Consider the following 144179-nt stretch of genomic DNA (forward strand, 5'->3'; position numbering starts at 1 on the left):
ACAAAGGTAGAAAAAAAAGCCAGAAGTAGACTTGCGATCATCAATATCACCAGCCCAATTTGAGTCTTTGTAACCAACAATATGAGGATCTCCTAATGTGTAGTGAATTCCATAACATGTAGTACCCCTAATGTACCTCGATATGTTTGGAATCTTTCCAATGACTCTTGTGTTGATCATGGGAGAATCAAGAGACAAGTCCAACTGAAAAGGAAATATCAGGATGTGTGTGTCAGCTACAACAAACTACCCACAAGTTGTATCTATAAAGCGGAATCCACTGTAGGAGTAGTGCAAGTGGTAGATAAAACAACATCCGATAGAAAAGGTGTGGGAGTAGGTTTGCAATTAAACATGTTGAATCTCTGAAGCATATCAAGAGCATACTTCTGTTAGAGTGTGGTTATCCCATCCGAAGACTGAACAACCTATAGGCCCAAAAAATAGTGCATAAGTCTAAGGTCTATCATCTCAAACTACTCTCTGAAGGCTTGTTGAACACTCTATATCATGGAGGATGAACTACCTATAATGATGAGATCATCTACATAAAGCACAAGTATCAATAAGTCATCCCAATGACATTGAATGCAAACTGTAGGATTAGAATGACACCAAGTGAACTATTAAAAAAGCAAAAAGGAATCCATCTTTTCATATCAAGCTCGAGGGGCTAGTTTAAAACTGTATAAGGACCTCTGAAGCCTACATACCAATGAAGAGTCCTACACAAAACCATGAGGTTGCTCCATATAAATCTTCTCATGAAGGTCTCCATGCAAAAAGGCACTCTTCACGTCCATCTGAAAATTTTTTCATCCCTGTGAAGCTACAAGAGAGAGTACAAGGTGAATAAAATTCATATTGGCAATAGGAGCAAAGGTCTTAGAGTAATCAATGCCATCAACCTGTGAAAAACCTTTGCAAAAAGGTGTGCATTGTACTTGTCAATATAACCATCTACAACATACTTGATATGGTACACCGACCGATATTGAACCAACTTTCTTCCTTTCAAAAGAGGACAAAGATCTTATTAGATTGTAAATATTGTTTGGGGCTATTTCATTAGCATTTTATGGCTGACATGTTGTAACTAATTTTAACCCTAAAGTGGCAAAAATACTTGTATAAAAGGGCTCAGGGTTAGGGATTGTTTCATAGTGGTGATGCAAAAATTGGTTCTTGCGACGGTATTGAGCTGTAAGGCATTACAAATTGTAATTAGGTTGTATTGGATCATAATAATATTGGACTTGCTAATTGGTAGACATAGCCTAGGGATTGGGTGAACCATGTTAAATTTTGGTGTCTTGTGTTCTCTTTTGTGTGATCTATTATTTTTCTATTATTGTTTATATTTGCATGTAATTATTATTTCTGTCTGTGGTTAAATCTTAACATATCCCATGTTTGGTTCTTCATCAAAGAAGAACACTCCTCATCTATAGCCCTATCCTACTTTAAGTGTCATGTTGCTTGTGAAAAAAATTTGTGGATCATTTGAAATGGCATGAATCAATAGTCTAGTACTAGAAGTCTGAGCATAAGCACAATGAGAATCTATAGGATCACTTGCGATGGGTCCTACTGCATCAACAATAGCACAAGCCCACTTGGGCACTCGTTGGACAACTGGTGCAGGCAGTGAAGGGGGATCAATATCAAGATCTTCCTAAGAGGATGCATAATCCCATGGAGGAGTAGAGGAAGTATTGGGTAGTGAGGGAGAAGTTGGTGATGGAGGCTCCATTGGAGGATAACACTCATCAAACTAAACTTCTCGCAAAAACAAGACATATTTGGAATAAGGATCAAACAACCTATATGCCTTCACATCCTAATAATAGCCAACAAAGATGAGTGGTCAAATCTTCCTCTCAGTGGCTTTCCGTTGACCATCTAGAATGGATGCCCAAGCCTCACTACCAAAAATGTGGAAAGTAGAAACATCAGGCTTGACATGAGTCCAAGCCTCCTCAGGAGTCAAGTGTCACAATTCCTTGTGGGGCATCCGATTCTAGATATATTTGGCATAATTGATAGCCTCAGCCCAAAATGAAGAACTCATAGCTAAAGACTAAAACATACAATTGGCCATCTCTTGCAATGTCCTGCTCTTTCTCTCTACAACCCCATTCAATTGAGGGGTATGAGGAATTGTGAACTGATGTTGTAAACCATGCTCAGTACAAATTTTTCTGAAAGACCAATTCACATATTCCCTCCACTGTTAGTGTATATACACTTAACAGAAAGACTAAACTGCTTCTCCACAAATGTCTTAAAGATTTGAAATGAATCAAAGATATTAGACTTGTACTTCAAAAAGTACACCCATGTGCATTTTAGAGAAGTCATCTATGATGGTAAGAACATATTGAGCACCTAAACAAGATGGAGTGGGAAATGACATATGGTCACTATGTATCAACTCCAATGGTGTCTTAACACGTGGAGCTACCTAACAAAAATGTATCTCTATGATGCTTGCCAAGTGCATAACCTTGACAAATACCGTCAATACAAGAGATATGAGGTAGCCCAATCATTAGCTCTTGTGTACTCATATGCTATAGATATATGTAGTTAACATGGCCAAAATGCTCATCCCAAAGCTTGCTTACTATGTCTACATGAGAAATAAGAGAAACATTTTTAGAATCAGAGCTCTCAAAGCCATCAAACTGATATAAGTGAGATTCAAGACCAACACTCCCAGTAGCAACAACTAAGTCAGGATAGTGGAGGTCTCAAATAACCACATCATGTGGTGAGAACTTAACTCTTAGAAAAGCCAGAATGATAAATCTAAAAGATGCACAAGAGGTTCATAGAAATGATTGAAACCAAGAGAACATCCTATAGTGAAACACCCTCCAAAGAGATAGTTCTTGAACTTGTGACTGAAAGCTGTGTAGAGTCACCAACTACAATCTATGTAGTAACACTCTGAGAACATGAGATAACCAAATCATGTGAGTGTGTCATATGGTGGGAAGCACTTGAATCAAGAATCTAAGTAGTTGTAGAAGACAATGCTTGTGCAGAAAGAGCATGTCCTTTCACTAAAGGAGTTAGAGAAGCAATACTAAGCTACTGCATGGCCTCCTCTAAAGCCTCAAGATGCTTCCAACACCTAGAAACTGGATGTCCTTCCTTGCCATAAAAACTACAAGGATTAGCTATCTACTTCTTAGTCTTGGAGGAAGAATCACTAGAATTAGAAGATCTACCCTTTAGAGTGGGTTTCTGAGCATTTGATTTAGGAGTAGGTTTGGAGGAACTCTCACTACATACTGAATCTATCTTAGGCTTCAGTTTCTATTTTGGCTTCCCTATAGAAGTCTGAGCAACCAATCCTGATGTCTTTGAACCTGTGGTAGTATCCAACTATGTAAGCTTGGATTGCTCTCTAGTCAATTGATCACAAAAAATCTCAAAGTGGGCATGGTAAATCTAGGACCCAAGGCATCCATAGTGGAATGGAAGGTAGAAGAGAAAATCTAAAAGTTTCCTTGAAGCTTTGGTAGAATCAGATAGATGCACTCCTTATCTATCTTCTCTTTCCCCCATCCCTATAAAAAAATTCTCTACTATCTGAACCTCATGAGAAAGTCCTTAATAAAGGGGTAAACATGTGGTACAAGAGAAGTAAGATTGGCCTCAATCTGAAGTGCTCTGAACTCATTAATGGTACCAAGCAAGTCGTTGAACTTGTCTCTCTAGAACACTCATCAAGGTGAAATTGTAAGCTATCTGAAACACTCAAAGAAATCAAACCCATGGCTTCATCCATCTTATTCCTATGTGGGAAAGTCTGATACTGACTCTGTGATATTGGTTGCACTATATCTAAACAAGACCACAAACCCTTTGAACATAGAAGTTATTGCATATGAGATTTCCATTTGTGATAGTTGTGTGGGTTTAGAAGCCATTTTTTTAAGAAATTGTTTTGAAGTTTTCTAATATGCTAATATTGTAATAGAAAATAATGTAAAAACGCCCCCCACAATGCAAAAAACAAACCCCAGCTTGTAGAAGGAATGTGTATACAAGAATAGAGAAAAAAAGAATTCAATTGAGTATCAAAAATAATTAGTATAAAATATTGGTGAAATGACATAGAATTTGGAAAGTTCTTGAGAAGAGCTTTTTGACAGTTCTTTTAGGTCGAAACACGAAGCTATAACGAGCAAGTTATGGCCCCCAGAAGATAAAAGACATCATTTGACTTTGAGCAAAAAAAGGTACTAAACTAGAAATAAATCCAAAAAATACCTTCATCATTGTCTCCATCTTTGAATCATTTTTATGGTACTTTTTTTGGATCAAAAAAACACTTCCGCATGCTCAAGTTAGAGCAAAAAAACTACCAGGACCTCCAGAAGGCTAGAAATTTTTTTATTTAAATTTTTTTAAAAAAAAAATGATTGGAGCTCGAGCAGCTCGACCAGTGGCAGTGGCTCGTGGGGAACACATGGGTTGAGTAGAGGCAAGGTGGTGGACTTTGACGATAGTGCAATGACGTGAAGTTGGTGGAGGGTGGGGCCATGATGGTGCGTTGAGTGGAGGCCGTTGTAGTGAGCAAACTGACTGCTAGTGGTGCCACTGCAGTTAGTGTAACGATAACAATGGTCGTTGTGGTGTTAAAACACCACTTTGAAAAAAAATTAAAAAATTGTACTTGCCTACATCGTTTTGCATATTAGAGGCCGTACGACCTTAGTATGCAATTTTTTTGCCCCCCAGTCAACGTTGTCCAAAATTGATTAATTTTATTGAAAATGGGGGTTTTGATGCCTTCTGAATCTAACCGCAAGGTTTGTTTGGCCCAAAGTGCTCTAAAAATTAGAGACACCCTTATTTTCATAGAAAATACCCATTAAAGCCAGATCTGTTCTGTTAAATCCTCGTTCTTCTTTTTCTCCAAATAAGAACAAGCTATAGTAGGTCATGCTCTAATATCATGAAGGATTTGAGCAATACAAATCCATAAAACCAAAAAAACACTTGCATGCGAGAATCTGTCATAGAGAAGAAAAGAAAAAGAAGAGGCAAGGGTTTTGCTTTGAGAATATGCAAAATATATTATTAGACTGAAAGAATGAGAGATATTTACAAAAAATCAATCCCTATAGAAGGAGATCGAAAGACCAAAGGAAAACCTAAGAGGTAAATGACATTTAATAATTACTAATTAATTATTAAATGAAAATAAAAAGTGCATAAATTGAAATCTTAAGAAGGAAGTAAATGTGATTTAATAAATTAAATTAAATTAACAGTTTACACTAACACATTGCAACAATTATAATTTGATCATTTCACTATTTTCTAATGTAATACAATAAGAACTACATACAATTACAAATATAGTAAATACACAACAACATGAATTACCTGATGAAGGTATGCCAATCATGTATTTTCAACCCTAGGTCAAATTCACTTTACTTTGATATGAGATTTCTTATGTTCACATCAAATCATATGGGAAATCACATTTTTCTATGACTTCTTGTATATTATTTCTTTTCTACTCCATTAATTTTACACCAGTGCTAGGGTTGGAAAATAGGTCAGCTAATTCTTTTTTGGTAATATTAAGGGCTGCAACCCCATCATAATCCAATCCATCATTAAATTGGGCATGCATCTGGTTTTTCCAATGAAGAGAAACATTATATTTCTCGATAAGGGTCTTGATATTACCCACAATGGTATTTAGGGTGGATAGCATGGGATACAATGCAATGATATTATTATAAGTCTATTGGACAACCCTTAATTGGTTTAGGTTGTCTTCAATCAAATCTTCAATGTGAGGAGTGTTTTGAGGGGGTAGCAATTCATTTAGAGGTGGTTATGGAATACTAATGGGATCATTATTTGACGAGGGAGTGTTCAAAGGTTGGTTGGTGTCAACCATGCTTGATTATATTGTATATAAATATATAATTTGAATTTGAATTAACATTTTATAAAATAAACTAAAAAAAATAGTTTTTCATTAAAAACCCTAAATTTTAATAGAAAATGAATGAAATCAAGTAAAAACCAAAAAAATCAACTTACTAGTGATAAGATGTTGCAAATCTAAATACTAATTCTTATACCTGATTGCATTTAGATATCCAATACTTTGCCCAAGAACGATGCACTAGAATGAAAAAATGAGGACTAAAACTACATTTTTAATTTCTTAAACCTATGTGTTTGTTTTCGGTATCTGATTTATATTGGGTGTTTGATATGTTGGGTACTCAATAAGGCTAGGTAATATATATATATATATATATATATATATATATATATATATATATATATATATATATATATATATATATATATATATATATATATATATATATATATATATATATATATATATATATATATATATATATATATATATATATATATATATATATATATATATATATATATATATATATTGCTTTGGTATTAGGATTAGGGGGGAAATACAACACAAATTCTAAAGCACTTTTGGACGTTTTCAAAATTGTTTTTTTCACATTGCTAGTTTTTGGCCCACCATGATCCTGCACATACCCGTTTGTGCGAGAACTTTTTTCTCAGAAATTGCAATTTTGATAGAAAAGTTGTCAGTCCTTTCCTATTTTTAATTTTTTGATAATAAATTTCAAACCCATTTTTTAGGGAATCCTATAATAAAACTTTACTCAATAATAATGAATCTTTCCTTTACTTGTAGGCAAAAGCCTACAACACAACGGTAAATTGTGAGCCTCTTATCCGAGAGGCCTTGGGTTCAACTCTACACAAGCTTAATAAATAATAATAATTAATCATATCACATAATAATAATGAATATTGGCTTCACCTCTTACCCATAAAAAAAAACCAAAAACTTTCCTTTACTTGTTTTATATTTTTAGCATTTCTAGTTTTGATTCTAGAGGCAAGTTTCTAATTTTTTTAGGGTTGTGACTTTTGAAATTTGCATGGTGAAATTGTCATATTATAAAATTTAATTATGTTGTCATAAGAAATCTTCTGATCAAAGTAACTTGCTAATACTTTCCTTTAGAAACGTTTGAATGTTGTCATATGAGATCTTGTGATTAAAGCAATTCCCACAACTTCCCTTAATAATGCCAACACCCATGATATTATTCCAATATTTACTTTGATGCGAAAAACAAATATGTTCTCATGAAAACTCTAAAGCCTAAGAAGTACAAAAAATAAATGCACATGCAATTAGATACCAACTGAAACAAATATATTTTCTGAACAAAAAGACTTGTCATGGTTTTAATACATGGTTGAGATAGATTTAGCATTATACAAATCTTTCTGTAAAAAAATACTCAAACTTGGGTCTTCATCAAATGCCCAGATTCTTAGCAGACATACGAGGTAGCTACAAAACTTTGTTTCAGGTGGAAAATCAATTAGTACTTTATTTTTGCTCAAAGAAACAATGGACTACATCATTTCTCTTACAAAATAGGTACACATCCTACAAGATTTAGTGAATTCTGTCATTAATAATCAATACCCATCATGAATCTATAATTAAGAGATCAAAAAATCAATGTAACTAAAGAGCAGAGGTCGTACAATTGGTATATTATTTTGTTCTCAATTGTTTTGAATTTCTCAATCTTATACTGCTATCGTTTATAGTTTTATCTTTGAAATGTTGTTATTTCTTTCGAAGAATGACATGGATATAATGATGGCCATAAAGTGTTTAACATTTCCTATGATTTTGTAGTATAGTCAAGTTGTACAACATTGCCATGCTTTTCAAGTCTTTCCCCCCCCTAAATTATGGGTTCTTCTTGTATATTCACCCACAGTTTATCTCTATTTCTATTTTACCTTTTTTTGATAGACTAAGCTCATTATGTTATGTGATAGAGAATTAAATATAGTTATTTGCATTATTTAACATTTTTATATGATTTGGTCTCCTCATTCTATGTATGTATTTTGTATGTGTGATAACATAATGACAAGCTAATCAAATCCATAAGAAAATATGCCTTGAAATATATTATTCATATAATTTTTTTGATTGGTAAGAGGCCGAAGCCATGATTAATTATTATGTGTTATGATTAAGTTATTATTATTTATTAAGCACTTGAGTATATTCGAACCCAAGACCTCCCAGATAAGAGGTTCACAATTTATCGCCGTGTTGTAGGTTCTTGCCCATATCATTCATATAATTATATAAAAATATTTTTATAAAATTTATGATTCTCAAAAGTTTTTGGTTTATTTGTATTTTCTTAATATTTTCAATTAAAATTTGAATTATCACATTTTATTTATTTTATTTTATACTTCTTGATAATAAATTATAGAACCTGATATAAATGATAGATAATTTTTTTTATATAATTAATTTTTATTCTTAAATATAATTAATATTAACTAAAATTTCTATTTTTCTCTAAACATCTACTTATTGTTTGAATTCAAAAACATTTTAAAATTATATTAAAATTCATGGTAGTTATTTTATATCATTACTTATTAGTTATTGTTTTATTTCATTATATCATTCAATTATTTGAACAATTTCTTTAGATTATGGTATCATATTGATAGATTTTTAGTAATTCTATATAAATATTTTAAAAAGAAATGTGATATTTTAAAATATTTCAAAGGAATTTTTTCTCTAACTTATGAGATTTGAACACTATTTACTTTATTTGAAAGCATGACAATATTTATAAGTTAATTTTAATTAAAATAATATTGATAGTAGCTACTTTATGTTAGTATAAGTGATGCAACGATGCTAAGTGATTGCATTAATGAAGATTAGTACATATTTGATGACAAATGAATCAATTATTAGATTGTTATTGATATTGTTTTTAGTACATTACCATATATTGTGTGAATAAAGTATGAGTTGTAGTATGCTTGTAAAGTTACTATTCTAAAGGAAGACTATTTTATGTGCCAAGATGTTGGATTTGTGCTCGCAACTTTTGATATGAAGAATTGAGTTAGTTATGTTTGATGAGATCATACTAGGGAGTTGTTAAAACAATCATAAGTGATTTAAATGTTATTTGAATAAAAAATCTTTGAAAGCAGAATTAAAAATAAAAATAAAAATAATAATTTGAACATTTACTCTTGCATCACTTGTGTCAATAGAATGCCCAAATTCAATTCAGATTGATATTAGATATTAATGTGTTATTTGGGATGATCTTTTAGACTACCTATAACAAATTTAATACTACATTTTTTTTGAATTATCTTCTTAATAGTACAAGACACATTATTCCTATTAATAAACCATTGCATAAATATAAACACACAACTACTAATCTATCTACTTTCACTTTTATAAACCCATAACATCAACCATTTATGCTAGTACCTTGTGTCTTTTCCAATTACTATAGCTCTAGGAGAGCTTTGTTCTTTAATATTAAGAGTAATACGTTTTCAACCTAACCTATGATACTATAGCTTAAACACTCTAAATTTATTGGAAAAATATATTTTAATTTAAAAATAGATTAGTCATGCTTTATATATATTCTACGTTCCTTAAAGAGGGAGGCGTGCATTGTAGCGAAAAAATAGATCGCGAAAGGGGTTTTGTTTACGCGTAAAACCCCATGATATGTTAAACCCAGCTCAATGCTTCAGCTGCCTCTCCGCTCTCTATGGCGCAGTTTAGTTATGGTGTTCGCGGTATTGCTAACATACTTAGAGCAGTCTACTCGAGTGGAATATTTGGAAGCACCAGTGGTAGAGCATTTTCTTCTTTAGCAGTAGAGGGAAAATCAGGTGTCCAAAATACTGATGATATTGTTGTTGAAGATGAAAATGCATCGCTGTATAAACGCATATCTCGTTTGGGCCGTCAGCGTATGAGTGTCACCCCAGTGTTGGACGAATGGCTGAAGAAGGGCCACATGCTTAAGAAATTAGAGCTTGAAGACATTGTTAAGGCGCTTCGCAAGTTCAAAAAGTACAAGCAGGCCCTTGAGGTGTGTTTTTATATATATTAGTAGAGTATAAAATCTTTTTCTTTTATTGTAAAGATTCACCCGCAAGAAAGAAATTGCAAATATGAGCAACTTGGTTTGATAGCCCTTGTTTGAAGTGAATGTTGGTTTAAATTACATTGATCTCGTAGACCTATTATAGTCTCTTGTTTTATTTTACATTGCTCATTAAAATCACTAATCAATTTTACCAATTCTCTCGTGGGCTTCTTCACATGTGAAATTGGTTGCTTGGCTGCAATATAAAGAAACAGATCATGGTCATATCCAGTTAGGTTAACACAATGTAGTCCCTGCAAGGTTAGACAGAATTTCCGAGGCTGCCCAAGTTGGGTTACACTCAAGTTAGACAACCTGAGTTAGCCTGATGGCGAAGCCATGAATACTCCATAATGGAGGTCACACGTATAAATTGAGGGATTTACGCTTGAAATAAAATCAAAGTGAAGTGAAAAGGTATCCCCTTCAAAATGATTACATAAGGTCGGTCTCATACATCAAAATAGTCTCTTGATGTGACTAAACATTACTTTTACCTTTTGTATAAAACTAAATATTGCTTTACATTACATTATTGTATTTCTGTCAAATTCACAATTTTTTTTGTGAACTTCATTCAGGTTTCCTATGTGAAATTAGCATCTAACTTGGTTATGGCATAGTAAAACCCGTATGTAACAGCTGGTTTAACTACTAACTAATTTCATCGTTAAACTATCTAAATTATAAATCATATTCACTCGACATAGAATTCAAAAATGGTTTAAAAACTGACAATAAGTCTACTTTGCTTTTCTAATGAAACAAGTTTATCATTAACTAATAACTAAACTAATTATAGATTAATGAAATGAAAAATGCAGTTTAATATGCTCTTGAACAACTAACTAAATTTTCAGATAATATCTAAACTTTCAGTAAAGAAACTTACAGGTTAAATAGAACATACTGTTTTGTAGTTGAGAGACTTTCTAATTGGTTGTCCAAGCTTTGACTTTGGTGAGAGGAGAAGCATTATCATAGGCTTAACTTCCCAACCGCGAACTTTTTTACTTATCCCCACAAGTTCTAAATTAATAGAACGGCCCTCCTTACCCCGAGGTTGGGCATGGGACGTTCATTGATACAACCATTAGAGTAATCAGGTGGGTTGAGGTCCCAACAACTATTTGGAAGAATAACTGAAGCATCAGGACAACAACACAATCAATTTGTTGTGACAAGTATGCCTTTTACCACCCTGGCCAAGGATTTCAAGATGTGGGTTTATAACTCGATCTACACCACTTAGCTCGACAACTAATTTCGAAAGTAGATTGTGCATAAGCTATTTCATTAGATTTTATTTATGCAATAATGGTTATTGATCTCGTACATGTATTTCTTTTTACAGGTTCATCTACACCTCATTGTTGTTAGGCCATTAGGCAGGTGACTCTTTGGTGTCTGAACATTTGTCTTTATTTGTATATCTTGCACTTTCATTACCTCATATTGGCATTAATCGGGTGATATCTTTGATGTTCTCATTACTGTTTATCAGTTATTATAACATGTTTTCATTGATAAAAGAAAAATAAATTTAAATGAAAATCTTTAGAGATCATTCATAAGATTGGCAGTCATGGGTGTATTCTGTCCTTTCAAAACATTAGACCAATTTGAAATATTGCCTGGATAACATTTATATCCAACTGAGGTTGTACTTTAAATGCAGTATTAAGTGAATGTAAACACAGACTTAAAGATGATATACGTATATATCAGAACATAAGGAAGAGGGCTTGTTTTATTACTGACTAGAAAAACATGGAACAATATTCAAAAGCCGACTCAGCCTAACTGGTTTTAAGAAAAAATAAGGAAAGAAAATACAGATGCATCCTTATGTGACTCACTGCTATGAAGTCGATTTGGTTATATCTTGGACTCAGAGGCCTTCTTTAGACTTCCGCAAAAAGCAGATGATTATAGCTTGCAAACACGTATGAATTCAGGTGCTAAGGACACCGTAACAGAGCAGGGAATAATCAAAAGAAATTGTAAATGAAGAAGAAGCCGGATATCTCTGTGTGTGTCTGAATACGACAAGGCAAACATATAAATAACTTTGGAAAAGACTTTACGGCTTCCTGCCATTACAAGATTCATAATCGATTCATATTCAATCGGTTTGAAAAAGAAGAATAGAGGGAAAAATTGAAAGGAAAAAGGAAAGATGAAAAGTTTATTTATTAATATTATTTAATATTATATTATCATCTTGGTTAAGTTTATAAATACGTAAATGCAAGGTGGCATTATTGGATTAATAATTCTAATGTAATGTTGCCACTTTGTATTTATTTATGATCTTAATTGAGAGAGTAAAATAATATTAAGTGATATTATTATTTAATAAAGATAAGAACTTTATTTATTTTTATAATTATATTGTTTTTAATTTTAAATTTTAGCTCATGCGATTTTCCACTAAGAAATTTATTATCAAGTCCTAATAACCTTGCCAAGGTGACTTTTAGGTTAAACCTGTCATTCCTGATGACTGAATCTTATGACCATCCCATTCCAATGACCTTGTTTCGTAATGCTTCCGCTCTCTCTCTGGTCTTCATTCTGTAAACATTTTTAAACAACATTCTCGCCAAAACATCAATTCGAGATTCATAATTTGTTAAACAAATTCATCAAGTGATCATTAGGAAATTTCATTGTACAATGGCTGAAATTAACCAATTCCATTTCACATGAACACAACGACTAGATTTAACTGACTAGTTTCATTTGATAATCAAATCGATGCAACAGCTATAATTAATTGATTCAATTTCACATTAACATGAAGAAATAAATAACGACTATAACTAACATGATATAACAACAGCTATAATGAACTAACTTGATTTCACATGAACATGAAAAATTAATTTGGTTCAACGGCTATAAACAACTTAAAAATTTTAGGACAAAAATTGGGATGTAACATACCCACCCCCTTAGGTTTTTCATCGTCCACGATGAAATAATATCAAATTGTATTTAACGATTAAAATAAAAAAAATAAAATATTCAGTTTTTAGTTTCTATAAATAGATAGGGGTATTTTTGAAAAATATCATGATAATCTTCCCATGTAGCAATATCTTTTGAATACTGGTCCCACTGGACCTTGCATTGAGTTACCTCTCAATTTTGTAAGCACAACTTATGTACCTCGAGTATTCTGAGCTGTTTTACCTCTACCACCCCTAGCTCTTGCACCTGCAACAATTTCCAATCAATCATGTGCTCATGATGACTAACAAACTTCTTAAGATAAGACGCATGGAAGACGTTATGCATCTTGGCAAGGGCTGGAGATAAAGCAATCCTGTAGGCCATATTACAATAATAGATAAGACATCTATTATTAGTTAATGGTTATCTTGTAAATATCTTAAGCTTTAGTTTGCTTTCGTTTTTTGCTTTTTCTGGAATAGAATGTTTTTATTCTTTACGATCGTTTCCTAAGGAAACATCGTCTCATTCTTTTGTATAAATTGAACTTTCGGTCTCTGTTATTAACAAGGAAGTATTTACCAATTACCTCATAATATGGTATCAGAGCCTAGTTCTTGAACTTTTTGAAAAATTTATAATTTCATTCGAAATTATTTGCTCAAATTTTTTGAAATCCAACTAGGTCTCTTTTTTGAAAATCGTGGGAAGATTTTTTTGTTTTTGCAAAATCTGCATATTGAGGGAAATCGTGGACGATTTCATCTGCAACTCGCAATTTTCTTTTTCCTACTCATGTTTTTTGAACTCGCGTTTGTGGTTGAGGAACTCACATTTTTTTTGTGCTAGAAAAAAAAATGACGGGTTTTCTGATTTCGGCTCAATGAGAGATGGCTTGCGTGTTCAAGTCCACGGTTTTTCAAGGGCAAAAGCAAAACCGAGACCCTCTGCCAGTGAAAGACGAGAGCAATAATTTAAAAAAAAAAAAAAAAAAAAACGTATTTTTTTTTGCAGACGGTTTTCTGCATTCGGCTCTGCAAACTCACGCCGTTTTTTGGTGTTTGTTCAGCACACTCTAGCCCCATTCGTCCATGCACATCGATTCTTGAAGAAAAATCTGCCATTTTTTATCAAGAAATCTGAAGTTTTTTCAAGCTTTTTTTAGCTAGGGCCGTTTTTTTTCGAAACCCTAATTTTTGGGGTCAAAAAAATATTTTGTTTGCAGATTCTTGGTTGGTTTTTCGAGAGCTCAACTGGGTTGTCGTCCATTTTTTCTAGGTGCCTCGATTTTCGAGCCAGCGGATCCAGAAAATGACAGTAGATTCCTTTTGGGTTTTTCGAGCTCTCTTCTGGGTCATTCTCTGATTCTTCTGGGTCTTTCGTATTTTTGCCTCAAAGAACGTGCCTTCACAGATTTTCACAGTTTTTCATTGAAAAACGTGCCATGGCATCTCTAACAAATATTCTGCTCGAGCATAATTCCAAATTCAATGGTCGCAATTATGGAACTTGGAAGTAGCGCATCATCGCAATCTTCGAATATTGAAACACCTATCAACTTGTTCTGGGTGTTACGCAGCGTCCGACTTCTCCGGGTCCTGATCAAGATACATGGGATCTGAACAATCGAGAGGCAGTAATGCTTCTCAAACTATCCGTAGCTGATGACCAGCTTTCTCAGATTCCATCTGGCAAGATAGCTGTCGAAATCTAGACACATCTCAAAGGTCTTCATGAGACTTCCGACAAGAGCCGAGCCTTCTTTTTGAAAAACACTCTGTTTTCTATTGTCATGGATGAGCGCACCTCGCTCCAGGCACACCTGAATCGGATTCAGGAAATTCGTGAGCAGTTACTTGCCATCGGTCGCAAGATGGAGGAAGAGGATATTGTGGTAATCACTCTTCGGAATTTACCAAAATCCTATGAGCATTTTATCGAGACTCTCAACATCACATCTACTGGTGTTGATCTAAAGTTCATTGATCTCTGCACCCTGCTGCTTCAGCAAGATCGGTGGAAACAACAGTTTGGTAGCAGCTCTAGTTCCACCTCCACTGAGCAAGCCTTTGCTGCGAAATCCTTTTAGAAGGATAAGGGCAAATTTCAGCAACCATCACAGCAGAAGTCTTCTGCTCTAGCATTCGATGGTACCAAAAAGAAGAACATTCAATGCAACTATTGTCACAAGTTTGGTTATATGAAGGTTGAATGTTGGAACGCTTAGCTGCCCAGTCTAAGCAATCAGGTTCGCAACCCAAAGCGAACAGTGCAGAGCACACTGAGCAGGTGGACTCTGCCTTTTACGCCTTCATGGCTAAAAGACCCGCAGATCATGTGAAGTCATCTGCCTGGTACATTGATTCAGGTGCCTCTCGACATTTCACTCACCGCAGAGACTGGTTTACTAACTACCAGCCTTATTCAGATTCTGTTATTTTTGGTGGTGGAGAAGAGTACACAGTTGTCGATAAAGGCAACATTCAGATTCAGTCTGTCGGGAGGAATCTCATATTCCTTGATGTGTACTACGTTCCAGGGATGGAACTAAATCTACTCTCAGTCAGTCAGTTGCTGCGACATTCTCCACACTTGGCAGTCACTTTCAGTTCACATCAGTGCACCATCATTGATCGGGCGACTAAGTCTACTATTGCAGTTGGTCTTGAGGATCATGGTCTTTTTAGACTTACTGATTCTGGTGATTCTCAGGACTTAGCTATGGCTGCTCGGCGATCTTCCATCAGTACACTTTGGCATCAGCGATATGGGCACTTAAATGTGCATTATCTCTCACAACTTGCTCGGGATGAGCTTGTTCTTGGTTTGCCAGAGATTCAAACTCAACACCTTGGAGTTTGTGACGCATGTCAGGCTAGGAAGCAACATCGCTCACCTTTCCCCAGTGGCGATTCCTGGCGAGCTTCTCAAGTCCTTCAGCTTGTTCATGCTGATATCTGCGGCCCTATGGCCACTCCTTCTGTTCTTGGGTACAGGTATTTTCTGTTGTTTGTAGATGATTTCAGTAGAAAAATGTGGGTGTATTTCCTTAAAAAGAAATCCGATGCATTTACTGTATTTGAGAAGTTTAAACCCTTAGTTGAAAAAGAGTTTGGAAAATCTATTATTGCTCTTAGATCAGACAATGGGGGGGAATTTTGTTCTAATGTTTTCTCCAGCTTCTTGGATACACATGGCATCCAACGCCGGTTCACCACACCCCACACGCCACAACAGAACAGTGTAGTTGAACGTCGGAACAGGACAATCACCGAGATGGCTCGTTCCATGCTCGAACACAGACATGTTCTGAAGCATTTTTGGGCAGAAGCAGTTAACACTGCAGTTTATCTGTTGAACCGGTCACCCACAGTGGCGGTCAAAGGTAAAACTCCGGAAGAGGCCTGGTCAGGTCGCAAGCCCAGAATCAGTCACCTGAAGGTTTTTGGCTCTCTTGCTTTTGTTTGGATCCCTGATGCTTCACGCACCAAGTTGGATGCCAAAAGTCAGAAACTGATGCTTGCTGGATATAGCAGTCTTCACAAAGCCTACCGCCTTATTGATGTTGAGACATCTCGTCTCATATACAGCCGCGATGTAGTCTTTGATGAGCAGCGAGGACCATTCATGCCTGTTTCTCCTGTTCCTGATTCAGCAGACCAACCTATGCAGGTTCATGATTTGGGAGTTCGGCTTCCATTAGGTCCACTTGATGGGAGGGCTCCAGTAGCTCCTCCAGCTCTAGTCTTGCCAGTGATACCTGTACAGACACCTCCGGCTTCTCCTGCAGGATCACCTCATTTTGAAGATGCTTCACCTAAGTTTGATCTAGATTCTTCTAATCAGGATCCTGTTGATCAAGCATCTCCTAGTACTACTATTGGTCATTCTCCTCTCCGGCCTAAGTGGTGGGCTAAGACACTTGATGATCTTCATGATGATGAGCTCATTGATGGGAGAACTGCTCGGAAAAAGAGCAAAACTACAGATTCTGTTAACTTTGCTCTTATGGCCAACATTCACAGTGTGTTTGAACCTCAAACATATTCCAAGGCTAAAGGAATTCCAGAGTGGGAACAGGCCATGCAATCTGAACACCAGAGCCCGCTGAAGAACAACACTTGGGTCCTTTCTGATCTTCCCCCAGGGAAGAAACCCATTAGCTGCAAATGTGTCTACAAAATCAAATACAAATCAGATGGTACTTTGGATAAGTACAAAGCTCGTTAAGTGGCAAAGGGCTTTTCTCAGCGTCAGGGCATTGATTCTGAGGAGACCTTTGCTCCTACTGCAAAGATGAGCACCATCAGATTAGTCCTAGCCATGGCAGCACAGTTTGGCTGGAAGGTCCATCAGATGGACGTAAAGAGTGCTTTCCTGAATGGTGCTCTCCACGAAGAGGTCTACATGACGCAGCCTCTTGGTTTCAAGGTTGCTGGTAAAGACCATCAGGTTCTCAGATTGGTAAAAGCTCTCTATGGTTTGAAGCAGGCCCCTCGGGCATGGTACATCAAGATTGATACGTACCTCAGTGATCAAGGCTTCAAGAGGAGTTCTTCAGACTCAAATCTGTACATCAAGACTACTGACAGTGACATCATCCTTTTGGTTATCTATGTGGATGATCTGATCATCACTGGTAGTTCGGCATCTTTGATTTAGGGAATCAAACAACACTTATGCCAGTCTTTTGATATGACTGACCTTGGGCTCATGCATTATTGCTTAGGTGTTGAAGTTTGGCAATAGTCTTCTGGTATATTCATCTCTCAGTCCAAATATGCCAGGGCCCTGTTAGACAAATTCCGAATGCAAGATTGCAAACCTGCATCTACACCTATGGAGAAAGGTCTCAAGTTATCAGCCAAGTCTGATTCTCCTTCCGTTGATGATACTACGTATAGGCAACTAGTAGGCAGCCTCATCTACCTATCTGCTACTAGGCCTGATATCAGCTTCGCAGTCAGCTATATTTCACGCTTTATGACAGCTCCTAAGGCTGATCATTGGATGGCAGCAAAGCGTGTGCTTCGTTATGTGAAGGGCACTTCCAATTATGGACTTCTATATTCTCGGAGTTCTAATCCTCAACTCAGTGGGTTCACAGATTTAGATTGGGCAGGCTCTGTTGATGATAAAAAGTCAACATCTGGATATGTGTTCAGTTTGGGATCCGGTGCAGTCACATGGACCAGCAAGAAGCAGCAGGCAGTTTCTCTCTCTTCTACAGAGGCCGAATACAGAGGGACTGTTAAGGTAGGATGTGAAGCTGTCTGGCTTCGTCGGATGCTTGGGGTAATGCAGATGTCACCAGCAGGACCAACTACTCTGTTTGTTGATAACGAAGGCGTTATCAAGTTAGCACGGAATCCAGTCTTCCATGAACGAACCAAGCATGTGGATGTTCATTGTCATTACATACGACAGCTGGTTGAAGACGGGACTATAGATCTGCAGTATGTTCCTACCACAGATCAGATTGCAGACATTCTCACCAAGCCTCTTGGTCCTGATAAGTTTGTCAAATTCAGAGGACATCCTGGTGTGTTAGATAGATTAACCATTAAGGGAGGGTATTACAATAATAGATAAGACGTCTATTATTAGTTAATGGTTATCTTGTAAATATCTTAAGCTTTAGTTTGCTTTCGTTTTTTGCTTTCTCTGGAATGGAATGTTTCTATTCTTTACGATTGTTTCCTAAGGAAACATCGTCTCATTCTTTTGTATAAATTGACCTTTCGGTCTCTGTTATTAACAAGCAAGTATTTACCAATTACCTCGTAATAGGCCACTGGGTTAACAACCTCCAAAACTTCAAAAGGTCCTACATATCTGGGGGCCAATTTAGCATTCTTGCCAAACTTAATAGTACTCTTCTGAGGCTTAACTCTCAATAACACCTTGTCCCTTACTGAGAACTCTCTGGGTGTTCTTTTTGCATCAACATAACTTTTTTGCCTGTCATTTGCTTCTTTCAATCTCTGGCGGATCTGAAGTACTTGTTCTTCCATCTCTTGTAGCATTTTTGGCCCAACAATGACCCTGGCCTCTAATCGATTCCAGCTTATTGGGGTTTTGCATTTACGGCCATACAAGGCTTCAAAGGGAGCCATTTTAATCGAAGACTGGTATGAGTTATTATATGCAAATTCAACCAAAGGTAAGTACGTTTCCCATTAATACTGTCGATCCATGCAATAAACCCTTAGAAGGTCCTCTAGTACCTGATTTACTCGCTCTGTCTGACCATCTGTCTCAGGATGATAAACTGAACTTATATTCAATTTAGTGCCCAAGGCTGAAAATAATGTCGGCCAAAATCTAGAAGTTATCCTTGTATCTCGATCTGAAATAATTTTCTCTGGAACCCCATGTAATCTGAATATTTCTTTTATGAATTTATGGGCTATCTCAGGTGCTCTGTCGGATAAATTCCCTAGAATAAAATGTGCAACCTTAGTCAATCTATCAACCACGACCAAAATAGTGTTATGTTGATTCTTGGTCATAGGCAACCCTTGTACAAAGTCCATGGATATTACTTGCCACTTCCATTTAGGTACCTCATTTGGGTGCAACAATCCTGCTGGGTATCTATGTTTCGCTTTCACTCTTTGACACTCTAAACAACTTGCTACAAATTCAATTATCTCTCTTTTCATTCCCTTCCAAAAGTATAAGGGTTTTATGTTAGATAACATTTTTGTTACCCCCAGATGTCTTGAATATGGGGCTGAATGATACTCTCCTAAAATTAATCTTCGCAGCTCAGGATGATTGGGTACATAAATTCTATGGTGATATCTCAACAATCCATCATTTTCTAAATTAAAATCTGAATATTTGGGGTCTTGTGGATCTCTAACAAGTGCCATGCTGATTTCTACATAAAATTCGTCATGCTCTAAATATTGTAAGATTTGATCCCTCAACTGAAATTTTACCTTAGTCATTGTTGAAATATGTTTTCTTCGACTTAAAGCATCAGCCACCTTATTCTCTTTCCCCTTAATCTAGCTTATGTCAAACTCATAATCTGCCAAAAACTCTAACCATCTCCTCTGTCTTGCATTCAAATTTTGTTGAGTGAAAATATATTTTAAGCTTTGATGATCGGATCGAAGCTCAAAAGGTTTTCCAATTCCATCATCCTTGTGAATGGCTGCCATAGAAATCTGATTTTTCAGCCTGGCATAATGACTATTGTGTCATAGTCAATTGTAGGCAAAGCTCATCTACCTCCTTTTTTCCTTCTGCATGTTTAATGGCTATATCTCTATCTTTGAGCAACTTCAAATAATCTGATTTCATCCTTTCCACTGCCTTTTTAAGAGTATGAAGGTATGTGCCATTGATTCCACTCAATATCGCTTTATTCTTTTCCTTAGTTTGAACTTCCCACAAGGTTTCACTAATGTTTTTAAGGGTATTTTCAAAATGTACCAAGGCTGCAATGACCATATCATTTGAGGTTTTCAGTTTATCTTCCAAAATGTATGCTCCAAGTTCCTCTGCCAAACAATTTTTTTCTAAGTGATCATTCATATCAGCTCCTATAGTGTTATCCTCATGGTCTAGCTCAGGTTGGAAGAGATTTTATCATCTAATGTACTATTTTTCAGGTTTTCTAGGATTATTTTCATCTTGTAAGTGTATGGCCTCGCATATTATTATGTCGCCATTTTCAAAAGGTTCATCCTCATGGAGAGATTCATTTCATCTTTGGAAATATTTTGTAGATAGATATAACCACTTCCAAGTCATCAAATAAGATGCTAGTATATTCCTTACTATCACCTATAGCTGGTTCCATCTCAGGGATTTCATTATGTCGAAGCTGAATTGCAGAGTTCTCAAAATGCTGATCTGCACTTCTTGAACTGGCTCCTCTTGTTCTTCTCACAAATGTGACCAAGCGATCAAGCACGTTTGCAAGTGAAGCAAAGCTGCTCTTTGCCATTTAGTTCTTGCTCAAATTCGAAGATCCTGCAACTTGTGTACCCATTGATATCAGCTTATTGTCCATCAAATTATCATGGAACCTTTCAATTTTATGCTCAATTAATTCCCATGTGAGCTAATAAGCCGTAAGTGATATTTATACTCTCCTCTCCAAAATGCCAACAAATCTGTTTGTGCTTGTTTACATGCCTCATACTTGTCATTTAGAATTAAAGACACAACTGTTTTTATGCAAGCTCTCACAGGGTATGGGTGATGCTTCCTAAATTCTCCCAAGAGACATTGAAACAATTGTAGAATCATTTTTTCACAACCAAGGCCCAAGATGAGGATAAGAAATCTTGTTTTTGACATAAGCTCTAAAATCTTCACCTTCTTACCAAAGGTAGGGTTTTCGTTATCCTGTAATCCACACAAGCTATCCACTATCAGTTGTAGAACCTGCCTCAAAATGTTATCAGCATAAGGTGTGACTGGGGCTGTTATTCGAATAACTTCATTAAGGCATGAAGCAACTACTAACCTCACATCCTCACATGAGTGCCCCATTAACTTGCGTTCAACTAAAGCAACCATTGAAGGCTGCAAAGACCAACTCAGCAACCTCCAATCGGAGTGGTCCCTTTTGGATTAACATGAATCCAATTCCTCCAAATTAGCAAGAAGTCCATCTAGAGATTTCACGGTCTTCAATTGCAAATCAATTATATAGAGCTCATTCCTGATTGTTTTCTTTTTCTGCAAGTCCCATATCTGTTCACCATTAAAGGTATGATCAAATTCCTTTGAGATTGCTGCTTTTCAGATTTTCCTTTGTTTAATTTCGTTTTGCTCCAACTAATCTGATGCACTGGAGTTTACGCCAGTTTCCACTGAAAATTTCTGTACTAACACTGCCTTTACTGTCCTATCATCTCAAATCACCAATGCACGGGGTTGGTATTTAGTCAAACAATTTGCACACAATGCTGAATGGGTTCATTTTGAACTAGTTTCAGAGCAACAGAGAATTTTTGACACATCAGTTTCAAGCAACAACAAACTAGAAACTCTTTGCCCAAACTTTGATTTGTTTTCGCAGCAGTATTCAGTAACAATAGCAATAGAAAGAATCCACAAGTATTTTATTGCAATATTGAGAGCAGATAATATTAATGTATTCCCAGGAAAGAGAATATTATGTGCACCTGCTATCATGGGATTGTATCCATTTACAGGCTATTGGTGGAATAAGCTACCACTGAAATAAGTTACCACTGGTTGAACCCAATTTTGCAACCATGACTGGGACATTTTGTCAGATAATTTATACTGGTAGGGCTTCTTAGTTGCAGAGTACTTTCAGAATTAATCATCAGACTTTATAGGTGTTTTTTATTGTTCTCCTGGGATCACTGCAGATGTAATGGCACTGCCCTTGTGGTATGTGTTTTTCAACTGCAGCAATCAATTATATTTATATTGAGAATGAGTTATGAATAGACATTGACTCTTCAAGGAAATGTCCATTCATAATAATAAATTATTATAATTATATATACACAAATTATATATATATATATATATATATATCTTCACTAGAATTTATCTGGTAGAAGCTACAAATCATCAACACTCCCTCTTAGTTAGGAAGGATAAATAAATGGTTAGGTATTACCTCAATGCACTATAAGAATATATGTGATAAGAAGATATTCAACATTTTGATATCATAAGTATTGGCCTCCAAAATATTAACATATGATATTCACCAAATACTTAAAATATTCATAAGGTATGTACACACATTCTTAATGATGCTTACCATATGAATAACCATGGTCTATTAAGGGAACCTAATCCACTATGCAAGTAATCTTCTTTTGCAATCTGCTTAGACATCATAAGATGTCCATCACAATAGTAGGCCATGGTTTGTTTAAGGAACTTAATTTGCCATGCAAAATATCATCTATCATGATCTGCTTAGACATCATAAGATGTCCATCATAATAGATGGCCATGGTCTGTTTAAGGAACTTAATCCACCATGCAAGATATCAGCTATCATGATCTGCTAGGACGTCATAAGATGTCCATCATAATAGATGACCATGGTCTGTTTATGGAAATTTAATCCACCATGCAAGTTTACAATCTATTATGATCGTATTCAGACATTATAAAATGTCTATCACAATAGAGGGTTAAGTTATTGAAAGATCGTCACCCTTCAATAACTTCTACGGATACAAGTGATAATCATTTGGAAGTGTTCACTTCCTCATGATGTACACAGGTAGGCCCATAAAATCAAGCAATTTGATGCAGAGGATCTCGTACTCTAGGTTCTCACTCAAAATGCTTCTTTCTCTACCCTAACCATCCAATTGTTAGCTCTTGTTGGACCTTCCCCCAATTAGGATCTCCAAGACCCTCACTATCAACTTCTCCTCCAAGGTATAGTTGATCTTTAGAGGATTCCAAAGTTTATAGGCTTAACTAGTCCAACTAGTTCCCAAGTGCCTAGGCTTCTTCACTAGCTTTCCTCCTAGAATTCCAAACCTCTGCTTAGGATCTTCCCATGCATTCACTTAGACTCTTATCAGTCTTCTTGGCCCGTCAAAGGTCATTTTGAATCCTTTCCCCCACTTCTTGACTCATTACCAATCCAATTGGTCTCAGTTTCACTAGGAGGCCTACTTGCCTAATTCCTAGTAGGTCTGATTTCACTATTTTGGTCTATTGCTCCCAAATTCCCCAAGGAACTCCACACAAGACCTTGAAAGTCTTCAGGGTATCTATGAGCACTATCACAATCCATAGTCCTGACTTCTGGATGCACCCTTAGCCCTAATTTCCATCAGGCTGTAGTTTTAAGCCTATTAATTAGACCTCTGGACCAGTCAGCATAAACAATTGAAAAACTGATCTCCAAACCTTGATTCAACTCCTTCCACCTCTGAATCCTTTTAGGAGACTATCTAGGACATCTGAAAATAGCGCCAAGTCCTTCACAAAGGGTCATGGGTGCTCGTGCCAAATCACTGTTATCCCTGTCCTGGCTCACCTGTGTTCAACAGTCAGCCATAGGGCTTCCCATTTGGTCTAGGAAATCCATTGCAACAACAAAAATGGAAGCTAAAATAATATTTACAAACTCTAACCCTACTTCCCCCATGGTTTCAGCCAAATCCACCAGTGGGTTCATAGGTTAGAGCCATTTCTAACTAATCAACACTGTAACTGTCACTTACAAACCAGTGACCTTCAAAACTCTCTAACTCTACACACCAAGCACTTGAAAGCAAACTATCTATTGCAAAAGAAAGCTACTTGAAATCACTACATCCCCATGGGGTCTGATCTCCTATGCCAATCCGTACAGAGCCATACAGTAGCAAGAAAACAATAGAGTTTACAAAAATGCTGTCACAGTCATCTATACAGAAGTGCCTTAAACAATTGTTGCAATCCAAAACTTCATTAACCACCTCAAATCATTGAATCCATGCTTATATCCCAAGCATGGGCAATTACAACTGGTCTACCTACATTTTGTCCATTTCTTGCAAAAGGTGCTAGCAACTTTTTGCATTATGAGCATTATGATTCATTTTGTCAACTCGATGGGTGAGTTTGACTTCCATGACCCTAGATAGGATATGTAGGGTCCTAAAACACCCCTCAACCCACATTACACCAAAATGGCAACTTTTCACTATTTAAAGTCAAAATGACCCTAAATCACCTAATGAGCACTATGAGCTCTTACAAACATGAAGTTGACTAACATTGCATCCAACCCATTGGATCTTATTCCAACACACACCCAAACACCTAATCCAACTCTAAAGCACACCAAAACATCAAATAGGGAGGTGCCCTGCACCACAATCACACACATGGATTTTCCGACTCCCTCTAAATACCAGTATTTGGAGCTCCTCATACAACATTGCCTTAAGTGTCAGACTCCCTCTGAATATGATATCAATCTCCCTCTTTTTGCAAGAACATTCTCAGAGGAAAAAACACGGATCAAGGCAAATTAGCTCTTATAGTACATAGTGAAATAAAAATAAGAGAGAGACTAGTACTCTAGAATAATAGATTTCTCATAATAAGATCATTCCAATATAATATAGATAAACATCTAATTTAAATATATGTTTTCAACTATAATATCCCATGTGAAATTAAATAAATGCCAAAACTTACCTATCAATATATCTATAAGGCATATTAAACAATATATATCATAAAATAATTATTAAAAAACTTAAATAATACACCATAAATACTTACCTTATTGTCACTCCAAATTCTTAATTCATTCCTTTTACTATGTCTTTAACAATTATAAGTTTCCTTAGCCACACTTAGTGGACGTTACTAAAAAAAATACACATAGTGTGCTTATTTGTGGTGGGCTGCTGATTTGTACAGACCCAATGTATAAGGTAATGCAGAGTGGTTTATAGGAAATTCTCACCACCTTATATGGCGATGCCCCTTTATGTTCAAACTGAATTTGTAGAATAGGTGTCAACTATATATGATGTTGTTTGCTTTCCAAGTCTTTGCCTGTCAATGGGTTTATATCATGAGGTTGTTGATTGGTCAAGGGCTCATTCCCTTATCTTGTCTGCAATGTCATAGATGGTCAGTATGGTATAGTTTATTTCCTGCTGCTATACTTTGTAAATATGACCTCCCCTGGTCTTCCTAGGTCTCCTGTTTTCTCAAACCACGTGGCAGTTAACTTGATTCCTTTATATAACTTACACGCTTCATTAATATTATTCATTCCTAGTCCCCATCAGATACAAATCATCATATATCTTTAATATGACTATTGGTTCGTTATTAAAATAAATTTTCTGTATACACCTTTTGCGTTCAATACTTGTATTCAAGACTTGATATAATTTTTCTGCATCTTCGGAGCTTTATCTGAGCATCATTTGTTCCTATGACATTTATCATATCTGAATATAAATATCGCTAGTTGGAAGTTGAATCATACATGGTTCCATGAGCACTCACAAACTCATCATTTGATTATGTTAATTACTTGTAACTTTGACAAGACAAGTGTTCTGATTTTCAGATCACTCTGATCTGGATGCATGAGTTCCCTTAAGTATTGGTCACTAGAACATATTGTCCCCTCTAGACAAATCGACATCTTCCTTGTGGCTTTTATAAGCCTTCTTATTTACTAGTGTGGTTAGTTAGTTACTAACCATTAGTAACTCTTGGAATGGGCACCAATCTTAAGGAAACAATCATGTTTTGAAGTAGGCCGACCTAGAGAGGGACATGTCCATTCAATGAACATGCCCCTTGAGTTAGGTATAAGGGAGGGCTAGATTGCAGATTAGAAGACACACCAAAATCCATAAGTCTGCTCTTCTAGCAATCTGTCCAAATAGGATCATCTATAGGAGTGTAAACATTTGCAGAAGATCTATGACCTTAACATGGTATCAGAGCCAACTGCAAATGTAAGAAATCCCTACCTAATATATGAGGATTTTATTAACTATCGAATGGAGTCAATGAACAGAAGATAGTAGGACCAGTGAGATCCAAAGGAATACAAGGTTATGAGCTTCTTGGCCACTAAGGAAATTTGCATATAATATGTTTTTGAAATCCTTCTGTGACTGCATTCACTGATGGTTTTTCCCCTGCTTCACCATCTCTGGTTGGCGTAATGGGAAATTTATATTGAAGTGATTGGAGCTAATCACTGGTCTAAACAATAAATACCATTTCTGACAACTACGCATTGCTTGATACATTCTGTTTGCTGAAAATGGGAAATGTACAGAGACAATCTAATATTTACTATTACTAAAGAATAGTCGCTATCCTTTGAAGAGTTTTTGGTACACTTTGGTCTATTTTGTGAAATCAAAGCAGGGAATATGAGCGGACAGTTATAGAAGATGACATAAACAAATAGAATCAATCCCTCCAACAAGTAGGACACAATCTAGTCAACAAAATCTTCAAGTCACGATGACTATCATGAAAAACAGTTATTAAATAAGAGACCATCGGAGATGGTTATGATCAGAAATGTTTATGTGCTTGCCAGTCTGGACAAATGATTCTTGAATTCACATCTGCATGCATGGAAGGCCACCGTCAGAGGATATGAATAGTCATGCCTTTCGCAAGGAAGGAGCGTTGGGATATGAAAATATGGAATATGCAGTGATTATATGCCAAATTCAATCAACACTTCTATACTCTTGCTGTAACACATCAAATGAAAACAGGGAATAGGAGATGACTCATATTAACTTGTCCTGCAACGATTTTATCAAGGGTGGCGATTATATTGAGGAAGAGCCAGTTCGTGATGTGGTTGAAGAATCAACTGCAACGTCGGACATTAGGCTAGAGCAATCCATAGACCCAAGTGATTATAAATCTCTCATTCAGGTGACAGTAGCACTTGCGATTGCGGGCACAAGCTTCCCTGTGAAAATTTGGTGTGGGTTGGGTAGGGCTTAATGCATCACAAGTCGAATATGACAGACAATGCACGGAAGGAAGAAATATGAACAAAGAATTAAATAATATTGGCAAAAACATAAGAAAATGATATCTTTTAATCTAAGGCAAATGCACAAGTCATCGTTTGGAGGCCCACGTGGATGGGACCCCACATAAGAGGCATGTATCACATCAACTATTAAATAATAAGGAGAAGAGTGCAAAGATTAAAAGGAAAGAATTTTGCCACGTAGGAAAGAGACAAGCCTATATTCATTCAAGTCATGTTGGAATGAACATGTGTTTGAATATTCTTTGCCATTAGAGGAATAAGGAAGCAATTGAAAATGGATTAAGTTACTGCCTAAACACAATTGGAAAATCTATACGTTGACATTGGTAGACATACCCTAGAAATAAGTTGGGTGCAGGAACATTATGAATGTCGGGTGACTTTCTCGAGCGCACACGATAGAAGGGATTAGAGTGGGATGTGACCAAGTCTTTGGATGCCTAAGTTATCACACTTACATCACAACCTCTGAATAATAAAAGGGTGGTAAGATAGGCAAGGAGTATCGAGCCTCTCAGCACGGCAACATTTTCTTCTTCAAGGACTATACGTGGGAGTTCTTCAAAGAAGCAAACCATTCAATAAACAAATGATATCATCATCATTGTCAGAGAGTTTTATGAGGTTTCATGTGAAACAATATGACCTAACAGGAATTTGAAGCAATCTCCAAGGATAGCTGCATGCAATCAAAATAGTTGGTCACTTATGGTGCTCATCAAATTAGATATATTTGCACAATCCTTTGCAGAACCAAATATTAGAACTACAGAGGAGAGAGTGCAAACTATTATTCAGGAGGCAGTTCTAAATGCACCAAGAAAATCACAGTGATAACACAAATTTGCAGGCATATCAAATGTTTAAATACTATGCTGTTATGATCAGAATTGTCTATACAAATTAGAATATTAGATACTATCGACAGTTGGCCTTCAAACAATAGGCATCAGTGTTATGAGTTGCAGGATGCTGCAATGGTGATCTGCGTATAGACTTATGACTGCACACTCACGTGCAAATTCTATGGTATTGGCCAGAAATGAAGGTTGTGACCTTTGGATGGGAGATACATTTGGGAAGGCTTTGTCAGGTCAGGAATATTAAAGGAGGATACATCAGGCTGCTGGAGACTATAGTCAAGCACAAAATTCATTGTAATATTTGGTGACTATCTACCATTTTGGAAGGCCATTACTGAGAGTATTTGGTGGATATCGTTGATATTCTAGGAGGCCAATACTCATGATATCATATGCGATATCAAAACATTTTACTCAAGGCATTTCTAATCTTCCCTCAAGTCCAAGAGGGAGTGTTAATGATTGTGGACTTAGAAAAGATGCATTCTATATAACCTTATGACTATTCAGATTATTAGTATTGGTTCTCTTAGAAAGGAGGGAATAAAGTGACATCCTGCTGTGACACTAAGATCATGGATATTAGCATGGTATGCCTTCCTGATAAAAGGAGAAGCTAAATGATCTGCAATGGTGAATCTTGACTCAGAGGGAGTAGACCATGCTTTATTGATTCCCGAGTAATAAAGAATTTGTAGCAGAGAATCATAAGTATCATCTTATAAGAAGGTTATATGTCAGAGAGAGTACCTAGAGGATCAAGTTGATTCCCCAGGATCTAGGTTATACAGACTCAGACTGAGTGTACCATGTCAAGATGGTGTACAAAAGCTTTCATCAAGGTTATGATGGAAAGATAAGTATCTATTGTACTTGAGCTCTTCTTTTACCTTATTTCTGTAATATCTTTCATTTATAAGAAGAGTATATGCCTTGATTTTGTTTTCTGAAGAATGTTCTTGTAGGAAAGAATTTTGGATTCAGAGGGAGTCTGACATCTCATCAAGACAACCTTGAATAAGGAGCTCGAAAGATTTGATATCCAGTAGGAGTTTGGAAAAACTAAAGTGAGCAACCATTTGATGGGCCTACCTTTATAAACATCATGGTGTGGAAGCATTTCTCAGCAAACAATCTTGCAACATCAGTTTGCAGTAATAGAAAACAATCTTCCAGCACGAATTTGCAGTGATAGCAAATGATCTTATGGTGTTTTAAATCAGTAGAGGACTACTGGCAAATCTTGAATAGTTTCAAGATTGTGTTGTGAAAGAGACATTTTGATGTCTATGAATCACAACTTGGATAAAGAGAGAATTTAATTATTCTCTAGACTTTATCCTTAAGTACTGGAAATTAGAAAGCAGGTATTCTTATCAAACCTCTTTGACAGTGATCATCTGGGGAAAGATCCAGGTATGATTGAATTGTTTTGTATTCTTATGATAATTTATATTATTATCAGGATATTGACTGTTTTGGGGCTTCACCATTTGTGTTTGTTATTTAAGAGGTGACGATCTCTGAAATAATGGTCACTTGTATAAAGACATTATAAGAGGTAACATGTTCTGACTAGTGGAGAATTACTGGCAGACTTGGATGAATTTAAGATCATGTTGTCATGGAGGCATTTCTATGTCTATGAATCACAACTTGGATAAAGGAAGAATTTAATTATTCTTTGGATTTTATCCAGTGTACTGGCAGATCTTAATTTAGGATCATGTTGTGTGCCTATGAGTCAAAACTTAGATAAAGGAAGAATTTAATTATTCTCTGGATTTTATCTTGTGTAAGGCATTCTAGTAATGGATTGCTGGTAAAATCTAGATCTTGGATGAAATCAAGAGCATGTTGTGACAGTGACATTTCTAAAACTCCAGACGTCACAACTTGGGTAAAGGGAGAATTTATTTACTCTCTAGTCTTTATCCTGAGTATTGCATTCTATGCAATACAGTTATCGCAAGCTCAGGTAATACTTCATATCACAAGCCTTGTCAAACACCCAGTGTTACAAGCCTAGGTGATTTGATAGTTTGTATTACGAACAATGCTTAGTGATTTGATCATAAGCTTTGGTGATAACTCATATTACAAGATTTGTAATATGATGTGTTTTCAGGTATCATTTGTATAATGATACATCATGCTTGAAATTCAGAAAGGTATAGAGTGTATATCTATGCTTAGTCATCTCTATTGATGTTGCTAGATATGTTTCTATCACTTATCTTATCAAGTTAAGAGAGAGTGTTAATTCCTTGTAACTTTGACAAGACAAGTGTTCTGATTTTTAGATAACTCTGATTTGGATGCATGAGTTTCCTTAAGTATTGGTCACTAGAACATATTGTCCCCTCTAGACAGATCAGCATATTCCTTGTGGCTTTTATAAGCCTTCTTATTTACTAGTGTGGTTAGTTAGTTAATAACCATTAGTAACTCTTGGAATGGGCACCAATCTTGAGGAAACAATCATGTTTTTAAGTAGGCCGACCTAGAGAGGGACATGTCCATTCAATGAACATGCCCCTTGAGTTAGGTATAAGGGAGGGCTAGATTGCAGATTAGAAGACACATTGAAATCCATAGGTCTGCTCTTCTAGCAATCTGCCCAAATAGGATCATCTATAGGAGTGTAAACATTTGCAGAAGATGCATGACCTTAATAGATTAGTATTATATTCCAATCAAAGAACCTTCTTGCAATCAGTTGCAGTCTCCGAGATGACTTCAAGTGTTCAATATAGATCAGAGATATCATGTCACTTGCGATATCAAATATTTGATAAGAGGACCATTGCTTTCAAAATCAGCATTATCGACATCCTTTTCCACTGCAATCTATATATAGTCCACAATTTGCTCCAGCATCAATCTATACAAATTCCGCTTAGCACCAAAAAGATCCCTTAGACTAACCTGCTCTAATACCATGTTGTTTTCCTAGGATTGCTGGGAATGTAATGGCACTGCCCTTGTGGAATGTGTTTTTCAATTGCAGCAATCAATTATATTTTTATGGAGAATGAGTTATGAATAGACATGTCTCTTGAGGGACATGTCCATTCATAATAATAATCGTTATATATATAATCTCTTTCTCTAATATATAAATAATAATGAAATATATGTATATGTGTGTGTGTGTGCATCTCAGATATATATATATATATATATATATCTTCACTAGAATTTATCCGACAAAAGCTAGAATTTATTATGACGAAAACTTGGCTTGCAATCTGAAACCTTGTTTTCTAGGGAAGAGTGCGTTTGTTAAGTGAACCGCAATGCTGCTTAAATAGGTGCACGTGATGGACAAAGTAATTAAATAGGTGTGAAATGGAATACTCAGAGCATTAAATTTTATCTTTTTATACTTTCCAATGGAAGTTGATACAATGAGAGAATACATGCTATACTGATATATAGTCAATGTGTATGTGAAAATCTTCGAAGTTTAAAATTCATTCACAGATATATCTTTGCAAGATTACAATACCTTATTCCTCCAATTCAGAGTCACACACATTGACTATCAGTGACTCCTATGAAGCACAATATACTTTTCAAAAAACTTTGAAAGTCTCCTTGACTCGCACAGTTTGATATTGATTTGAATTGAGGGGAAAAGAAAGGTTATGACTAGTTTGTTTGCATAAGTTACTAGTTGCTCCCCTATAATCCAAAACATAAATCCCATTGGTGCTGCTCTTAACTTCAATTATTAAATGCAAAAAATGGAAGTGATATTGCTAGCATAACCATTTTCTAATGTCATACAACATGATCTATTAATAACACGAAAATATGAAGATCAATACAGCAGTAAGAAAACAACACATTCGAATGACAAATATTATTTTCTTAGTTGTATTAAAGTCTTAGCATCAATACCAACATATCCTTCATTGTTTGGGACAACCCCTACATATAGTACTCTGGTTGGTTAAGGATACTAACCGTTGCAATCCTTTGTTACAACTAACTTCTTAACAAGTCTACTAATTACTTATTTCTTGCCTACATTATACCCCCCCAAAAAAGAAAAAAGTTGTCGTCTTCCAGACAACCCAAATCAAAATGAGCCAGTCTAGCAAAAAGTCTTCCTACTAGGACGAGTGAGAAGATATCCCTGGAGTAGTGGATATGGTGGCTCGCGCAATTCATTGTCGAAGTAGCTTCAAATCCCTCTCAACCGCTAACTGCTTTGCCCGTATTCCTTGCAAGAGCCTCAATGCATCCATCTTATTTTTTTGTCGTGGCTAGTTGCTCTTCCTTCTCTGTTCGTACACGATTCTCCTATTTCTATTCCCCCTCCAACTCATGCACCCCATCCTCTAAGAGAGCTTGTTCCCTTTTTGTTTTGGCACCCTGCGAAGTTGCTCTCTCGAGCTCCAAAAATGGAGCTCGAAATATCTCGTCCATGTGTGAGAGTACTAATCATCTCCGGATCTCTTGTGTGTGTTTGAAGGATGTGTGGGGCCTTCCATTCTTCTACCCTGCCTTCATTATGTAGTCATCCATGCCCTATTAGAAGCTCACGAAAGTCACTACGACATCCTTTCCTTATGAATCAGAGTAATGCCTTAGTCGCGACAATGATGGATCCTATATTTAACGCCTTGGCCTGATCAATCATTTCCTGAGTGGCACTCATCATGGCCTCCAATTCCGGTAGAAACATTTTACTGAATCTCCAAATTATGGAATTTGGCTATACTACCACCCTCCTGTTCTCGCACCTGCTACCTCCTAGCTCCATGTCCTCCACCTTGAGCTTGCGGGCCATCTCCTCAGGTTGCCCCATCATCAAGGCTGGTGAGGGTGGGGGTATGTCCTCTACCTCCATATGAAACTCTACTGACAAACTGTCATCTTTGGCATTTGTCCCAAGTGTCTCTTCCCCTTTGTTTTGGTGACTATCAGGGAGACTACGGTTGTAGTGGTAACTATGGTGTATGACGTGTTAAGGCAGGTTGGTGTTGCCGTTGTAGGCATCACGACAAGTACAATTCGCTGCATTGTCTCTACTCCTTGTGAAGTGGTGATCTTGATGGTATGGGTAAATTTCTTATGCATTCTTAGGTCCACTACTTTAGCTTGCAAATTATACTTTGCAGCAATTGATGTGCTATTGATGATAGCTGTGATGGGGTGAATAATATTCTTTTCGTTCCTTGATTTGGAAAGGATGACACCTTCCCTCTTTGTTACATCTCAAAATTTTGCCCTAATTGTTAATTTGATCATAACTGTTGGTTTAACGAATTATTTCTTTTTCCTGATCATGTGAAATGAGTTATTTATATATGTTGCATCAATTGTTAACGAATTATTTCTTTTTATAATCATGTGAACGAGTTAGTTATTTATATACATTGTACCAATTGATAACAAATTATTCCTTTTCATAATCATGTGAAATGAGTTAGTTATTATAGACGATGAAATGATCGATAACCTATAATCGATATTAGATGACTAGACGTTGTTTGATTGAATTAACGATCAATGTATTTTTGAATTAATGTTTTGGCAAGAATGTTTTGCTTGCGTGATTGCAGGAGAAGACTGAAGAGAGGGGAAGCATTGCTAAACGGTATCATCGGAATGGGATGGTCGTTTGGTTTAGTCATCAAGATCGACAAGTATGACCTAAGTCTTCCTTGGAAAGGATATGAAGACTTGTCCATAGGTTACACTATGGGACCACATGAGCTATTAGGGAAACAATATAATAAAAACATAAAATAATCTACATTAAAATACAATTCATACCTTTAGAGATTTATTATTAAATTTTCTTATTTTATCATTATAATAAACACTTAAATACGAACACATAAATATAAAAATGAAATGGCACCAATAAATTATAACAATATAATCTAATGATGTCACCTCATTAATATAATTATGTGAACATATATAAGAGCGTATTATAACAATAAAATAAGTTTAAAACTCTTCAATTCCTCCTTGTTCCTTCTCCCTCTTCATTTCTTTTCAAATCGAATTTATGCTGTAACTAATTAGTCATCTTTGAAATTGATAGAAGCCGAGGAGTCTTGGTAAATTTTTATAGCAAGCCGTGAATCAACCAAGGCAGTATCAACCTTTCCATGTTTGCTACGATTTCATTTTAAGCCGTGAGTCTCTTTCTTAGCCAAAGCTTCCATTTCATCTGCACCTGTATCATTTTGTTCTGTCCCTTGCTCCACCAACACCTTGCATACCAAGTCTCAGAGTTCGTGGGTAAAACAACTCGCCAGCAGGGGTTCCAGCCAAGGACAGGAGGAACCACGTACAGACCGACTACAATCTCAACTCAGGTCATGATAAAATGCCATAGTAATTCATAGGAAATTCCTTCTTTATTGTGCATATGCCCGACTATAATCGTCTATACGAAATATATCATATGCGTTTATGATTCATAGTTCTTCCTTCTTGATTGCTGTCAAATACTTATTGATAGAGCTGAGAATAATGCCAATACGTTTTTATATACATAACTTCTTTCTTTCCTGATTTGAATGTTCAACCATAGCCAGCTATACATTGTTAGGTTGAGATTAGTCTATAATACCTTGCTGTTGGTTCCCGGCTTTATATAGAGTTCATTGAAGATCTTCATCAAATCTCCTTGTGATTAAACATCAATTATGAAATTCAAATGGTAACTGTAAGAACTTGAATGTTTGAATGAACCAACATCAATGACCATGTTAATATAATCGGAATACTTATTGATTCTCTAACACCGAGGAACTCACTGGCAAGATGCCACAAAATGGTGAAGAGGTGTAAATAATATCAGAATGCTGATAATCTTACAACACCGAGGAATTCACCGGCAAAGAAGCCATGGAATGGTGAAGAGGTGTAAATGATAACAGAATAATCATAATCTTCAGGCACCTAGGATTCACCGGCAAAGAAGACATGAATGGTGAAGAGGTGGAGTTAACCTGGAAGAACCAAGGATAAAATCAAACATGAATAATAATGTAATGAAAAACACTTAATAGCTCATGCATTACCCGGATATGGAATCTGTTGTCAAGTCGAGTGGTGGTGATCGGGTTTACAAACCCAAGTTGAAATCTTTGGCCAAGGTAGTTATAGGCATATGTGCCAATTTTGAGATCATTTGTTTGTCCATAGAGGTCAGTTATATAGGTATAACTGATGGGGCACTCAAACCACCGGGTAGCTCGGATGGCTGGATTTAAGAACATCCCAAGCCTGATCCCGAGGTAGGGAGGGTTGTTCTACTAAGTTAGGATGTGTAGGAATAAGTATGGTCCGAGGTTGGGAGGTTAAGCCTATGTCAATGCTTCTCGTCTCACCAATGTCGAGGCTTGAACAACAAGATAAAGGGATTTCTTCGTTATTTTTGTATGTTTCTTTTGCACTTTTACCTTTAATCCTTAGAAATAATTAGATAGTTTAGTTTTCTAATAGCATAATTTAAATGAATATATTAGTTGATATAGAAGTTAGGTGTTACTTTATTTTCAGTTGAATATGTTATCAGTTAGAAATGGTTAAAATGTTAGCAATGCATTTATTTATTTAGCTTGTTATATCAGCTGAACATGGATTACAGTTAGAATAGAAAGCAATTACTTTATCATAGTTAATAGAAGTCATTGTCATGTGAAATGGAATTAGTTACTTATTAAATCAGATTATTAGGTGTTTTAAATTGGTTATGAAAATTCGTTTCACTCTTGTACTCTTAGATGTCAACCTCACCCCTATTGTGTCCACTGGAATATCTTATGTACTGCTCAGTGAAGTTGCGACAACTGCACTCCCATTGAGAGCTCTCATCCCTACTTAACTGTCTATGCCAAATCTAGTGCCAACTCCATTGCCATGTGCAAATCCACTGCCATGTGTTGTGCCCGATCCACTTTGTGCGACCTGCTCCTTCTGTACTGTCTTAGTCTCCTCCATGACATCACCTTCCGCAACCTCTAGTGTATTCTCAAGTATCGATCCGGGTAAAGGTCCCTCTTATACAAGAGAAACTCCATGTCCTCGGGTGTGTCCCTTCCTCTCTAGTACGAGAGGGTGCCTTTCTGAGTTCCTCTTCATCCCTAGACTTTGAAGAAGACATCTCCTATCCAACTCTTCCTCCAAACTCCCATCCTCTTCTTTCCCATCCTTTGTACCGGGTGCAGAGGTTTATTGTCTCTCCTTCTTCCTCGTCGGCTCAAGTGTGTCTGATGAAACTATGTCAAAGTGTAGCTAGTAGGACATAGCGGGTTTATATGGTTCCACCTGACCAGCTGGGATGAATGCACCCCAATACTGTTGTGCTACTTGTGTGTGAAGTGCATCCAAAAGAAAATCTATTACATGGCGAGACATGTAAAATGTCTTATGCTTAAGTTGTAGGAATTCTTTTATTCTTTCTGATAAGAGTTGTGCCCAATTGTATACCCTACCATAATTCAAACTATTTACCTGTGCTAGCATGGAGATTACAATGTCTTAAGTTAGGTTGCGCCACGTGAGCTTACCTTTTACCAGGTCTAGTAGACATCTCCATTCCGCATTGGCAATGAAAGTTTTCTTCACAACCCTGCTATTGTTCTTATTTTATATAATTTACCATTGTTTTTTGGTCAGGTCTTTTCTACAAATAAACTCCAACAACTGTTTCTTGTCCCCTGTGCTCATCTTGGAAGAAGATCTTGGGTTGTGAGTGATATATTGAGTTCGAATGGGGTTGTCACATCTTATTGGGGCCCAATAATGTTTGTGGTACTGCCCAAAATGTTGATGAACATTGCAAAAACAAAGAAGGTTTTGATCTTTTCATGTAATTATGGACAATTGTTATTTTGCAACTCAGAAAAGATTTTGCCTCTATTTAATCTCCTCTTGCTTATACCCACTTTGCTGAAGCAATTGTTAGTCTGTGTGGCAGCCTTTATGCATAAATGCTAACAACGATTCAGCTGCTCCAACTATAGCTCCCATATTCTGATGTTTAGTTTGCTTGATCACTTCCTTGGTGGAATGTTCCATAGCTTTTAACTCACTCAGAAATATTTCAGCTTGATCATTTTCACCAAGGTTTATAGTCTGGAGCTTGGCCTCCTTGTATTCTACTTTCTCCTCATATATATGTGCTGGTCTATTGTTGATAACAATCGCACCCTCCTTGTATTCCTTTTAGCCCTCCAAATATCCTTCCTTTGATTCGGCTTCTTGGATTTGCAACATATTACATTCTGGCTGAAATACTTCATAGTCTCCCATCTGCCAGTGAAGCATGCCGTTAAGAGAGCTCGTCTTGTCTTCCAAGCATTCCCTCAACCGGAGCACTCCTTCATCTAGGTCCACCCCTTTTCTATCTTCACCCTTTGACTCAGAATCCAATGCCAGGACTTGACCCACAGACTGGTTTCTGAGGTCTATTGTGTACTTTCTGCCATCTACCTCTACGGACAAGTTATTTCTCTTCCAATTATGGGTGGCCTTTGCTGTGACTGGCCATCGTTTTCCTAACAATGCATCATACCCTTTCTTTTCTAGGGTAATCACCACAAAATTCGGAAGGAACTGTTGTGTACCAATTACCACCTTTTGCTCCATCAGGTTTCCTATTGGCTTGATTCCATGCTTGTCTACGCACACCAGTTGGAATGTGGGTGGCCAAAGTGTGGGTTTCCCTATTGCCTATATTGTTTCCTCAGATAAGACATTCACGTCAGATCCTCCGTCGATAATAGTTTTTGATAGTTTATACCCCATTATTTCCATTTCGACCACTGCTAGTGTCCTTCCTATCCCTATGGTGAATAGGGTGTTGTTCTTCTTTCTGACTTGTTCTTCCTTTTTCTTCTCCTCTTTAGGGGGTATCTCTTTGATGCTTACTCCTTGTGTTAATGCTACCTGTAGCTGAGGTAGTGTTTCCAGTAGATCGACAATTTTCACCCAAATAGCGGTCTCTAGTACTTGGTTCATGATGTTTGGTATAGGCCGGTTAGAAGGAAGTTTATCTGTACTTACCTTCCCTTTTGCTTTCATGTTGTCTTGAATGTCTTTTTTGGCTTTATGAAATCTTTTCTTTTCCGTAGCATCCAAGTAAACAAGTTTCCTTGCTCGCACTCTTGTAACAACAAGGACTTCTTTCTCTGGTTCTGCAATATTCAGCATGTTCACCCCTTTTTGCCTAGGGCAATTTGCATCCTCATGATTGCCTGGTCCACACCATTTACACAACATTCCTCCACTCTGTCCTCCATCCTCCATTCTGACAATCTCTTGCAAAATATCCCTATTCATTGTGCCACCTACATTGGATCATAGGTCTTCCCTTAGAATCATACTAGATTGCTCTCTACGGTGTCTTGTTATTGCTGTTATTAGTATTCCCCCTTCTATTATTTTTGTAACCTCCAGGTGAGGCTTCTGTATTCGTATTTCGTAGGGGGTGGTGTGGATTGTTCTCCCTGGGCAAAGAATACTTGTGCGTTCCGTGCTTTTAGATTGTAAGGACAGTCTTTGATTGCGTGTCCCAACACCTGATAGATCTCACAAAATGCTATTCACGGGCATGTCCCTTTTGTATGGCCCTCCTTTTTGCAGTCTATGCACCATAGTTCCTTCCCTTCTCTTTTCTCTTCCTTACTTCCTGCTACCTCCTTCATTAATCTCATCATATGCTTCTTTAGGGCTTGGAAGGTCTTGGATTCATCCCCACTTCTTCTGAGCTTTCACTCCTGCTTCCATGCCTCTTGGCCTTGGAGGTTTTGCTCTCATTTTTTATTCCCATTGCACGAGTATAGGCATTGACTAAGGATGACGGTGGAACTATTTTCATCTTTTTCCTTGGGGACGACGTCAACCATTCAATAAACCACCTTTTCTTCAATTGATTCGCAGGTTTGTTGTCAAGATTTCCTATCAATTCCTTCAAACTCCTACTGTACGCTTTGTCAAATTCATTCTTCCCTTGCCTTGTATTATAGATCTCTATCACTATTTCATCATCATCCCTAAGGAGTCTGAATTCTTCTTCAAAGGTTGCACAAAGATTATTCCATGTATTCTTCTTGCCTGCCTCCAAATCTGTATACTAGCCAATGGCTATACCTCTTAGTTTGGTTGGAAATGCTTTTAGCCATTCATTCGCATCATTCTCTCTGTTTGCTTGCCATATGGTTATGCATGTTTTACAGTGACGTGTGGGGTCTTCCAAGCCATCCCCCATGAATCTAGGGAGTTTTTGTTTGTCCATTGCCATTCTTCTATTGTTTTTCCCTCCTGCCTAGACGCTCCCTCTTGCCAAGACGCTTCCTCCTACTAGTACACTCCCTCTTGACAGAACGCTCGTCTTGCGAATATGCACCCTCCTAATAGGATGCTTCCTCCTGATGGGACGCTCCCTCTTGACGCGAAACTCTCCCCTGACGGGAAGCTCCCTTCTGACGAGATAGATTCCTGGGTGCTAGTCCCAATAGTATCACCTTCTCCTAGGCTGGGTTTTGTTCCTGTCGATGCTTTGTGTGTGCAGGGGTTTCAGGATTTATGCACCCTGCCTTCCTTCCTGGTGTCTTAGAGATGGCCAAATTGGCTATTCCTTTGTATTTCAATTAACCCTTCTTGGATTCGGAAGTGGTCCCCTCATCCCCTTAGATGATGATGTCTTTCCTCCTGTTTTTGGAAGTGTAACGTCCTCAGGGTGACTTCCTCCGTTTCTTCCTCTGGCACCTGCCTCAAATATTTGTTTGGAATCAGGGGCATGAATTGGTGTAGTGTCTATTTACCTTCCTTGAATTATCACGCTCCTCTAGGTCCTGTTCCCGTATCCTTTCGGCGAACTGTTGGAGCACTTGTTGCCTTCTCCGCTCTTTCTTCCTCCACACGTACCAAGTTTCTTGCCAATAGTCGAGGGATTTGTCCAAGTAGATCGTACATTGCTAGTGGTACCGAAAGTTTGTCTTGTACTGTGCTCTCTGAAATTGCTCTCCCGCAGGCTTCCCTTTACATGTTCTGGTTTGTAACAAATGAATTTTCTTAACAGAAAAGAAAAGAACTAAAATTGTTTTTAAGTAGAATTGAAAATAATACTTCAACTAACTTCCGAAACATAACATCTTATAATCCATTTTATGAGATATCAACTGAAAAATGATTAATTGAAATAACCATTTCCTGATCATTCTTTGTATACAAGTAAAGTAAATTATTGCCATTTTTTACTACAATGCAAGAGGAAACAAATGCATAGCAGGGATATAGAAAGAACATACTAAAAGAAACTAGTGAGTCTTTAACTGGTTGTGCAAGCCTTGGCTTTCGGATAAGATGAAAGCATTGACTTAGGCTTAACCTCCCAACCGCGCACCATATTCATCCCCACACAATCTTTTGAAAAGAAAGGCCCTCCCTACCCAAGGGTTAGGCTTGGGGTACCACTAGTCCAGCCATCCGAGCAATATTGGTGTTTAGAATGTCCGCACAGTTATGGACGAACATGTTTGAATAACTGACACTACTGACATCATGTGATCTTAAGAAGGCAAGTATGCCTTTAACAACCTTGACCAAGGTTTTTGGATGGGTTTTAATACTCGATCACCACCGCTTGACTTGACAATAGGAAAACAACATAAATGAACATGCATGAGCTATTATGTGTTTTCTTCAAAAATAATATCTTTATTGTATCATATCTAATTCTGTATCAGGTTCTTGCAGATTTTTCTCTCATCTCTTCACCCTCTTCCTTGGCCATACAACTAAGTGTGTCCCAGGTGTTTAAATCTTAGAGTAATCCAACTCTTTTTGCTGAACCTCAGCTGGTGTAAAGAATATTACAAATTTCAGTATGTCATATCACAGTCTTTATGACTTAAGAAATGATCTTAATGGGCTTGCAAGGAAAAAAAATTTGATTCTGAAATTCATCCATAAAACAGAGACATATGAACCTATTATGTACACTTGATCTTGATTCAACATGGGAAGAATAGACTTATTGAATTCTATTCGATCTTGCAATTCAAAAGTAATGTACAAAATTTCATGGACACATTCCTTACTACTGTAAATTCGAAAACAATTATAAACATAAAACAATCTATGATTGGAAAGGCTGACCACATAACCTGGTCTGAAAAACGTGAGCTTGGCTTGACTCTATGCAGCCGGTTCTTCTTGACAAAGCATTCCAATTACAGAGCTCAGGGAGAATATGACTTGTCTGAATCACTCGCAGCAAGAATAGAATAAAAGATAACGTAGGAGAGTAGAGGTAAATCGTGCAGAACAATAATCATGTCTTTGGTTTCTCCCGACTTCCATAAATAAAGAGGCATTCGAAAATACAAAGGCTTCTAAGAAGCCATAACTCTTGAGCAGTTAAAAACAAGAAGAATAATTGTCTTCTTGAATCACCGATAATATATGCCAAGTGTACATTTCCACCTCTTATAAGGAAATAAATAAATATGGAAGAGAACTCGATGGATACTAACCAAAAGGATAATTTATAAACATTTATATTTACTTGCGCATATATATATATATATATATATTATTAAGATGATATCATATTTAATGTTTATCCAAGGTTGTACCTATTAAGTATGTATATCTAAATACATGTTTCACCTGGAAGATTATTTTATCTTCTTATCCACTCATGGTGTGCACGCATTTAAATGTACGTATTTTAATAGATATAATCTTGTATAAAATAATACTATGGTGTCACCTTATATTTATATCTATGTGCATGTACATAAATATGTATTATATTGAAGTGATGAAAAATATCAACCATAAGCCATTAAAGGTATGTACTTTAATTAAGTTAATGATTAATGTTTTTAATGTTTATCTAATAGCTTATGCGTGTCCAATGATTGTATCCTGTTATACAAGTCGCTAGGTCCTTACCAAGATAGTTAGAGGTCATCCTTGTCGACTGGATAAATGGACTAAGGTAGTACCCCCTTCTGTAGATCCCGTTAATCAATGCTTCTCCCCTTCGTCTGCTCTTGCAATCACCCATACAACATTTTCCACAATAATAACAAGTTCCATGATAAATCTATAATAACATTTAACATTGATATTACCAAGGAATTTAGTTAAATCATCATATGACAAATGACGGATTATGACCATCATCATTAAACAGTTAAAATAATTCACGACAAACAATTTCATAGGATACAATGGTTATATTAAACTACCCTTTTCACATGAATAGGAAAGAAAAATCCATTCAACTCAACGTCTATAATAATTTAAATTAGGTCAAAATTTGGGATGTAACATGGTCGACAGAAACTTCCCAAGCCGTCACCAAATTGTGTGTTAGCTGATCTTCTCTGGGTATTTCCTCCTCTTCATCGTCACTGTTCGTTACTTGTATACGTGGTAGGAAGGGTCTTCCCATTACTCCATCTTGCCTCGTCGATGACCCCCCGGCTCAGACTTAGGCAACGACGCCAAAATGTAGAATGGATATTAACACTGAATAATGCAACATAAATTCAATAGTACTATTACTAGAAATACCAAAAACATGAGTACATCATTCATAATTCGAAGTTCTTATATAATGTTTAGTTGGTTGGGAAAACCAATGGACGCATCCCCTTGCTTCCTAACTACTCGACCCAACAAAGCTTAACTAATGCTAAGTACTTATTACGTACTACAAGCGCTCAACAAACAACCCAACAACCCTACAATTCTTGGCATCTTTGGTTATTGCTTGAATGACATTTTGAGGGCCAACTTGCTCAATGGCTTGGATGAGAATGTTTGCAATGAAAGAACTGTCCTTCACCTCCCCTTCACAATCTAGTTTTTCAAAAACATTGCACTTCTTGTGGACACTACATTACTTTGACCAAGGAACGATTTCTCGCATCTTTCCATCCATTAGATACTATGGTCACACCTGTTTTGATCCATGAATGCTTGATGGGCTGCTTGAGAGCCTCTGCATGGATCACCTCTGGCCAATAAAGTGGTGTGCACCTTCTCATAACTTGGGCCTTTGAACCCCTTTTGGAGCCTCATTAATTAATCTCACCATTTTTTGCCAATATGGTGAGCAAACAACATTAAATGACAATCCATTTACATAGATGCATGTCGCTATGTCTTCCTTGACAATGTCCCTAGCTTCATTCTGAAATGATTTTTCCAAGGGCCCCTTTGCTTTCTTATTTTTCACCGGTTCTTGAGGGCACACAAGAATAGATGGCCCTCTTGGGGTGGTTTATTGGGTTTAGAAGAAGGGTTTTAGGTAGTACACCATTATCTCTTGGCTTCTCTATACAAAACTTAATGCCCTTTTGAGAAATAAAGCACAAATGTGCTCTCACTCTACTATAAGATCTACTACATTCCTCTTTGCAGTGGCTGCAAATCCACAAAAAACCTCCACCTAGCATTGTTTGAACCATTTCCACATATTTCCATAGTGGAGGGTGTTGTCTATTTTGAAGTGGGAGTTTCCAATTCTAAAAGCACTTGCAATTCTATGAATTTGCAAACAACACATAAAGCAAAAATCTAAAATGCAAAAAAAACTGTTAAAATCAAACAAAATAAACAAAACCCTACCTCTTTTGTGGAAATCTTCCTCTTCAATGCCTTTGAGTTGTCCACACCAACTGCGTAGCAAAAAAGCTTAGAGCATGCAACAATTACCTGTCAACACTCCTTCAACAATGATAAGAAAACAAGAAAGTTTAGCGATGGAGGAAAGAAGTTTTTCTTTTCATTCACAAATGGCAAACAAAACTTTTTAAAAAAGTCACTTTTATAGTTGGAGGGTCAAATATACCTAAAATGACAAAAAAGCTTATTGAAAAGTCAATGAAGTGGGCCTCTACAGCCAAATTCATCCTAAATTTAGTACAAATTCAGCCTTTGCTCGCATGGGAGAAAGTAGAGTCGTCCAAATTCGGTTGAAATTCTTCTGGGGTCCTGCACAACGAGTTTGGAACCAATTACCCAGTCTAAAAATTACAGATTTTGAACATAGTCCAGTTGAAATTCCCCCAGCCTCCTATCTTCTCTGGACAATGCCATTATGAGGTAAGGAACTTCCATAGATTTCCCATATCCCATCTTCCAATACCTAATAATAAATGATATAATATTATTTCTTGATTTATTAACTAATATTAAAATATTTAACATTATTTACTATCACTCATTATTTAATATTGATACTGTAACTAATATTAAATAAACATTGTTAATTAAATAACTCAATTAGGGGACATTATAGGAGATGACTTTCTTTTTGCAATTGTGATTAGCTTTGGCTGCTAACAGGCAACCCGTACCCAACAATGAATCAATGATATATGCTTTCTTTTGTAAAGAAGTGAACACAAAGTTCAGCAAAGATGATTGGGTTCCAATAATTACCTTTTGTCCCATTAAAACTCCAAGTACCTTAATATCTTGTTGATCTATACCCACTAGTTGAAAAGTTGGGGGCCAGATGGTTAGTTTGCCAGGACTTCCTTTATGTTTCTTTTTGAAATACATTCAAGCTAGACCCACCTCAATAATTGTAATGGTGAAACTTCTTCCAAGGATCTCTATATTCACCCCTTCTAGTTTCTTTGTTGTGCTAATTGTCGAAAACATTAGATCAATCACTTGGTTGCTTGATAGGGGAGGCTTGGTTATTGGATCTTCGTTTTCACCAAATTCCAATTGAGCCATAACATGCACCATCTCATTCTCCTCAATACAATACTTTCCCTCAATACAAGCTCAAGAATACTTTGTTATAAATCTACTATAATTGGTACAGTAGTTTGAAGTACTTGCCTTGTAGTATTTTTCTTTTATTGTAATTGATTAGTTACATGCTTGTGTTTGCATTCGATTGGTGGTATTTGTTATCCATAACATTCTTCACTTCAACCCTTGCTTCACAAAGCCTTCCTTTTTATGTACGTGGCTCTAAGTACATAGCCTTCTTTCCTTGTGCATGAGCAATGGCTAGTACTTTCTTTATCAAAATCAATCGTGTTGTGGTAGCCTTTGCTTGAAACATCCAATGTAGTCTCTCCTGGTCAACACCATCTGTACAAGAATTGGACTTTGTCATGCTTCTTCAGATAGTCTATTACAAAGTGTCCTTGTTTGCTACATCGTATGATCAGACATCCCTTGGCTTGTAATGTATTTGGCTTTGACCTTTTTTTTGATTTCACTAACCACCTAGAAATGCACCATGACTTCAATGCAAAGGATTACTCTCCCTGCATTAAGAGTACTTGTGTACTCTTGGTCTTCAAATTTTATGGGCCCTCCCTAATTGAATGAACCAGAACTAGGAAAATCTCAGAAAACATCTATCTAGGACATGTACCTTCTGCATTCCCTACAACTTTGCACTCGATACAACATAGCTCATTAGTTTCTTTGTTGTTTGAAGCGTGTTCTCAATTCATTGTCTGTATCGTCATCCAAACTTCCATCTTCCTCTAGTTTTCTTAATTGCTCGAGCACATTTTATTTTCACTTTCTGTCTAGAGCTTAGGCTTCAGATTAGGATGACGGTGGTACTATTGTTTTTGTCTTGATTATGGAAGTAAACCTTCAATGAAGAGTTGCAATTTACACCATCAATCGGTTTTGTTTCATTTTTAGAATTTGCATGCTCAAGAGTTTTGATTTAGATGTTCCAATGCTTCACATACTCTTGGCCACAACAATCCTCGACTCTTCCCTTGGCCGGAGCCTCTCGCGCATTTGTTTTGTCCTCAGATTTTTAACACCTTTGGCTGGACTCTTATCTTTTGAGTGACATTCTTTCAATCACCAAAGGCTGCTCTTGTACAAATTTGGGATTGAATATGACCGTCTCTCAGCTTTTCTTGTCTAGAGAAGATTGTCTTGACTTTTCAATTTGATTGTTTTTCGAGGACTTTGCTATTTACCGCATAGATCAATGGATTAATGCATACAGACAATGAACAAGAACAGCAGAACTCCTTTTATTATTCGCATATGCCAAGAGATTACATAATGCTTCAATCATGATTTACTATGCTCCTAGATGGGGTATAAATACTTCTTGCCGAACCTTCCTGAAGGGGTCCGTCGGCTACATAACAATACTAATCTACCCGTCGGCTACAAAATCTTTACCGACAACATGAGTCTATCGGCTACACAGTTTCTACCGATGACATTATCCCCCCCAAAAGAAAAGTTGTCCCTTGGCGACTTCAAAACTAACAAAAATAGGAGACCACAAAATACAATATAGAAAGAATGTACACTAGAGAGGAGGCTGTGATCCTGAAGAATGCTGCTGCCGGCGCAATTCATAGACTTGATCTGTTCGGATGCTCAAATCCTTCTGAATTTGTGTATTAACCTCGACGACTTGCTTCAAAAAAGCGCTGCATCCATAGCCTAGGTCTTTGCTAACTACAATTCCTGCTCAGCCACTTCCTTATCCTACAAAAGTGCTGCACGCTCAGCTGCCCATGCTGCTTGCTGGCTGGCCAAATCCGCATTTACCTTTTCTCTAGCCTCCCTCTCTACTGCCAGAACCCTCTCAGCTGTGACCTTGTCTGCTTCCTTGTCCGCCTTCGCACGCCTACGAGCATAATAGACTTCTTTGTACAACCTACTATCTCATGCACCAGCTTCTCCATGAAAGTGTTGCACGGTCCCAACTCCGGCTCGATGACCCAATCCGCCAACATCTCCGGTGTCTCAACTGCTGGCAATCCTTTGTCTTCAAAGCAAGAACGAAACCGCTAAGGACAAAGCCCCCATATGTAAGCCCAGACCAAATGCCACTCTCTCCGTCGGGTCATAGCCTACAATGTCACATTGTGTCCCTTTTGTAGCGCAACTCGCATAGCCCTGAGGTAGTCTGCATCTATCCTCATCTGATCCATAATCCTCCTTCGACACATTGTCCATGGTCCACTCCTCATCACTACTCGTCTCTGCCACTCCTCCGGTAACCATGTACACATCTGGTGACACCTCCTCCTTCTTGGGTGCATCCTTGGATTGTGGAACTGCCACCTCCTGTGGCTCCGATACGGCTGCTGGCTCTGGGGAGACTCCTCCATGCCTTGGGGACTAAATGGACGATCCGACCTCTGTAGGAATGAGTCGAAACTGTTGCCACAGAAATGCGCTCGCTCTATCCATCACCTCCATTCTCTCAGGCTGCTCTGCCCGTGCTGGCTCGATGCTCTCCTTTTGCTGTGTTGGCTATGCCTCTGTCAACAAGGAAGATGAAATAGTGACCACAACGTCTGAACTAGTCACATTCAAACGAACTTGGGGTTTGGGCTCTGGCATTGGCAACTCTACCAACTCTGGCTTTGCTGGTGCAACAGGGTCTGCCGTACAATCGTGGGAAGGTATGCCCTCGAGTGATACATTTGTTGCAGTTGTCGGGAAAGCAATCTCTGTAGTGGCTGCCGGTGCAACATCTATCAGCCGTGGAACACTGCTTGCCATTGTCGGTGGGATATCTGCCACTGTTCGTGGGACCACATTTGCCACTGCCGGTGGGGTCATAACGACTGGTGCATGACCCTGACCAAACAGAGGAATGTGTGAAGTGGAGGTGGACAAGTGCGCCGAAGTCGGCAACTGCGGTGGGGTGAAAAATGTGGACTGGCTAACTGTTGGTTCACTGCCAACTTCCGCAGAAGTACTCTCTTCCTCGTATTCAGCCCCACTGCTTTCTGAAGTGTCCTCCCATTTGCTGTCCGTGTCCCCATAAGCCTCCAATCCTCGGAATACCTTCTTTTGCTCCGCTGCTATTCCACCCTTGTCCAAATGTCTCCAATAGAATATTGGAGGCTCTCCTTGCGCCAACTTTCCTTGCAGTGGAGCCTCAAAATCATCCATTGGTATCTGATTAATGGTTGCCTCCAGAAACAAGCTAATGGCATGGTGTGGCATAAAGAACGTTCGATGTTAGTGTCATGAACTCCTCCATTTGGTCGGCAAGGATTGTGGTCCAATCGTACACTGTGCCATTCATGAATACAATCTGTGGCAACACTATATCGGAAGCCTGTTTACCGCATAGATTAATTAAGAAACAGACAATGAATACGGACATGAACAGCAAACAACAAAACTCTTATTATCATTATTCGCATATGCCAGAACATTACATTATGCTTCGATGGTAAGATATGATGATAAGATCAATACAATGCTTCTCGAAGGGGTTATAAATACTTTCCGAAGAACTTTCCCGAAGGAGTCCGTCGGCCAGATACATTATGTCTGCTACATAACAAAAACCTTTCCGAAGGGACCCATCAGTTGATACACAATTTCGTTCCCGAAGGGACCTGTTGGCTGATACACAATTTCCTTCCTGAAGGGACCCGTCGGCTGATACACAATTTCTACCGATGACAAAGCCCGAGTTGCCCCTGTCAACTTGCTTTTGATGACATCTATGATGCATCGCCAGTAGCCCTCTCGAATAAAATCTCGTCGAAGCCCTCTGCACCTAGACCCCTTTACCACTGACTCCATCTCCTCAGGTGAAAGATCGCGGCCTACCAATCTTATCTAATATTCTTTGCGTTCCTAAGATAGCTTGTGGTTCTTGATTTCCACCTTCTGACCTCTACGGCCAGGGATGCCGAAAACCCTAGTGAAATCCTTAGGTTTAAAAGAAATTGTCATCCAATGCTTTTTGTACAAAAATGTGCTGGTTCTGCTATGCCGGTTATATGCTTCTATCATAGTTCATAAAACTGATTCAAACAATTGGATGGAAAAAACTGGAAGCTGGATGGCCCAATGCACCTGTGCTCGTATCAAAATCTGTTTAATTACCTCTGTATCCAGAGTTTCTTGCTACCATTTCCAATACTCATTGCCATTGAGTCCCTCAAACTGAACAGTAAGATGTGTGAGTTTGGCCCTTACTTTTTGTTTCTTACTGCTGGAAGCGGATGGCCCTGCAACTCGGATTCCAGAAGCTAAAACTCTGGCATTCTTCTCCATATTAGTCTTGAGCTGGTTCTTCCACTGCTTCCATTTCCTTACTGATTCCATATAATAACAACTTCTTTCTTTGCTTTTATAATGTAGGGTTCCTGTTGCTTTATTTCCTTTCTAGTGCCTCTTTCCTTTCTTGCCAGTTCTCTTTCAATGCCGAAGTCACAAACACCTCCGTGGAAACATATAATGATTCAACTTACCCAAAACTGTTAAGCCATAGGTTGTTTCTTGAGCACCTGCAACCTATACACAAATCCCAAGTCAATGCCGTCCGAGAATGGCAACGATCTCTACACATCTTCAATGCCTCATGTCCATTTCCTCCTATAACCTCCGTGCTTTCAAACAAACAGCCGCAGCTATAAAACAATGCGCGGAGAATATGAGTTACAACGTCCGTGGGATAACAAATTTAGATGCTGAACAATAACATCCGTGGGAGAAGTGGAGTTCGTGGGACAACATAGCGCCTTCTTCTTGGTACCAGTCAACTATTCTTAGCGTGCGATGATTGGGGGCTGCGGTTGCATCTCTCTCTTGCTACACCACTTGCCGCAAATTTTGTCTGCTGCTTGGTAATGTCTCTTGCATGTCAAGGAGGCTAATGAGTGTTGGAAAAAGGAAGGTGCGGATAAAAGAATGCAATCGTAGGCATGAGCAATCCGCCAAGGAATAAAACACCTCGCGGGGATATAAGGTAAGTACACTTTCCACGGAAGAGGAAAACAAGGGCGTGGGGCAACAAAGGCAACCCACGGGAGAATAAGGCTTGCCGAGGGATAATAAGACTGTCCGTAGGAAAACAAGACTATCCATGGGAGAACAAGACTATTCGCTGGAGTATATCCGCCAAACATCCCGCGGAACACACTGCTCGCGGGACACCTTGCCCGCGGAGCAGTAGTTTGCGGGGTGTTCGTGGGCACACTTTTTTTTCATTGTATTTTTAAATTTTTTTTAAAAAAACACAAGAAACTCAAATTTTCCTCTTGACTTCGCCATTATGCGACAACGAGGGAGTCGTTCGGACTTGGTCATTCTGTGACGACAAGAGAGTTTTCCTGGCATGGTACATCTTCAGCTTCGACCCGTTGACTGGCTGAGGCACTTCTTGTCTGTCCAAAGTCCACAATTTTATTGCTCCATTGTCACCTACCTCTCGGATCTGGTATGGCCTGACCCATCTGACCTTAAACTTTCCTGGCTTGATTTCATTTCGTCCTTCATACTTAGCACCAACTGCCCGGGCTGAAACCTGTTGAGTTTCAGATACTTATCATGCCATGCCTTACGTCTGTTTTGTGTCACCTCTGTGGCCCGTGGTGCTAGTAGCCGCTTCTCTTCGAGCTTATTCAAATTATGCAACTGTTTCCTCAGGCTTTCCATGTTGCCCAACTTATTTTCTAGCGCAATCCTTAGACTTGGTATCATGAACTCTGTTGGTACCATTGCTTCTTGCCCGAACATCAGTTGGAATGGTGTGTGCCCCATTGTCACCTTGTACGCCGTGCGGTATGCCCAAAGTGCAGAGGGCAGTTTTTCCTCCTAGTCTTCACCTTCAACCGCGTAAGACTTGTAGATAATTGATACCAAGAGTTTGTTTGTAGCCTCGGTTTGTCCGTTTGCTCTCGGATATTACGGGCTCAATAATGAATAATAGATCTTGAATTCAGTGGTGAGCAATCGGACAACATGGTTAACAAAGTGTCCACCCCTATCACTTGTTAACTGCAATAGAATCCTGTACCTGGTAATGATTTGCTCATAAATGAATCTGGCTGTGCTTACGGCCGAGTTATCGGGTAGTGCGCATGCCTCCACCCACTTGGTCAGGTACTCCGTTGCGACCACAATGTATTGGCACCTTCTAGTCTTGCTCACCTTTAGAGGTTCGATGAAATCCAATCCCCATCATTCGAAGAGTTCCTGCGTGTGTGAGGGGTCAAGCGGCATAAAGTCTCTCTTTAGCGACTTCTCGGCCCGTTGGCAAGTGTCACAAGCGACGACCCATTCCCGTGCGTCTTTGTACACCATTGGCCACCACAGTTCTGCCAGCAGTATCTTCCTCACCGTGGTGTCGAGTCCCATATGTCCACTTGCTGTCCCTCATGTGCTTCCTTCAATACTTTTGGTATTTCCTCCTCCAACACACACCGTCTGAGAATGTGATTTGCCCCCATTTTGTACAACAATCCATTAATCAACTAAAATGTACGACTCCTTAATATCAATTTCCGTCTTTCATTCTTTGGCAATGTCCTTCGGTGGCTATCCCGTAGACAAGTACTCCCCAATACTGGTATACCATTTTGGTAGTACTGCAATTTGGAATAGCTGTGCATCAGGGGAATCATCATTCACGCCTCCATCCACTGGTTCATCTGTTTTAATCCGTGACAGATGGTCTGCGCTGACATGCTTCTTCCTGGCCCGTACAATGATTTTGAAGGTGAATTTCTGTAGCAAAAGTAGCCATCGACTGATTCTTCCTTGGATGACCGGTTTATTTACCAGGTACAATAAAGCCCGATGGTCCACATAGAATACAAACAGTGTCACCAGTAAGTAGTGTCAGTTCTTCTGTACCGCATAAACCATGCCCAATGCTTCCCGTTCCGTTGTGCTGTAGCTCTGTTCTGCTTTTGATAACAGTCGGTTGGCAAAGTATATCAGGTGATCCAACCCGTGGCTACCTGTTTGCGCCAAGGTTGCTCCGATCACATAGTTGGATGCGTCGACGTGAACATGGAATTCCTTGTTCCAATCCAGATATGCCAAGATGGGTGCCGTAGCCAATCGTACCTTCAGCCCTTCAAATGCCTCATCTTGTTCTTTCTCCCATCTAAACGATTCTCCTTTGCATGTTAACTTGTCTAGCAGGTATGATACTTTGGCAAAATTTTTGATGAACCTTCTGTAATAGCCTGTGTCCTAGGAAAGACTTTACCTCCGTCACATTGGTGGATGGCTGCATTTCCAATATGGCTCTAACTTTGTGCGGATCTGTCTTCAATCCCTCCTTGCAGACTGTGTCCGAGTAGTCTTCCTTGCGGAACCATGAATTTGCATTTCTTCGGATTCAGGGCTAGTCGCGCCCGTCGACATCTCTCCATACATTCCCCCAACGCTACCAGGTGTTTGTCCTCGGTGCTGAATACAAACCAATCATCCAAGAACGCTTTGAAGTTTTCGAGGGACATTTTGTCAAAGATGTGCAGTATGATCCTCTGGAATGTAGCCGACGTGTTGCACAGGCCGAATGGCATCCAGTTGTATGCGTACACCCCATCTTCTACGACAAATGTCGTTTTCAGTTTTTCCTCCTTTGTTATGGAAATCTGATTGTATTCGGAGAACTCGTCCATAAAGGAATAAATTTCATGTTTTGCAACCTCCAATATACTGTTTGTAAATGGAATCAAGAAGGGATCCTTGATTGTGATTGCATTGAGGCATTTGAAATCAACGCATATTTGGGTCTGGGTGGTGTCCTTCAGTGAGATTACTATGGGTGACACCCATTCACTTGTCTGCACCTTGAAAATAATACTGGCTTCCAGCATCCGGTTGATCTCCTCTGTAACTCGTGCCACATAGTTCTTATTCATCCTGTAGGGTCGCTTCCGTATGGGTACTGCTCCTTCGACCAATGGGATGTGGTGCACACACAATTTTGCCGGTACTCCTTTCTGATCCTTGTATGTCCATGCGAATACATCTTTGTATTCCAAAAATATCTTGAATGCCGCTGCTTTCAGTACTGGATCCCAGTTATCTCCCACCAATATGTTCCTTGGTTCGGCCTCATCTCCCAAATTCATGGTTTGTAGTATGGCTTCGTATTTGATCGGCTCCCCCTCACTGAATACATGGGCGGGTGTTTCATCCAACGGTGCATCCCCCTCTTTCATTTCTTCGAATTCTCTTAGAAATTCATCTCTGTTGTGCCCTTTCTCTATTGTCAGTACATTGCAGGTCTGGAACAGCTCATAGTCCTCCATCTGCTAGTGGTAAAGACCTTTGACAGAATCCAAATCGTCGTCCGTTGATCCTCCTTTCAACTACATGACTCCCTCCTGATCTAGTTCCATACGTTGCCTCCCTAAATCTTCTTTTTCAGAATTTGATGACAAAGCTTCTTCCCCCACCATTTGGGTGTGTAAATCAATGATGAATTTCCGCCCTTTGCTTTCAAGTGATAAAGTGTTTTTCTTCCAGTCGTGTTTAACTTTAGCTTGAATAAGCCATCCGCGGCCCGAAATGGTGTCGTATCCTTTTCTCTTCAGCGAGATCATGGCGAAGTTGAGCGGGAATGGTTGTGTGCCAATTGTCACTGGTTGTGCCATCAGGACGTCAAGAAGTTTAATGCCGTGTTGGTCCGTTGCTAGCAATTGGAATGTAGGTGGCCACAACGTCGGCTGTCCCAACCTCTTCTAGGTATCCCCGAGTAAGACATTCACGCTGGACCTTCCGCCGACGATTGTGTTTGTCAGCACATTTCCGAGAATCCCCATCTCGACGACTGTCGGATGCCGTCCGGATGTGAGGGCTAGCAGCATTGGGTCTTCTCCACCTACGACAATTTCCTTCCCTCTTCCTAGTTCTCCTAGTAACTTAGAACATTTCCACAGATTGTAGGAAATTGGGACCAAAACCAAGAGCTTGGAGCATAGCCAAGATAAAAGGCCATTCAGTGCGATCATAGGCTATAACAAAATCAATCTTCAAAAAAACAGCTGATTGTTTCGATTTGCGAGCCCACTCCATTCCTTCCTAGACAACAATAATGTTGTCAAGAATATATCTGGACTTAATAAAGCCAGTTTGCTTAGGCCGCACAATTAAAGGCAAAAGGTGCCAGATTTTGAGAGAGATTGCCTTGGCAATAATCTTATAAGACACGTTCAGAAGGGTAATGGGCCTCCAATTGCAAATATCCTCGGGATCTCCGGCCTCAGGTATGAGTTTAATATTTCCTTTATTGATAATGGCTCCTAAGCTTTTAGTATGATAGGCTTCAAGATAAACTTTGTGTAGATCAGGACCAATATGCTCCTAGAGGTGTTTATAAAATTCATAGGGAAACCCATCACACTCGGGGGATTTATCATCAGCGATGGAGTAAACTGCCTCCTTAAGATCTCGGAGGGTAAGAAGTTGCTCACAGAAAGCATGTTGCTCAACTGCTAGGCGGTTTGGAGTAACAAAGATACACTTTCTGAGAGCTTCCTCCCGAGCAATCAAATTTCCCTGCGAAGCAAAAATGCTCTCATAGTGATGAACAAATGCTTGCAGGATGTTAGGGAGATTGGAGAGAACAAAAGTGCCTTGTTTGATTTTTTTAATCCCAAGATTGGTATGACGGGCTCGAAGAGCTTGGAAGAATTCCTTCAAAGCCTTATCGCCAATCTCCAACTAGTGGACACGGGCGTTGATTTGGGCTCCTCGAGCAGCATAATTATCAGCAACTTGTTTATCACAGTGGAGTTTGGCAAGCTGGATTTGCAAATCCACATCAAAGGGATTAAAGGTGAGAGCCTTAGAAGCTTTTTTGAGTGCAGAAGTAGTGGATTCATAAGACGCTTTTTGAAAACTGCCAACTGCCGCCCATAGATGCACAGAAAGCGAGTAGTTCTAGTAATGGCATCATTCCACCATTGGATCCACCCTGTCTGAGAATGCGGACGTGGCTCCAGATTCCAGACACGTAGGATATGAGCAATGGTGGAAGCATGCATCAGAACAGACGTGTTGAGAAAGAATTGCGACTTGACAACTTTCTGGACAGCTGTTTGCCATGAAATGACAAAATAAATGGGGGGAATGACAGGTAAATCACGATCCTTAGAAAAGGAGAAAAAAGATTGTGCAGTAATCATGGCACAATCGAGACGCTTTAAAATGTGGTTAGAGCCAGCTCGAAAGTTGGACCAAGTGTGCCAAACCCCACTATGATGGCGGCAGTTAGTATTGGGATCAAAAAGGCTCAATTTATTGCGCATGTAGTACCAAGCTTCCCTTTCCCCAGCTGTCTAGCGGAAGGGCAAAATGCTATCTTTGTCAGAGGCCACTTCAACCATATTGAAGTCACCACACATGACCCAACTAGCTGGAGGCAAATTGTTAGCCAGCCAACCCCACATCTGAGATCTTTCCACAACATCATTGGAAGCATAAACATTAATGACTCCAAAAGAATGATTGTTAATGGAAAGCAACAACCAAATAATTCTATGCATGGGTTCAGAATCGTGCGAAATAATAGCAGAATAAAGACGAGGTGACAAGAGAGTAACTACACCACCTCTGCCAGCTTTGTGTTGAGAGGAAAACATAATGCCATCCTACCAAATGACGCGACATGTAGAGGAAAGCATGAAACCAGAAATCTTAACTTCTTGCACACAGAGAAAATCTAAATTTCCAAGTCTATGGCAGGTGTCCTAGACATAGTACTTTCTGGGGAAGTCGATAAGACCTCATACATTCCATGATAAAAAATTCATGAAAGTTCTTCCATATCTTCCTCGTCCTCAAGAGAGGAGTAGCTATTTTGAAAGAAGGTAGAAACTTGGTTAAAGTCAGAAGGAAAATCTTTTGGACTGATGGCCTACCATTTCACCTCTGGTTTCTTAGCATGTCCGGGAGGACTGTGAGAACGCTGCACCGCTTGTGGCGCTATGGAAGAAGCAACAAGAGGTGTACGAACTACAGCCGAGGTGGTAGCCCTGGCGGTCGCCTTAATCCCCTGTGAGCCAACAGGGTTTGAAACTTACAAGACACCTGGAGAACCGCGACGACTGCCGCATAAAATTGTTTAGGAGCCAAGGGAGTCAAGGGAACCTTGCCCTTGCACCCAACAGTAATCCATTCTTCTTTTTTCCCTTCGGCTGGCTTGGCAGGAGCTTCTTGTGGCGGGGGTTTAACCCTAGGCGTAGCCAAAGGGCAATCGCTAATCTTGTGTTCCGCTGACTGGCACCTATAGCAGGTGTTGGGAAGGTTCAAATAGAGCATCTTCTGAGAGAAGGTTTGAGCCCCAATCTAGATTTCCACAGATCCTTAAGATCCTTGGAAAGATCAACCTCGATGCAAATGCGTCTCTGAGGGCGAGCGTTGAAAAATTTCTCATGTTCCTTTGTGATAACTTTGCCAAGGGTATTGGCAATGGACTCAATAAAAGGCCAACATGGCAAGGGTAAACCTAGGAACTCAACTCACACAGGAACCCTAAGCTTTTTATTGTTGGAGATTGTGAAGTCTCGCAACCATTTTTGAAAAACAAGTAGGGATGAATGCATAGACCAGGGGCTGTTGTTAAAAACCGCATCTACTTGCGACGGGTTAGCTAAGCGAAATTTAAAAAAAAACCTTTGGTAAGGTTTTGCATAGTGTCAAGGCGGACTCCATGAGGAGTCCAACTCTTGTTAACCCATTCTCAGAGCATAGCTTCAGGAGGAGTCTTACCCACAAAATACCCTATTAAGGTATGCTGTTCTAACCAATCACATGTAGCATCAAATTCTTGTATAGGAAGGATAATATCAGGATTACCTCGTGAAAAACCTTCGGGACGAATTTGCGAGGGCATTTTTTCAGAGGAGGCGCCATGGCAATCCAAAGTAGCAGTCTGAACACCAGTAACAATTGGGTCACCACTGGCCGGGGCCATTATAACCTAGCCTAAAAGCTTCTGCAATAAATGCGGTGTGACAAATGGAAACAACAGATGGAAAGCTCATACAAAGAGCCGTACGCAAGAAAACTGAAAGTTTGCATGAAAGCCTAGTAGAGCGCTCTCAGCCTCAAAACTTGATCAGAAGAGCCCATATAAGACATATTTTGAAACAGTGTTATAACGAAGAAATATTCAGATTTTTGTAAGGAGGGATAAGGATAAATATAAATATTCAGAGTACGACTTTAATAAGAATTGATAAATATTATATTTTAATGATAAAAAGAGGCCCTTTGTTTATGTTTATTTAAGGAAAAGAAACAAACCATATTTTTGATTTGTCCTTTATGATCAATGAGGCGATTATTGAATTATTCCCGACAAAGCTTATGCATTAGATTTTTCATAGCATTCTCTATTTGATAATCAGGGATAGTGTGAAATATACAAGTGTTTCTTCACCCGGGTCTAATTGGACTTCTCACCAAACAAGTTAGAATCCTTTTAGACTAATATCGAATTGCATATAAGATTTATCTTTTGCATTTGGAGTAGAGTAATTGTTGATATTTTAATGTATATTGTCTCATAAAGTTGGACATAATAATCTTCCTTGTGGTAGACTCTATTGCCCAAACAAACAAGGCACTGGTCTTTGGAATCGTTGAAATACAATTATTGGATTTATAGTTGAAGTCAGCATTTCTTTTTTGTATCTCCTGGCAAGCATCAACTCAAATATTGATAAAATCTTATACAAACATTTGAACATTTCAAGCATTCATATTTATTTTGCCAACCTAAGAATACACAAAGTTGAAACTCGCTATAGAAAAGCTTTGAAGCAAGTCATAAGGGTTTAATGAAGGTTTACCCACCTAGGTTTAGCGAAGCCTAAAGTGTAGGGGAATTGAATCAGGAGGTTATTCCCGTTCGTTGGCTAGAACTGATTGAGAAATCATATTAGAGAATTGGCAAAGCTCTTGGATTTCCAATCTGTGGTTCTGGGAACCAACAGGCCTAACATATCTTTTGTAATTTATTGTATTCTCCCATCTAACACACTGGAGCTAAGTTGCAGGATGCACACCCTGCTGGTGCACGTCAGACCCTGATGCGTTGCGGTCCAGATGTGCGTTTCAGATGCACATAGGGTGTGCAACCCACTCATCGAGGCACATCCACAACGCGTGGTGCACACCTTGTGTGCATCTGGAGCTCATCTACCACCCCCCCTATCACACCCATTTAAATTTACTTCTGAGCATTTACTTGCTTTTTATTTTGAGAAAACCTAAAATTACCCTTTATGAGGCCATAAAATGGTGCATGCCATGGAGTTTTACATGGTTGTGGGACCACACCTTAGGACCCCATGAGAGGCATTGGCTCTTGACCTCCGCGAGGGTTGCTGCCCCTTAGACCCTCATTTACCCCCATTTGATTTTTGAAGCACACTAAAACTGTTTGCACAGTATATGTATTTGATGATATTATTCTGTCTTTAAGGTTTGTTCAATTAATATTTAATATTTCTCTTTGGCTTTTGGTATTGATAAATGATGAAGTATTATACTATCAAATGATTTAGTTTTATAATTCTGTATACTTCTTTAATTTTTTTGTACACATACACACACTCAAATTTACCCAAAGCCCAAAATTGGTCGTACATTTCATTTTCTGTTTTCTACACAATTTTTGCTTCCTCTGGATAAAAATCCAATATAATTCCTGCCAGACACCAGGACCAACTTAAAATGTTTAATTGTTAACAACAAGAGACTTACTGTTTGTGATCTGTTCGTCATCACTTCTCCATGTTTCCTTACTCTAAGCAACCCATACAGATCTTAACATGGTGCATGAATAATAACTTAAGTGTAATTTTCTGATAATTAGGACATGATCTTGTCTTTTTTTCAATTTGACACTGGCTTAGATAAACATAAAATCTATGTATATATGACTAGCCCTCTGTTAAATTGAGGATGGAAACAGCAATATCAGGGCTTCCAATCTAACAATTATGAAGAAATTGCTCTGCCATTTATTACATGGATTATAGTTATTTTACAGCTTTGAGAATGTTGAATAATCCAGGAGCAAAGATATTTTACATTCTCTATAAACTACTTTACACTTCGTTGATTACGTTTCTTTGTTATTACTGGGTGTTGTGCAACACAATGACCATATTCCAGCTCTCGTTACATTTGGCATTCATGGTTGTTTAAACTAAAGAAATTGTTTTACATTATACTTCCATTTAGTTTGCATAAAATATATTTAAGAGTGGAAGGCTCTTAAAGTTTTATATGGTTAACCATACTGTGGTTGTCTTCTTTGATTTAAAGGTTTATTAGCTTAGTGGCTCCCTCTTTTATTATTGCTTCTACTTTGTCACTTATAAAGAGAATCGTGAGCTCTGCACTCAAAATAGGAAGTACACTGTAGACTAATTTCACTGCTCATGTTGATGACTTGAAAGCTGAGGTTTGAAATGTTTCATACTTCAATGTAATGATTTTAATAAAATTTAAATATGTTTTTTGTGTGGTTTAGATATGAAAGTTTTCTTCATTGCTTAATATTTCTGGTTTCTAAAGATAGTTCATTGACTTTAATTGTATTGTGAGTACAGGTTTCAGAATGGATGAATGGCAATAGAGGACTTAGGTTGAGTTTGAGTGACTTTGCCATCCGCTTAGACTTGATAGCTAAAGTGCATGGCATAAGCAATGCTGAGAACTTTTTTAAAGATCTTCCCGAGAAAGCCAAGAACCAAAAAACGTATGGTGCACTTCTAAACTCTTATGTAGGAAATAAACTGACTGAAAAGGCAGAGGGACTTATGGAAGTGATTAAGGAATCTGGTTTTGCTTTGAAGGCACTTCCATACAACAACATGATGACTCTTTATAGGACACTTGGCCAGCCAGAGAAAGTACTATCTTTGATACAAGATATGAAGGTTGATAATATTTCACCTGATTCATTCACTTACAAGATCTGGATGAACAGTTGTGCTGACCTTTCAGACATTAATGGAGTGGAGAAAGTATTAGATGAACTGAAACGTGATGGCAGATTCAAATATGATTGGTCCATATATAGCAACCTGTCAGCCATTTATATCAAAGAGGGGTATATTAAGAAAGCACAGGATGCCTTGAAAGAAACAGAGCACAAAATTTTCATGAAGAAGGATCGTGATGCTTATAAGACCCTTATTATCATGCATTCCAAGCTTGGTGATAAACTTAAAGTAGAATTAGTATGGAAGAAATTTGGGAGAGTCTTTCCTAAGATGACCAACACAGACTATATATGCATGCTTACTGCATTGGTGAAGCTAGGGGACATCAAGAGAGTTGAGAAATATTTTACAAAATGGGAGTATGATGGCTTGAGTTATGATATCAGAGTGCCAAATGTATTAATTGGTGCTTATCTTACCGAAGGAATGATAAAAAAGGCAGAATCACTTCTTCAACATGCCCGGGAAAAAGGAGGCAAACCAAATTACAAAACATGGGATATGTTTGTGGATGGATATCTAAAGCAAAAACAATCAGATGAAGCTATAGGGGCCATGAAGAAAGCTCTTTCAAAGGTAAAATATAGTGAATGGCAGCCTGAACCTGGGAAGGCACTTGCCATTCTAAATCTCTTTGAGGTATCAGGTAATATTGATGGTGCAGAGGATATGTTCAAAAGGCTGAGAAAGGTTGACCTTGTCAACACAGATACTTATAACTCATTGGTCCGTACATATATTCAAGCTGGCAAATCCCCTTCTAGAGTGTTTGAGCGCATGCAATTGGATAAAATTGAATCCAATGAGGAAACCAATCGCTTACTGAAATGGTGAACCTTGAATATTTTTTTCCACAATGGATTGTGGCTATGTGGCAAGTAAAGATACTATGTGGCTACAACATTCAATTCAGAATTTTACCATTTTTCTGTCTCGATTGCATTTCACCTTTCAAATTGAGATAATAACTAATATCATTCTTAACTTGTTGCTGTAAAGCATTTTAAAGTTTTAAGAGTGGAGATCTGGAATGTGATTTATATAGCATTTATGCAGTTTGATGATTATTAGCACATTTTGAGTCTGTTGTAATTCATTGCCTTCAAATTATGTGTTCACTCTACTACCACCTGCAGTATGGCAGTCATCATTTACATCTACTGTGATCTTATGATCTACTTTACCAGAATGTTATTGATAATTGTAGACCAACCATTTATTGCAGCATAGGATAAACAATGTACCTTCTTCAAGAAAAAAAATGAACAGCATTTTCCATACATCATACTGTTGGATTTAATTTTCTTCTTTTCAATGGAAAATCTGGCGACTCATTCCTGGTCTAATCTTTTACAATTTTCACCATCGTTTGTAGCTTTTGAAGCTATATAAAGGCTATACGTTAACAATTTGGTAGCAACTTAAAGAAGCAGTTAAGTGCTAGCATTACATTGAGCAAATCTTTGTTGGCCTTGAAACAACCGTATTTTCTTTACCAAAGCGTCAAAGTACTCTTTTAACAGAATAGGTGTACCGCTGACTAAAAATGCAAGGTACACAGACCTTTGTACTAAACAAATTCTTTTGGATGTACACTGTTTTATGTAGCAATTATGCTCTGACAGTAAGCATGATTTTGAGCTTCCACCCAGATAGGCTGTTTATACACGGCAAGCTTTGTTATTGATATCAAATTGTTGAAAGATTAATTTCCCATCGAAAATGCTGGGATATATCACTCAAAATAAAATACAACCTTGCCATGCCTATTATATATTCTGAGATGAAGGATGTGAACCACAATTTTTTTAGGATGCTTTGGATTTTGTAACAGTATAATATCCAACACAACATACATTAATTTAAAGCTCTAATAGTAATGCACTTATGTTGTACTTTTCTTTCTTGCTGTCTATTTGGCAACTTATTGTTTACCGCATAGGGTAAGAAGTTCAACACAAGTATAACACGATTCAATTCCGAACATGTACTTTATTCATGTATGCACTTGCAGATTACAATAACTACAATGATTTCCGATTACAATGATGATTCCAAAGTCCATCTCGGATGTGTACATATACCTTTCCGAAGGGGTGACTCAAGCGTCACGTGCCTGTTTGGATACTACTCTACCCGTCGGCTACATTATACATTTTACCGACATCATCCCCCCCAAAAAGAAAGGTCGTCTCCGGACGACAATACAACAAAAATCAAAATTTTCTAACGCAATACATCAATGCATAAGTATTAGACAGAGGGATGCGTCTCTGGCATAGTGGCCGTCCGCGTCCGCAACTCGTTCACCTCTGCTCTTAGCTTGTAGACCTGTTCCTTCTTGATCTTTAGCTCAACTTCTGCTTCCAACTGGAGCTCTAGGGCTGACTGCATCATCTCTCTGACTTCTCCCAATTCCCTCTCCTTTTCTGCTGCCATCTTTTCTTTTTCTGTCGTCAATTGTTCATTTGCTACTGTTAATTGTTCTTTTGCTCTTGACAGGGCTGTCCTCTTGGATTGCCAGGCCGCCCTCTCCGATTCCCAGGCTGCCTTCTCCGAAGCAAACCTGGCAGCTGACTCCTCCCCAGCTCTTTCAGCTGCTAGCTGGTCCGCCTGACTCCGAAGGGTGTAATATATCTCCCTGTGTAACCTTGCGATCTCCTGAATCAGTATCTCAATCCGGCTCTCCTTCACAGGTTCCCTTGTCATGGACCAATCCTGTCGCATCTCTGTGGTTTCCACATCGGGCCATCCCCTCTCCTAAAAACAAACGGTAAAGGCAGCTAGACACCCCATCCTCATGAAGGATATGACTCCCTCCAGCTCCTTTCCTACTGACTCCAACGCCTGCATCTTTGCCGAATCTATAACCTGGCAAGCCTGAGATGCTAGAGTTGCGATATCATCAAGAAAAATTGCCTTTGTCCTCGTTGCCTCCTGCACTAGTGGGTGCTTCTGCTGTGTACTCATAGCCTTCTCTACTTCATCCGCCATACGCTCCACTACGCGTTACTCCTTCATTCTGTGCCTACGCAACCTCCTGTAGTGGGTTCTCCGAAATTGCTTCCCGCGTGGGTGTCGACAAGTATGTCACTCGAGGTGTTGGAGTTCTGTGGAACTTTGTACTCAGAAAAGCACTCACCCTTTGTGTCCGGTCCTCTCTCTCGCTGTCCTGCTCAGGTGATGCCAACAGTGTCGTGTCTTCTGCAACCACCGCATCAGATCCTGCTACATCCAGTAGGACACTTGATGTCCCCAATTTCTCACCTACGGTACCTCCAACACCCTTGTCTCCGTGTCTATCTCCATCTCCCTGTCAGGTACAAAAGTCTCTCTTGTATCTGATAGAGTCTCATGAGCCGGTTCCATTGGTGCCACCGGGGCTACTATCTCCGTCGGTGATGGATGTGACTCTGCTACAGCTTGTGTCTCTACGGTGGGCTGTGTCGTAACTAAGACTGGTGTCATCACTATCGGCTGTCTGATTTGTCCAAACCCTGGGATACCGTGTATACCCACCGAAATCAAGTGTGTCGTAGTCGAAAGCATAGGCCGTGAAAATCTCAAGGGTGTAGCCGTGATTACTCCTACCTCTTCGTCATCTTCTTCTTCCCCCTCAGACCCATTCTCCTCTGAAGATGTTTCCTCCCAGCCACTATCGGTGTCGCCATCATTCGGCCTTGGTCGCTTCTGCCCTATTGTTTTGGTGCCGAGAGTATCCAAGTGCTTCCACTGCATTATAGGTGGTTTGCCAGGCGCGAGTGGTCCCAGTTTTGCCTCCAGGGCATCATTCGGGATCAGCTGCGTCGTCGCATCCAAAAACAGACCAATAGCATAATGTGGCATATAGAACGTTTTGTGCTGCAGTGTCATAAACTCTGACATCCGCTCAGCCAATAGTGCTGCCCAGTCATATACTCTGCCGTGCAAGATTCCGTTCATCATGGCTACGTGTGGAAACGAGATATCTGAAGCGCGGCTCGAACCTGTGAGACGACTTTTAACTATGTCTATCAAACAACGCCAATGCCCCTCCTGGATATTAGATTTCTTTAGTCCTCTGCCTTTGGACGTGATTGAAAGAGCCTCCTGTTCTACTTGCGACAGGTCTCCGCACACAAGCTGTATCAATTTCATTTTCACTTCCTGGCTTAATTTTTTCGGCTTGCTTCTATTTTTCTCCCACCCTGAGTATGACCAGGTATGCCAAATACTTGTGTAAAATCTGCCGGTCTAAATGCTACCGTTAACTTGCAACCAAGATATTCAAATGTACTGCTTCTGGAGAACCTGTCATATGTTTCAATCATAATGCGCAAAAACCCCTCGTAGTCTCTGATGCAAAATACAGGCATTTGCACTACCCATTCAACCTGTGCTCTTCGGATACTAGCCTTCACCTGGTGGTTGTCTGGGGTCTCCTGCCACCATTTTCGGCACTCTGCACCATTTAACCCTTCGAATGTGATACTCTGTACTGTAGGAATTTCTCCTTGCTGCCTGGTTTGCTTTGCTTTCTTACTTGCGCTTGCACTACTGGTTCCTGTATACATCCCTCCTGCTACACGAATTCCTGACGGTAGTGTCTTCGTGTTCTTATTCATGTCCTCGTCCAGTTTTCTCTTCCAAGCCCTCTTTCCAGCTGACTCCATATCGTTACCCTTTCGTCTTTTGTGAATAAATGTCACACTGTTCTGGCAGTTACTTTCCACAGTTTTTCTAGCTTCCGTACCGTACAGCTTCTTAATTCCAGCCTCCGTAGTGATGGTACGACTTCCTTGAAATTTTTCAATACGGCTCTAAAAGAATTTCTTTTTATCTTGCTTGGAAATGCTCTAATCCTTAAGATATCCTCACTCCTCTATTTTCATCTGCTTCAAATCCCTTCTTGTGTACGGTCCTTGTAATATATATATATATATATTTTTTAAAGCTTATTCCAGCCGTCCGTACGTTTGATATTTCCAAGAAATTTATCTCAACCGTACGACCTCTTCTCCTCCTTATCTGACTGGGTTAGCAGCCGTACGGTCTCCAAAACCCAATTGCTCTCTTGCCACCGCTCCCCAGGCCGTACGGTCTCCAAAACCCAATTGCTCTCCTACCACCGTATGGTAATGTTCCTCAGGCCGTATGGTCTCTCCTATCACCATACGGTAATGTTCCTCCTCAGGCCATACGGTCTCTTATTTAATTTCCCTGTGTCCATACGGGCTTTGCAAGGTACGGTCTTCTATTTGCATATTCCTTTATCTTCTCTAGTCGTACGGCTTATATTGCACCGCATACGAGCTTTTAAGGCCGTACAGTCATCTTAAGGGAGTCGTACGGTCATCTTAAAGGAGTCGTACGGTCCTGAGAAGCTTTCACTCTATTCTCCGTACGGTAGACCGTACGATCTCAATTTTTCCACTTATTTTTGGGTCCATATGGTCATTAAAAAAAAAAAAAGCCTCACGTCATCAAAGACAACTCACTTTATTATCATTTTCTCCCTTTAGTATTTGCTTCGTGATTTTCTTCATATTTCTCTATTTCTCTCTATGGTATATATATTTTTATTATAATTCCCCTCCCTGTACTTTTTATCCACTTCATGATGAATATATAAATTGGCTTAAAATCAAATTATATATGTTTTTATTGCTCTTCTACTTCAAACTACATCCTCTTTTTTTTTTTTTTTTCTGCTTATTTCTATTTTATATTTTAAATCCAATTAAACTATCCTAACTTTACTCCAAAATATATACTTCCTATATATACATTATTTACAGACATCTTTTCTTCGTTCAGCTGTTTCTCCGCGGAGAATCCTTCCTTTCGTTGTATATTTTCAATTTTGATCCATTTACGGCATCTGGTATTTCTTTTCCGTCCAGTGTCCACAATTTAATTGCTCCATTGTATCCAACTTCCCGTATCTTGTACAGTCCAACCCATTTAACTTTAAATTTTTCAGGTCTTATTTCATTTCATCCATTATACTTGAGTACTAACTGACCGGTTTGAAAGTTGTTCAATTTTAGGTGCTTGTCATGCCACGCCTTCCTCCTTGTTTGTGTGACTTCGATGGCCCATTGCGCCTGCAACCGCCGCTCATCGAGTTTGTTCAGGTTATACAACCTCTCTCGTAAGCTCTCCATATCGCTTAGTTTATTCTCGATCGCTACCCTTAAACTTGGCACCATGAATTCTGTCGGCACCACTGCCTCCTATCCGTACATTAGCTGAAACAGGGTATGTCCTGTAGTTACTTTATACGAAGTGCGGTACGCCCATAAAGCAGATGGTAACTTCTCTTCCCAATCTTCTCTCTCAACTGTACAGGATTTATAAATCACTCCTACCAGAATCTTGTTCGTTGCTTCTACCTGTCCGTTAGCTCTTGGGTAGTGCGGGCTCGACAATGAATGGTAAATTTTGAAATCAGTAGTGAGTACTCTAATTACATGGTTAACAAAATGTCCCCCATGATCACTCGTCAACTGGAGTGGGACCCCGTACCTCGTAATAATTTGTTCATATAAAAATTTTGCTGTGTTGACTGCAGAGTTGTCTGGCAATGCGCGTGCCTCCACCCATTTAGTTAAGTACTCTGTTGCTACCACGATGTATCGACACCTTGTTTTGCTCACCTTCAGTGGTTCGATAAAATTCAGTCCCCATCTCTCAAACAGTTCCTGTGCATGCGAGGGATTCAAAGGCATAAAATCTCTCTTCAATGGTTTTTCAGCCCGTTGGCATGTATCACATGCAACGACTCACTCCCTGGCGTCATTGTATACAGTCGGCCACCATAGTCCTGCTAAAAATATTTTTCGGGCAGTAGTATCTGGCCCCATGTGTCCTCCCGCTAGACCTTCATGTGCTTCCGTTAGTACTTTCAGAATTTCCTCCTCGAGGACACACTGTCTTAGAATTTGATCTGGTCCCATTTTATATAGTAGGCCATTAATTAACTGAAATGTCTGGCTTCTCAGTACCAATTTTCGTCTTTCGTTTGGTTAAATGTCACTTGGAAATTGCCCTGTCGATAGATATTCTCCAATGCGTGTGTACCAGGCTGGTAGTACTATAACGTGAAAAAGTTGCGCATTTGAAAAATCATCATTAACTCCTTTAGGTGGCTCCCTTGATTTTATTCTTGATAGGTGATCTGCACTCACATGACTCTTTCTTGGCCGTACCACGATCTTAAATGTGAACTCCTGTAATAATAACAACCATCGGCTTATTCTTCCTTGAATAATCAGCTTATTAACCAAATAGAGTAACGCCTGATAATCTACATAGAACACAAATGGAGTGGCCAACAAGTAGTGTCTAAACTTTTGTACTGCATATACCATCCCCAACGCTTCTCGCTTTGTGGTACTGTAATTTCTCTCTGCTTTTGACAACAATCTGCTTGCAAAGTACACTGGATGGTCCAACCTGTGGTCGCCAGTTTGCGCCAGTGTTTGCTCCGATGGCATAATTTGAGGCATCTACATGGACATGAAATTCTTTATCCCAATTCGGATAGGCCAAAATCGGAGCCGTAGCCAACCTTGTCTTCAATCCGTCAAAGGCTTCGTTCTGCTCAGCCTCCCATTTGTAAGGTTCACCCTTGCAGGTGAGTTTGTCCAGTGGATAAGAAAATTTTGCATAATTTTTGATAAATCTTCGATAATAACCGATGTGCCCCAAAAACGACTTCACTTCCGACACATCTGTCGAGGGTGGCATCTCTAAGATCACACAGACCTTGTCTGGATCCGTCTTCAGTCCTTTACAAACTATATGCCCAAGCAGCTTCCCCTGCGGCACCATGAACCTGCACTTTTCCGGGTTCAATGCTAATCTTGCTCACCTGCACCTTTCCATACATTCTCCTAACGCCGTTATGTGTTTGTCTTCTGTGCTAAAAATTGACCAATCATCTAAAAATGCCTTAAAATTTCCAATAGACATCTTATCAAATATATACAGGATAATCCTTTCGAAAGTCGCCGGAGTATTACATAATCCGAACGGCATCCTGTTATATGCATGTACTCCATCCTCGACAATGAATGTCGTTTTAAATTTATCCTCCTCAGCGATGGATATCTAATTATACTTTGAGAATCCGTCCATGAATGAATAAATTTCATGCCCCGCTACTTCCTCCAAAATGCTATCTGTAAATGGTATCGGAAACAGGTCTTTAATTGTCATGACATTCAAACATCGAAAATCCACACATATTCTTATCTGTGTCGTATCCTTTTTCAAGGATATCACGATCGGTGATACCCACTCACTTGTCTGCACTTTAAAGATGATACCCGCCTCTAACATCCTGTCAATCTCTTCCGTGACCTGCGCTGCATAGTTTTTGTTCATTCGATACAGTCTCTTCCGTACTGGTACTGCGCCTACGATTAATGGTATCCGATGGACACATAGTTTTGGTGGTACTCCTTTCAAGTCCTTATACATCCAAGCGAAAACATCTTTGTATTGCATAAATATTCTGAATGCTGCTGCCTTTAATATTGGTTTCCAATCGTCTCCTACAAGAATGTTCTTCGAATTGTCCTCATCACCCAAGTTCATTGCTTTCACTGTCGGCTCTTCATATTTTATTAGTTTATCTTTACTGAACGTATGGGCAGGTGTTTCATCCACCTGCGCTCTCCCCTCCTTCAGTTCATTGTACTCCTTCGGGAACTCTTGGCCTTCTTTTCCCTCCTCGACACTCAAAATATTGTAGCTCGGAAAGACCTCATAGGCTTCCATTTGCCAATGCAACAGTCCATTCATGGAGTCTAAGTCGTCATCTGTTGAGCCTCCTTCTAGTCTCAACACCCCTTCATCATCTGGTTCCATCCTTCTTTTCCCTTCGTCATCACTCTCGCCATCGCCTTCTGAGTCTGACGACGCGGCTTCTTCTCCTACCATCTGTGTATGCAAATCGATTATAAATCTCCTACTTCCCTTCTCCATTGACAGGGTGTTCCTTTTCCAATCATGCTTTACCTTAGCCTGCACCAACCACCCTTGTCCTAGGATGGCGTCATACCCTCTTCTCTTTAATGGAATGACTACAAAATCCAGCAAAAATGGTTGTGTCTCAATTGTTACCGACTGCGCCATCAGAGTGCCCAAGGGTTTTATTCCATGTTGATCTGCTGTAAGTAACCTAAAGGTGGGTGGCCATAGTGTTGGTTGTCCTAGTTTTTTCCAGATATCTTCTGGCATCACATTCACTCCCGATCCTCCATCTACTATTGTATCTGTTAACACCGTACCCAGAATGCCCATCTCCACTATTGCTGGGTGTCTGCCTGTTGTCAGTGCTAGTAACATTGGATCTGTTGCTGCTGCCGGGGTTGTTCCCTTGCTATTCTTTGTTCCCTCCTGGCCATCCTGTGCTTCTTCCATTGCTCTCAGAAATGGTGTCATATTTATAATGGCCATACGCAGCTGTGGCATGGTAATAAGAAGATCATTTAATCTAACTGGCGCCTCCATTTGCATTATCTGTTTCACCATACTTTGTTCTGCCAAGTTTCTTTTCGGAGTTACAATATTGTCTTTTATTTGTGACTTCTCTGCTATCATCTGCTTTTCTATCTCTGCTCGGGCTTTCTGTAACCTCTCTTTTTCTTCTTCCGCATTTGGATATTTTGCCTTCCTCGCCTGCTCCCGTGTGATCGCCAACATGTTCTTGTTCCTTGTTTCAATACTTAATAAATTTACACTTTGTTTAGGACATTTTGAATCTTCATGGTCCCCTGGACCACACCATCTGCACAGTAGCTGGGGCGCCTCTTTTGTAGTACAGTCCCTCGCAAAGTGACCCCAAAGATTACATGCCCGTCACTGTATCATTGGCCTTCCACTTGCATCATATTGTATTCTACTTCGGCCTCCACTGTTGTTGCTATTGCTTCCACCCCTTCCGCGTCTATTGTTATTTCTATCCACCTGAAGTTGCATCATTGCCCGCGTTATTGCTATTGTTCGACGCTTCTTGCGTGAGTAACACCTGTTGGTGTCTTTTTGCTTTCAAGTTAAACGGGCACTCTTTCAGGGAATGCCCCGCCACCTGGCAAATGTCACAAAACTGCTTCTTCGGGCATGAACCCTTCGTATGTCCGTCCTCCTTGCAATCTGTACACCACAGTTCTCCTTTTACTGTATTTGGATTCTTTTTCAAATTTTTGAATTCTTTCATCATCTGTAGCATGTCTTTTTGTAGCTCTTTCACCTTCTTGTTTGATTCCTCATCACTACTACTACTTCCCGAGGATGAATCATCTGAATCAGAGGACTTATGCTTTTTCTTCTTACTCGTCTTCTGTTCACTTTCCAAATCCATAGCGTGAGTATACGCATCGGTGTACGATGCCGGTGGTACAATCTTCATTTTCTTTTTAAGAGCCGGCCGTAGCCCCTCCACAAACCACCGTTTTTTCAACCCATCCGCTAGTTGACTCTCCATCTTTCCGATCAATTCCTTCAGTTGCCTGGCATAGGTTCGGACTGTCTCATTCTTTCCTTGTTTGGTACTGTAGATTTTTGCCACTATTTCATTATCATTTCGAAGTAATCTGAATTCTGCTATAAATTCTTTTTTAACATTATCCCATGTATTAAGTTTTTGAGGACTAGTGTCAGAAAATCAGTCTATCGCCACACCCCGTAGGGTCGCTGGAAATTGTCTTACCCAATCATCCTCATCCGTCACACCATTTGTCGTCCATATGGTTTCACACGTTTTACAATGTCTGATAGGGTCTGCTGAACCATCACCGTGAAACTTGGGTAACTTTTCTTTAGGGCCAGCCATCGTTACTTGTCTTGGATTCTGAGGTACTTGTGTACCCGCACTGTTCTGAGCTCCCGCGCTATTCTGTTCTCCCGCGCTATTCTGTGCTTCCGCGCTGTTCTGATCTTCCGCGCTGTTCTGGTCTTCCACGCTGTTCTGGACAACAGTCTTGTTCCCAACAACCGCGTTGTCTGGTGACAAGTCTTCAAGTGATGTTCTATTCTCCGCCTGTATCCGTTTGTCCGGTGTATTAGGAACAAAGAGATCCCTCCACACTCGTGCTTCCTTGGCACTCCGAGCCGTGCGAGTTGCTTCCCTTCCGTTTGGACACTCTCCCATCGGCGTATACAGGTTAAGAAATTCTTCCCTTGTTTCCTCCACCAAATTCAAGTGTTGTCGAGTTTCTTCCAGCAATTCCTTGGCACTCCTCAGCCTACTAGGTGAGTGCACTCCCTCCGTCTATGCCTCTTCACCCCTTCGGTGCCCCTCGGCAATCTGCTGAAGTCTCTGTCTGCATTCTACTTGCTGTGTTAAAATTAATTTTTTTTTTGCTGTACTTAGTTCATTTTATCTTTCACCTTATTCTGATCTTTGTTTGGCAAATTCGGCATCAATCTTCATATCATTCCTTCGTTCCAGGTTCGTCTGGCAACGACGCCAAATGTTTACTGTATAGGGTAAGAAGTTCAACACAAGTATAACACGATTCAATTCCGAACAGGTACTTTATTCATGTATGCACTTGCAGATTACAATAACTACAATGATTTTCGATTACAATGATGATTCCAAAGTCCATCTCGGACGTGTACATATACCTTTCTGAAGGGGTGACTCAAGCGTCACGCACCTATTTGGATACTACTCTACCCGTCGGCTACATTATACATTTTACCGACAACACTTATTACCTTTGTTCAAGGCAATGTGTATTTAGTATTTCATTGAGGGATCTCATGCAAGATGCATTGCAGGTGTGTTCACTTGTGAATATTATTATTTTCAGCTATATTTGAGCTTTCTTGGTTAACATGCGACTTTTTTCTGACAACCAGCTCTCATGCAGGGATGCCTTGTGATTGTTTGCCCCATTACACATTCATTTAGGAAATGCGTGTTAAGCCTTTTTATGAAAGGCATTTCGTGCATTATGCATTGCAGGCGTATTCTATTGGGAACTTTATCTACATTGTATTCGAAGCAATTTGGCTAATATGTGATTATTTCTGTCAATGAGCTCAAATTCATCCATGTTTTGTAACTGTTTCCGTTGGCCAGCTCTTATGTAGGCATGCTTTGTTCCTAATAAATTTAATCCAGAGGAAATTTATAATTTGGTTGTTAAAATGCTCAGCAAGTTAAAATTTGCATGAAATAACAATATATCGTATACAATTTTGACTGGCAAAAATTGCTTTTGAATAGTGAACCCAGTAAAGATTAAAATATATTATATTGCATATTTCTAACATACATATTGTTAATATGCGCACTAAGATGAGACAAATAAAAGGTGTTTATGAGCTGTAGAAGCATTTACAATTTATTTACAAGAAAATGTTACAAATTACATATTGAAGACTAAATGTCACGTCTTAAAATCCACTTTATTATAAAACCAAGCCAACTATGGATGGCCAAGAACCACAACTTGGAATTCCACATAGATGCTCCTATGGAGATTTGAAGTTCAGGTCCTTACAACAAGAACTAGACATTTTAACGAACTGATCTCAAATTCTTGGACAAAATATATATTTTGAGTTTGATTAGTTGGAGTTTTGCGTAGGAATTGCATTTAAATAATTAAAAACATCATTAGACATGTTGACAAGTTAAAACACAAAAAATAAAATTTAAAGGACTAAAAAGGACCATAACCAAACAAAAATTTCTTACCTTGAGGGAAAAGATAACACCCACAAACTAGCCAACTCTTTCTTCCTGGTGTGCGCTTTGGTTCTCTTGCTGGGTCCAGCTTCTGTGGGAGAGTCCTTATCATTAGCTACATGTATAATGGCATTGTCCATATTATCCACATTGCTTAGAAGGATCTTAATGTGTTCATTTAAAGCTTTCCAAATTTTGAAGCTTTGGTCAGCAATACTCCTAAGCCCAAAATCTATATTGTTAACCTTACCTTCCAAAGCCAACACCTTGTCCTCCAAAGCTTTAAGACCCTTAATGCCCATCTCTTCCCCATAGCTCCCACCTTTGCTAGCTCCCTAGTAGTGACAAACACATTCTGCATATCAACTTTCCCTCTAGAACCCTCATGTTGAGATGGACATCATTAAATTCATGAAAAACCATTTAGTCACCCTATAATAATTCTAAACACCATTTTTGGCAGCCAAAAGGACATTAAGCCCACGGTCTTTACTAGCATCATCGAGAATAAGCATAAAGGGGCCAATCACCTGATCTAAGTTCACATATCTTGTCTTCTTACCCCTGACAACCCAATTTATTTTTTGTTGTGGGACTCTTATCTTCAGGTCCTCCAAGTTTAGAGTCCTATTCTCAATCTCCTTAACATGAGCAACATTATCTTTAAGCTTATCCTCTTGAAGAGAGGCAATGTTGTCATTAAAAGGGAAATTTTAGCGACATGAAAATGAAGGCCTAACAATGTTCTCATTACCTTTAAAATGATCCTGAGGGAAAAACTTCCTTTTACTCCAAGTCTGTGGATCTTCCCTATCTATACCATCTCATCACCTTCCTCATTATACTCTTCATCAGTTGACACTTCTCCCTTGGTAATATCCCTTTTTTCCTCGTCAAATGAGTAGGAGTTTTTCCTTTACCTTTCCTCTTAATGCTTTTCCCCTCTTCATGATCCAACTTAGAACCCTCAATTATATCAATCAAATAGTTCTTATCATCAAAGGAAACAAAGTCTCCCATTTCCTTGCCAGAATCAGGGTTTTCATGAATTTGCATTCCAATAGAGTTAGCCTTGATATGATCATGTATGAAAGATTAAAGCCATCATGCAATGGGGGATTAGTGACGTCCTGAGACCAGATATCATTGATGCTAGTATTGAGGGAAGTAAAAAGGTGAAGGAATGGAAACTTTCTTATTGCGCCTAAAATGTTTTAAAAGGACAAAATGGTAGGAGAAAATTCTAGAAGAAACGTCCATCCAAAGTGATATAGTACATTATTGCCCTCGACACTATACTCCAAATTTTCATAGTAGAGCTTGGGGAATAGTAAGTCTTACCCATTTTAACTAGAGCTTCCTTCTTCGATTCGTTTTTGAGAAAGAGATTGACTGTAGGCTCAGATAATTTCCCGTCTTTGTAATTTTTTTCCCCAAACACCAGAATACTAGTGACTTGTGAGATCAAGTCTTCATTGATAGTAATCTTCCTTCCTTGAAAGACCAATGACCCCACATTCTTGTTTTTATGAAATAATGTTGTAACCATAGGGTTGTCGCCATGGAGCCTCTCCATAAACAAAGTTAGGTCCCCCTCCTTCAAAATCTCCCATACCCTCTTGCAGTTCTTTCACTTCTCATAGGAAACAAGTTGGCTTATGTATCTTTGCCCACCCATGTTGATCTTATATTGACTCAACGCTTTTAGAGTCTTTTTGCACTCAAACTTAAAGACACCCCAAAACCAGAGCTCACAACAAGAACGATTGTAGAGAACATGGTGAACATCCCAGTTTAAAAGAATTAAGCTAAATCCACTCCAAAATGCTCACAAAAATTACGGATGAGAAAGACAATAATTATCTTAATTGTCCTCAGACTCGCAAACTTGCCTCACAATCATCAACATAACACATCCAAGTATTAAATCATTCATTTCACATCATTCCTTCTTTCCCCTTAATCTTATCATAATTAATATGTGACATAATCTTTAATGGAAGACTAGTTTCCCCTTGCCACCTTATTTGTTGACTAGATCTTTTTGCCACATTGGCTAAAGAGTCAACCACCATATTGGATTCTCTAAAGGTATGAGAAATATTTTAATTTTTCATAGTCTTGAGAATGTCATTACCTTTTGATATAATATTGGTAATGGTGCATGAAGGACTAGAAGAACCATTAAGGCATCTCACTATATTGTTTGAATCTCCCTCTAGCCAAATTTTTCTTGCGCCAATTTCCTTAGCTAGAAGAATAGCTTGAAGGGAAGCCATAGCTTCTGCATAGTTGTTGGTTTGATTTCCCAAGAGGAGTGTTACAACAACAATGCACTAGCCAAAATGGTTCTTTAACACTCCCCAACACCCAAAAAATTTAATCTTGAGATTGTTGATGATAATTTTTTTTTGAGTTCTTTCTACTTGTCTCCATTTTGTATATAACATACTGCTGCCCCAAATTTCACACCCATACAAGATCATCGGGGCCAGTAATAGTCCAAACAACATTTTCTTGGTCTTCCAATCTCACAACTCAACATTCCTAAAATTATTCTATAAACAATACAACATTTTCCATTCCCTCGAGTTCTTTTTTCTCTGCAAGTTTCTCAACTAAGTTTGTTTTGAAAATAAATTCCTAAATATTTGTACCCGTTCACTATCTCTAAAGGATTTCCTTCAAAAAACAAACTTTCTTAAAATATTCCTACTTCTTTTGAAAGATAAAATCATCACCTTGGTTTTATTGGGGTTCACTTGCATTCCCACCTCTTAACTAAAGGTTTCCAGTGCCTTCAAGTGCTCTTTCAACCCATTGGCCATTTTGGATATTAAAATGAGATCATCTGCATACAAAAGTAGTTTTATCACATAGCTAGCTAGCTAAACCCCCTCTCAATTGGTCTTGTTTAACCATTCTTCCAACTTATCAATATAAATCCCAAGCTAAGTTGGACAGAGTGAACACCCCTGTTTGACTCCCATATCCTTGCCAAAAAATTCTGACATCCCCTATGTACTTTTGATTTTAGCCTTAACCTACTCATAAAGTTATGTGCCACAACCCTAAACTCTTTAGGAGTTTCCAATTCTTCCATTCTATCCAAAAGTTCATTGTGTGCCACTGTGTCAAAGGTCTTTTTAAAGTCCACAAAATAGCAAAGGGCCTCAACCCCTTGGGTGTTTGGTTCAACACACCTTATATAGAAACAAGGAGTATAATGGGTTAGAAAATATGTAACAAGGGAATAAAGGATCAAATCCAAAAGGATCAATTAACAATGTAAAATAACCCATTTTGTAAGGCTAATAGGCTCCAAGAGATCGTATAAACTCGGAGTTCAATTAGACTATGGGGTCCATGTAAAAGGTCATAGTAGGGTCAGATAGGATGTTTGGTAATGTTTTAGGTCTAGAATGAATCATTGAAGGCTTGGTAGAGCCTAGGAATAAGTTTGGAAAGTTTTGACAAACATTGCAAAAGCTGCAAAGTTGTTAGCAACATTTTGCCAAGTTGCAAAACAAGTTTTCAAAAGTTGCTTGAGTAGTCTCAAGTTGGCACCAAAGATTACAACCATTTGAAATTCGGTTGTGGACATTTTAGTTCAACTATTTAGCCATGATGGATTGAAGAATACTATTTTTAGATGTGTTTGCAAGAAGTTTGTGTCATAAGCCCTAATAATGGTAGATAATAGATAATGACTATAAGATATTAGTTTATATCTTATAGTCATTATTAGAAATATATTAATATATTAATACACAAGTTAATCAAATGGACAAATTAATATTAGAAATTGATAAGTATAGTTAATTAAATATATTAATCAATAATACGTAAGACATCATCAATATTAATAAAAATACTATTCTGACCTATTACTCAATAATCAATCAAGTGAAATATATTATTAATACCAATAATAACCTTTTCATTATATATATATTCAATTGATCAAAATAAAATACCTATACAAAATTATTATCAAAATTTTGGTCATGGCATTAATATCTAAAGTCTCGACTCATATGGAAAAGGACATGAGCATGATATTAATATGGGAGAGGAAAAATATTAGAGGGCAAAAATTAAAATATAGATATCAATCTTATTGGGAGAAAAAGATTTAAAAATAAAAAACTAAAACATCATACATAGAAAAATAAAAGATAAGTAGTCGAGTTAAAGAAATAATTTTGAAATAATTATCTCTATTCAAGGCATGAAAATAGGGAAGAAGTGAAGCCACCATTCAAGGCATGAAAATAGGGATAAAGTGAAGCCACTATTCAAGGCATGAAAACAGAAAAGAAATAAGTAACTTCATTTTATTTACTTTATCTAATTATAGATATTTCTTCTCGCAAGATCACTATTTCATTTGATTGTACGAAACTATACAGATTGATCTATCTAATCAGTTGACACAGTTGTGTATAGGGATGAGTTACTTGCCAGATGCAATTAGTTTGAAGTGAATTGGAGAGGTTTGGTGAAAGCTATGCTCGATCTAGGGAAACTGTTCTAAAACACTAATTCCATAAGGGTTTTAAGGAAATATGGGCCTAACTTACAATTTCAGCAGCGGATTTCAATGGCCCTAGGGGAAATGCAAGTTAGTGATGTACATTCTATGATTCCAAAAGGTTGGAACTAGAGGATTCAACTATACATTTTTACCACCAAGCCCTAGGTTAAACAAACCCATTCGTTTGGCCTAAAAAGTGAGTATTTGAGGACACAATTAAGATAGGGAGTGTCTAGAAAAAATCTAATGATGGAATTGGTTGAGATAAGTTGTGGGAAGACTCCTTGAACCATTAATTGAATTCTATGTAGCCATCCTTGAGCTTTCTTTGTTATCCAAGCCTAATTAGGCCTATTAGGTCCGTGAACACGCTAAGTGTTAAGGGGTGCAGGAGTGAAGTTGGGTCTTGGTTCTTTGAAGTTTGATCTAAGCCCAAAAAGGGTATCTAAAAACCTATTTTTTTGCTATGTTTTAAAACTTTCAAAAGTTGTTCCCTAAAAATTGGTTTCAAATGGTTAGTAGCCTAGTGGGTCAAATTGTGCATTGTGGCATTGGAGAAGTTGTGGATATTTGAAACCTCTTGGGAAGGTTATGGTATGATGTTCTAAGATTGAATGTGTCATTTTCGCTCCCATAGAAATTGACTTTAAGACTGTGTCCATTTTTGGTGCGTGTGTGAGTCAAGGTCTTGGGGTTGATTTGCCATAGTATTGAAGTTAGGATCAAAAGAGGATAGTTTTTGCTTCATATTTGTAGAGTGAGTTGATCAAACTCACAAAAGGGAAGATCTCCATATAGTGTGGCATCTTTGTGTGTGTAAACACTTCGAGGTTGAAAGAATGATTCACCCAAGGGTGAGTCCAAGACTTGATCTACTATTGAGGATCAAGATAGATTGAGTTGAGTCTACTTTGTTTCCTCTAACCACTTTGCATCGATGTTCCCTATTTTTTCAACAAAGAATCTAAGAGTAATCCCATGGTCGATGGCGTAATATCATGGTCTAAAATCAACTTGTCCCTTAGCTCTTTTCCTCTCTATTTCCACTCATATTAATTTTCCATTCTACCATGTTGCTAAATAGCTTTCCAAGGAGAGGATTAACCACAATAGGTTCATAGTTTGAAGGGTTATTTTATGTTTTCTCTTTTATGAAAGGGAATCACCACACTAGTAGTCCAATTTCTAAAGAAATCCCTCATTAACATTGTTGAGAATATGATTGATATGAGGTGTAAGAATACTTTTACCCCAATTTAAATATTCAGCTTGCAACCCATTGATATCTTGGGCTCCCCCCCATAACCTTCTTATGCCTTGAGTAATACCTTTAATACTAATATCAATTGTACTCTTGACAATTGAGATTCTATGTTCCCCCTTCTCATTTTCATATAGCATCGTGTCGTACTCCAACCATAAGGTTCTCAGAGATGTGCTCATCAATGCAACTAGAACTTAGGCAGCAAGGGGGGACCCCATGATGCTATCATCTATTTGCTTCTTCTTTTGCCACAACTTTTTCCCCCAAAAAATGAATTATTTTTCCCAAGACTAATCAACTCTAACCTTATCAAGTCCACATTTTTTTCCCTTAGTAACGTTTCACATGCCTTGAGGATTAGAGAAATGAGATTATCTTTGTCAAAAAATTGTTTAATCAATATATTTATTTTAAGAGCATCTTTGAATATTTCCTAATTTTCTTAAGTCAATAGAATTTGATGCATCAACTTCTGGGAGTCATAATTTTTGACTTGGACATGGGTTTTCTCTCAAATTTTTACAGCGGTTTCGGAAGGGGGAGTTTGATGGGATGACAATTTAGCTTTGCTCCATTGTTTCCAAAAGAATTTATTTTTCAGGTCTTAGAAGATCCGTTTAGACTCCCAAAACTCAGTTTTCATAATTTTTGTTCATTTCTTAGAGTTTGTTTTTTGTAATAACTTTGAATGGACATTTCCAAATTCAAAGATTAGTTGTCAGGTCAAGTTGTCATACCTTAAGGAAAGTCCAATTTTATTTTCAAATTTTTAGGAGTTAATTTTGAAGGTTACCTAAAATGGAAAAATTGAAGATTTGCTAAAATATACCAAAAGGGCAATTTTCTGTTTTCTTGAACTTAGAGAGTTTTTAAGTTATTTAAGAAGCAATAAAGTGATGTAGAAGGAGGTTGGTGAATGAAAGATATTTGAGTTTCAAAAATATGTTTGTTGCTTTTGTTTTCTTCTATATGTTTCGCTTCTACATAATGCCTTATTGTAATTAGGTTCTTGGGTACTACATCAGAATCCTACCAAGTGAAGGCTTTTTCCTACCTTCAGAAGGGATATCAACACTTTGTTTTCCCTTTATATGAGTGGATAGTTTCAATAAATAGGACAGTGATCAAACTTTAGTCTAATTAGATATTTCCACATCTCAAATTCTATCATCTTTTAGGTCTAATCTTGCGAGAAAATGACATACTCCAACACACTTTAACTGTTGTAGGTTTTATAGGTGATGTATCCAAACATAGCTCATCTTCCCATACCATTGCAAATGACCATGTTGTAAAGATTACGAGAACCCATAACAGTTGACACTGCCCTTGTTGTCTTCTGAAGACCTTTCCCAACACTAGGCCATCTCTTCTTCTAAGAATAATGCTCTTTGTAACTCAGTTTGAGGTCAAGAGTTTGGTTGTTTGTAGTCCTGACATTAAAGTCAAATATAATAATAATTTTTCCCAAAGTGTTAAAGACATAAATATTCTCTTTGAGCACAACATATGGATCTTCCTAATCTAGATTCTTCTTCTTGTATGTTTTAGAGCTTTTAGGAGAAAAATAACATGTTGTTACACTTATGCAAACATGGTTTTCTATTATTTTCAGCCATATGTACTACTTGTTTAAGTCTTCTTTCTCCACACTTATAAATTTGGCCCATATTTTTAAAATTAAAATGGTGATTCTCCCATGTCTTTTGCCACTCTTAGTTCTTTCATTCCACACTGAGATCCTTTTGTACCCCTCAACATTTGAAACCTGACACCCAACGTGTTCATATGTCTTTGTGAGAAAAGTTATATATATATATATATATATGGGCCCTAACCCAGACCATCTTCTCCAAGAATAAACCCTACAATTCCAACTAACCAATGCTAAGTGTTCTCAATGGGGGATGGTACAAGTTCATAATCCTCATGTGTTATTTTATCACTGATTTGGGCTTTTCCCATTCTGCAACCACACCCATTTTCCATTTTCTCTTGCCACCTTTACTTTTTCCCATTCTTTCTTTCTTTCTTTCTTCCTGTTGGGTTATGTTGAGATCTTCATCAAGGTACACGTGTGTGCCTTTAAGGAACTTCTCATTTCTTTAAAAAAAATTTAAAATCTTCTACAATCCTTAAAGTAACCTTCACATGTCTACCTTTGTTATGCTTCATCTATTTTCCAATCCTTTGAGCTTGTTGAACAACTCCATTCTAGTCTAATTGATCTCTGAGGAAGTCTTTTATTAACTCTTTTGTGTTTTCTTGTTCTCCATAGTCTTGTAGCCCTTTAATGATGATATTTTCTTCCTTCTAACTTCTTTCATCCTTTATAATCTCCCTTGTTGCTTCTTTATGATCACACTTGGTGTGTTTTCTTTCCCCCTTACTAATTGGGTCTAGGGCTTGACTTCTTCACTTTTCTCTTTTAATTGACTTTCTTTTAATTCCATACATGCCATTGTAGATTAAAATTATTTAAGTTGTGGATCACTATGTTTATCACTTTCCCTATCCCTTAATGTGAACTCTGCTATTGTCTTCATCTCCTCTATTGTCTTCCTTACCAAAATCAGCTTGTATTCACTTTTTATTATGTTAAATTGCAACTTTTGCACTTGTTCTTTGAGTATATTATACTCTCTTGCTAGTTTCTTGTTAGTTTTGATGATCTCTTCGAACTTACTTTCCTCAGTGTGACTCATTTCTCCAATCTCAAAAGCCTCTCCTTCATGAGGACTAGGTCATTCACATATAAATCTGGACACCACATCAAAGGTGTCTTCATAGGGCTGCATAAGTTGGAGAGGCTATCATCACTGTATTCCACTTTTCATATTGCTTTGATCTTATCTACAATACCTTTGAAATCTGGTCTTACATGGGGAATTTCACCTTCCACACTTTGTTCCTGCTCCCTTTATAGTTCCAACATTTTAGCCACTGTGTTAGGTAGTATAATTGCAAATTTTCCTCTTTGAATATTTTACTTTTTGAATCTGCCTACACCTAATTATCAATATTTCAGATTCCTTTTTGTATTGTATTCTTTTGCAAAAAAATCAAAGCAATGACATTTTTGGACAATTTTTGTGATTTTATGCTTTTAAATAAATTTGTACAAAATCTATATAGTCGCACATTATATATTGTAGGGGTAGGTTGTGTACAAGAAAAATCATATGCAAGTTTTTTGTAATGGAGCCTTTGTAGATTTTGTGAAAATGCTGATGATTTGTGTAGTAAAGTATTGGTGATGCCAACGATCGAATCAAAATATTCAATTGGGAATGTTCCATACTTTCTTGTTTGGATCTTGCTATTGAATTGCTTTCATAGAAATGCCTCCTTTCCATCCATGCCAACTGTGCCTCTACTTCCTAACCAATCACTTCTCACAATCATGTTACCCAACAGTGACTTGGGACTAATTTTAGTTTTTGAAGGGCAACATTTGCAAAATTAGCCAAGTTGAATATGCAATCTCCATCAAAAAATAAGTTAGACACTGGAAAATTGGTGCTAAGTATGATCTTGCAATAGAGGTAATTTATTCTAGTTTTGTACCTATTACTTCCTAGAACGCTTTGAAGTTAGATCTAGATATTTATGCATCTAGGGTCATAGCTTTCACATTCATACTCTATTTTTTTTTGCAATTCACTTGTTATTAGAAAGTTGTTTTAGTCTTATTCATAAATCTTAGGTCTATTAATTCAAAAATTTACTAGGTACTTGTTGGTTTAATTAGATCTTAGGCTTTAAATTGAGCTTTATTTTTAGAAATCATGTAAATTAGTTCCTTTTTTTGAGATAAAAGGGGATTTATTCTTTTTTTTATGAAGAGGGCCTATACCATTGCATCATTTTAATTCTGTATTCTTATATCACCTCATCATAGATACAAATCATATTACTCCCCTTATTTTTTAGAGCTTTCATAGCTCTCGAAAACAAATGGAGATCCATTTGAAGAAATAAGGGTTGCACAATGTGACCATGGCTAGAAAAATTGAGCCTATAGGTGTTGTTGAGAAGGGAAAATGATTTTAGAACATTATACATGTCATTGGATGCTGTAGTGTCCCCTCTAGTCTAATCTTTGAATATTGACTTCAATTCATCATACTAATCTTTGTGAGAGAACTATATGCTAGAGGACATGAATAAAACCACTCTCTAATTATGCTATATATAAAATATTATATACATTAAAAGTGAAGTTGATATGATTTGCACTATGTGTGATGGTCCTTATGTCAAGCCTAAGAATATGAATCTTTATTAAGGTATGATGTTTCTTGTAGAGATGTATATTTGTTTGATCTGATCTAATAGTTGGAATGGATTGGCTGACACCATTTTTGATTTAAACTTTATTCCTTTGCAATTGTTGATGTTGTCACTTCTTTCTTAGTATCCGTATGCAATGCTATGGTTATAAAATCCCTTCAGATGTGATAGTGGACCATGGGATACTTATCTATGACTATCTAATAAGTGTCTGCCTGTTACTTTTCACTCTGTTATTAGCAATCTCTTATTGCTAGTAGTGACACTTTGTCGACTACCTTATCAGGCTCCCGGTCTTTCTGTAAACTTTGATGCTTGTATTATTTCCTAACTTCTTTTGTCAATGAATGATATCATCCCACACAAGTACTACTTAAAGATATTCACAATTCTCTTTTTGTATCTGGTATTTGTCGGCTGTTGTCTTGTCTTATTTTCTTGGTTCACTGTTCTTGTCCTCTTATCGTAGTAGTCTTGTTTCTAGTTTCTGAGGCTCAGTATATATTTGCTGATGGCGTGGACTCCTCCATCTGCGATCACTTGTGGGGAACCATAATATTATTGATGTCCAATAAAAAATCGTTCTCTTATTCATAAATTAGTCCTATTGAAATCCTTTAACTGTAGACATCTTACTTATCATGCCAATGTTGGATATTGTCGACACATAGATCATCTTCAATGTACACCCCGGGTAATCCTCTCCCTGAGACAATGACTTAGATATGAGATAATTTGTATTCATATTTGAGTCATGAATTCGGTAAAGAAATTATATTGATTTTACTATAATACCATTTCTTGTTCATAGTGTGATAATTACACTTATCTATTTATTTATTATATTGATATTATTACATTTCTTTATCAACATATAAAATAATATAATTTTATAGTGATATATTTTATTCTTTATTATTTAATTATTAATTATTAATTATTATTATGCCATCTTTTATAAAGGAGACATTACAGTGTGACTTTCTTCAAAGTGCTTGTCCTCAAGCAATACAAGCCTTCTGCATTATTTGGTTTTTTAAAATATAATTTTAGTTTTGAAATTAGAAGGATAATTTATAAATTTATCAATTTTAAAAACTAAAATATTTAAATTGCTAAGAATAATTCAAAATGCATTACTTATCTTGATATAGTGTAGTGCTTCCATGCTTCTTGCTATGCATTGCCTTGTCCCGTGACGAGTCCTAAGGAGTAATCCTTATCATTTCTTGAAGAGACTTTTTCTCATCCAAGTCCTTATGGATGCCCTTTTAGAATGCATGTATCTCCATAGGAGGGACTTTATTTCTTCACTAGGCTCCATGAACACCCATTTGGGATGTTGTCATTTCTATAATTCGTAGTAGAGACTTTATCTCTTCCCAGACATGTACATATATCCCGTTAGGACTATCAATCTCTATTAAATCCTTAGGATAGACTTTATCTCATCCTATGACCTCTAGGGGCATCTCTTTAGGGTTACCCCTCTCTATTTAATCCTTATGAGAGACTTTATCCCTAGCCCTCTAGATGAGTGTTCCTTTGGGACATTCTCATCTGTAATCCTTAAGAGAGACTTTATCTTGTCCCAGGCCAACTAGATATCCCCTTAGGAGTATCCCTCTCTATTTAATCCTTAGGAGAGACTTTGTCTCATCATAAAGTTTCTATGGATATCCCTTTAGGATTACCCATCTCTATAATCCTTGGAATAGACTTTAACTCTTCCCAAGGCTCTAGAAGTGCATGATATTTTTGTAATTTTTTGTAAGGAGTTTTGGGAAGATTTTACTTGTAAATACAATTAAACAATTGATCTCATGTTCTTATTACAAATTCTCATTTTCATTTAATAATAATTCACTTATTCACACATCACTAACTTGCAGTGAAAATATGTATAAGTTCTTATTCCATTTCCCCCCCTGCAATTTCATTCTCAACTTTATGCATCAATTTGAATTTTTCCCAAAGCCCACTGCTTGTACCATTTATCTTGTAATTGGATACTATTGATATCTCCTATATAATGTCTTTCTTTCTTATGTGACTCTTCTATTTCCCCTTAGTTGTTGCTTATATTCTACTGATTTGATTCCTTTTTCCACACTTGTGTCTTGAGGCCCACAATTCTTCGCACCTAAAACATAAGCCTTTCTTCATTACATCCTCTTTTTGCTTGAGAACGTCCTTGCCTTGGCATTGATGCCCAATACTCCACTTATCTTTTTAGAAATAACACACTTTCCCCTTATCATCTTTTCTCAAGTCCTCGTGTCTATGTCCTGTCTTAGCTGAGAAATTCTTGGATCTTTCCTTTGAAGGATTTGATTCTAACATTCTTTCTTTTCTAATGGCTTCTTCTAGGTTTTGAGGTTCAAGCAGTTTTATAGAGTATCTTGTTGAATATTTTAATCCTTCTATAAACATATGGGTGAGTTCTTTTAGGAAATGTCTGGAACCATAACTGATAACTCTTGGAATTTGTGAGAAAAATCTTCCACTGTCTCAGTTTGTCTGAGTTGGGTTAGTTCTTGGAAACATCATTTGATGTCCTTATCATCAAATGTGTTCATGAGATTTTGGGAGAATTCTTCATTGGATTTTACACCTTTATGTCCTAATAAGATACATCCATGCATCCACTAATCATGAGTTGTTCCCTCTAGATAGACTATAGCAAACTGGAGGGCATCTTCTTCTGTCATGGGATTTAGATTAAAAAATGTGTTTAATTTTTCTAACCATTAGTGTGGTGTAATCTTTTCTGGCCCATCAAAGTTTGGAATTTTTATTTTGTTAATTTTATGTTTGAGTTCTTCATTTACAAGCCTTCTTGATGTCTCCCTTCGTTTATTCAAATGATACCACTTCTCTAGTGTTAGGTTCTAGAGATGTATATGCCCTTGCAATATCTTTAGTCCTAGTGATTGGTTTCTCTATTCCTTCTTCTTCTTTTGGCATGTCTTCTCTAGGTAAGAATGATGGTTGTTGTATCCCAGCTAGAGAAAATACATTTTTTTGAGTGATTGGAACTAGTATCTCTTGTCTAGTTGGATCAACCTCTCAAATTGTTGATTGGATTTCCTATATCTTGCAATTCTAGGAGAAGTATTTGATTTGATTTTTCCATTTGATTCAATATAGCTTGGTTGGTTTGTTCCATATAGGATCTCATCTTGTTTGCTAAGATGTAATGGTGGATTTCCTTGTTCTCCTCTTGTAAGTTTACATAAGCCTTCACTTATAGGATGATGTGATTATGCTCTGATACCACTATAATACCCCCATGCTATATTTGGATATTGACTTCAATTCATCATACTAATCTTTGTGAGGGAACTATATACTAGAGAACATGAATAAAATCACTTTCTAATTCTTCTATATATAAAATAAAAGTGAAGTTGATATGATTTGTAATATGTGTGATGACCCTTATTATGTCAAGTCTAAGAGTATGAATCTGTAATAAGATATGATATTTCTTGTAGAAATGTATATTTGTTTTGTCTGTAATAATAGGCTAGAATTTTGGTACTATTGTTGTACTTAATCTGATGTAATAGTTGGAATGGATTGACTGACACCATTTCCAATTTAGACTTTATTCCTTTACAATTGTTGATGTTGTCACTTCTTTCTTAGTATCCTTATGCAATGATATGGTTATAAAATCCCTTAAGATGTGATAGTGGACCATGGAATACTTATCTATGACTATCTATTAAGTGTCTTCCTATCTTTTCACTCCATTATCAATAATCTCTTACTGCTGGTAGTGACTCTATGTCAACTACCTTATCAGGCTTCTTGTCTCTTTGTAAATTTTGATGCTTGTATTATTTCCTCACTTCTCCTATCAATGAATGATATCTTTCCACATAGCTATTACTTAATATATTCAAAATTATCTTTTTGTATCTAGGTATTGTCAGATGTTGTCTTTTCTTATTTGTTTGGTTCGTTGTTCCTATTCTCTTATCACAGTAGTCTTATTTCTAGTTTCTATGTTGATGTAGTACAAGGTAGGAGAATCCCCAAAGGAGTTGTCCTAGCCCCCAACAATTAGCCACACAATGGAATATAAACAATAACACATAGAATTAGATTCAAATAATTCCAACTCTCATAATCTAACAATTAGATTTACATCCAACATGCTTGTTTGTAAGGCCTTTTGGGTTACGGTCAAATACAAAGCAATTATAATAGTAATTCTACAAGATCTCACAAGATTCAACTCCTAGCTATTCTAGATTCAGAGTCTAATAGAAAACCCCAAGAAGAATCTAAACTTGTGCTCGCAAGGCACCAAGCAACCTTCTTGTTTTCCCAAGCCCACACTTAGCTACTAGCTCTGCTCAGACTTCCCTCCTCTCATATACTCCTTCTCCATGCTGAATGACCATGATTCAAGACTCTAAAAGACCCTCTACTTATACCCAACTAATCCAAAAGTTGGCCTAGCAAGTTACAAATTAGATACACCCTTATATTAAATACATAATTAATCCACGAGTCAGCCTGCAAAAGATATTAAATACCAAATTCCTTAGAAGGATTACAACACAAATTAAATACACATAGGACAAATAACCAAGACCCAAATAGATCCACACAAACTCCCATGATCACTCCATGTTACAATCACACTCCCTCACACATTAAATGCACCAAGACAATTGATCAAATCTGCAAGAACTCTAGTCGGCAAGCCCAAACTACCAAGCATCAACAACCACCAACTAAGCATGACCAAGATCCTCCAAGCATTTTTGAACTCCTTAAGTTGTTGAGAAACCAACACACACCGAGCAACATTATAGATATTGAACAAGCCTTTAGTGACCAAGCTCCTTGGCCAAAACTACATCTAATAATGAAAAAACACCACTCCTTTGGTGACCAAATTCTCAACTCCAAAGCTAAAATCCCTCCAACATGCAATATTTCCAACTACCCTAGTATCCTCTTGCATCAAACACCCCAGGTACAAAAAAAATTCTTATTAGCTAGAAGAACGTCTTCTGGGATTCAACACATTAATCCCAAACTGGTTCTTTACATACATATCCTCCAGGTCTGCAACTTGCACACTCTTCCCTTTATTCTACTTCTATCAATCCTTTTTAGCAACAAACACCTATTTTCTTTTCTTCTTCACATCAATCCTTAGTGTTGTAGGTTTTTTTTCCATGCTAATCTCTAACCCTCTCAAAATTCTTCAACTCAACTCAGCTACTAATATCCATGTTCCTTTTAACAAGTTCTTCATTCTGCAAAGGAATTAGGGAATGTTTCATGCCACCTTTCTCAACAATAATCATGTTCTTCACATAGTCATACACAACCTTGCAATCATACTTCCAAGGTCGACCAAGCAATATGTGACAACTACTCATGTCTACAATACCACACAACACTTGATCCTTATATTGCCCAATCTAAAAATCAACAAGACACTACTCCCTCACTTACAAAGCATGTTCATCTATTAACCAACCAATTCTATAAGGGCAAGTATGTCTCACTCTCTTAAAATCAAGTTTCTAAACCATTTCCTCAACAACAAGGTTATCTATACTACCACCATCCATAATTGCATTGAATATTTTACCATTAGATTTACAATGAGTCCTAAAAAAATTACTCCTTTGACAAGGTTCTAATGCCCTCTTACTAAACAGTTCTCACTAAGCCAACAAGCTATCTCCCTGCTCAAGTTTACTGATCAAGCCTCGGCTTCATTCACAATAGCAATTCTCCTATCACTAGCCTTTTGTGAACACTCAAAAGATATGTGACCTTCTTCACCACATCTATAGAAGTACCCTTCTATGCACCTCTACATGTCCTCTTCCTCTATTCAACAAGGTTTGGTTAACCTTCCACACTTAGTTTATCCTTTGCCAAATGATCTTGCTCTCTTTCCCACAAAAAACTACCTTGATTTCTTCTCTTCAACTTCTCTTCTTCCCTCAAAGTATACTAATAACAATCTTTAGCTAAAGCAATATTGAGCATACCAATCTCATCCTAAATATTGAATCTCAAGACATTAATGTACCAAGCCACCTTCTCCTTAGAAAGTTTTCTATGTCCAAACTGAATAGTCAACTTGTAGAACTCCCTAGTATAATCTTTCACAATCATATCCTTCTATTTCAGATTCAACAACCTCCTAAATAATTCAAGTTCATAATCAACAAGAAGGAACTTAGCCTTCAAATTAGTTACCATCAATCTCCATCTAGTGATCTTAATTTCACCTTTTTCTTCTCTATCTCTTTGCATTTTTTTCCACCAAAGAGCATCGTGTCCTTTCAACTTAGTCCGTGCCAACCTCACTCTGAGCGGATCTCCAATATCCTCTAACTCAAAGTAATCTTCCAATTCACCAATCCAATCAATCTATTCTTCAGGATTCAAAGTACTTGAGAAATTAGAAACATCCATCTTATGCTTTAGCCTTAAATGAGATCTAGATCTATCAAATCAACCAATCCTATCTTCCATACGTCTCTCCATGAGATCAATTTTATCTTCACCACTAGATCTAGTAACCTCAAATTCTTTAATGACTTCCACATAACCATCTTTAGTACTCACATGTCGAGGTACACCAGTTATTGGCCTCATAATCTCAATCTTCATCAACTTCATCTCAAATTTGAAATCTGTTTTAACTTTCAATGAGATCCTCGCTTCTACAACATCATAGAGATCTTCAATCACCCTAGGGTCCAATCTTCTCAGAGGAATCTTCCAAGATCTTTGCAAATCCTTACCAAAAAATCCACAATAAAAACTAGTTACAACCTCGCTCAAATAATCTTCAGCCCAAGTCTTGGTGCAAACTACTTCAACTTCGGCGATCTATCTACATGCTCAGGAAAACTTGCTCTGATACCACCTGATGTAGTACAAGGCATGATAATCCTTGAAAGAGATGACCTTGCCCCTATAATTAGCCACAAAATGGAATATAAATAACATGTTCACAAAGATTTAGATCTAAATAATGCCAACTCTCATAATATTACAATCAAATTTATACCAATATGGCCAATTGTAAGGTCTTCTGGGTCGGCCAAATACAAAGCAATTATAGTAGTAATTATGCAATATCTCACAATATCCAACTCCTTTCTAGTCTAGATCCACAATATGAGAGAAAGCCCCAAGAATAATCTAAACTTGTGCTCACAAGCTACCAAACAATCTTCTTGTTTTTCCAAGCCCACACTTAGCTACTAGCTCTGCTCAAACTTTTCTCCTCTCAGCTATCCCTTCTTCTCCATGCTGATTGATCATGATTCAAGACTCTAAAATACCCTCTACTTATGGCTAACTAAGCTACAAGTTCGCTTAGCAAGTTAAAAATTAAATAAGCCCTTATATTAAATACATAATTAAGTCACAAGTTGGTCCGCAACAGATATTGGATACCAAATACCTTAGAAGGCTTACAAAACCCATTAAATACACATATGATGAATAACCAAGATCCAGATAGGTCTACACAAACTCCCATGATCACTCCATGTCATGATCACACTCCTCATACATTAAATGCACTAAGACAATTGATAAAATCCGTAAGAAATTCATTCAAAAAGCCCAAACTACCAAGTATCAACAACCACGAACCAAACATGACCAAGATCTCAAAAGCATTGAAAACCTCCTTTAGTTGTTAAGAAACCAACACACACCAAGAAACATAGTCTAATCTGAGAAATAATGTAGATACTGAGCAAGCCTTCAATGATTGAGTTCCGTGACTAACACTACATCTAGTAACGATTGCGTACCATGTTGATATCTAAGCCTAAGTTTCCTATTAGTGTCCATCATAGTCATTTCTAAGGTAGTGTTGTTCGGTCATCACTATGACTTAGCCATCCAGAGAAGGCTAGGATACAAAGGACTTGTTTCATACCACTACATGTCGAGCAAGTCAAAGGTTGTCAAGCACCCCAATAGAGGTTGAGAAAGCATACATGCTAACTAAAAAAATGGAGACCAAGAAATAGAAAAGTTAACTAATGCTAAGTAAGTAAGTATATGCTGAGACAAAATAAGTCGAGAGACAACATGAATGTTAGTTATGACCGAGTGTCAAAATATTCCATTGCCGAGTAAACTGATTTTGAAAATATGAGTTTATAATGGCACAAACACTTATTTAAATTATGTTATCCAACTTCTATGTGGTATTCAAAGATTGTAGACACAGTTAAGGAGAATATTATGTGTCTTGTCAAAAGGCATTGATCACAAGAAAAGAAGATTAACCAATCAAAAAAATTAGAAGGGATGAATGACAAAAAGATGAAATGTAGATTGTTGATTAAGATCTAGAACTTTCTATGACTATCTATTGAAGAAGGGATCTAACCCTAAAATCATTATGGGTGAGAGAAGAGAAGTTTGAAGGAGTGAATAAGATAAGTAGATAGAAAGGAAGGGAAAGTTTGATAAGGAGACTAGATACAAAAACCTAGTAGTGAAGGAAAAAACAAAGACTATCAGATAAGGAGATCAAATCAAGACATTGAAGAGAGGAGACCCATAAACAACTTGAAGAGAAAACTAAAGGATCAGATATTGAATCAATGTTGATAGATTAGCTTAGGAAAAATATCTTAACATAGTGGTTTTTAATAGACCTTATTTAAATCTCCTAATAGAGCCCTTACTTCATTGTAAGTATAAAATCCTTTAATCAATGTGAGACCTAACATTATTGTAAAAAAATTAACAGAGTAGACCCCTCATAGGGTAGATCATCAGAAGTGATCAAATTGTATCCCTAATAGGAAAAATTTGCTATTGCAACAATAAAAATTTGTGGGTTTCATCCCCACACTAGTTTTACCTTCACCTTGGAGGGTTTCTGGGTTACCAAAATCTTTTGTGTGAAGTGTTTATATTTTCATGGGTTTGTTATACTTAGATAGATTTCATTTCAGTATTATAATGAAGTTTATATGGTATGACATCTAAGATATGAGATGGATTAGGAGCGCATGTAGTTAACTAGAGATATTGTTTTAATATGGAATTTTTTATAGATCTTGATTCACCCCACTCTCTTAGTATCTTGTTTCCCAAGAAGACTTTTAACAATTGGTATCAGAGCCTAGTTTCCTTGAAAGAAGTCTAACAACTTGAGAGTATAGATCTTCAAATAGAGGAATACAAATTAGGAAAGATAATTGAGAATCATATGATTGAAATCTAAACCATACTGCAACAACTTGAAGGAGAAAAAGAAGAGTTAAGGAAATCCTTAAAGAAAAGGAAAGATATCGCCATTCAATAGAATGACACACTATACAAGGAAGTTGATGTCAAGGACTTGCTTAACAATATGAATATTGGTGATAGTGATGCAACAATAGCAGATCTAATGGAGAAGAACAATATTCTAAGTAAAGAAGTTAGAGGACTCAAAAGAGAACACGAAATTCAATTAGTATGACTATGTGAGGTAACTAAACAAAAGAATAAAGCTAAAGAAGATAAGATCATGACTGAAGAATACAAAAGACAAATGATAGCTAGACTTGAAGAAAGATCATTTGATGTGCATAAACTTAGAGACAATTTGTTAGACATGATGAATCAGTTGTTACTTGCAAATCAGGATTTGAACATAAAGCACATGAAGATCACAAATATGAGATCACAAAGTGACCAACTAAGAAATGAGTTAAGAACTGAGAAAAAAATTCTATAAAGAATGAATAAACCAAGTGAAGCTATGAGATACTTTGAAGGATTGATGAGATCACCAAGAACATCCAGTGATACTTCTAGTATAGGACATATGAAGCGTTTTTCATGTATTGAAAAAAGAGAGTTGTCAAAGAGTAGAGAGAAAAGAAATGAAAAACCTAAAGGTAAACCTAGATGCCATCATTGTGGAAAACTTGGACACATTGCAAACATTTGTAGAAGCAAAAATGGTATGCAAAACCCTAAACCTAAGTTTATTGGTAACTATTTTAATTACAAGAAACAATGACATCAAGCACATGAATGTAGGACAAAGACAAGTAATACACTTAGATTTTAAGGACATTATTACAACCATCAGAAATATGGACGTAGAGCTCAAGAATGCAGATCTAAAGAAAAATACGAATGAACATCTAAATGACAAGTTCAAGTACCTAAGAAAGGAAACTCTCACGATTGAGATTACAACACATGGTATAACTATCATCATCATGAAGAGTATGGAAACATTCCGAAAAATTGCATCAAGACACATTTCAGAGGTAACTATAAGAAATGGTTGAATAAAAACTTAGTCTATTTTAGTTGTCTAAAGGTTGGACATATCTGTAGGAACTACAGGACCTGAGCGCCATCACCAACACAAAATAATGAAAGAAACAAAGGAAAAAGGAAAGTTGAGATGAATAAATCATGGAAAGAGGTAGTAGAAGCTAGTGAAGCAAGAAGAGTTGAGATCACCCAATCCAATGGATCAAGTGATCACACCACATCCAACTAAGAAATAAGGTACCTGTAAGGGAATATATACTTAAATGATATATATATACATTAGTTCCCAACAAGAAATGTGAGTAAAAGTTCATATCAACATGAACAAAGATGCACTAGGATAGATCTAAGAGAAGAATTGGGCAATAAAATCAATGAAATTATCAAGTGACGAGTATTAGTAATATTGTCTATATTAATTGAGCATTGCAACATAGACCAAGAGCTAACATCAACTAAGTTGATGTATTGATCAAACAAAATGATATTGGATGAATAAGGTAATAGTGATCAAGTACTTAGAAACATAATGTGAAGACCAAAACAATTGTTATGCACCTACCAATGTACAACACATTTATTGTAGACCTAAATGAAACAATTGAAGGTATATATTGAATTTTGATAATGATTTTCATTTCACCAAGCAATTTTTAGTGCAAAGATGTTTCAAAGATGATTAAGGAAATTTTAGAGGCATAAGAAGTGAATCACAATGTGCCATTGAAATTTTTTGAAGAAATCAATAAGTAAAGTTTAGTGTCGAGTTAAGTTGTCTTTAAAGTTGTTGAAGGAAATTCATTCAAACCCTAGTTTGAAAATGACATCCTCTGCATCTTGTGTTTGCAAAGGAAATGTTGAGGGAGAGACATGCACAAATTGTGAGCAATGATCAGTGTCCTCTATTGCAATTCAAGGAATATCCCAACATTGCATTGACTAGTGATGAATTTGGCACCCTGTCATCAATTCCACCAAGAGTATTGATGATTCATGATGTGCGATTGTTCTACATGTGCAAAGTGGCATAAATCAGAGATTATGAACTTTGAGAAACATATGGAAAATTGTGTGATAATGGAGTTTTGAGGAATGAAAACAAAATTTTTGTCAAGAAAGGGTTGACCTTTTTGAAGGTTTTTAAGGTTGAATGGATAAAGATTGTGTTGAGCTAAGTTCATGATATGAAGATATGGTTAGAGGGTGGATCAATCAAGATAAACAAAGGTATCATTTTCCAAGTTACTAGTTACTCTACCATAGGTAGACTGAAGACAATGAGATGTGTTGCCAGGGATTTTGTCAAGCAACAAACAAAGGCAAAGTGAAATGGTTGTGGTATGTCAATCAATAGGATTGAAGACCTAGTTGTTGAATTTGTAGTATGTGTCATTGCATACAAATTCTATCAGTCAAGATGACTAAATATTATTCCTTGCATTGCAGTGGAACTCGATTACAAATTGGTAAAGAAAAATCATAGTTATGATCTTGCCAAGTTGCAACTAAAACAACTATCAAAGAATCTTGGAGCAATAAGGAAAGAAAATAATACTTCATTTAAGTTTGGTTTCCTATTTTTTTGCATATTTTTCTATGTACATAATTCATTCCCCACCATCGAAACCAGAGAATGGGATAGAAGTAGATTGAATTGAGTAGAAAAGTGATATAATCAATCAATTGGGAGAAAATTTTGAGGCAGTAATGGATAGTTATTTTTAAGAATTAAAAAACTAAGATGAAGAATAGGATGAGGATACCTGAGTTAGTAGTAGATAACTATTTTGATGATAAATGTTTTATAGAAGACACATATTTTATCTATGCACATGCAGTACTGCTAAGGGTTGCATGGCTAAGGCCAATGCAATATGAAGTTAATGTTGATAAAGTTACAGTAGCAGTAACTGCATTATTATCTGAAGATATTGACAAGAATGTTGAGCCTTTTGATACCTATGAGACAACTGAGATTAAGATGTTCATGGAAAAAAAAGTGCCCAAGATAGATAGGAAAAGAAAGAAGATAATTAAAGATCTTGAGGGAAAACTTGGCAAAGGTCAACTTTAGCTAACCAAAGGCAAAGGAGAGGATGATGAATCTAATCAAGAAGATGAACCTGAAGAACCAAAGGGCAGAGAGCTAGTTTTTTTCCAACTCTGGGGCAACAAAACAAAAGAAAGTGGTGATTTTTGATCTAATGACTATCACACCACCAAAGCCAGAGTCGAAGAGAAGAATAATCACAAGATCAAAGGCAAATTAGTCCTCAGTTGCAAAAGGAAAAGGGAGTCCAACAAAAAGGAATCCAACCAAAGTATAGAAGAAAATCTTACCCAAGAGGCCGAGAAGAAAATAGATCATTACAGCTGATGAGGAGGAGGAAGAAGAAGAAAATGAGTCTGATGATTTGAGAAAACTTCAAATTATTCGTAGACTACCTCCGATGATTGTTGACTGGGTATGCAAAAGGATTAGAGAATCAACCAACATATAAGCATTCAAGGATATTAAATATGAATCTTTAAATAAAGATGATCAAGAAAAACTTGAAAAGGTTATGATGGAAATGATGATAAAGTTTAGATATAAACCTATAGAACTAGGTGAAGACATTTCTAAATATTTATACAATAAATTAGATGCTAAATGGAAGTGGGAATTACCCATTGAAAGAAAAATAAGGGAGACCAAATTTAGTACAAACAATGTCTGATTTGGGAAAGACACATATGTCTATAGCCCTGAAAGATTTTGTACAGAAATTTATACCAAAATAAAGAGCATACAAAATTTTGAAGAATAAAGTTGACGAAATAGAGAAAGAGAGCATTATAATATGGAAAAAAGCATTTGGATTTCTTGTTCTACCAGCTGATAAAGAAGAAGAGAAAGAGGGAAGAGATGCAATAGAGTTCGTAGGTCAAAATGAAGAAGAAGAGATGAATAAATTATAAGAAAAAGTGAGATAATTGGTAGAAGGGCTTGAACAATAAGATGTTGTCACTATAGAGGACATTATTGATTCATCACCACAAAATTAGAATGTATTAAGTGAGGAATATTTGAAGAATGCCAAATCCAATGCCTTAGATACCTCTCTACCATGTACCAATCTAGTTTTTTTGTAAATACATGATTATCCAAGGATTGAGATTACAAAAATTGATGATTTTCAAATTACATCAGTAATAGTTACTTCTTCCATGAGTGTTGAGTAGGAGGGAAAGGCAATAATTGTGTTTCCACACTTTACTCATGTTACATATGAGAAAGAAAGAAAAGAAGAGAAATACTCAGTAGAGAAACCCAAAGAATGAGAGGCTATTCAATATCTTATACAATTTTCGAGTGATGTATTAGCAAAAACACTAACTGTTACATCACAAGCACAGATACCTAGACTGGGTGCAAATAGAAAACAACTATAGGTATCACTACCAAGTGATAGCACCCATCGGTCATAGATAGTGGCATAGAAAGATGAATCAATGAAAGATATAGTGAATTTAGATGAGGTAATTACATTACCTATGTATGACCTAAATAACACGAGTCTAGAGAAAATGCAACATTTGAAAACCTTGTTGAGTCGCAAGACAAAGAAAGAATAGTTGAGAAGAGAAAACAAGAAGAAATAGGTATTACATACTATCAAGGATGTTCTTGTTGATGCTTTTGAGATTTATGATGTTAATGAGAACCATCAAATTTTGGATCAACTTGTATATATAGTTAACAACATATAGATAGATGATATAGAAACCAATAATAAATTGATGAGATGGTTTGAAAGGAAATTTGAGCACAAAGTTTTGGAGAAAGTCTCAACAACAATTTCAATTAGATAGGTTGAGATTTCTACTCTTGTAATGAGTATGGAAGGAATTTTGTCAATTATTCATTCTTTGTATATAAAACTTTGTGATGTTGATCTATTCACTTTGGAGAATCAACATGCTATTGATAAATTACAGGTAGATATGAAGGCATGTACACTTTCATTGAGCAAGAATGTAAGTTCAAGCTTAGTTTCTTACAATAAAATGACATATGATCAAGGGAGATTAGCCAAGTTGATGGCTAGAGATAATAACATTAGGTAAACACTAATTTCTATTTAATTTATGTTATCACCCCATTTGGAGATAATTCAAAGGAATTATTAGTGGCTCAAATTTTATCAAGGAAAGATCCTCATCTTTCAACAATAGAGAGCTTGATTGATCTAGCTGCTCAACTAGAAATTCAAATACAGGTCATGGAATCAGTCAACATGAGATGGAATAAAGGAATTGAAGAGATTTTGATAGCTCACAAAACATTTTTGGATAAATATCAATTGACCCCTATGAACCCCAAGCTATAAGTGACAAAAGCAAGGGGGAAATATTAGCCTCATACAAAAACAAAGGGGGAAATATTTCCATAACATTAATAAAGTAAAGGAAAAATCATATCAGATTAGAAACTAAATTATTCAGATGAGTCAGCATTAGAATTCATAGACATGTATATATTGTATAGCAGAGTTAACATTTTTTGAAGACCAAATCACAATCTCAGGGGGAGTGCTACATTTTAAATATTTTTTATTGCTAAGTCATGACAAAGTGTTTTTGCCACTAATGTCAAAGGGGGATATTTCTTGATCTATAAGCCCAAGTTGCCTATTAGTGTCTAAAACTTAGTCATTTCCAAGGTAGTCTTGGTCAGTCACCACTGCAACCGAGCCATCCAGAGAAGGTTGAGGTACAAAAGACTTACATTTCATATAACTATATGTTGAGCAACTCAAAGGTTTCTGAGCACCCAGTAGAGACTGAGAAATCATACATGTCGAGTAAAATAATGGAGACTAAGAAATGGAAAAGTTAATTAAGGCTAAGTGAGTTAGTATATGCCAAGACATTAGAAGCTGAGAGACAACATGAATGTTAGTTATGATAGAGAGTTAGACAATTCAGTTGTCGAGTAAATTAGTTTTGTTATATGAGTTTGTAATGGCACAAACACTTATGTAAATTTTGTTATCTAACTTCTACTTGATATTTAAAGATTGTAGTGATAGTTAAAGAACATACTACCCATCTTGTTAGAAGGCATTGATTCCAAGAAAAGAAGATTAACCAATCAAAAAATTAGAAGGGATAAAAAGAAAAAAGATGAAATATAGATCATTGATTAAGATATATAAATTTATATGATTATCTATTTAAGAAGGGATCTAACCCTAAAATTATTATGGGTGAGAGAAGAGAAGTTTGAAGGAGAAAATAAGCAAGTATAGAGAAAGGAAGGAAAAGTTTAATAGGGAGATTAGATAGAGAAACTTAGCAGTGAAGGTAACAATAGAGCATATTGATAAGAAGATTAGATCAAGGTATTGAAGAGAGATCTATAAACAAATTGAAGAGCAAATCAAGGATCAGGTACTGAATTAGTTTTGATAGATTCAGTTAGGGAAAATCTCTTTAAAATAGTGGTTTTAACAAACCCTATTTAAATGTCCTAACAGAGTCCTTATTTCATTGTAAGTGTAAAATTCTTTAATCAAGGTGAGACCTAACAGTCTTATAAACCTTTTAATAGAGAAGGCCCCTCATAGGGTAGATTGTTAGAAGTGATCAAATTGTAGCCCTCATAGGCAAACTTTGTTGTTGTAGTAGCAAATATTTGTGAGTTTCATCCCCACCCCAGTTTTACCATCACTTTGGAGGGTTTTTGGGTTATCAAAACATTTTGTGTTAAGTGTTTATATTTTCACGGATGTTATACTTACATATATTTCATTTTAGTATTTCAAGTTTATATGATTTGAGATCTAAGATATGAGATGGATTAAGAGTGAATGCAGTTAACCAGAGATATTGTTTTAATATTGAAAAGTTTTATAGATTATGATTCATCCCCCCTCCCCTCTCAATATCTTGTTTCCCAATAAGACTTCCAACACACCACTTTTTTTGGTGAGCAAGTCCTCAACTCTAAAGCCAAAATCCCTCCAACATGCAAGATTTCCAACTACCCTAGGATGCTCCTGCATCATGTGTTGAGTATATATACATAATTTCATTTGTGTTTTCTACCTACCCCCATGTTCAATCAATGGTCTTCCTTCTTATAAGTTTCAAATGAACATGATATCCCATTGGATAAACATAAGATTAGTGTAATTAGATTGGACGTAATATTGGAATATTAGATTTCTAATAACACTAACAATGTCTTGATGCCAAAGAGGAGACAATTTCCAGATGTCAACTTTAATACCAATGTGGATATCCATGTAGACAATATTTTTTGATGTTGTAGACTCCTCCATCTTTTATTACTTGTGGGAAATCATAATATTTTTGGTGTCCAATCAAAAATCCTTTTCTTATTCGTAAATTAGTCCTATTGAAATCCTTGAACTATAGACATCTTAATTATTACGCCAATGCTAGATATTATTGACATATAGATCATCATCTCCAATAAAGTACACACGGGGTAATCCCCTTCCATAGACATTGAATTAGATATGAGATAATTTGTATTCATATTTGAGTCATGAATTTGGTTAAGAAATAATATTGATTTTACTATAATACTATTTCTTGTTCATAGTGTGATAATTATTTATTTTCTTATATTATAATTATAATTTCTATTTATCTATTCTATTGATATTATAAAAATCCTTTATCAACTCATAATATAATATTATTTTATGTTGAAATATTTTATTCTTTAGTCTTTATTATTATATCATATTTTAGAAAAGGGACATTACATATACTTATTTTCTCTTTCTTGTTGGATCTTGTACTACATCCAATCATATATAGACTCAATTAGAGTCTTTGTTTCAGAAGTAGAAAAATTTGAGAGAATTTTAGTTGGAGAACAAGCTTATTGACTTGAATCTTGCTAGCAAAAAATATAGTGGTCACTATTTGTTGATTGGCAAATATGTGATATCAATAATTTCAAAATTGACAAGTACAATGGATTGAATGGGGTGAAAAAATTCTCCCATATTTATAAATTTTTGATTGAATGCAATTCAATTTTCCATAGTTTCAAATAATTAACTATATAAATTTAAAAATTTGGCCAATACAAAGAATATTTTCATAATGATTTATTTTATATTTTTGCCTACAATTTTGAAAGCATATCTGGATTGACAACCATATTCACTAGTAGCCATCAGTAGTTCTATTTGCATGAGGAGCCAATTCACTTGACATTTTTTGGAAGTTTGTCTTAATTCACCACAATATTTGACAATACCATTGATCATTCCATATTGTTGATGTTTTGGTAGTTTTAGTAGGATAAACCTGTGAGATCAAAGAGAAATTAATTAAAATGATATGTGTGTGTATAAAATTAAGTTTTCAATTATATTAATCATATTGTTAAATATATATGTCTCATGAAGTAACATGTCTCTTCTCTTGGTTTATTCCCCATATAAATACAAGGACTCTGTCATTTAGAAAATACATACCAAATAAGACAGTGCTTAGTACATTTGCAATGATCTAAAAATAATAACATGATTTCGGAGCAGGTCGATTCCTGCCTATTAGAAAGAGAATATAAATCTAAGTAGACCATAAAACTACCGATACATGTTGGATGTTTGATGAAGAAAGACTTTCTGCCCAAGAAATTTAGAACATCATCCGCAATCATGGCAGAGTAGTTTGTAACATCTGCAATATATACTTCATTAACACAACTCCCTTGATTTCAAATGTCCCCACACCCCTTTTTTTAGAGGGCAATGAAACAGTTGGAAATGTTGGGACTGTGGGTGATTTTGGAGTAGAGATGTTATTCAATAAACTTTAGACATTCATCTTGGGTACAACTACAAACTATCTGTCACTCCAAACTCTCTCTCGTAAAGGCTTAATGCATAAGTTGGCGATGGTAGAAACTCTTAAAACACTCACACTAGCTGAGATTGTGATGCTTTGAATTCTTCACATGTCCATTTATACCTGGATAGGAGAGCCTCCCAACATCTTTAATGCCTCCCCAATAAACAATTTAAAATAGCGTCACTTCTACCAATATTCCCCTTGGGTTCTCTTTCTATCTTATCCATGCCCGATTTTGATTTTATCTGTGCTATCATAGTCATGCAGGATGGATTTCATTGAAGTTGGGAATAAGAAAAGGAGAAGAGCTTCAGTTGCGTTTCTAGGGTGAGAGAAAAAGACAGACAATGGAAGCGCCCAAAGCACTAATGATGCACATGGACACCACAAATAATTCTCATGTTGCTAGAGATGATACGAGGATGAGATTCATTGCGAAGCTGATTACAAAGTTTTAAAAATGTGTAGCAAGAAATTTGTGTTGAGATTTATTGCACATGCACTGCCACCTCAGCAAGACCCCACCATCGGTACACACGTCAGTGCCCCAATGAACAAGACCGTCACAAGATTTTGATGTTGGACACCGTGCTAATAGTGTTGAGATCAAGTAGACTACCATGTGATTGGGGATGTTGAACATCATGTCAAGAGATGGGTGACTTCATTGCTCAAGTCCACCATTCTATGCACGAAAGTTACATAGGGAGGGAGGTTTGTTAAGACGTGGGTACCGGATCCCTCTGAAGTAAGTATGATAATATACTAGCACTTGCATCCAAAGGAGGTGCAAGGGGTACGCCGATAGGTATTTGATTTGAAAACATAAATAGAACTTGTAGTCTTGTACATTGTAGCATCCACATTGGATGAAACAAAGTTATAATAATATTCTAATTGGATTTGGTAATGTCAAATTTTTAACAAGATCAGATTGAAGGAAAAGTGACAATTTAGACAACTAAAGCCTTTGGTCTAAGCAGGAATGGAAATTTTAATCAATAAAAATCCCAATTATCAAACTTCATCAATAAACTCATGAGTGGGAAGTGATTCTTTTGGCTAAATTATTTGAAGAAAATCACCCATAGTTAATAATAGTACATAGATGTTTGGAGTTTGCAATAGACTTTAAGAACAAGTAGCAACAATTATACCCACAAAAAATGTGCCATTTAATAGGAAAATCGGTGTCAAGTTTTGAACCTACTTTTTCTAGGATTATGAAAGTGCCCCCCCATTTTTTAAGGTCCCCTCCTTTATATTTTTAATTATTATTATTATTATTTATATAATATATTAATATTAAAGTATGGATTGAAGTTGTAAGATATATTTTATATTATTATTAGTTTTTTATATAATATATTAATATATTAGAAAGTTTATACGACAAACCATCAAATTTGAAAATCAATGTTCTTTTATTTATGAAAATAATATTACAAAATATTTCTACTTATTTATAATTCTATCTTTAAAAATAATCTCTATTATTTCTTGAATATAAGACCATAAACATTTGTACTTATCGAGACTATTCAGAATTTGAATGAATTTGAAATATATATTAGCAAAGTGGTAGAGCAACTTAGCTAATAATTGTTCTAGTTTTGTTAGTAAAAAATGATTAAATGGTTATTTGATTATAATTTATATTTATATTTTATTTTAAAGAAAATTAGTTAATGTAATTGATGCTTTCAATTATTAAAATTATATATAGTTTAAGTTATTTCTTTCAATTTTTTATTTTATGAAAAATAAATTGATTTTTTTAATTCTTTAAAATAATATATTAATAGTAAATTGATTTTGTTAATTCTTTAAAATAAAATATTAATAGTATTTTGATACTTCAAAATTTCTTTGGAATTTTTTCCAGTCTTTAGTTATTTAATTACTTTATGCAATGATTATTTTATTAGTACTAAAAAAATCATCCAATGCAATATGTTTCTAAGATAAAATTATCATGAAAATAGAGAAGAATTTCTTTATGGAAGAATTGCTCAATCTATTTCTTCATCTTACAAAACTAATACAAACCAGATATAGAAATGCAATATTGTATATATATTATGAATCAATATGATTGCTACAATAAAGTAATAGCAATATGAAATATCAACATATCATTGTAATAAAGTTTGATAAATAACTATCTAATTATTTCAACATCAATACTAATACACATAAGCTTTGTCTTTTTAAAATTTATAATTACAAAAAAGCAATTTGAAAGTTGCTTCTTTTGTTCTGTAGCTTTTAATAAAAGATGTGTTATGGCAGTGTTGTTCATAGACTCATAATTTGAGCATAATATTATAAATGATGAGGTGTGCATCCAAATTAAGTTGATTCCCTGTTAATGTTTTGTGATGTATATTGTAAAGAATATGGTTTCTAAGATGTGGAAAATATGACAAAGGTAGGATGAATTGACTAATGAGAAGCTTTGAGAAATAAATTGGAAGCCAAGGCACTTTAGTTTGACCAATTACATCTCAAGTTAAGGTTAAAAAAATAGTTATTTAAGTACATACTGGAATTATGGACACACAGTGGATGCCTACCTGCAACTTATAAAAAAAGCAAGGTTACCAGGAGACTGGGGTACTTGGAGACCTTGGAGACTGATACTAGTACTGGTACGGCTAATTTTCAAAAATAGGAGATGGGGGTACTTGGAGACGTTAATTGTTGTTTAATAAAAAAATAATTATACATCATTGACAAGTCTTTCTAGAGGCAATTAAGCAAATTGATTGGAAAACTATAGTGGCTATCATTATAATTACTAACATATATGATATAAGTAATAACAATTTTTTAAGGGGTGATGATAGAGGATAAGATTTAGGAGTTTTATTATGCCTTATGCTCAATATTTTTGGTGGGAGACATCAATTGTTGGTTGGGGGACTTTGGAGATGGCAACCAAAACCTTTTGCATCCAAACATTTTTGGGAACGTCTCCGGTACCTAGAGACGTGTCTCCGGTACTGGGGGACTCGGAGACGGGTCTCTAGGTGTAGGAGACGGGTCTCCTGGTAACCATGAAAAAAAGTAAATGCTAAAAGAATGGAGGTTCTCTCATCTTCATATTTCTCCAAAACCTTCTAAGTTTTTAAAATAAGTATGACACACTTTCTTTGGTATTTTGATGATTTAGTTGTAATTTTGCATTTAAAATTTCTAGTTGATGGACCTTTAACCATTATTCAAAAATTATGCCATCATTTTCTGGTTGTTCTGTTCTTTCATTGTTGTTCTGCCTCTGCTTTGAGCAAACTTTTGTGGCTTTTAATCTGCATCTGAGCATTGGGTTTGTAATCTATGGTAGCGAAAATGGCAGTCGTGGAATGGGGCTCATTCACAAAGTGTTGCCCCGAGTGAAGCTCAACAGGTGATCCGTCATCTACACCATGAGAGAAAGTGCTTCTATGGTTAGTGGATTTAATAACAAAAACAAGTCCTTTGTAGGCAAAGAGGCTTCGTACGGAAAAATAAGGAGCAGGTTGAGCTGAATATTAGCTTAGCCAGTCCTAGCTTAGTCAGGCCCCCTTTCAACGGATTCTCAACTATTCTTCTAACAAAAACCCTGATTATTTGGACCCTCTGTCATACAAAAATCCTTTTAATCCATAAAATATTTATTTACCAAACATCTAATGATAGTGGTCCCTGAATCTATAATTGTTCCTCTGTTGCTTGTGTCATCGATATTCATGATCTTGGAAGTCAACTTCAAGTGTTTTCCGCCATAGTTATGGCTCTCAGACTGAGGTACATTGTAACTGGTGGTTATATTGCGTAGCATCTTACAAAGTCTTCTACCATATTTGCGGATAACACTTCGCACAACTTTGAACATTCAAGGGCATGTTCAAGACAAACAAAACAAGCTGCATATTTTATTGCAATTCACCAGCTTAAGAACAACCATTTAGCTCAAGGTTTACTCATATAATAAGCATAATGTGTTCCCCTACATATATTTTTTATCAAACATCAAAGAGGTTTTCTCTGGGATTGTGCAAAAAATATGTGTAATGCAAATGCAGGAGAGAAGAAATCTTACCCAAATGAAGTCGGCTACTAATCTCTTCCTCATCAAATTTGTGGCTCGTAGACAATTAGCAAAATTGCTAATACATTTTCCCATTTGCGATGGAAAATTCTATTTACAATTGGCATGGTTTCCTTTCAACAGGTTTCCATTTGAGGAGAGAGTTGACTATGAAATTGGGTACACAAATGTTTGCACAAAAATCTGCAATCGCCCAGAGAACATGTGAACCAGAGACATAGACGCAGGGGAGGAATTGATTGAAAGGCACTGACAGAAATAACGTGTGTATACAAGAAATGTGCCTTTGACAAACAGACATGAACTATAGGGAAATGACGCAGAGAGGAGCACAAAAATAACACGTGGATGAAGATTGCAGTGAATAATGAAATATAATAAATGTAGATTGAATACAATTCCTCTCAAGCTTCATGTCATTTCTGCAGGACATCTCAGCAGCCAGTGAGCTTGTCATTGAAACACTCTGCGACTTCCTTCATGTCGCTGCCCCCTGCATTTATGTCTCTGGTTTCTTCCCGTTCTTGAGGGATTGTGTACCTAGCAACTCACGAAATCAACACCACCGCTAGGTATCTTCTTGAGGAATTCTTTCATTGGATAAAAATAAAACAATATAGAGTTTAGTATATTGATTGCAAACCGCATTGCCTACAATGAATAAAAATAAAACAATATAGAGATTAGCACATTGGCTGCAAACCAGTAAATTATAACTTTCAACGCTATATATTTCATCTTCTCAAATTTAGCATAAAGATATTAACTATCGCAGTTCATCATTCAATCACCATTAGTCAAATATATTCCTTATCTGAATCATGGATAATCACATTAACCATTATAAAATATATATTTTATCATACAGAATTTTGACAGTAATCCTAGTTGAAAGGATCTAGAGGCTGAGAAAATTGTGCATTCAATGTAAAAGTCATTTTATGTGGATCTATAGTTCCATAGTATTCTCAAATATGTTAATGGGTAGAATTCAATGAGACACTAGAAGAACAAGAGTCATAACAATGTATTTAAGAGGCGGTCTCAATGTTAAAAGACAGAACAATATTCCTCAGGAGAATTGAGCAACATTTATTCTTCTTGGGTGAAGAGAGAAAGCTCTGAGATCAATGTGAAATTATCATTTTCTTTCTCTCATTGTTCTCACCAAAGATGCATAGTACAAAACAGAGGATGAAAACAAAGTTAATTTAGAGCCAACTGTTTTAGTAACATTTTTTTCTTACATTTTGAGACCTCTATACAAATGATATGATCATGCTTATCCCACGGACAATTTAAGGTACAATTTAAGATTCGGATTTGAAATTTAGTCTAAATAAGACCTCTGTTTATCTGATTTATTATACAGTGTACGTCTACATAATATACCATTTGCAATTTGCATGGGGTAGGGAACCCGGCTGCATGTAGCTCTTGTTCAAAATTGTAATCAATAGATAGAGTTAGGGCATTGGCAGTGGAAGCCATTTTTGAGGGCTTTATCTCCTCTTCTGTAGTTGTGTACTCTTCATTGTTTGTTTTTGTTTCTATTGCAACAGAGGATTCAAAACCAAGGTTGTAGCAAATTACAAGAGTGCCGCCGCATAGGTTAAAAATAGCAAGTTCCACTGGTAAAATAGTATAAGGAATTTACAGAAAAGCTCACGCCATTGTGCTTACCCAGGTCAGAAGATCTGTCTTGCACTAATGTTAGCTAATAAGGAAGTCATTAAACTGCGTCAGAGACATCAATGAATGGAAAAGATTGAAGTGTTGAGGAAATGTGCAATTTTTCCATCAAGTTGTTCGGCTCCACAATTTTACTGATTAAAGGTTTTCTACATTAACCTGCAGCTAGCACAAACATTTCTCTCTCTCTAATTGATAACAAGGGAAGAAAACAATAACAAGAGAAACAACACATAAAATCTCCTCTCCTCAGCATTCGAAATGTTTTGAAATTGCAAAATATCCAAGCGTAGTCAAGGCATGTGGAATCTGGACTGCTGTGAATGCAGTGTGTTACTCAGACCCATTTGTAATTGTTGTCAACTTGTCAGCAATAAACACTGAAATACTTTGATACAGACAGGTTGAAAACTGTGGTGTTGTGGTTATGAATGAGAAATGTCAGAGGTGTTCGGTTCACGCAATGACAAATGTACGAAAGAACAAACCATTTACTAGCAATCTGTGGAGAGGTGCTCAGTACATGCAACTACAAATGTGCGAAACAAGAAATCTTTAATGACAAACCATTTACCAGCGATCTCAAACCATTAACCGGCAACAACTTTTCAGTGTGAGACAAATTGAGATTGGAGTGAACTCCAAAAGGAAAGCCTATGTCAACGGGCCCTTGGTCTATTGGTGAAGTTGAATGGCTCACAAAGAGCCCACCAGGGATCAAGTCTTGCTGAGTGCAAGGCCCATAGATATCATAAGGGATGAGGCCGGGATCGTGCCTCGAGCGAATTTGGCAGTGTGGATGCTCCTCAGTCCTTAGCTCTTAGTCGAAGAGGTGTTCAGTATTCAGGCACGTGTGGGCCCGTATCGGGTACCTAAAAGTTAATGGTGGCCTTCGCTAGTTGGTAGCTCGCAGGCTTCGTGCCTCGTTGGGCTGCCTCGCAGGTTTGAACCCTCCATCAAAAAAAAAGAAAAGGAAAGCCTATCGGCTAATTATCTAAGCTCTTTGATATATATACTTCAAATTTATCAAAGCATAAGATTGTCTCTAAATAAATGACTAAGTTGAGTATTGTATTCATCTTTATCTTATTTGTAATTTCAATACATACTATAAGAGTTATGTGCCTTGATCTTTTCCTCCGAGAATGTTATTACAAGAAGAGGGAGATTGAGATTCAAAGAGAGTCCGACACATGTCTGAAAGAGCGGATAGATGATATGATTTAGTCAACCTTCAGTGATCTTGGTTATATTGATTTAGAGGGAGTAAACAATTGTGATAGATTCTCCAATGATCTATAAATTATACCAGTCAAGAGTTTTAATGGGCCTACCCATGTGTACATCATGAAGAAGTGACAACCTCCAAATGATGTCACTTATATTTGCAAAAGTTATTGTAAGGTGACGATGTTACAATAACTTGTATTATGAGATCAAACAAATTGAGTATAGGGTGAATGTCTTGCATCTCAATAGTGTGGGAAGTCGTTACTCAAAGAGTACTTGGCAAATATCATTGATGTTCTAGGAGGCCAATACTCTTGACATCAGATGTGACATCAAACCTTATTTTGAGTACTTGGTGAATATCATTAATATCCCGGGAGGCCAATATTCTTGATATCAAACCTTATTTTGAGTACTTGGTGAATATCATTGATATTCTAGGAGATTAATACTCTTGATATCAAATGTGATATCAAACATTTTTTGAGTGATTGGTGAATACCATGTATTGTGGGAGACCAATACTCTTGATATCAAATGTGATATCAAAATCTTTTCAGTACTTGTACAACATCTAATGTTGATATTTTGGGAGACCAAGACTCGTGATATCGAATGTGAGATCAAAATGGTGAATATCTTGTGATCAAAGATATTATAAAATTTTCCATACCTAATATTACCAATGGTGTAGTACATATCATGTGTTTATCCCCCCCTAGCTAAGAGAGAGTGTTGATTTTTTGGTAGCTTTAGTAGGATAAACCTGTGAGATCAAAGAAAAATTAATTAAAATGATATGTGTGTTTATAATTAAATTAAGTTTTTAATTATACTAACCATATTGTTAAATAGACATGTCCCATGAAGGGACATGTCTAATCATTTGAAAAACACATACAATATGGTAGTGCTTAGTGCATTTGCAGTAATCCAAAAACAATAACACATATTGTGGGAAAATTGAATTCATCAATTCTATTATAAGTCCATCCAATGGATGACCCATGATCACCTAGAAAATTACAATTTATATATGTTGTCGATGCTTGATTCACCCTACATTTACAGTAGATGTGTTAGAATTAAGCCAGGTTCACTAAATACTTGGTTACTATATAAAATTATCATTGGACTCACTAATGGATTGGTATAAATACAATAAAAGATTGGATTTTTTTAGATTTTTTGGTTGGTTTTGGGCTCTCAATTAGATAAATAATCAATTTAAAGACAAAGAATACACATTGTTGCATTGTTGATTGCTAGTGCTACTCATTAAGAATATAAAAGTAAGTGATCTTTTTTTTTTTGAAATATTATAATGTTTTTCATCTCAATTTATTTCCAATTTTTAGTTAATTCATATCAAGTGGGGAAACCTTAGACATCTAGATTCTAGACCTTGGACCAATGAATCTCATAGTCTATTATTGCTTCTTAAACAAGTATATTTTCTTTGTAGCCTTTTTTTTTTGGAGATGTCAAACAAATATAATGATTATACAAAAAAATGGTGGAATCGAAGAGTGGATAGAAAAAATGCATAACCGTAATCTCATACTTTAGCAATGTTTGTGGTCAAAATGACAAAGCTACATAATCACAACTACAAGATTCACGACTTACAATGAATACCAAAGAAATAAATGAATGTGATATCTTAGATGACAATGAAGAATGTGTTCTAGTAGATTCCTAGGGTGTGAGCATGAGTTAATTAACTTGGGTGACAATGTTGCAGATGATGATGGTGCATAGAAGGGGAAAATATTCAAATAAAAACAAGTAAAGAACAAGGTATGTCTTGGAGTTTTCAAAATGATTGGGTATTATAATATCTATTCATTGAACTAGGTTCAATGGAAAATCCAAAAAAAAGAGAGCCTCCAATAGAATGCATGGGTAAGATTTTCAGTTATCCAACTAAAACATTTATCAACCTTAATTAATCTTAACCATGTAACCAAAGTAAACAACAACCATAACAAGATGCACATACACAATTACACTAGATTTTTTAACTAGGGAAACCGTTGATTAGAGGGAAAACCCCAGTGGGAATGATGCCCACAAAGATATATATATATATATACTCTTGTTAGAGGATGGACCTTGTTAGGAGCCTATAAACACATTCATTACATATGAGTCCCTATTAGGAGAATTTGAATCCTTGTTAGAAAATTGCAACTTTGTTAGGAGTTGTAGAAGGCAGAAGAACCCACTGTTCAAACAACTTATGGGGCAAGACCACTAAACTTCACTATCCAACTATTCTCTCAACTATTCCTTGTAGGATAATTGTTCATGCTATGTTTTATATTCTTTCCTTTGTCCTATCAACTAGACCAATCACTGTCAAACCTTGTAGATCAGGTCACAAACCTTGGATCCAAATATCAAACCTTGAATCTCAAAATAAAACCTTGGCAATGAAGTTTCCTCCAACTTTTCTCTGCTCTGGTTATCTTCGCATGCCAACTTTATTACTCAACATTCATATCCTTTCTCCCTTTTTTTGCTCTTGTTGCTGTCTTCTTTCTTCTTGAATAACAAAGGAAATTTTTCTTCCTATATACTGATTTGATAAAATAATTCCCTTGAGTCAGCTATTACACCTTCTCAATTAATAATTATAGGACCTCATTAAGAACATATTTTACTTAGCGATGACATCAATTTGTCACCTTGTAACTTGAATAACTTTCTAAATGTGTAATATTATGATGAGAGAACTTAGCCACATCATCTCCATCATGTCTTCTACATGCCTTTAACCTTTCTTCTCAAAATAACAACTCTGGGAAGAGATATAACAAGTTTACCATAACATACTTCTGTAAACCCTATCTTTGAATAGTCTTCACCAAAACTTGCATAACTTCTTCCAAACTTAATATTTTTTGCACCCAAGGTTAGCTGCATATACTAGAAACTTAGTAGTATCTCCTATTAACCTTGCTAGTGAAAATACTCAATGATCTGTTTGTACTAGCTTAATCTTTACCATTGTTCTTCTATCAGATACCATAGAAAACTGCTATGTTGGCATCAATGACAAACATGGTCATGAATGTAACATATCATCATGATACAATACTCCCCCATAAGAATATCATTAGCATTCATGCTTTCAACATGGCCTACTTCAAGGAATTGTATTGAGGTAAGATCTTTTCATGGATCAACTAGTTTTTACAACAAATTTATCAGAAATTTTAGCAGTATTTGTAGGCCCTTGATTGAAACAATGAGGCAAAATATGAAAGAGTTTAGATGGACTATATGAGAAAATAGGAGTTTTAATTTATTGAAATAAAAAGTTACATAATAACCTATTTTAGTACTTTTAGATTTCAACAAGGTGTTTCAAGTAGTCTGCAATGTTATTTGCACCACAATATGAGCTATTTTAAGAAGGTAGACCTATTGCCTATTTTAGTGAGAAGTTGAATAATGGAAAAAGAAAATATTCTATTTATGATCAGGTATTTTATGAATTAGTTCAGGCATTAAAGAAGTGGAGACACTATCTTCTTCCTAGGGATTTGTTTTGTATACTAATCACCAAGCTTTATAATCTTTGAGTAGTCAAGGAAATTTGAAACAAAGGCATTTGATGTAGGTTGATTTTTGGCAGAGTTTTACATTTGTTCTAAAAATAGGAGTGGGAGGTCTAACAGGGTTGCAGAAGCTCTTAGCAAGAGATATCTTTTTTTGAAAGAGGTGTAGACCAAGTTAGTTGTGTTCAAGGAACTCATGAGTTTGTATCCTAAGAATATCAATTTTGGTAAATCTTGGAAATCTTGTACAAAACCTATTACACTTGACAGAAAAACGTGGTTGGATTTCATTATTTGAGATGGTATGCTATTCAGAGGAAGTCAATTTTACATTCCAAGAGGTTCTATGTGGGAGAATCTCATCAAGAAGAAGCATAGTGAAGGATTGGTTGGACATTTTGGTAGCTCGATAAGACTATTTCCTTGGTTGATGAGAATTATTACTATCCATAATTTTAGTAATATTTAAAGATTTTTGTATAGAGTTACATAGTATGTCAGATGAAAAAAAGAGTGAAGAAAAATATAAGGTTGTATCATCCATTACATGTACCAGAGAATTTGTGGGAGGATGTCGACATGGATTTTGTTCTTGGTTTACCAAGGACTCGGTGAGGGAATGGTATGATTTTTGTAGTATTTGACATGTTTACCAAGATGACACATTTTATTCCTTGTAAGAAGACTACTGATGTTGTTCACATGGTAGAGTTGTTTTTTAGAGAGTGGTGAGACTACATGGTCTACTAAAGAGTATAGTTTCAGATTGAGATGCCAGGTATTTCTAGATCACATCATGGAAGAAAATAAAAATAGATTTAAATTTTTTCTCATCACATCATCTATAGAGTGGTGAATAGACTAAGGTTGTGAAGAGGAGTTTGGAGACCTTGTTTATATGTTAGGTTGGAAATAAGCCAAAATGATAATATTTTATTTTAACATAGGCAAAATTTGCACACGATAACTCTATCAAAATAAGCACTAGTAAATAACTATTCTAGATTTTATATGGGAATAGATCCATAATGATCTTAAGTTAAGGAAGTTGGATAAAGGAGAGATAAGTAGTGCAAAAGCTAAGGATTTTGCAGAACACTTAAGAACATTCATGAGGAGGTGAGGAAGTGTATTACCAGGATAAATATGTAATACAAGGCTAAGGAAGATGAGAAAATGAGGCATAAGGAATTTAAGGTTTGATATGAAGTTATGGTTCATTTGAGGAAGGAGATATTTTTGGTATGTACATATAAAAAGTTGAAAATGAAGAAGTTTGGACCGTGCAAGATACTCAAAAGGCATAATTGAGGAAACACCTATGAAGTAGAGTTTCCTGTTGAAGTGAATATTTCTCAAGTATTTAACATTTTAGATTTGATAGAGTATATTGAAGGAGCATTGAAGATGAGTTTATAGAAGTACAACGGAGTATTTTGGCAACTACTTTAGCTATACAGGAGGTTGAGGAGATACTAGACAATCATGTTGGTAGAAGTACAAGGAACAAAGCATATGAAGAATATTTGATCAAACAAAGAGGGAATCTAGTAGAAGATTCATCATAGCTAACAAGGAAGGAGGTTAATTGTCTTGGTTTTCCTCTAAATGTCTGAGACATGACAAGGTCACTTCTCAAACTACATGAGGTGTTTAATGTAGGAGCTTCCTAGGTGTAAGGACAATCTTGCATCAACCAAAAAAAATTCTATTTCTATTTATGTATTTTCAATAAAGGTTAGTTTAGTGCAAAGTTACTATTTATGAAAGCTTTCTATTTTTAGCAAGTTCGTCATGTGAGTTGAAAATATTATAATTTTATAGGGGTAGGGGTTCATCCTAGATATATTAGCTTGCCACATGAGTTTCATTTTTATATCATATGTAATGGTGAAGTTATTGTAGATTTTTGGTATGAATTTTTGGTTAAAAAACTTTAGGCTAAGTTTTGAAGGCCCAAATGGCTACGAAATGAGGTCAAACATTCATTAATGGACACTTGTGTAGTAAGACATTGTAGAATAAGAGTCATTGTTTCTGAAAGGGGTTATAATAGCCAATTGAGTCAAGGGTATTAAAATTAGGTCTCTAGAAGTTGACCCATTCAAAAATGTAATTTGTAAATTGACTTGAGATGATTCTATGTAATAAGGTATAATAAACTAATATAATCAGATGTTGCTTAATCTCAAGAGTTAGAGTTAAGTGTCTAGAACCTTTTCGAGTAGTGGAAAATGACTATATAAGGATGGATCATAGTTTGTCTAGGGTATTTCAAGGTGGTGGTTCACAACTTTGTCTTGTTGAATATTGTAAGGAAGGTGCCCATGTGGGTTTTCATATTGCATTTATGAATTCTATAATTCCCCTAATGATAGGGTAAAGTAAGCAAAGGATCTTCAAACTTTTACTTGCAAAAATATGTTATTGATTTCACACCTAATTCATCTCATATCTTAGATCTAACATCAAGCTGTAATGCTGAAATGAAATCAAAACATAACATCCATGAAAAATTTCAACACATAATACAAATGATTTGGTAACCCAAAAATACTTACAATGTGAAGGTAAAACTGGGGTGGGGATGAAACCCACAAATCTTCGTTGTTGCAACAATAAAGTTAACTTGTTAGAGTTACAATGTTGATCATAATATATGATCTACCCGGTGAAGGGTCCACCTTGTTAAAATCTTTAAGATTTTTAGGTCTTACCCTGTTAAAGGATTTTACACTTACAATTGAGTAAGGACTTTTTTAGGAGATTTAAATAGATCTGTTAGGATCACTCCATTAGGATATTTACCCTGATTCAATTTGTTAAAACTAATTTAGTACCTAACGCATGATTTTCTCTAAAAGTTGATTTTATATCTCCTCTATTCAATGTCTCAATCTAATATCTTCATTATGTCCTTCACTACTTAGGTTGCTCTATCTGATCTCCTTTTAGACTTAGCCTTTCTTTCTCTATTATGTCCTTGTTTGTTCATTCACTTGTGCATAAACTGATCACCATTAATCATTCATATACACACTCTCTACTCCATACATCACTCCTTCATACTAATTCTAGGGTTAGAACCCTCTTTAAATAGATAATTTCATAACGTTCTAGATCATAATCAACAGTTTACATTTCATCTCTATGTCATTTCCCTTCTGGTATTCTGATTGGTTGATTTTCCTTTCGTGGGATTAATACCTTCTATAAAGATGTGTAAACCCCATCTTAATTATTTCTATAACCATTAAATGTGGTATAGAAGTCAACCGACATTATTTATAGAGGTGTTTGTACAATTACAAACTCATATGCCAAAACTGGTTTACTCGACATTTGAATGTTTTGACACTCAAGCATAACTAATATTCCTATTGTCACTCAACTTCTATACACTTAGTCTATTTTGTTTACTCTGAAAAAACTATGTGTCAACTTTCTTAGTCTCAATTGTATATGTTCAACTTATGTATGTTCTTGGTCTCAACTATGGTGCCTAGCCACCTTTGACTCACTCAACATGTGATGCAAAATAAACAAGCTCTATATGTACTCAGCCTTTACTAGATGACTCGGTCACAGTGATGATAGACCAACCTTGCCTAGTAAATAACTAAGTGTCTGGACACTAATAGTGTTGATATGTGGTGACTGATCAGGAATGTACTGTACACTTTTCTCTATGGAGAATGCTAAAGGTGTCAACACAACTTTACTTGGTCATTTGAGGTTGACTAAGGAGATGTGTCCAAAGATACAAGAAGAGGAGGATAAGATGTCCAAGGTACCTTATGCTTCAACTATAGGAAGCCTGATGTATGCTATGGTATGTACATGGATAGATATTTCACTTTTAGTGGGAGTGATTAGTAGGTATACAAGTCATTCAAGAATTGAGCATTGGAATGTAGTCAAATGGATTTTCAAATATTTGTGAGGAACATCTAGTAAGTGTTTACACTTTGGGGGCTCTACTACTAACTTACAGGGGTATGTTGACTCAAATTTGGAAAGGGATATTGATACTAGGTGAAGTGCTATAGGTTATGTATTTACTGTTGGTGGGGTAGTAGTGAGCTAGATTTCTTGATTACAAAAGGTTAATGCCTTATCCAATATATAGGTAGAGTATGTTATTGCTATAGAGGAAACCAAGGAGATGATATGGATTCAGTTCTTCCTAGAAGAATTGGGACACCTATAGATGGATAATTATTTTTTTGCAGATAGTTATAGTTCCATTCATCTTGTAAAGAATACTTCTTTGCATTTAAAGACAAAACACATCTAGTTGCGGGACCATTTCATTCGATCAAATTTTGGATGATGGGTAGTTAAAGCTAGACAAGATACATATAGATGATAATCCAACATATATGTTTACAAAGGTAGTGATAAGGGAGAAGTTGAACTCCTCTTCAGCTTTGGTTGCTCTTCTCAACTAAGAACGATAAATGAACAATTGAGTCTAGGTTGGTTCGATCCAATGGGTGCCCCATATGATAGTGTTATTGCTATAGGATTAGTCTCCAAGTGTGAGGTTGTTGTTTAGTGTGGAGCCTAATCAATCTCTAAGTGGGAGATTGTTGATATGTGGTAATTGATTAAGAATGTATTATTCACTTTTCCTAATTCTTTGGGATTTGGGCCTATTTTATCGATAATTTTGGGCTGACATGTTGTAATTAATTATAACCCTAAAGTGACAAAAATCTTGTATAAAAAGGCTTAGGGTCAGGGATTTCATAAGGTGTGATGCGATAGTTTCTTCTTGAGGTGGTATTGAGTTGTAAGGGATTACAGATTGTAATCAGGTTGTAATCACTAGATAGTAATAATATTGGACTCATTGTTTGGTGGACGTAGCCTAGAGATTGGGTGAACCATGTCAAATCTTGGTGTCTTGAGTTCTCTTTTGTGCAATTTATTATTTTTCTGATATTGGTTATATTTGCATGTAATTTTTATTTATGTTTGTGGTTAATCCTAACAAATAGGTGACTCAAGCTTAGAGATCAACAATCTCCCCCTTTGAAATTAGTGCCAAAAACACTTTGTCGTGAATTGTCAATCCATACAATAATACTCCCCTTGAGACTATAGTTTGGTCTTCAATCTAAAATCTCTAATGCTATGTCATTGATGATTTTGTCTTTGATTTTTGAATGACTTTATTTTCAAGTCATGTCTCTCATTTTGTGCATTCCCTGGTAATATATTTCCAATACTAGATTTACATCTTGTTTTGTCACTTATGGCTGGGGGTTTGCTTGTACTTATCAAAGAATGATTTATGGCTTGCCAAAATTTCTTTAAAGCCTTTATTCCACTGTTCTTTTACTCTTTCCAAAACTTGGATGTGAATTTCTAGCTCGACAGCTAGATTGATTAAACTTTCAACATTTGAAAAATGTGTGTCTATGTTCAATATAATATGCTACATAAACTTCCTTTTGTATGATCTCCAAAATGTGGTAATAAAGTGAATTGAATTAATATCATTTTATTCTTCATTTCACTATCTATAGCCATGAGCTCAGCTAATCTCTATTGAACAAATGCCAACTTATTATAGGATGATGAGCTTGAACTTTCATTCTTGCCCAATGAAATAGTGCATGCCCTCATGTTAGCATGTAATGAATCAATTGATTGTTGATTCTCTATTGTGAAGAACTCAACATCACAAAGATTCATGTACAATGAATGAATACTATTCAAAATATCTTCTAATAGTGTGACTAAATTAGAAAACTCCTCTTTTCTATTTGCAAGTTCCCTAGAGACTTTTTCCAGAAATTTTTGCTCAAAATTTCTCCCAGACCACTACATCAATTTATCATTGGTCTCAATATCCTATGATTGAAATTTTTTAATTATATACACTAACTAATCCAATATTGAATGGCAATTATTCAAGTTAGTGATCCCAAATGTATCAATAAAAATATCTTTAACATTGTGTAATACATGTTTCTTTTTATGCTCTCCTTAGTTGTTCTTTCATTGTCTTGTGCCTCAACAAAGTTTTCAATCCCTACAATTTCTCCAATGTTAATTTTTTAAAGTCGTACATGGGTAAGTGATTACCACATCTAGACTTACTGACTCATCTATCATCTCTTCAGATTGAGCTACTATCTAAGATCGCCCCTTTGTATCACTAAGTAGTGATACTTGTAGTTGTTTACCCTTCTCAATTGATCTAGATACATGTTGTTGCTCCTCTTGAGTATATGTTACTTGTTGTTTAGGTGTTATAGTTAATGGTTTTGATAGTTTTTCACTCAATAACTGTATAAGAGCTTGCATAACTTCTTTCTCTTTTGGTTTCTCACTCTCTTTCGTTGACTCAATTTTCCCAGCCTCGCCTTGTTGCCTAACACTCATATCAATAGAAACTAATGTAACCTAAAAATTATCAGTTTTAGCACTCTCAATCCTTGGATAATCTATGATTTTTAACAAAACTGGATTGGTTCTCACCAATGTTGTCTCACATCATACTCTTTATGTCTTCCTTGGTTTATACATTTTCATTTTGTGGAAGTGAGTCAAAAAAATCCTAGATTGTTAGAACATCTTTTTGTTCACACTCGCCTAGTAATTACCCGATCTCTTCCATGAGTTTGGAAACCTCTTATTTATATTGGTCTTTAAACTCTATTACATCTCTCCTTTCTCTAACTTCTACTAATGGAGTAAGTAGTCCAAATGCTTCCTTCCATATTTGAATGTTATCTTGCTCAACTTCATGAGCTTTATTCTTCAAAATTTTGTATGACCCATCTTTTAGCATGAACTTCTTTACAAAATCTTTGAGGGCTATAGACATATGTGTCTTCCCTAAATCTAGCATAGCTTGTGCTAGTGTAGTATCTCTTATTTGCTTCTATGTGGATAATGCCCATTTCCATTTAGCATCTACTCGTTTATACAATTCCTTTGGGATACCATTACCTAGTTATAAAGGTGTAAATCTATATTTAATCATCATATAAATCATAGTTTTTTCAAGCTTCTCCTGATCATCTTAATTCAAAGAATCATAATGAATATCTTTGAATCCTGCTAAACTAGATGTGTCTCTAATTGTTGTACATACCTAATCCATGGTCATTGGAGGTAGTCTATTTATAATTGGTAGTTTACTTGGTTCATCAAACTTGGTTTCTTCATCATATTCTTCTTCCTCTTGTATCAAGATCATTTTTCTCCTGTACCTCTTTGGTACATTATGCTTTGGGGAGTTGGTTGGTTTCCTCCTTTATGGACTTCCTTAGGATTTGATAACTGGGGGTTGAGCTATCTTTGATCTCATTATTATTCTTCCTTTTGGCTCCTAAGGTGTAGCAGCCTTCTATACAACTTTCTTGAGATCATCTTTCACTTTAGGATCAACAATTATTACTTTCTTTTTCTCGGATACCTTGGGCTAGGCAAAAACTAGCTCTTTTCCTTTTCCATCTTTGACTCTAGCTATGTGTTCTAATCCTTCCCCTTCTTTTCCATCCTTAACCTCTAGACCTTTCTTCTTCATTTTCTTATTTGCCATGGGCTCACTTAACTCTGTAGTCATTTCATCCTTTATCGTATCATATATACCAAATTGCTCGATATTAATCAATATCTTTTGACAAAAGAGTAGTCACTATTGGTGTGACTTCATAAATGTGTACCTCATATGCAATTGATCTTAACCAACAATACTGGGTAGTACTACCTGTGCATAAACAAAATTTGTATCTACCATAAAATATATCTCATCAAAATATTTATCTACAATAGATTGGGGAATCCTCATTTAGTTTTTCATCTTATTTTTGAATTTCTCAAAATAGTTGTCCATAATTGCTTCAAAATTTTCTCCCAAGCAACTTATCAAGTCATTTATCTACTCCATAGCTAGTCAGTTCCAATCCCAGCCTACTGTATCGACAGTAGGAAATGAATTATGTATATAGAAAAAAATACAAACTGACAAAGATCCAAACTTACATGATTTGTTGTTGGCTTTTCTTATTACTCCTAGATTCTCTATTAATTGTTGCAATTGCAGCTTGGCAAGATCGTAAGTATGATCCTTTTTACAATTTTGTAGCCTAGGTCTACTGCAATGCATGGGACACTATTCAATTTTCTAGACTGAAAGAATTTGTGTGCAATCACTCATACTCCAAATTCAATCAGAGGATCATCAATCCAATCAGAGGATCATCAATCCAATTGATTGATATACCTCGACCATTCCATTTGGCTTTGGTTTGTTTTAAACCTCATTTTGTGTTGCACATTTCAAGGTCTTTAGTCTATCCAAGGTAGGGTATCCAATAACTCGACGTATTATGGCCTTGTTAATCTTGATCAATTTTCATTCCAACCATATCTTCATATCATGAACATGTCTTAATACTATATTTATCCATTCCATATTGAAAATTTAAGAAAACCTAGGGCATGAGTAAGCCCTATCTTAGAAATGATCTTATATTCATCATTGAGTACTCCATTGTTACACAACTTCTCATTAGTTTCTCTTAACTCAAAATCTCCAACTTCTCATGTTTTACACATGTAACAGGATGTCACATCTTGAATAGTCAAAACTTTAGGTGGAATTGATGACATGGCACCAATTTCATCTTTGATAACTTCAAAATTCAAACTAATCTTGAAATTGAGTGGGGGACACTAGTCGTTCCTCATGATTTAGTGTCCTTCAACATTTTTCTTGTAGTTTCCATTTTGGTCTAGGGTTTTTCAAACAAAAAACTTTTCTTTGATAACTTCTAAAAATAATTAAGTCAGCACTAAAAGTATCACTTATTAATTTTATCAAATCACCAATGTTGAATTTTGATTCACTTTATTCATTCTTAAATTTTCCTTAATCACCTTTGAATTGCCTGTCTACTTTGAATTCACTTGGTGAGTAGAAATAAATACTCAAATTTGATAAAATACATTCAATTTTCCATTTAGTTATATAATAAATGTACTCACACTTTGGTAGGTGTATGACATCTATCTTGGTATCCATGCTTACTTGCAAGCACTTTGTTATCATTACCTTGCTCGATCAATACCGATTCTTTCCATCAATACATCAACTTGGTCATTGTCAATTCTCGGTCTGGGCTGCAATTCTTGGTCAACATAGACTATATTATTGGTTCTCAAAACTCTATGTTGAAAATGATTCTCTTTTATTTTTCTATCCATAGATCTATTCTTCATACATCTTTTCTCATGCAGATATGAACTTCAATACATTTATGTTAGGAACTGATGTAAGATATATGATTAAATATATAGTTCATACAAACCTTCTTCACTTAGTTAGCTATGGTGTGAACCTCATCCATTGGATTGGGTGATCTCATCTTTTCTTGCTCCACTTCTTCTAGCTTCCACTATCTCTTCCATGTTTTCTTTACCTCAACTTTTCTTTTGCCTTTATCATTTCCATTGTTTGGTGCAAGTGCTCTAGTTCTTCAGGTTTTTCTAACATGTCCAACTTTGAGACAACTAAAAAAAACTATTTCTCAATTTAACCATTTCTTGTAATTTTCTCTAAAATTTGTCTGAATGCAATTCTTTGGAATTTGTCCATATTCTCCACAATAATGATAGTTATACCATTTATTGTAATTCCAATTGTGAGAGTTACTTTTCTTAGGTTTATGTGTTTGTCCTTTTGATGTCCAGTTAGATTTTTTCTTAGATTTGCATTCATGAGCTCTTTGTCCATATTTCTAACAATTATAGCAATGTCCTTCAAATCTAGATGTAGTGGGTGCATCACTTTTCTTTGATCTGCACTCATGTGCTTGGTGTCCTACCTTCTTGCAATTGAAACAATTACCAATAAACTTGGTTTTAGAAGTTTGCATACTATTATTGCTTTTGTAGATGTTAGTTGTATGTCCAAGTTTTCCATAATGATGACACGTGGGTTTGTCTTTGTATTTTTCATTTATTTTCTCTCCACTCTTTGATGATTCTCCTTCTTCAATAGATGAAAAATGCTTGATGTATCCTTGTCTAGAAGTATCCCCTATTGATCTTGTAAAGTCCCTCCTTGTATGTACTTATTAAATATAAATTTCTTTGTTAAATCTATTATGGGAGATTGAAATGGATATGAAGTAATGTTTTATGTTGTAAATTTCCTAATGAAAATTGAGATTAGTTGATACATTAATGTTTTAAATACTGCATGAGTCGAGAACTACCACATCACCTCGATTGTTTAAACATTAATTTACAGTAACAATGATACGAGGTGTTTTCACCTAATGTTGAGGATATTGATTATGGTACCTCAATGATTATGTTATACGCATTCAAATAGTTTAGTATTCCTTAATTGGTGATGTTTATGATGTTTAGGTATATGCATGCGTAATAATGATTATTCTAGTATTTTAATTTGAAATAATGAATAGGTTAGGTTATATTGATTATGCAATTATTGATGATTAAATGTGAGCAGAAATGAGCTAAACAGTTAATTATATGAAAGATTTATGTGACTATCCAGATGAGTTTTGAATATATACATGTGATTTTTCTCAAACTTCTAATGTGTGAAATGAAGTGTGCAGGATTATTAGCTGGGAAATCTAAATGGAGAATTAGAACTCAACACTATGTATAGTTTGTGAAACCAAGATTGAGTCTAGTGAAAGATGTAGATCATGTTGTTTCATATTTATTTTGTATTATAAATTGAATGTGTGTATCATTCTATAATTATTAAGTATTAATGTTTTGTAACAATGATCTTATAGTGTCGCTTGACACTTGTGATTTGTATATGCATTTTAGCATGATAATTAGGGTTAGCTGAGCAACCTAAATATTAGTTGGACTAGGTTAGTGACCTAGTACTAATTAGTTAGTAATCAAGATTAATTACCCTAATTAGGGTTTAGTGATAAATTTGCATTCTTAGGGTTTTTTTTTATAAGTCCAAATATTTCAAGCATTTTAACAGGTCATTAAATAGTCCTAGAGGCCAAAAAATATGAAAACTAAGTACCCATGAGATATATGTATGGGTTGGGGGCATTTTCCACCCCTCTAGCTCCTTTCATTAATTATGGCGACCACCCAAATATCCCATTTTTGCTTTATTGCGAAAATTGGAACTTCACCATGAGTTTTCAAGTTATACTCCACCATGAAGTTTTCTTTACTAATGAGTCGGTTAAGTTAGAAGATTCTAGAAGTCTTAGTCAAGTGGGGGAATTATTGCATTTTGTAGATAGTTAAGAGCCTATTTAGTGGCAGATTTGAGTGTGGAAGGTTGTTCACCTAACCTCTAGATTTAGAGAGAAAAGTCAAGATTGAAGGAGAAGGAAGGATAACTCTTCTCAAATTTTAGTTTTTCATAACTATTTGTAGAGGTAGGAATCCTTCAATTTCATGTCTTCATGTTGTGTTTCATTTCTTAAAGTAGGTTTTTGCATATGTGTGTTCATGTGTATGATGAACACATTAGGGATGAGATTGTAATGGGTTTTCTTTAAATATTTTCCTTCATGTTTTATATTTGATTTTTGAGGGAAATTATAAGGGTTGTGTTGGCATTACTCAACCTTGAATAGGGTAGAAGTGGCCATGTACAGGAGGAGGGCTTCAGTTGGACTCTGATAGTGCAAAGTCTCTCCTCATGATGAGGAGATGGAGAGTGTAGGTGTTATGGGCCCCTACTCATCAGTACGAATCATGTTGTGTTTTGGGAAATTGAGAAGTGAAAGAATAGAAGTTCTTGTGATATTAGCCTCGAAAGGGCATCTGTAAAAGACCAAAAGTTCTTGTGATATTAGCCTTGAAAGGACATCTATTATGGTGTAGTGACCAACTTCTCCTACCTAAAAAAATCCACCTTATCCCTAGTTTGGTTCAATGACAAACCTATTGTGCAAATCTGGGATGGGAGTAAACAGGTTGATTGTGTCTTCATGTTAAATATATTTTTTTCCTAGTCAATTTCATTTTCTCCATGGTTACCTTGATGTGTTTGGTAGATTTTGTAGTGGCTACCATATTATGGAGCCAAGCAGCTAAGAGGTTTTGTTTTCATTTCAAATGTGTTGGAAGAATTCCTCCTTGGGATAATGATCCTATTGTAAAAAGTTATTGTTAAAACTATTTTTGAAACAATTATGATCTCGAGTTTTCTTCCCTAGTTCTTTCTCAAGGGAGTCCTTGAATTAGATGATTGAATAAAAATGGAGTATTTTCCATTCATATGATATTCTGTATGATTGAATTTATATGCATATGTTATTAGTAAATGGATGCAATGATGTTTTACCCTTCCTATGGCATTCTTATAGTTCAAATTTTTATTCATTTGATTAATGCTAATTAGATGAAATGATGATGGACATAAAGTTATGCAACTTGATTTCAAACCATGTTAAGAAAATTTGATTATGTGAATGAAACTTCATCTCATATTTCATAATTGATTAAAAGGGGAAATAATCCTATGTTATTGTAGTAACAAAACATTAAACTCTATGTTATAATCCAACTTAGAAAAAAAATTCCCTTTGGCTAATTATATAAATTGGAAAATTCAACACTTTAAAAAAAATGAGACTTGAATATTTTTTTTTACCTCCTTAGAGCAAATAAGCTCTCTGCCCTTTGTATGGGAAAAATATTAATCCCTTTGGATAGAGCATATTCTCTTTTGATCCTTTTATTATCCCTTTGTTATTATTTAATTAATAATATAAATTAATTAAACAAAAAAAAGAAATAATAATAATATGTATTAAAAGAATATCCTATCCTATCCTAAGTCTCACTCATAAATCTTTTTATGATAACTACCCCTATCCTATCTCTCCTCAAACTTACCTAAGCTACAAACTTACTTTTATTTCCCCCTTACCCAAGGTGTTGAACTCCTCTCTATCTGTTGACATGCACTTGAATGTGGGCATGAGAATGGCGATTTAATATGTTTTGGGAATGATGCCATGTCTTAGTCACCTCCCACCTTCAATACGATTGGATGTGGAGTCTTGTTTTGGGCATCTTTTAAACCCTACACCCTTTCCCATGCATAGGCGTACATCCTGGGGGGCAAGACCTATGGCATGGAAGGCGCCCATGTCCACTTGGTCCATGTGAGGAGTAATGGGAGCTGCCTAAAGACTTTGGGAAAGGGAGTAAGGAAGGAGTGGGTAAGTTGGGTGGGGGTTAGTTAGTATTAGTATGGTTAGGTTAGTTAGAGACAAAGGGCTTAGTTAGTATTAAAGTTAATTGTTAATATTAGATGTTAGTAAGGGTTAGGGGTACAATATGTTAGATATTAGAAATTAGTTAGTGTATTATTTTCTTTTAATATTTTAGTAAAAGTAAGTTAGTTTAGTTGTATTAATTTAATTATTAAGGGTTGAGGTATGATTTCAATTGGATAATGTTAAATTTTAGTATTAGAATATGTTAGATGTTAGATAATGTTAGTGTTTTAATAAGTTCTTTAGTATTAGGTGTTTAGATTAATTTTGTTTTATTTATCTATTTTAATTATATTAAATATGTTAGATATGTTTATCAGTTAGTAGTGTTTTGGTTTTTAAATATGTACGTCAATAAGATTATGGTTTTGAGTATGTTTAGTGATGGATTATTTTTGATTTATTGAGGTTAGACATTCTAAAGATGTTTGGACAAACTTTTATAAATAGAAATAATTAAAGATGTGAGATTTAAGTTATAAACTTGAAATTAGAAGATGCTAATGTTTTGAGAGTGTTATAGAGTAAGGTTAACAAGATAACTTGTTTAGGGAATCATGTTATGTTTTAAAGTGATGTGAATGTTGTAAATAAATTAAATGATGAATAGAAATGATTTAATTAGTTCAAATGGCTATATCAGGATTTAAATGTGTAATGGATTTTAGAGTTGTCTACATAGCTTGATAGAATGGTTTGGGTTTTAATTAGGAGATGGGACAATGTCATGATTAGTTTAATGATAAATATTTAATTTTTTAATTAGTTATAAATAGGTTATGATAATATCTAGAATTAAGTATTAGTGTGTTAAGATAGATTAACCTATAAATGCATAAATGGATCCTCCTAAGGATTGATCTAGTATAGCAATAAAAGGTATAGCATCATAGTCAACTTATGAACTTGGAAACCCCAAAATGTAAATTAATTTGGAATTTATACCTCTATAAAATGAACCTAAATATTAATTGATCAACTCATTCAATCCAAACTAAATATTCCTATAGTGTTAGGACTTATGGTTTCAAACCTGTGCAATGTGTCAGAATATCAACTCTACATCTTTATATTATGTGTTCGAAACTCACTTTAACCCTTAGTCAAAATTTCCATAAGGTTCTTCTATGTAGCATAAATTTATATGGTGAATTAATTATCCATTCAAAAAAAAATCCGTGTGTTGTTGATCTCAGATTGGTTTTTACAAGTGATTGTCAACACACATAAGCCATTTACTTAGTTCATGCCAAACTAGTAATAAATGCCGAGCACAACATGTAAATATTAGATTATGCCAAGTTGCAACGAGTGTCAAGTCACTCATGTGCCAAGTAGATGACCATTCCAAGTCACAGTATATAGAATAGTGCATGTCGAGCATCAGTGACTTCATATGCCGAGTAACACAGTTTTGACATATTTGTTTGTAATGGCACAAACAACTATGTAAACCATTTTAAAGCTGACTTAAGGATAGAATACAATCTTATGGAGATAAGGATGAATCTATATTTGAATTCCCTATGCAATTACATGCAACTAATCAGAAAAAGGGAAGGTTTAAGTGGCAAAATGGATGAATGTTAGCCATAGATTCATACTTAACCCTAAGCTACCTAAGTCTTCTTAAGGAGGATGAAGCCATAAACTCTTTATGGATGGGTGAGTGATTGAATTGGAGAAGTGAACAAGATAGTTTGTAGAGCATTCAAGGTGACTTAGAATCAGTTAGAGAAGAATAGAGGATAGAGCAAAGAATACAACATTGAGACATTTGATCATGAAGGATCAATTAGGCATTGTGTAGAGGTGATTTGTCATTAAGAAAGCAAGTACCAATTGCAAGAACTATGCTGAGACATTTTAACAAGTGATTTCAATCAAGTCTCTTAAGCAGAGTAGTCCTAACAGGCTGTATGAAATCCTTTAATAGGGTGCTTACTTAGTTGTAAGTTGAAGTCCTCTAACAAGGCATACTTCTAATAGGGTCTTGAAATCCTCTAACAAGGTGAGACCTAATAGTGTTTGTAAGCCTTTAATAGGGCATATGTTTCATAGGGTAGACCATGATTCATGGTCAAAACATTGTAACCTTAATTGGATACACTTTACAACTACAATAGTGAAGATCTGTGGATTCCATCCCTTCCCCAATTTTACCTTCACACTTGGAGGGTTTCTGGGTAATCATATCTAGTGTAATGTATGTGATTGCTTACATGTTTACATGACTTAGATGCATATGCTTTACATGTTATTTCAGTTTAAAAATTGAATGCACATGATGAATGAATCGTGAAAGTTTTATGGGTCCAAGTTTAAACTATTGATTCATCCCCCTCCCCCCCTAGATGTTTACTCTTTCTACTTGTAATTCCAATAGTTTTTGCCTCATATTTCTGGCATGACAGATCTAGGTGATCTAATTAGTTTGTCAAAATATTTGATAGCATCACTTGGTTTGTTCATTCTTTCCAAAAGCTCCTTTTCAGTTCTCAACTCATTTCTTAGTTTCTCATTATGTGACCTTAAACTTGTGATTTCCATGTCCTTCCTGTTGTTTCTTGAGTTATAATTATCAACTGATTCATTATGTCCAACTAATTGTTTGTGAGCTTTTGTACCTCAAATGATATTTCTTCAAATCAAGTAGTCATTTTCCTTTTTTCTTATTCAACAATAATTTTGTCCTCTTCTTTCTTCTTTTTATTAATCACTTTGCGTAGTCTTACTGATTAGACTTCTTGTTCTCTCTTGAGTTCTTTTACCTCTCTACTCAAAGTATTATTATTCTCCAGTAGTTCTTCTGTTGTTGAAACATCATTACTAGTCTTTCCACTTTCAAGTTATCCTTCTGTATCAATTTCTTTGTATACTGTGTCATTTTGTTGAATGGTCGTATCTTTCCTTTTTCTTAAGGATTTTCTTAACTCTTCTTTTACTCCTTCAAGTTTTTGTAATATGATTTGGATTTCAATCATCTGGTTCTCAATAATTATTCCCATCTTATATTCCTCCATCTCCAAGATCTTATCCTCTCTAGATGTTAGACTTCTTCCAAGAGAACTTAGTTCTAATACCAATTGTTGGAAGGATTTAATGGGAAACAAGATAATGAGACAGGGGGTAAATCAAGATCTTCAAACTTTTACTTACAAAAATATATTACTAATTTCACACCTAATTGATCTCATATCTTAGATCTAACATTAAACTGTAAGCTGAAATGAAATCAAAACATAACATCCATGGAAATTTTTAACACAACACAAATGGTTTGGTAACCCAAATACACTTCAATGTGAATGTAAAACTGGAGTGGGGATGAAACCCACAAATCTTCACTATTACAACAATAAAGTTAACATGTTAGGGTTATAATGTTGATCATAATATATGATCTACCTGGTGAAGGGTCTTCCCTATTAAAAGCATTAAGACTATTAGGTCTTACCCTATTAAAGGATTTTACACTTATAATTAAGTAAGAACTTTTAAAGGAGATTTAAATAAATCTGTTAGAATCACTCAGTTAAGATATTTTCCCTAATTCAATCTGTTAAAACTAATTCAATACCTAACTCTTGGTTTTCTTTGAAAGTTTATTTTAGATCTTCTTTGTTCAATATCTCAATATAATCTCTTAATATGATATCTTTGTTCTGTCCTTCACTGCTTAGGTCACTCTGTCTGATCTCCTTTTAGACTTAGCCTTTCTTGCTCTATTCTATCTTTTTTCACTCCTTCACTTGTGCATAAATTGATTACCATTCATTTGCACACACACTCTATTCATACACCACTCCTTCATATTGATCCTAGGGTTAGAACCATCTTTAAATAGATAATCTTGGAAATTTTTGGATCATAATCAATGGTTTACATTTCATCTCTATGTTGTTTCCCTTCTGATTTTCTGATTGGTTGGTTTTCTTTCCTTGGCATTAATACCTTCTGTAAAGACACATAAACTCCATCTTAACTATTTCTACAATCATTAAATGTGGTATAGAAGTCGGTCAAAATGATTTACATAGGTGTTTGTGCAATTACAAATTCATATGTCAAAAATGGTTTACTCATCATTTGAACATTCTGACACTCGGTCATAACTAAATTTCCTTCTATCACTCAGCTTCTACACACTCAATCTATTTTATTTTCTTAGAAAAAAATGTGTGTCAACTTGGCCAGTCTCAACTATGTATGCTCAATTTATGTATGTGCTTAGTCTCAACTAGGGTGCTTGGTAACCTTTGACTTGCTCGACTGTGATGCAAAATAAACAAGTCCTTTATGTACTTGACCTTTACTAGATGAATTTTTCATAGTGATGACCAACCAACCCTGCCTAGCAAATGACTAAGTGTTTGGATAATAATAGGCAACTTAGGCTTAGAGATCAATAATTTTTATAGCTTAATGCAAATGATGAGTTATGTGTCAGTGTACACAAATTTGAGACACCATTGCACTACCTAGTCATAATTAGGGAACCTAGAAATTTCCCTAAGAAGCAAGAAGCATGTGTTATGAGAGAAGATCTTAGAAACATTGTTGTGTCTATAATGGCTTCTATGAAGACAATCATCTATTTTATTTCCTAGGATATTAGAAAATGATTCCTTTATGTGGACATACTTAAATCCATGTTCATTACCTTTCATCAATATTGGAACTCAATTGTGCACTTGATTATGTTGAATTTGGCAGGCAAATTTTGTAAATTTTTATGATTCTAATGCAGGAGCATCTTGGGTCTTGGAGCAATCTTGCATCAACCAAATTTTTTTTTTTTTTCCCCTACTAGTCTACTATTTGTGAAGTAGCCATTATTTCTTTTAGTTTTGTGGCATGTCAAGTTAATATCTTGTTGAAGACGTATTGGGGAGCTTCATCCTAAGTGCACAAGACTTGATCGTTCATTTGTCTCGAGTTGTGTGTTATTATTTGTAGTATTTGTTTCCTACATTTCTCTTTCTATGAGGCATGTTGTTTCTCTTGGTGCATTTTTCTATGTGATGTTGATGTATTGTGAAGTTAGGAACTAAATCCTCAGACACGTGTGAATCTTCCTTTGAGTTTGTGTCGCTTCATGTTTATATCTTCTTTGGTTTTGGTTTACCCTTCCAAGGTTGGACCTATAATGTAATTAAATGCCTGACTAGCTAAATTTCGGCTTAGTTGGCTATATAAGAAGCTTGGTTAGAGGTAGTTGAAGAAGAAAAAAAGGTAGTAGCATAGGAGGATATCAAAGAAGAAGATAGGAATGTGAGTTTGGATTCTTATTTCCTAATTTCATTATATATGGCCTCAACCTGGAAGGACTCATAGTTGGGCATGTTGCTTGATTCCTTCTAATTATTACAATAGTGTATCCGCTAGTTAACAAGACTTATATTTGATGTGGGAATTAATAATTACACCCAAGTAAAAGTTAGGAATCTTTCATTATGAACATTGATTTGTACGTTGCTTTCATGTGTAACTCTGAGCAGGGGATGTTGGTGGGCATAAGTTGAGCTAGTTCTACTTAATTTAGTCCATCTCCTTGAGTCATGTGATATTAAAATGAGTTATCTCTTATGGATTGGATCATGGAACACCTTATTGGATTGGTTTTAGGGTGATAGATCTAAAATATGACCTATACCTTTTAGAAGGTTACAATCTTGTAGGAACTATTGTCAAGATGGTTTGTGGTGGCGGAAATATAGACAATTCTATAATGAAAATGTTGAATCAAATTGCAACTAAGCTTGAAGCTATGGAGATATCCCAAAGAAAAAGTGTACATCTTGAATATTTTATTAATGAAGAAGAGGAATCACCTAACCCTAATCCTAAACTTGAAGTTGAACAGGATGAAGAAAGGCTTCTGAAAGTTTTGTCTAGAGTGAATGCTAGACTTACTGTTGAAGTTGCTTGCTATGATGAAAGACTTGAAACTAATGTGGCATTGGATTGGATCTCTAGAATGGAAAAATATTTTTAGTATTTAGGTACTCTTGATAATAAAAAGGTTAAGATAGTAGTTACCAAATTGAAAGGTTGTCCATCTCTTTGGTGGGATGATTTGCAAACTAATAGATAAAAGAGAGGAAAAGAAAAGATCAAGACATGGATGCAGATTCTTGGAAAGATGAAGAAGAATTTTCTCCCTGTAGATGACTAAGTTATCATGTTGAGGAAGATGCAAAATTTAAGGCAAAAAGACATGAGTGTGAAGGTATATACTGAGGAAATCTACAAATTGGATATCAAATCTAGACATGTAGATGATGAAGTTGAAAAGATGGCTAGATACCTAAATGATCTAAGGATATAAATTGAAGATGAGATTAGCTATGTTATGATGGATAGTATGGATTATGTATATCAATTTTCTTTGAAAGTTGAAGAAAGATTGGCAAAGAAACATTATCACAGACAAAGAGGAAAAGGTGATATATTTTAGAAAAGCAGAGGCAAAACTTATGGAGAATGTAGAAGATCTAACAATATAATGTAAGATAAAGCATGGAAGGATGAACCTACTAGTAAAAGAGCTAATTAATCTAGAGACATTTATACTGGTTACTCTAGGAATAACATTAATAGAAAAAAGAAAAAAAGATCTTGGTTTTAGGTACTTGTTACAAATGTGGAGAATTATTGGAAATATAAGAGAAGTAACTGAGAGGGGAGGGGTAAATCAGTTACCACAAAAATAAATCCTAGATGTCAGTACAAATCAAACTTTGTGTAAACTAAACTCTGATGTAACTCAGTAAATACACAGGCACTTGGTTTACACTAACAAATATTGTAACTCAGTAAACACTAAAATAACTTGGCAAATTCTTAACATGAAAATCTTAAGATATTATTCGTGATTGATCTTACTTTAACTTAGTTGCATACACATAAAAATAAATAGCATGAACACAATTGACACCAAGATCTAACTTGGAAACCCAATTTGGGAAAAACCATCAATTGCAACTAGAACTAGTTTTCACTCTTCTGAAGTGAGTCTTGTTAGTAACCAACCCTATTAAAGGTTATAAAACACACTGTTAGGTGTGACCTTGTTAGAGGATTTAATCACCCTATTAGGAGTAGCCTTGTTAGAGGTTTTTAGACACTTCAATAGAAATGCCACCTTGTTAGAGGATTTACAAATAGCTATTAAGCCAACTCTGTTAAGAGATTTAGATCATTTCTACAATGGTTAGAGAGTAAAAATAAGATGACCTAATTTCTGATGCAACTAAATTGCTAATTAAATATCTCAATTTTGGCTTGTATACTTGACTCTTCCCAATCGAATGTATCTTTGTAGCTCAACAAGGATATTTTTCTTATCCTTCTAATTTACTTCCTCTAAGCATCATCAAATCTTCAAAAATATTATGTTACTTTTAATCCTCAATTTGACCTTATATTTATATCTTATACATTGTCAAGTCAGCTTGAATACAACTTAGAATAATTAATATTCATTTCTTCAGTTGGCTAGAACCAACAAATAATTCAATTGAACTTAATATGCCAAAACAAGAAAATCCTTCATTATTCAACCTTGCTTAGTAGATACTAACTCAAAGCGATTTTCCTATGTTAACCTAGTGAACTCAGTCAACACTACATATTCACAAAGTTCCTTTGGTAACTGATTGATCTTCGCTAACCCTAGTTCCATCCAACATTTCCTTCATTAACTAAGTGAGCCTGGTTAACACTCAACTACTATAAACTTTCCTTTGTTGCCTGAGTGAACTCGGTAGACATTGTCTTTTGAATTAGGCAAACTTTGGAATGCTTGGTGGACATAGGAAACTATCTTCAAATCCCGAGTGAGCTCGGTATACACTTACTAGCAATGATATGACATTTTGTGTAACATCAAAGATAATACACAATTAATCAATTGTTTCCAACAATCTCCCTCTTTGGCATTGATGGCAACACAACATGTAATAATGCAATAAAATTTTAGAGAAAGAATAAAGTAAGGAACATATCCTTAGTTTCATTTTGATTCTCATCCATGAGAACTCCCTCTATTGGTGTGAACTCCCTCTGCCTTCAGTTTCTCCCCCTGTCAGCAAAAATTTGTCTTCAACAACTTCTTCTAATGGTAAACTTTTTCTTCGATATCAAACCAAGTTTATTTTCCTTCTTTGACATCTCTATCTCTTATCTTTATAAAATTTCAATGAGATATGATAGTAAACTTCTCCCTCTTTGACATCTCATGTCAAAGACAATATTTAGTGAATATCAATGTACCTTATGTATTGATTCATTTGCAATGTGCCTTTGTCAATATTGCATCAACTGACTGATCTTCCACATGATCTAGTTGATGCATCACTAAACTTCATTTAGCAAGCTTCAGATAGGAGAATGACCCCTAACATACCTCTTAGATACATAAATGCATCCTTAGGTAATGGCTTAGTGAAAATATCTGCAATTTGTTCTTTGGTATTCAAATATTCCAATCTTAACTCTTTATCTTGTACCAATTCTCTCAAAAAATGATATTTTATAGTAGTGTATTTTGTTTTGGTATATATCACAAGATTCTTTGATATGTTAATTGCACTAGTTTTATCATAGAAGATAACCACTAGATCCTTGATTTCTATCTACATACTTGCCAATAGTTGCTTGAACCAAACAACATTTGAACAATTAACTGTTGCTGCCACATATTTTGCCTTTGTTGTGGACTGAGAAATACAATTTTGTTTCTTGCTTGTCCAAAACACTTGTCTTTTACCAAGAAAGAATGCTCCACCACTGGTACTCTTTCTGTCATTAACACTTCATGCCCAATCAACATCTATGAATGTTTTCAAATCTAAGTTGCCTCCTTTTCTGTACCATAATCCATAGTCTTCAGTACCTTTTAGATATCTCATGATTCTCTTTATTGCCATCATGTGATTTTCTTTGGGATTTGCTAAGAATCTTGCCACCATGCCAACTGCTAATGCAATATCAGGCCTTTTGTGTACTACACACTATAATTTTTCAATCATTGATTTGTATGTGATCTGATCTACCTCCTTGGAATCATCATTTTTGGAAAGCTTATGTCTAGTAGACATAGGAGTTCCAACTGGTCTTAAATCTTCCATTCTAAAGTTCTTTAATATCTCCTTGATATATTTGGATTGAGTAATGTAGATAGCATCTTTCTTATGCTAGATCTACAATCCAACAAAGAATTTTATCTCTCCAAACATAGACATCTCAAATTCTTTACTCATTTCTTCTGAAAATACTTTGCACAAGTCATCATTTCCTATATATAAAGTGCCATCCAAAAATATTTCTTCCAACACAATCTTCTTTCCTGGTCCTTCTTTGATGTACAGATTGTTGTTATCATTTGTTCTTTGAAAACCCATCTTTATCAAGTAGTTATGAAGTCTTTCATACCAAGCTCTAGGAGCTTGCTTGAGAACATACAATTCTTTGTGTAATTTTCATACCATATCTCTTTTTCTAGGATCTACAAACCTTCAAGTTTCTCTATGTAGACTTCTTCATCAAGAATTCCATTCAAGAATGTATATTTTACATCCATTTGATAAAATTTTAATCCATTGTATGCTGCATATGCTAGTAAAGTTCTAACACCTTTCAATCTTGCAATAGGAGAAAGAGTTTCACCATAATCAATACCTTATTCTTGAGAATAACCTTTACAAACTAACCTTGCTTTGTTTTTTGAAACTTCTCCATCTTCATTTAGCTTATTTCTAAAAACCCACTTTGTGCTAATTAAATTTTTATCCTTGGGTCTAGGAACAAGAGTCCAAGTCTTATTCTTCTCTATCTATTATATTTATTCATTCAAAGCTTCAATCCAACTTTCATTATCCAAAGCATCTTTAACATTTCCAGGCTTAAATTTAGCAGGCAAACATGTACCTTTCAATTTGTTTCTTGCCATTATTCTATCTAACTTGTCTCCAATGATCTAATTAGGTGTATGATGCCTTCTGACATATCTTGCTAACATAAGTTCTTTGGATTTGGAGTTTGTTCCACTGACTTCTTCATGATCTACTATATTAAGCTCGGGTCCCATTGTCTATGACTCAGGTCCCATTTTCTGTGACTCAGGTCCATCAAACTTGGTTTTCTCTTGCAATAGCTCAGTAGGTTTTGATTATGACTTGGGTCCTTCAGACTGTGACTCAGGTTGCAATGGTTGCAACTTGATAGCTTTTGGAGATTTTGGGGAATCGGGAGGTGAATCTTTCTAACTTCCAAATAGATTTGGTAATGTATCAGGTTCATAATACATAAACCTTCTATAATCCTTAGGTTCTTTGTTGCTTTCCTCTTCACTTTTTTATGCAAACTCATAAATTCCTATATGTGCACTTTCTATGATTTTATGAGTAGACTAATTCAAACATTTGTATGCTTTACTTCTACACGAGTATCCTATGAATATGACTTCATCATTGTTGACATCAAATTTACCTTTCTTGGATTCTTTCAAGATATAACATTTGCTACCAAATACTTTCAAGTAACTTACATTAGGTTTGTATCCGTACCATTGTTCATAAGGAGTTTGATTTGAATCTTTTAAGGAGTAACTGAGAGGGGAGGGTTGAATCAGTCACCACAAAAATAAATCCCAGATCCCTTAGATGTTAGTAAAAATCAAACTCTATGTAAACTAAACTCTAATGTAACTTGGTAAATACACAGGCACTCAGTTTACACTAACAAATGTTTTAACTTGGTTCAAGGTATGCATTGCAGTATTAATTGTTTCCTTCCAGTATTTGATTGCACCATTCTTTTCTATCATCAATGTTCTTGCACAATCCATGATGGATCTATTCCTCTTTTAGCTATACCATTCTGCTAAGGTGTAACAGGGGCTGATACTTGTCTCTTAATTCCTTTTTCAATGTAGAATTCATTGAACTCATTGGAAATTAATTTACCACCTCTGTTTGATCTCAAACATTTTAGCTTCATTCCAGTTTCTTTCTCTACTCTTGCTAGATACCACTTAAATTTTTGAAATGCTTCAGACTTTTCTTTTAGATTCATTACAATCATCATTCTAGAATAATCATCAACAAAAACAATGAAAATATTATCTCTAATATAACTCTCTATTCCAGTAGGTCCACATAAGTCTGTATGTACATGTTCTAAGACTTCTTTAGAATGATAGTTCTTTCTTTTGAAACTAGTTTTTCCCATATTACCAATTTGATAATTTTTGCATAGACCCATTTCAAGTTTCCTTAAGGTAGGAATACCTCTTACTCTTCTATTTTTGCTTATCTTGAATAGATTATCAAAGTTCACATGACATAACCTTTTGTGCCATAACCAAATTTCTTCTACTTGAGCAATAAAACATGAAATTTCATTGAGATCTAGATAGAATAGATTACCTTTTGTTTTTTTTCCAAACCCAACCAGATTACCTTTTGCATCCATGAATTCTACCTTAAATCTAATGTTATTCAATTGTACCACACTTAGTATATTATGCTTTAGTCCTTCAACCCAATAAGCATTGTCAAATCTAAGTTCATTGGTCAATGAGATACAACCTTTTCCCTTTATGCAGTTTGGCCTTCCCATTCATGAATTCTACCTTAAATCTAATGTTATTCAATTGTGCCACACTTAGTATATTATGCTTTAGTCCTTTAACCCAATAAGCATTGTCAAATCTAAGTTCATTGGTTAATGAGATACAACCTTTTCCCTTTATGCAACAACGTTCATTGTTTCCAAATCTCACACCACCACCATCATAATGTTCCATGTGTTAAAATTTTGTTTTATCACCAGTCATGTGATGTTAGAAGCCACTATCAATAATCCATGTACCATTTTTTCTAACATGAGAGATAAGTATCATTTTATCTCCTTCATCATCAGATTCATCTTTTATAGCAATATATACCATTTCATCTTCATTGTTATCTGAATCTTTAGCCATAAAACAAGATTTTTTACCTTTGTCCTTGTAGTCCTTTAGTTCTTGAATTCCTTCTTGCCTTTGAACTTATTGCTTTTCTTTTCATCTTTGTCTTCTCTATTTGGGCACCTTGCAGCAATGTGTCCAATTTCTTTAGAAGAAAAATATATTAGACGAATCTTACCTTTGTACTTTCCTCTACCTTTGGAATATTTCCTTGCAAGTAGGGCTTCAACAACTCCAAGATCATTGTTTGAACTTTCATCCTTTTCTTCACTCTTTGATTGATTGGCTTTTTATTTCTTACCCATTTTATTGAGTGAAATCTTGGCTTCAAATGTAGACTCAATACCTTTGGAACTAGAGACATAGTTATCATAGTTATCCAATTCAAAAGCTGTCAATCTTCCAACTAGGGAATCTAAAGTTATATTGCTATTTGGATCACATCTCATCTCTTGAATAGCAAACATTCTAATTGCATAGATAGGAAGAAGGGTTCTGAGTACCTTATAATTATTTTATCACCAATGTCTCCACTAGATGCTTTGATTGTGCTCACACTTGCTTTAATTTGCTCAACATATTTTGCAATCTTTACATCTTCTCTCATCTTCATCTAATAAAATTGTCCTTTGAGACTTTTGACTTTAGCTCTTCTTACATTACCATCTCCTCCACAGATGGATTTCAGTTTGATCGACATATCATAAGTTGTAGTGCAACTTTTGACTTCATCAAATTCAGCATAATTAAGAGCATAAGCAATGTCAATCATCATGATGTTATAATTTTTCTTTTCAGTGATTTCTTCAATATATAATGTTCTAGTAGGAGCCTTGTATTCACTATCAAGATATTTGCATCCTAAATCACTAATAGTTTCTAAATGTAACCTCATAAGTCCTTGCCATGCTGCAAAGTTGTCTCCATTCAACTTGGGAATCTCTCTTTTATAAGACATCCTGATCTTTAGCTTAGGTCCTTGAAACCTTCTCTACAAGCACCAAAAGCTCTGATACCAATTTTTGGAAATATAAGAGGAATAACTAAGAGAGGAGGGGTGAATTAGTTACCACAAAAATAAATATTAGATCTCTTAGATGTTAGTACAAATCAAACTCTATGTAAACTGAACTCTACTGTAACTCGGTAAATATATAGGCACTCGATTTACACTAACAAATGTTGTAACTTGGTAAACACTGGAATAACTTGGAAAATTCTTAACATGAAAATATTAAGATATTATTTATGATTGATCTTACTTTAAAATAGTTGCATATTCATAAAAGAAATAGCATGAACACAATTGACACCAAGATTTAACATGGAAACCCAATTTGGGAAAAACTACCAATTACAACTAGTTATTGATTTTCACTCTTCTAAAGTGAGCCCTGTTAGGAGCCAACCCTATTAAAGGTTACAAAACACACTGTTAGAGGATTTAATCACACTATTAGGAGTGGTTGTGTTAGAGGTCTTTAGACACTTCAATAGAAATGTCACCTTATTAGAGGATTTAAAAATAGCTGTTAAGCTAATTGTGTTAAGAGATTTAGATCATTGCTACAATGGTTATAGGGTAACAATGAGATGACCTAATTTCTTATGAAACTAAATTGTTGATTATAGATCTCAATTTTGGCTTGTATACTTGATCCTTCCTGATCGAATGTATCTTTGGAGCTCACCAAGGATATTCTACTTATCCTTCTAATTTGCTTCCTCTAAGCATTATCAAATCTTCAAAAATATTTTGTTACTTTCAATCCTCAACTTCACCTTATATTTATATCTTACACATTGCCAAGTTAGGTTGAATACAACTTAGAATAATTAATATTCATTTCCTCGGTAGGATAGAACCAACAAATAATTCAATTTAACTCAATATGCCAAAAACAAGAAAATCCTTTGTTAGCTAACCTTGGTTGGTAGATACTAACTCAAAACGATTTTCCTATGTTAACCTAGTGAACTCGATCAACACTACATATTCACAAAGTTCCTTTGGTAACTAAGTAATCTCAATTAACACTGGTTCCATCCAACATTTCCTTTATTAATTGAGTGAGCTCAGTTAACACTCAACTTCTATAAACTTTCCTTTGTTGCCCAAGTGAACTCGGTAGAAACTATCTTCTAAACTAGGTAAATTCTGGAATGTTTGGTAGACATAGGAAACTATCTTCAATGCTTGAGTGAACTCAGTATGCATTGATTGGCAATGGTATGAAATTTTGTGTAACATCAAAGACAATACATAATTATCAATTGTTTCCAACAAAGAATAACGTCACAAATCTTTTGAATGTACCAACTCTGGAAAAAAGATTGGAGGTAATAGCAAAAATACTTTGTCTTGTGAAGAAGTTGATGAAACATCTAATGATCCTAAGAATGGTGAGAACCTAATGGTAAGAAGGGTCTTGTGGAATAAAGAAACTAATAAGGAACCTTTTCTGAGGAGAAGTTTATTTAAAACCATATGTAATATTGTTGGAAAATGTTGCAAAGTAATCATTAATAGTGGAAGTTTTGATAATTTGACATCCAAAGAACTGGCTAAAAAATTATAGTTGCAAAGATTGATATATCCTAAGCTTTATGATGTTGCTTGGATCTAGAAGGAGCATAAACTACTTGTAAGTGAACAATATCTTATCAAATTTAAAATTGGGAAATATCACGATGAAGTCTTGTGTAATATTATGCCTATGGATTATTGTCATATTATTTTGGGTAGAACTTGGAAGTATGATATACAAGCTTTTCATGATGGTAGATTGAATCAATATACTATTTGTGTGAATGGGAAGAAACAAATATTGTTTGCTTTGGTAGAAAAGTTGGATGAAATTTATTGTACTACTATCCAAGTTTGTTTGGTTGAGGGTAATAATTTTGCAAGAGAAATGAAAGAACATAATGTTTTATATGCTTTAATTCCAAGAAAAAATTCAAAAAAAAGATGAGTTAAAACATGCACTTGAGGTTGAACCTTTGCTAATAGAAGTTCATGACATCATATTTGAGAGTGTACTAGATGGTTTTTATCCTATGAGAAGTATAAGTCATTGTATGGATTTGATATGTGGAGCTACTTTTCCTAATAAAGCACCACATAGGTTGACACCTAATGAAAAGATTGAGCTGAATAAATTAGTACATGTCTCATCCCTTGACTAAGCTTTCCATTAGGACCTGAGAAGTTAGCCAAGACCTGATAAATTATTGGACCACATGGACTATGACAATAAGATTAGTCATGATGTACTCATGGTCACTTTTTAAAAGGGATAATCTAATAGTTTGTGCTTCTTCTCTGAAGACTAGCTCTCCCATAGTAACAAAACATAATGCTTCCATGTGTCCCACTCATGCCAAGGTAAATGTGTTACCACTTAAAGAATATATAATTCATAAGTATTAAATCAATGATAGGGACCCAATCACTCATTGAGGATCAACCATCGATGTGTTTGAGAAGAAATTGGCAAATCGACAATCTATGTGTTATCACAAGGCAATGGTAGCTATATGGTGATGCAGCGTGATGCATCCACATGTCCTCCCACTTAGAAAGTTTTGAATTTTCAAATAGGCTTGTGTGGTCACTTTTCTAACTCTTTATTGGTTGGTGATGGGTCTTGAAGGCTGAGTGGGATGGTCAACAAAAGTCAAAAGGATCAATGGTAGGTTTTCAAATCTGAGTGTAGATCCAAGCAAAGGATTTTTCTTGAGCATCATGATTTGATAGTTATTTCACATGAGATTATGTTTGAAATGTTGATATAATGGGTTTAAAGGTTGTCATCTCACCTCAGTTGTCACCAACTACATACTGAATTTTCAAGAAGTAAAATTACTGAGCTTGAGGGTTTTTGAAAATCAAAATTGAAGTGCTTTAGAAATTGTGAATTGAACAAGTAAGTGTGGAATTATTCCCTATGTTCCAAATTTGATAATTAAATTACTTAATATTTTCATTTTATACGAGTAGGCCCTAGCTCATGTCTTTAAACCCTAGATAAATCCTAGTTGTCTGGATCATTTGTTCTAAGAAAAATAGCTCCAAAGAAGTACTCTAGGAGATTTAATTATGAAGATAGGAGGCTTCAAGATGATTTTATTGAACAATTACCTATGTAAAGGGAGGGTAGAGAGGCCATAGAGGGGTGAAAGGTATTGAAAAATGAAGTACAACTAGGTTTGAAAGAAAAATATGGAAATGTGTGTGAGACAAGTCAGCCCACTAAAGGCCTAGAGATTTTCAAATGGTGGTATGTCAAGGCTAATGCAGGAAGCCCACTTAGCTATGTGTGGCAGTATGACCTAGGAAAATTGGTAATACATATGGTTTTCCTTGATGTCAACCTACTTTTTTAGTTAGTGGATAAGTATGGCCACAAAGGGGTGGAAGGTATTGAAAAATGATGTACATCCAAGTTTGAAAGACAAATATGGAAATGTGTGTGACACAAGCATGCCCACTAAAGGCCTAGAGATTTTGGAATGGTGGTATGTTAAGGCTAATGTAGGAAGCCCACTTAGCAACGTGTGGCAGTATGGTCTAGTAAAATTGGTAATGCCTATGGTTTTCCTTGATGATGACCTACTTTTGGAGTTAGTGGATAAGTATGACCTAGTATCACAAGTAATTGGGGATATAAATGGACACCTTGTTGAGTTTAGATGCTGACTCTATTAGAGAATCCTTTGGTCTCCACCCTATTGAGGATGTGATTGATGGTATAGAATTTAAGGTGCTTAAAGAAGCCTTTGACAAAGCAAGGAAGGATGTACAACAAAATTTGATAACTTCCTTCTTGAAAGAAGTGGATGACATAAAATTGACTCCCATGGCTATTTTATATACAATAGGAAAATGTGAGCACTACAATGACACTTTGGTAAATAACCACACTACCCTCTATCAGGGAATAAGGTTAACCAATAGGAAAAAGTTAAGTAAGACAACAATGTGGATGTTCTTGGGAATTTAGAAATATGGGGTAGTTATTTATTATTTCCCAAAATATTTGGAGAAGAACTAATGTAAGGACAAGTCTTGCTCCTTAAACCCAACTTCTCCTAGGGTTCTCTCTAGGCCTCTTCTCTATCCTAGCAAGGTTCTTGCACTAACCCTAACTTGGAAGGATCCCAATTCCATTCCTTTCCCCTTTCAACTTTTCCACACCAATGTAGAACCTAACTTCATTCTAGCTATGCTCCTTAGATTCTCTAATGGCTCTTCTATACCAAATACCCACATATGGCCAAAATCTACTTAACATGAAGGAGGGAAGTTGTCCCTAGGGTTTTAAGGTCATTACAAAAATCACCCATAAAAATCCATTGAAATCTAGATCGATTCCAAGAAACTACTCCAATTTAGGCCTAGAAGGGCTACAAGGAATTAGGCCTCTGAACTGACTTTTTCCCACTTAACTTAGAAAAATCCTTAAAGAGGTGGAAAACTAACTTCACATCCATATACCCTTTTGGAAGACCTTTAAGATTCACTTGGTCTCAATTCCCCATCCTGTTTATATAGTGGAACGTTGATTTTAAGCCTAAAAATAAGGGTTTGTTCAAATCCCCATCATAACATGTCACCAGGAGGTCTCCTTTGGCATAGGTCTTCTCCACTCTTCATTCCCAAACCTAATTTCCCCTTTCTTTTTTTTTATCAAGCTCCTCTTATACTCAAGACCTATAACCCATACATATCAAGCTCCACTATGATTCTCCCTTTTAACTTGGGCTTCCATCCTTTTTAATTGGTTGGTTTTGTCTCTTTAAAAGAGATCGGGTAACTATAGAAAAATTGACCCCAAACATAATAACTACTAGCTCAAATTTTGACTTATAACTATTTACTTTATGGGACCATTTACATTCAAATTTGGCATGTTCACATAATAATAATTAAACCCATAACCCTTGTTGATCTGAATGGTCTGATTACAATGTAATTTGACTATAGATAGGTGTCCTCCCAAATTCAAATTTTGGTCTCCTAATGTTCTTTTGATTCTCTTGCATCAAGAAAATTAATAAAGGATTAATATTTTTGAAGAATGGAGAGCTAACAAATTTCTAGTGGTACTCATTGCTGATGCATATGGTTCTTTTTCAATAACAAAGACTATTTTGTAGAGGAGATGGATTCAAGGCTTGAAAGAGATGGAGATAAACTTCTTGTCCAATCATGGTCAACTATTTTGTCTATAGACTAGGAAGATTAAAGTTTGATGTTGTTTAAAAACCAATTTGGAATTGCTCTAAGAAGAAGAATTCTACATATAATTGATGATTTTTTCAAACAGCTAAAAACCTTCTTGAGACCTATTGATTCCAATGCAGTTGCAAAGATGTGTCACCAGTAGGGGATATCTATTTTTATCCTTTCACTATAGTCATACAGATATATAAATTTCCAGGAATGTCTTTTACACTTCCAAAATATGTTCCATTAAGAATTGGGTTCCTTGAGGTTATGAGGCAAGTCACCATGTTACAGGATATAGATTTTCCTTCGAACAAAGCTAGAAAGGGAACTTTCTTTCCTAATCTCACATTTTACATCATTTTTCTATTATTAAGGATGGAAGGAACAATTTGATTCAATTGCTAAGACCTTACAACATGAATGTCAGTTCAAAGAGGATGAATGACATGGGAGGATTTTATGAAAGATTAATGCGCAAAATAAATAAAGATCCAAGAAGTAAGCATGAATTTGATTACCCTGAGGACATTATTAGAAATGAAGAAGATTTGAAGTCTCTAAGAAGAAAGAAAGAATATTGGTAAATGTATCAAGAGACCCTAGAAGAAAGAAGAGAAAAGGATTCCAAATATGATCCACTCTTAGATTACTAGAGTCTAAAGCAGAGGTTGAGAATACTTTTGGAAATTTCCAAAGTATATATGATAGTATGACTAAGAAATTGGGGAGAGTAAGAAAAACAAAAGTAACTTTTTTTGATAATGAAGAAAGTTTGAATGTGTTTCTACAATCCACTAATATAGTCCCAAAGGAAAGAAGGCGACGAAAGAGAATCAGAGAGGAAGCACAAGCCCATGATGTTGAACTAGACAAAGTCCTACAGAATCCAAGAAGGTTTGAGGTTATATAAAAGAAGAAGAATGGGGGAAGTTGATCCAAGAATAGTAGAAATAC

At 36.0% G+C, this 144179-nt stretch overlaps 2 protein-coding genes across 2 annotated transcripts; one reads left to right on the plus strand and one right to left on the minus strand.

Annotated features, from left to right (window-relative positions):
* Nucleotides 1-9593: 9593 nt before the first annotated feature.
* LOC149561414 (large ribosomal subunit protein mL101 (rPPR4)-like) lies at nt 9594-61263 on the plus strand. Its single transcript, XM_089825137.1, has 2 exons — nt 9594-10028; nt 59795-61263. The coding sequence occupies exons 1-2, from the start codon at nt 9702-9704 to the stop codon at nt 61022-61024; spliced, it is 1557 nt and encodes a 518-aa protein (XP_089681263.1). The 5' UTR covers nt 9594-9701; the 3' UTR covers nt 61025-61263.
* A 6253-nt stretch (nt 61264-67516) lies between these two features.
* On the minus strand, nt 67517-69883 carry LOC149561415 (uncharacterized). Its single transcript, XM_089827809.1, has 4 exons — nt 69070-69883; nt 68471-68790; nt 68163-68284; nt 67517-68009 (listed from the first exon to the last, which is right to left on the minus strand). Exons 1-4 carry the CDS (start codon nt 69881-69883, stop codon nt 67517-67519), a joined length of 1749 nt encoding a protein of 582 aa, XP_089683935.1.
* Between the last annotated feature and the right edge of the window lie 74296 nt (nt 69884-144179).

Source organism: Cupressus sempervirens, chromosome 4 (assembly GCF_028749045.1).
Source record: "Cupressus sempervirens isolate cs-2001-9-10 chromosome 4, ASM2874904v1, whole genome shotgun sequence".
Lineage (NCBI taxonomy): Eukaryota > Viridiplantae > Streptophyta > Pinopsida > Cupressales > Cupressaceae > Cupressus > Cupressus sempervirens.

Excerpts from the sequence above, each read along its gene's own strand:
- LOC149561414 (XM_089825137.1), top strand. The coding sequence starts at position 9,702 with ATGGCGCAGTTTAGTTATGGTGTTCGCGGTATTGCTAACATACTTAGA. Across the intron at positions 10,029-59,794 it reads AGTACAAGCAGGCCCTTGAG|GTTTCAGAATGGATGAATGG; the intron begins GTGTGTTTTTAT and ends TTGTGAGTACAG.
- LOC149561415 (XM_089827809.1), bottom strand. The coding sequence starts at position 69,883 with ATGTTGGCGATCACACGGGAGCAGGCGAGGAAGGCAAAATATCCAAAT. Across the intron at positions 68,791-69,069 it reads CTCAGAAGGCGATGGCGAGA|AGCCGACAGTGAAAGCAATG; the intron begins GTGATGACGAAG and ends TAAAATATGAAG. Across the intron at positions 68,010-68,162 it reads ACTTTCGAAAGGATTATCCT|GTTCATGGTGCCGCAGGGGA; the intron begins GTATATATTTGA and ends GGAAAAGTGCAG.